The sequence below is a fragment of the Centruroides vittatus genome, unplaced genomic scaffold, assembly GCF_030686945.1.
Source record: "Centruroides vittatus isolate TY-2023 unplaced genomic scaffold, ASM3068694v2 scaffold_450, whole genome shotgun sequence".
NCBI lineage: Eukaryota > Metazoa > Arthropoda > Arachnida > Scorpiones > Buthidae > Centruroides > Centruroides vittatus.
In genome coordinates this window covers 811914-954615 of record NW_027122709.1, presented here as the reverse complement: position 1 = coordinate 954615, position 142702 = coordinate 811914, and the positions used below count along the sequence as shown (strand labels likewise).

Sequence of the window (142702 nt, the reverse complement as noted above, 5' to 3'; positions counted from 1 at the left end):
GGAGAAATTTTTCGGGGGAAAATTTTCCCTATGGAGAAATTCTTCCCTAAATTTCCCCTGTGGAGAAATTTTCCCCTCCATAGGGGAAATTTCTCGGGTAATTTTTTCCCCCTCTCACACGCTAAATCGTGAATTATATATAGGGAAATTACTACGCATTTACTTTACGGTTACGTAAGTTAAATAAACGACTCAATGGCCCGTTTTTCACGACACGAAACGGAAATTTTTAATTTGAAATAATGTTTTCTCCCGTGGAATTTGCATTTTCGGAAATTTTCCACGAATATTAGGAATAAATTTATTCTTCGGATGAATGCCGACGACGTCGATGGTTAATTTAACGAAGGAGGTAATTTTCGTGCCTAGTAAAATAAAAACGAAACTAAAATCTGACCGCCGTATTCTCTAAAGTGCCACTTACTTCTCCTCGTCCTCCATTAGGTTAAGTTTTGCACCGATTTTTCGATTAAATTTCGGTTGAAAGTTACGTTCGGAGAGGTTGCGTAAAATCGGGGTCGATAGCGGTAACGTAATACGTAAACCGGATACGTCTACCGGATACTGCGACGGTCGGAAGATGTTGCGCTATCTGAAGACATCATCCGCCACCACGTCACTGGTGAAATGTTCCGGTGTTTCCGCTCGATACTACACTTCTAAAATATATTTCGGAACGATTAAAAGTTTAACTTGGTAGAAGGGAAATTTCGTTAAAATCCTGCTATTTCTACTTCCGTTCTGTACCGAAAATTGGTAATAGTTCGGTCACCGTAATTTTATATACTGTATTTGTCTCCTTTTTCTAGAATTAAAAGGTTTGTAGAGACTTTTAGAACAGAACAGAAGGAAGATTCCACTGTTTCAATCTTAGAATTCTTCTAAGGGAATTTCGAATAAACGAATTTTCCCGTTTGTTAACGAAAAATATCGATCCAAAACTTGATATTCTAAAGATTTAGTCGAAATTTCATCCGACATTTCTTCTCTTTTTCGTCATTAATTGGATTTTTCGGCGAAGTTACAAGAGAGATCCCGGAATCGAATTTCTCCATCTTCTTCGGTTTTCCCTGATTTTTTGCCATTCATTTCTTTGATCGGATTCGATTTTTTACGCGGGTTTGATCGTCCGAGTCACGTTGTTAAAATTCGTCTACCTCAGATTTCTGCCGGGCACCCAACAGAGTGCCCGGTCACAAAATCTGCCGAAGATCGTTTTAATTCAAATCGTAATAATTGATAATTTTCGTTGGGATGGTCATCCTAAAAACCATTGTAGAGTACATCCCGTGCCCATTGCATGTACAGCGTAAGGAATCGAGCCGTTTAAGCGACGTTTCGTTTATTTACAGACCTTTTTTCTCATCGGGTTTGATGACTCCATACAAACAAGACGATTGGAATTTTCGTTATTTAATGGCGGACGGCCATTAATCGATGTAATAATTGCTTTAGCGTTTCTTCCATCTTTTACGATGGAGAAACACGCGAAAAAACCAAGACGTTTCTCACGAAATACGAAGATTTCCAAAAAGGGTGTGGATCGATCGATAAAGCTCAAAATCGATCGAAACTTTGCCGGTAAGAACCGATTACGAAGAGTATTTTTACGTAAGTACACGGAGCGTGCTGTAATTAACAAGAAGCAATTGTTGTATGTGTTTATGCGTATTTACACAATAAGTGAAGAATTCGTCCAGACGGAGAACGAAATGCACGAATTTAGCCAGTTAAAATATTCAAATATTACGTGAAGAATTAAAATTACGATGGAAAATTAGGTTTAATGGCGGAAGAAACTAGACAGAGCTACAGGTACGTTCCTTAATTTGAGAAAAATAGAATAATCGGTTAATGTTACCTTAGGTAGCCAAGATGGCGGCTCGTCTCTAATTCCAGCAAGTAAACAGTGGGATGCACGTTCTAACCTAACCTATTCTAATAATTTGGTTGCTAATAATTATGGTAATTTATTAGAATAGGTTAGGTTAGAACGTGCATCCCACTGTTTCCTTACTGGAATTAGAGACGAGCCGCCATCTTGGCTACCTAAGGTAACATTAACCGAATAATCTTTAGGACTTTTTTTGGAAATTTACTAAATACGGAAGAATAAAGGCCATGTAATATACAACCGGGGGGATAGAGTTTGGCGTAGATAAGAGGCATTCCAATTTACTTAGGCCCGCATTTTAAGCAAGAAAAATTTGTTTTTCTTTCTCTCCGTCTTTTGTACGGACGACTTATTTAACCGACGTTTAAACTTTTCTCAACGTCTCTGGGCTTTTACGACATTTTCTCTCTGCGGAGCACTTTTCCAATGGCGATTGTAAATCTGAAATCGCGTGGCAATTCGAGGATTAGATAGGATTGACTCTTTTCTGAAGAGAGGCAGGAAAATCGAACGAGCTCGCTTATAAACTATTTTATCACTTTAACACTTCATTTTAAACATTGTTAAATATAATAAAAACATTTCTAAAAATATAAACGTATGTGTGTGGAATTTTCGTGTGTTTAAATTTTAGTCTTTCGATTTCTAAATTAACAATTGCCGTCATTCGAATTTTTAAAATTAATCTCTATTGTATTACTTGCGTTACGTGTTCCGCTCCGTTTTGCAAATTTCCACGTTTTCAGATCCCCAGAACCCAAAAAGGGGAAGAATTCCTTGTTTTAATATTTCGTTGTGGGTTAAATTTTAAGAAAAAAATTTGGCACGATGGCCAGGTACGAGGGGCAACGATGCTGTTAAATTTTGTATAGTTAAAGGTCTAGGGGATGGGGAAATAAAGGAGGATCGCGTGTCGTATCTCGATTGGGATCAAAACTTGATGAAAATTTACCGTTTTGGCACTTATAATTTCTTAAAAGAACTCGTCTCTACTCTCGAAATTACGCCTTTTTGTAATAGTTAATTGTTAAGTTTACGACAACGCAATACTCGTCGTAAAGCCGGGAAAGTTATGCAACTCGTTGCTGAATTTTATGGAGAAAGATCTATGCGGAGCATTTTATTTTCGTCGTTACGTTAATATCTCGAAGATGATTTTAAAATCGAATTAAAAATAAATATAAAATTGGATTAAAGCGAAATTTTCTGTGTGGACCAACGTCTTTTGTGTGTGTGATCCGGAGATTTAAAAAATAGAACTAAAAGTGTCGACGAACGAAGAGTCACTGCGACATTCTTTACGGGAATAACGAAGAAAATTCGTATTGCAGCCGTATTGAATTTTGTATTGTTTAGCAATTTTTTTATTTTTTTATTTTGCCACAGTCTAGTAGTATGTTTACAGTCGAATTGTCCAAGTTTATGAAGTGTGGGATTTATTTTTATGGCATTTTTCTCAGCAATACCACAACAAGTAATAGCGTTACGTTCTTTCGGATCGGTAAAAACTGTAAGACGTTGTTACGTTTTTTTCCAATCATCGAAAGTGATTGGAAAATGTATTTTTCGCCTTTACAAATACTGTATTTCGTTTGGTTCGTTCGTATTCGTTTAATTCGATTGAAATTAAACTAGTATTTGTTTCGCCGAGGGTGAATGAATAATATATTTGACGTCATTATCGCATTGAATTTGTCGCGCCTGATTATATACAAAACCAAATAAACTCGAATTTGTTGATTTTGTCAGAAGTTTGCTTATCGTCGTGAATGGACAACGAATGCATTTATTACAAGGTAAAAGTATTTACGTTTGGGATTCTTGTCGCGCTTCTGTCCTTTGTTAGCGTATTCATACTATACTCCAAAAGAATTTCGAATTTTTCGCCACATTAGATACGTAATTTCGATTAATTTATGGTAAATATTTATATATAAGTCTCATCTCTTGGATCATTAATGCGAAACTGTTATTACAGGATACAGGATTTCGCCCGTGCAATATGACAATCCATGGCTCTCCTATATACGAAAATTAGCTCTAAAATATTATTCCAATAACGTATATAATTAGGGCATATGGCATCAAACGAATTACTTATATTTATATATAATTTCTACTACTGTAGGGTGCTTGAATCGAATTTTGAGGGCGATACATTGCGCGTACCATTATAATCCCTCCAATGCCTCGAATCATTAACAAAATCCGCCTATCTCCGAATCCTATCGGTAATTACTTCATTTTAATATTCCTCTTTTCACGTACGAGAAAAAGGGGATACGAACTTGTACCGTTTTTCTTTAACGCAATGTTTGATCTTCGCTATAATTCTTAATATTGAAATCTCTTTTATTCTCCTTAATTTCTATTAAAACAATAACCTACTCGTCTTTTCTACTTGAATTTTTCTACATATTTTCGGGTTAATGTTACCTATGGTTCCAAGATGGCGGCTCGTCTCTGATTCCAGCGAATAGAAGAAGGGAAACAGTGGGGACGCATGTTCTAACCTAACCTATTCTAATAAATTACCATAATTATTACCAAGAAAATTATTAGAATAGGTTAGATTAGAACGTGCGTCCCCACTGTTTCCTTGCTGGAATCAGACGAGCCGCCATCTTGGAACCATAGGTAACATTAACCTATTTTCGTGTTACTGATTAGATCTTTTTCTTCAAATTTTCCACAATATATTTCGCCTAAAAACATATTATGTAATGAGTAAACTATGAGTAAAAGGTTGAAAATTTTTTAAGATTTTACTCGGTTTATCATCTAGTTTCTTAGTTTTTCCATTCGACATTAGTTTTAATTACTACTTTTTTCTCTATTTTAAACCTTTTATCCTTTTTTTTATATCTTAACTTTTAAGTTTAGTAGTAAAACTATAAAAGAGACGGCATTAGTTTTGTAGCCTTTATCTCCGGGAGGTAAAATTTATACGGCACTTTACCCCTATCTTTGACCTAATTTGCATCCATTTGGTAGGAAGACTTTCGACTGATTTACGAGATTTTACTCTACATTCACTCGCCATATTCACTCGTTAGTGATTTCAGATTAGCGAAGAGATCGTGACGTGACTCCTAACATTTCGTGGCAGCCACACTTCCGATCCACCCCTGTATTACGTTACTCTAAACTACGACTTCCATTAATTTCGAATGGAACCCGACACAAAAATATCGAAATTTTTACAGAACTTTCCACGATAAATAAACACGGGATTCGAATTGTAGTAATCGCCCCATTATGAGGCCATCGACGAATTATGAATGCCCTTTCGACTCTCGATAGTGAAATCGGCATTACGACCCATGAATAATTCAAACAGAGTAAATATTTTCGAAAAATTTAAAGGATGAATGTCAATAATACCGAATAAGTTCAAATATGTTTACTCTTCATCGATTTAAAACAATATATTATTTATTTTAAGTTTCATACATTCAAATCAAGCTGCATTGCGGGATCTTAATCGATAAAAAAATGCAAAATTAATATTTAAGACCGTAAAATAATTTCTCTTTCGGCATTCTTTATGATAATTCTTTTTCTTTACGTGTCGGATACCGAAGCGTGATTGGTTCTTATAAACTTCTATTGTAAATAAAACAATAGATTTTGCTAAGAGCACTCGGAATAAAATCGCGTTTTCGACGATATAAATTGATCTTTTTTTTATTATTATTTTGATGGGCCATATTCAATTTATGACTGAATTTTTTTGTAAATCGTCTTTCTAACTTTCGATAGCTTTTGACTACCTTTCGCTTGTAACTTTTCTTTTCTTTTATACGGATCGTTCTCGTATGAAAGTGGAACTCACGCCATCTTCGCATTATCCTTGTTATAAAATATTCGAAACGTATATCACTATTCCGTAATTAATGAGGATTTTTTTCTTTTTTTATTCGTTTGTTTTTAAGAGAAAGAATTCGCCCCCCCACGAAAAATTCCTTTTATTTAAAAAATATATATTCTCTGTTAAAAACAAAATACAATTTTGCAATTTTATTATTGTTACGTTATTTTTTCATTTCTTTTATTGTACAATTCGTAATACAGTATATAAAATTTGGGTTAAATTTACCTGTGGTATACAAAATGCCGGCTCGTCTCTAATTCCAGCAAACAGAAGGGAAACAGTGGGGACACACGTTCTAATCTAACCTAACCTATTTTAATAAATCACTATAATTACTACCAACCAAATTACTAGAACAGGTTAAGTTAGAACGTGCGTCCCACTGTTTCCCTTCTGTTTGCTGGAATTAGAGACGAGCCGCCATTTTGTATACCATAAGTAAATGTAACCAAAATTTGTAAACTGTCATTACAGCTTCTGGAGCGAGGTTAAGACCAGTAGCGCGCCTACATCATCTTTGGTACCCCTTAAATCTTGACCCGTCAAGGAGACAGCAACAATAGGAAACGCCCAAGAAGGACCAAAGGACCTAGCTCCTGATCCCAATGGTGAAGAACGGGATGGGGTTTCTAAAAATAGCCCATATAATATTAAGCTTGAAAGATGGTGAACAACTCTTGTGTTTTTCGTCGAAAATTCTGAAATTTTGCAGGGAGGTTTGATTGTTACGGGTATCGATGCTATTAAATTTTCATGGTTAAAGGTCGAGGAGATGGGGAGATAATGGAGTCGTGTGTATCTTCAGTAGAGGCGTGATTTTACTCGTTATCATCATTTACAAATTTTTATAATATCCATTTCTACCATAAAAATTAAGGTTTTTGCCATTTTATAATAGTTAAAAATATGTTTTATTTAAAAAAAATTTTAATAACAGATGGCCCCACCAAATATTACCGGGAAAGTTAAGCAACTCGTTGCTTGATTTATATTAACGTTTTTAATCTGATGCATAGGCCGTCCTCGGGTACCTGAATTTTGGAACACCAGTTACAAACTGTTCCAAAATAGAATACAATAAATATAGAATATTAAATCATTAAATTTTAAATATTTGAATATAAAAAAGTTAACATGTATTTCCAATAATTCCAACAAGAAAATTAAAAAGTCTAACCGACAGTTTACCATTAGCTTGGAGGTTCGTTGTAAGAAAGAAGCTTCTTTACAGAAATTCCTAGTTATCACATTTATAAGATATATTTTTGTATTTAGAATTTAGAATTCTACTTCTATTCTATTTCACTTTTATATTAGAATTTAATGATATTTTTACGTTAGAATTTTTAACCTAAGGCTGTAAACGTTAGTTTATAAACAAAGGCTGGTGTTTACTGATGGTTTTAGTAATCATTACTTATGAAATATTAAATGTAAAGCTGATTATCGTTTTCTGTATTGTACAATTTTGCATATACATCCGACTGACAATTTTTAACAAAAATTCAATAAGAAATATTTAAAATATTTTAATACAAATTCTTTAAAATTTCCTGTAGTTATTAAAAAATGCTCCATACTTAGAAGAAAAATAACTGTTTAACGATTCGGATATGAAAAACATCAATTTATCCTATTTATATAAGTAAATATCAATTTAAAAAGGAAATTAGTTTATTATTGTATAAAACACATTACTTTTTAATTAGAAATTTTAATCCGGAATAAGAAAATAGAGTAAAAGATTCGTCAATGATTTTCAAAGAAAACAGACTTGGCTGCATTTTGAAAACATTGTAGACCTATAAGTTCCCACTCTAGTCCGTCCGTCTGTCTTTCCTTAATCTCGAGAACATAGTTAGATAGATGAAAGACGAGATCAGATACAAAAACCGTATTACACGAAACACGTTTACCGCCCGAAAAACGTTTCTATATAGAACTATCGGGAAAAAATATTATCACATGAAAATCAAATTAACAGAAAAAAACACAGGAGTTCTTCGTCTTTCGTCCTTTTCGCACCCCACTCGATCTTTTATTCTAGGCTCTTATCCGCCTTAATATGTAAAAACTGATCATCAAACTAGTTGAAAAATATCTCTGGCAATACAATACACCGTTATATCTTATACAGGTATGCACTCTACTTACTATTGTATTGATAAAATACCGTATCTTCATTCAAACCTTTTTCTGTTTACTGTGTAAGAATCTCTATATCTCGAAACCTGTTTATCACGAATTTTATTTTCGTTCCCGTCAGATTCCAGATATACAGGTTCAACTGTATATAAAATTCTTACATCACAATATGGATATTTAATGTTATACACAAGAAGAGAAAATTCGGAAAGGACTTAATACACAGTGTCTGTGATAAAAAAAGTATCCGTGTGTAAAACAGGTGTGACATAAAGAAGCCTCGTTAAAATATAACGGAAAATACGTGAAAATATTCTCAAATTTTAATTTTCTATACATACTTATAATTTGTTAAAGTATCAAGTATAGAAGTATTCAAACAGCTAATTCCTCCCTTACACGACTATTGTTAGAATCTTGGTCTTCACGCCGTAGGTATCGTGCAGTCACGTATCCTCACTTAACCTATATAGCGAATTGTCGAATGTGTAGTTGTATGCACGGTGTTTTAAAGACGTAAACATAAAATATTTAAGAATTTCTCTCCTTATTTTCAAAATGACGTATTCGTGTCTTCGGAATCCATTGGGAAATTCGTTTCCGGTAACGATGGCGAATGTAACCGTACAAAAGAGTTTAATTAAGTAATCAATTATTTGGTATGAATTATTTCAACAATAATTAATTACGTTGTCGCTTTTCGTTTCCGACACTTTTTTTTTATTATTTTTTTCTAGTGTCAGACGTCTTCGTCTCTATTTTCCGAATTAATTTAAGAGAGAGAATAATTAGTTTCCTTCTTCGCTTAATACCGTTCAATTAATCTACAGATGAATTTTATGATTTGTTCCTTTTATAAAGCGGCTGTCGGAAATCGAAAAGGTCAAAGTTGAACTACTGCCTAAATGCTTGGGAACTAAACTTGTACAAAGAATCTAAAATGTTCTCTATTGTTTAATGCTTTCACGTGTACGACATAAATGCAAGTAAAATGACAAAAGACTTGTAGTAAAATATATCAGGAATAATATTAAAAGAAAGGAAATGCACGGAATATATATTTTTTCCTTTTCTCCCCTAAGCAAAATTATTTAAAGCCTAAATTACATGTAAAAATTCATAAAATGTAAAATCAGCAAATTCTTTAGATTTCTACTGGCATTTTGAAATTCTTTATGTTAAAAATATTTTTAAATAATTCCAATAAAGTAACGTTTTTCCGTGTTTAAAATTTAAAATTGTTACGATACAAACTCCATTTAATACTTTTCGAGGAACCGGTGAAAGAATACGTTAAATCAAGGAATACGTAAAATCCCAACCTCTTTTAAAACATGCCAAAATCTAAAGATACACGTGTATATGCATTCAAAATGTATAAAGTATATATATTACCAGTATAAACAAACTTTATTTCGAACATTATGACATACAACTGTACCTGTAGACATGTTTACAAGTAACACAAAAAATAATAAATTGTCTTTTGAAAGTAACCGAGAATATTTATTTGTTTCCTGTTAAAGATTTGTGTGTCCTCTTCACTGCAGTTTCTGAAACAGAAAGAAACGTGTTTGATTCAACATTGTCGCTATTGTCATTAAGTACCTCCTTTTCCGTTTTGTACTTGTTTCCGTAATGTCCGGCTTTACAGCTACACAGAACCACGTAATCGATAGTGAACATTGAAAACTAAAGTGGTTTACTTGCTATGTCATTTACTGAGATCAGTAATGGCTCCGACTGGTTTGTATATATTACAAAATTGACAACTGCTTTTTACACATTGGTCATTTTGTGCTAAAACTATAAAACGTGACCTCTTTCCAGAAAGTTCCCAAAACTATAGAAAGTTCCTAAAACTATAGAACGTGACCTCCTCCCAGAAAGTTCCCAAAACTGTAGAAAGTTCCTAAAACTATAGAACGGGACCTCCTCCCAGAAAGTTCCCAAAACTGTAGAAAGTTCCTAAAACTATAGAACGTGACCTCCTCCCAGAAAGTTCCCAAAACTGTAGAAAGTTCCTAAAACTATAGAACGGGACCTCCTCCCAGAAAGTTCCCAAAACTGTAGAAAGTTCCTAAAACTATAGAACGTGACCTCCTCCCAGAAAGTTCCCAAAACTGTAGAAAGTTCCTAAAACTATAGAACGTGACCTCCTCCCAGAAAGTTCCCAAAACTGTAGAAAGTTCCTAAAACTATAGAACGTGACCTCCTCCCAGAAAGTTCCCAAAACTGTAGAAAGTTCCTAAAACTATAGAACGTGACCTCCTCCCAGAAAGTTCCCAAAACTGTAGAAAGTTCCTAAAACTATAGAACGTGACCTCCTCCCAGAAAGTTCCCAAAACTGTAGAAAGTTCCTAAAACTATAGAACGTGACCTCCTCCCAGAAAGTTCCCAAAACTGTAGAAAGTTCCTAAAACTATAGAACGTGACCTCCTCCCAGAAAGTTCCCAAAACTGTAGAAAGTTCCTAAAACTATAGAACGTGACCTCCTCCCAGAAAGTTCCCAAAACTGTAGAAAGTTCCTAAAACTATAGAACGTGACCTCCTCCCAGAAAGTTCCCAAAACTGTAGAAAGTTCCTAAAACTATAGAACGTGACCTCCTCCCAGAAAGTTCCCAAAACTGTAGAAAGTTCCTAAAACTATAGAACGTGACCTCCTCCCAGAAAGTTCCCAAAACTGTAGAAAGTTCCTAAAACTATAGAACGTGACCTCCTCCCAGAAAGTTCCCAAAACTGTAGAAAGTTCCTAAAACTATAGAACGTGACCTCCTCCCAGAAAGTTCCCAAAACTGTAGAAAGTTCCTAAAACTATAGAACGTGACCTCCTCCCAGAAAGTTCCCAAAACTGTAGAAAGTTCCTAAAACTATAGAACGGGACCTCCTCCCAGAAAGTTCCCAAAACTGTAGAAAGTTCCTAAAACTATAGAACGTGACCTCCTCCCAGAAAGTTCCCAAAACTGTAGAAAGTTCCTAAAACTATAGAACGGGACCTCCTCCCAGAAAGTTCCCAAAACTGTAGAAAGTTCCTAAAACTATAGAACGTGACCTCCTCCCAGAAAGTTCCCAAAACTGTAGAAAGTTCCTAAAACTATAGAACGGGACCTCCTCCCAGAAAGTTCCCAAAACTGTAGAAAGTTCCTAAAACTATAGAACGTGACCTCCTCCCAGAAAGTTCCCAAAACTGTAGAAAGTTCCTAAAACTATAGAACGTGACCTCCTCCCAGAAAGTTCCCAAAACTGTAGAAAGTTCCTAAAACTATAGAACGTGACCTCCTCCCAGAAAGTTCCCAAAACTGTAGAAAGTTCCTAAAACTATAGAACGTGACCTCCTCCCAGAAAGTTCCCAAAACTGTAGAAAGTTCCTAAAACTATAGAACGGGACCTCCTCCCAGAAAGTTCCCAAAACTGTAGAAAGTTCCTAAAACTATAGAACGTGACCTCCTCCCAGAAAGTTCCCAAAACTGTAGAAAGTTCCTAAAACTATAGAACGTGACCTCCTCCCAGAAAGTTCCCAAAACTGTAGAAAGTTCCTAAAACTATAGAACGTGACCTCCTCCCAGAAAGTTCCCAAAACTGTAGAAAGTTCCTAAAACTATAGAACGTGACCTCCTCCCAGAAAGTTCCCAAAACTGTAGAAAGTTCCTAAAACTATAGAACGTGACCTCCTCCCAGAAAGTTCCCAAAACTGTAGAAAGTTCCTAAAACTATAGAACGTGACCTCCTCCCAGAAAGTTCCCAAAACTGTAGAAAGTTCCTAAAACTATAGAACGTGACCTCCTCCCAGAAAGTTCCCAAAACTGTAGAAAGTTCCTAAAACTATAGAACGTGACCTCCTCCCAGAAAGTTCCCAAAACTGTAGAAAGTTCCTAAAACTATAGAACGTGACCTCCTCCCAGAAAGTTCCCAAAACTGTAGAAAGTTCCTAAAACTATAGAACGTGACCTCCTCCCAGAAAGTTCCCAATACTTTCGGTCACTATATTACAGTAAGCAATCTTCGAGTTACGTTTGCTTACAATGCTGAGGAAAGTTACAGAGATAGGTTCAATGCATCTCGATTCGAGTAAGCATATTGTGAAAAGATTGTTTAAAACGAGTAAAGAAAATTATCATAAATATTAACTGAGCTTACATAAATAGTCATGATTAATTTATAACAAAATTAAATATAATCCAATGAAAGTTTAATATATTTCGTTTATATCGTATTGACATTGTTGTCCCGTAGTTTGTTTATTCTATAAATACAACAAACAAACAGACCGCAGTCTATTAATTATTGACGAGACACGTGCGTATATAATCTTTCATTTTCAACATTTTTCTTGAAAGAATATTTTGATAGTAAACAATTTGCCGGCGGTAATTAGAGCTTGTTAAATATTCAAAGCATTATTAAATATAAATTTTATTTTATATGAATGGGCCTTTAAATAGAAGATTACTACTCTTAGATCTGCAATCTGTTTTTTAAGCACAATTTTCCAAAGGGTGGGATTTTAAAAGTAGTTTTTCCTATCGTAGTTTATTGATTTTAACAATGTAAATATAAAATAATACACTAAAGGGAAACCCAACGGGTACGAATTACGTTTAAAAATATATTTTTAAACTCTTCACGAATGGTTGGTTAAACCCAAACCGCCATAGGAAGTAGAATTATTTGTAATTTAACTTATCGATTGTTTTTTAAAAATATTGTTAAAAGTTATGAATTTTCTGATAAGCAATGGCAGGATAAGTGTGGCGAATTGGCCCGTAAAGTAAAGAACGAGAGAGGCGGTTCTGTGTCCGGGCTCCGGGCTCCTATTCTCTCCAATGCAATTTGTCAGCCATGTTACCGGAAGTAACATGGCTGACAAATTTGGCCATTTTGAGTATGGCTTTCGGCTTGAATAATAAATTAATTAAAGGCTGTGGCTACACGTATTGCGAGTAAATGAATATTTTATGTTTTATTTAAGAAAAACGAAGTACATTTACTAGATTGTTAGTGGCAACACGATGATATTGGCTTTACTCTAGTAAAAACATAATTTCATCGTTATCAATGATTTCGTCATTTGATATAATTGACGAAATTACTATTTACAGGAATTATTAAAATTGTTTCAAACGTACATATCATTTGATATTAGTTACTGTATGATATAGAGTAATAACAATTTATAACAAGTTTCTCATGTTTTCAATCAAGCCAGATCACTCGACCTCAGCTGATATCGTGTATTCAGACTTTAAAACTGTAGAATATTATAAAATCATTATATAAAAATTCAAATAGTAAGAATTACGAACCGCATATGTTGGCTTACTGTAGAGACTCATGGGGTGAGATTTACCGCTTAGCATAACAATATTAAACACAAACAAACAAACAAACATTCATAAATACAGATAAAACCTCCAATTTTTTTGCATTTCTTGACGTTTCAAAGTCCACCCGAGTCAAAAATTGCGTGGCCATTATTTTTACCAATCGTCATACTTCCCCTCTGTTATATAACAGAGCCGGGAAAGTAAAAATGTCAGTCATTACTGGAAAAAACGAGACACACAAGATTACTTAGGCTACATTTATGATTTCAATGGTTTAGAAAACGGCGACAGTTTCAAAACTTTTTAGGAATCTTTATATTACTATATATTATACTAAAACAAATTTTCTAGAAAATATTTGAAACTTTTCTTTGTTTGAATTTCGCCCTTGTCAGCGGGTTTATTTTGTTTCTGAAGCGTGTAGGTGCGAGGTTGGACACCTCTGTATCTATCAGCAGTCAACTAAATCGTATGGTAAAACGATAAAGAAAAGCGCCAATTCGTGTTAATTTTAGCGAATTCTCCAAATTTTTCTCTCTTTTTTCCGTGTTTATGAATATTTATTTTATTTCGCTATTTTTCACTCGTGATTTTGTTCCGGTAATAATGTCAAGTGAGGTAATTTGCTGTCAACCTGTCAACGAAGGAAATTGACGATTACGTCGACGAGTCAAGGAAACTGAAAAGGTGTTTTAGCTAGTCAATTGTTAAATTATTCGCTTTAAGCTACTCCTCGTCTAAAATTACTTTAAATTTTATTATTATGCGGATCTTTAGATATAATTTCGGACGAATTGAATGTTTGATGGCTTCTAAGATTATGCAAAAGTACAGTTAAAGCTTAGGTAAATACACTTGTATTAGAAGTAAGACTATTGTAATTAACTTTGATATTTGGGTTAATGTTACCTTAGGTGCCAAGATGGCGGCTCGTCTCTGATTCCAGCAAGGAAACAGGAGACGCACGTTCTAACCTAACCTAACCTATTCTAATAAATTACCATAATTATTAGCAACCAAATTATTAGAATAGGTCAGGTTAGGTTAAAACGTGCGTCCCCACTGTTTCCTTGCTGGAATCGGATACGAGCCGCCATCTTGGCACCTAGGGTAACATTAACTGATATTTGTTTACCCAAACTAAAACTTTGCGTTACTCTAAACAATTTATTTTGTATTAAACTTTGATGAATGTGTTTTTGTGTAATTATATAAGTAAGAATCGTAAATTTTCGTCGATACTTACCTATTTTAATATCCGTTAACGAGAATTTTATAAATAACCGTGTTTTTACATTACGTTTTAAACGTGTAAAATCGACAAAATTATTTAGAATTTAAATTTTTTATTCATTCGAGCGATGTTTACTTTTTTATCTTTTGCATAAATTTTAGATTTAATCCTCGGATATTAAAAAGTTACGGAAAATAAATTATGCAAGAAGTATGAAATAAATATAAATAATGTATAATTTAGTTAGTTTTATCATATTTAAAAGCCAGTCGTTAATTTAATATTAATCTTGTTTACTAATAAAAATAATTGGGAGACATTTTAATGTTTTTTTTTATTTAAAAAAAATGCAAATTTCTCTTAAATTCTAGTACCTAATCATCAATTATTAATTAATAATTTGACGTATATCTACTAAATGTACGTGATTTAAAAGCTGAATTATATTTTATTCATGTTTGCTGTATTAAAATAGAAACTTTGGTTAAAGTTATCTAGGTAACTCCAATGGTGGCGCTTCGGTTAGGTTAGATTAGCCATATTTTTAGTAGATATTCCCTTTTTTTCTTTTGTTCAAGAACTACCGTGAATCAATAACTAGTGACGTTAAAAACTCGGCGGCCTGCCGGCGGCTCCCCTCCGAGAGGAGTCCGTGGGGAGCACGAACAGTCGGAAGCGCTGCCATTGGGGTTACCTAGGAACACTTTAACCGAAACTTTATATTTAATAATTAAGAAAATTGCTATACAGAGTTCGAAATAAATGTCCAGTTTAACTCATTGACGACAATATTTTACACGCTATTGCGTCAAATAAGAAAACACTTTATGACCCCTCTATAAAAGAAATAAGAGAAGAATAACACGATTAAGTCCGACCCCCTCGACCTTTCACCACCAAAATCTAATAGCATCGATGCCTCTAATGCACAAGCTACAATGCCATATTTCGTGTTTCTTAATCATTATCCCATCCTGAGGTATTAAACGAAATAGACGACAACACACACACACACACAAACTTGCTCTGTCTATATTTTACCTTATTGTGCTTTTTCGGTGATCGTGGTAATGTAAATTTTTAAGGTTTAACGTTAAATATCCATTTATGTAAACTCTACGACATTTGATAATAATAAATACTTTACAATCGTCTTATATTAACAATATAAAATTCCATTGTAAATGCTCAATTATCGAGAGCAAAATTCACAAACTTGCTCAGTCTATATTCGAATTGTTGGGCGATAATATTTAATTTTTGAAAGTCTTTCATCTTTAATTAAATTATTTAGATTTAGTACGATTCATTCCGGCGAAAACATTTCCCGGGTGGGTAAACCGGCGTATTATATCCGAAAGTATAAAGATAATTAACGCGAACTTCGAAGGATTTGAATACAAATCTGTTTGTTAATATAAATTTGATTAAAAAAGCGTGAATAGAAAAGTTAAATAAGTGCTACTATTCAAAATTTTTAATGAAATTTGTATTAATAATTTCAAAAATCTTTTGTCCGCTCTCTGTCGGGAAATTTCTGTTCTTTCTAATTAACCCATTTATCCGAGGCAAATAAGTTTACATTAACCTATTCTGAAAATTAATGAATGGATTTCTTTCGTTTTGTAAACTTTAGTCACTCGGAGAAAAGAAAAATTCCGTGGAAAAACTGTCTTCCTGTATAAACATCCGAACAAATATTATTGATTATGTCCTTGTTCTAAGGTTAGTGTGTTACGTGTTCTCTTGCTGTGTTGCATTCGAGTTTATTAATATATTATGGAGACAAATTTGGTATTTATTTGTTCCACTAAAGGTGAAATATTTCGATTACATCGCTGTATCTGAATTTTAATAATTTAATTGTGTTAAAGATTAAAACTGAATATTTTACTCGTCTTATTTGTCTAGAGACACATTCTTGAATCCTTAGAAGTTGGGTTAATAGGGTTGATGTGTGTACACTACACGTCAGAATTTCAATTATGATGTATCTAAGAGGATAAATAGGTTAGATTTGCGATTTAAAAAAGTTCAATTTATCTGCACAAACTTTTCTGTTGTTAATAAGGAGTGTTTACTTTACTGCTTTGAGTCATAAGTTTTTTCTATTTATTATCCTAGCCAACCTATATTTTGGTGTCTTAAAACTTAGACCCATTCTTGAGTATATTTGGAATAAAAATGGAACCAATTTTATCCCACAGTTTTGAAGTTTATGGCACAATCTCCTTTCATGCTGCTCCAAATGGTCGTCCGTCAAAATTGAAGATGCGATATCATTTTAAAACTTTTTGGTGCTATTAATAATAAATATAATAATTATGAATAGCATAAATTATTATTAAATTAATATAATTAATTGTTAAAAATATTAATACTACAAAAAACTCAACTTCAATTCAAAATATATCAATCTTTAGATGATTTTTATAGTACTTTCTAGTGAATGATCTACTAGGGGTGGGCAACTATTGGCACACGTGCGAAAGGTTCGATTGGCGCGTGAGAGAATTTTGCATCATAGATTTGGCGAGTGCATATAAAACGGTTGCCCACTCTTACACTAGAACATTCCCGCTGAAAGTTCCAGCAATGATTTGCCATCGAGCCAGGATAATTTGTGCTGACCAAGAAGAAAAGTTACCGTCTTTAGATCCACACAAATCACCCATTGACAATCTCGATACTTCATCTTTTTCAATAAGAGAGATTGTCACGTACTCTTCTCTAATACTGTTCGAGTGGTCAATTGGAATTGACCAATATTAACGCTATCGATACGTTTCGAAATTATATCATTAAGTAACCCCAATTACGACGGACAGACGTTGGAGCATCGCGTAAGGAGGTTACGCCGTATCTCCAAAACTAAAACCGCCGTTTAAATATAGTGAATGTGTTTAACTTTCGAGGCACACATATTCCTGAGCTACGTTCGAAAGCATATTAAGTCTACCACATCTTTAATTTTATTTATATAAAATTACTAAATAAAATCTTTAAGTTTGTCCAGTTTTTTAACTTAGATTTTATCAAATATTCCACGAAAACGTGATTTTATTTAAGCTGGTATGTCTTCTTCTCTTCTATAGTATCAATTAATCGATTTGTGTGTTAATATCCAGAATTGTATCAATAATAATGATGTGGTTCCCGTCTTGTTAGAGGTTAACGGCGATTGTTTACAGATGCAAATGTATATTCACACTTGTAAACAAATATAATACATATATTTGGTGTGTACAAAGAATGTCTTCTCTAGTGAAAGTCTTTACAGCTTATTAATAACATATTAATGTGTTTTGTATGCTACGAAAGATTTTTCTTTTAAAAAGAAAACTCTTTCCATGCATAAATTAACGTGTCAAATAGATTTTATTTTAATACTTAGCAAATATTTACAAATATTATTTAAAGCTATAATAAGCTTTAAATGAAATGCGATAAATTTGTATATTGTGTATTCAAATGCTTTATATTAATGACTCCGAATTCGACGAATTTTAATCCAAAATTTGTGAGTTTTCGTATATTTAAACACATAAAGGACAGGTTTCTATCGATATAAGACAAAACTGAATGGAGTGATATTTTTGTTAAATGAGCTTGGTAGAATCTTCGTGTTCATTTTAGGATTTCCATAAATTTTTATAAGAAAATCACTGGAAATCATGCGATTAATAATACGAATTTTAACTGGAACGAAACTGTTTCAATTAAAGTGGAAGAAATAATCGATTTTTATAATTTCGAAGAGAATATCTAAAATAATCATTTATAAAATCCAGCAACCTTTCTTGGCAACAATATTTAAAACTGTGTGGCGCCATTGTTACGATATTTTATTTTAAAAACTTTTTACATATTTAATTATTGTAAGATAGCGAAAAGCTTCATTTTGAGGATAGCGATGAGTTTTATATTTAAAAGAAATTGTTAATAACGACTAAAAACTTCACTAAATCCGACCCTGCTCGAGATACGACACACGACCCCTTCTATCTCCTCACCCCCTCCGTCTTTTACTTTCAAGATTTAACAACATCAATACCCATAATCAACAAACCTCCATGCAAAATTTCAGAATATTTTGACAAAAGGCAGGGGAGTTATTAAGCTTCAAATTGGGAAAACAAAATCGTGCCTCCCACACATACACAAACACGAACAAATATCCATACATACCTCCGAATGTTTTTCTCGACGTTTCGAAGTCCCCCAGTCCAAAAACGTAAAAATCCTGGTGGAAGGTCTTTTTTTCGACCATTGGGGGCAAGCCACTACTAATTTACTATCTCACAAGGTCAGGACACGCGTACTGGAGCCGCCATTTTGGGCCTTTTTGAGTCGCGTGTTTAAAACAAACTTCCACGAGCAGTCAGTTTTATACGACATTAGTTAAACTAAAATTGCGTAAATTAGTTTAATTAATGTCGTATAAAACTGACTGCACGTAAAAGTTTGTTTTAAACATGTGACTCAAAAAGGCCCAAAATGGCTGCTCCAGTATGCGTGTCCTGAGCTTCTTATATAGACCTTGCTATCTCAAATTCTAACATAAATTTTTATTTAGAGTTCTTCTTTTGACTTTCCATGTTTGCCAACTTAAGTTATTCTGACTCAAATTTATTTCTGAACCCTAAAAATAAAAAATGAGGATGTTTGTTTGTTTGTTTGTTCGCTATGCACTCCTAGGCCGTTCTACCAATTGGTACAAAATTCTGCAGTTACGTTTCGATACTTCTAACTTAGATAATGTCGCAATCTCATTCCAAAATATTGATTGGATGTGTATATAGCGATTAATTTCTCTCTACATTTGATTGATGGCTTTACACGTAATGCTATCTATTGGAAAAAATTAAGAAAATAATTAACTAAATATAATTCTTACAAAAAGGATATAATTTTAAAAAATGTACATTATATTCACTGAATTACAGCGACAATGATGTAGCGCGAAATAGATACACTATTATGCCATTACTGCGACAGGTAGCACCTGAGTGGAGTGTAATAGCGTTTTGCCTCCGTACATCATACTTTTCCTTTACCAATGGAGTCGTGCCAATTATGTATCTAACTCCGTTCGGGAAAAAAATTTTTAAATTGAAATACTACTAGGAAACCTAGATATCTCGCCCTTCCCCTGATTTCATCTTCCCTTAGTAATTCATAAACCCATTGTTTCAAATTTCTTTCACCGATACTGCTTAAGTTCTTCTAACGTTCTACCAAATTAATATACCTGTAACGATTTTCAGGCACAAAGTAGAGCTCGAAATCTTTTTCTGTGCCGATGTTTATTTTTTCTATTTATTGTTATGGCAACATTGCTTCATTCAAAACTTCCTGTAGTTGTAGTCTATGCAATGTGCACTTTATTCGCGTGTTGATTCTTACTGTCAAATCTGCATTAACTATTCTTATGCCACAACTTTCAAAAGTTTTCTTTACTTAGGTGCTTTTGCTGAGTTTTATTTACTTTTTCAACCTGGTTTCACCAGTTTTTTTATGGGATCACATAAAAGCAATTTTTCTTTTATTTTTACACAAGTTTTTTTATTTAAACAAGCCTTATATCAAATATTTCGGACGTTAGCAACTTCAATAACATGCAGGACCATCACAATCAATCTAACGCATTTTAAAAATTTTGTTCTTCTACCGTACACGATATAAAGAATTGTTAAAATGTGTTAAACCCTTACCTAAGATAACCTTTGTAGCTATATAAATCAAATACTGTAATATAATAGAAGGGTTAATAAGAGTCTGTGAAGATCTGACCCCATGATTCCGACTACGATACATGGTACTTCTGTGTGTATTTAAATATAATTGGATATTCATTCTGAATGGCCGCTGTTTTAGAGAATGGCCAATTACGCGTTCATCTCAACCAGTGTTTCAGTAATCGATTTGGCAATTTTAAGCGAGAGTTTACTAAATAACCTAGTTGATTTTAAAGTCATGAATACATTCAGCTCAGATCATCACCCAATATCTATGGAAATTAAGCTAAAAACACAAAAATCGGAAGAACATAAGGACACACAGAGTTCAAGTTATATGGAAACCGTTAGAGTCCGAAAAATTCTATCAGTCAGTTAACCAAAAACATAATACTAATTGCAGACAATTCTTTTTTTCTTTTCAATCTTGTGTTAATTGGAAAGCGTACAAATCCTGCCAACTTCTGCTACCCAAATGCTCAGAAAGGTTAAAAGCAGAGAGTTTCTAGATGAATATTGCAAAATCAATAGAAGTTATAGATCAACGAGTAAAGCAAAAAAAAGAAGCTGTACACGACTAAAATCAATTCACAATTGCGGAATATTATCAAAACTAAAGATTTCCGGCTGCTAGAGAATAAGTTCAGAGGTCAAATTCGGAATAAACAGATAATTTAAAAAACAGGAATGGAGAGACTCTCTGAAAAGATCTTTTGAGGTTCATCAAACAGCAATTTACCTAAATACGCTTTTTTCTTGTAATATTTCTATCCTAGATGATCCCTCTTCAATACTACAATCTTATCAATGTTTAACCTCAACTAGAATGGTTGACGGTATTTTTACAAAATTAAAAATATATGAAGCTAAGCCGTCTTTATATCGAAGGAAGATTGCTGACAAAACAGTTCTGTCATGTCTAACCACTAGGTCGTTCCTGGAGGTTGGACATATAGGAAGTGTGAAGACGATTTAGTTTCTTGTATATTTTCAATTGTGTATAGTGAACTTTTGACTCCTTCGAACACGACATCCTGTGGCTCAAACTCTGTAAAAGAGGAATTTCCACAACATTTATTAACTTACCTAAACAGCTATAACCCAAATCCCGCTATCTCATATACGGGTTTTCATATTATACAGAAGCAGTACCATCCAGTATAGGTATGCCCCGGGATGATCCTTTAAGTCTTATACTTTTTAACCTATTTATTAATGATCTTGAAGAATTTCTACAGGATCGAGTAACGCCTAACTTTGCACTGTCTCCTTTGATAAATATTAACTGTCTTCTATATCCATCTCATAGCCTGTTACTGCTCTCCAAGAGAGACTAAATTATGCTACAGACTACAGTCGGGTTAAACGACTAATTCTTCTTTTTCGGTCTTTGTTACTACAACATCATATTGTTACTATAGCATTCTGTAAAGTAATGCTCGAAGGTCTCGATCTTCTGTGCTCCTTCCCACACAACATCGATGTAACGATCCAGGCATATGCAGACAATCTCTTTGTGGCTAACGAAAACTGTCACCACCTAACCGAATCACTAATGAATCCCTAAAAAAACATCTATAAATGGAGCAAGACACATAAGCTCCCATCAACTTCGAGAAATGTACTGCACTTGTACTCACACGGAAAAATAAACGAGGCCGGTTAAAACGTGCTCCAAGCATATTCATCGATAATAATAGAATCAAAGTGGCTCGTGAACTGAAGTATCTGGGGATTTACTTCGACGAACACCTCAATTGGCATCATCACGTTAATATTCTCCAACAGAGGATCAAAAGAAAAAACAACCTACTTACATGGATTACCAGAGACTACTGGGGAATAAACCCAACAACTGCCGTCTTATCTACAAGGCAGCAATCGAACCTGCTATTCTCTACGTTATATCTGTTTCGTATGAGGCGCTAAAAACACCCATGTACGAGGTAAACTCCTCTCCTTACAGAGGAGCTTCGCAATTAAAATATGTAAATCTTATAGGACGGCAGCCACTAATGCTCTCCTCGTCATGGCCAGAATAACTTCCATGGCTTGGTACTGGTCCCTCATTAAGACTGACGGACAATAAAATACAGCGTTATATTACTAACAGTGGTCTTCCAGAAGGCTGCCTGGATCTTGTAAACCAAATCAAAGACTCTAAATTTGACAGAATCCCTGCAAAGAACGAATTCCAACAGCGCCCAAGTAACATAAACAATTACGAAGTAAACATGAACTTTGATAAAACCACAATTGCACTAACTGGTGTGTATTGATATATAACGATGGCTCAAAGAGCGAACACGGGACAGGGTTTGGTATTGTCATCTTCCATAAGAACAGTCACAAGACATACCAGGCACACGTTAAGTTGGCGGCCCACTGTACCGTCGTTCAGACCGAGCTATGGGCCATTCGCAAGGCAATTCAACACATAGAAAATCATCATACATATTACAAAGGTAACATTAACATCTTTACGAACAGTAAAGTGGCCCTTAACATTTTAAACTACTAAAAAAACTCATCTGTTCTAGCTACTGAAGTAATAAAGACTGCTCAAAACCTGGGAAGAAACTGTAACCTACAGTTTAGTTGGATCCCAGCTCACAAGGGCCACGAAGGTAATGAATTGGCCGACAAGTTGGCCAAGTCAGCCTGAACATTATGTTCAAAACTCGCCTACAAGAAGTTACCTGCAATCTCCTTGAAACATCACTTACAACACAGCCACTTCATACGTTCCCTTGCGCATCTTAAAAAAGCCAAATACTTCAGCCCAGATGCAGAGGTGACCCAGTGCCTTACAGGACACGGGAACATCGCATCATACCTGCACCGTTTTGGTAAGCAGATCGATAGCATCTGCGATTGTGATGGACAGAATGAAGACGATACGCTACATTTTCTCTTCAGCTGCAACAAATTCATCCAACAACGTACAGAACTCTTCAAAGAATGTCTCCAAACAGGACTCAACTGGCCCTCCCATCCTGCTGACATTCTCGATAACAAAAAACATGGACAAAAATGAAGAATTTCATACGCAACACAAAAAAACTCAGGCCCACGAATTCCATTAGCCAGCGAGATGGGTGACACGGCCACATCTGGACCAATGATAGACTGGCTGATATCATTTAAGGTAGGCTGGCTACTCGCCCAATTTGTTCAACTCGCGATTTGACTGTACTGTGCATACGCAAATTAGACCCACTGGGTTTATATCTACTAGGCTCTTCAATGTTTTTAATGCCAAATTTTGTAATGTTTTATCTCTTTGCCAAACCAATCTACTGTACTAACCATGTAAACACACGACTTAACCATATCAATAACTAATATTCATGTTTTGTTCTATATCTAACTTTATATAATAATGCACCACTTCTTTATCGAGTGTCAGTATTTGTATAAATTATATATATATAGCGGTCATAAATCGCGCACTTTTTAATAGTTAAAACATTGTGTCTGATACCCCCTTTTGCTGTACGCACTCGCTTACACACCAAACTTGTCATGTTTGTTTTTCTACTGTATCACTGTCTTGTAACTGTACTTTTACTTGTTCAACAATTATGATGCATACGCCCAATGATCCGACACTTCCCTGCAATCTTTCCCTATTTTCTTTCCCTCCCTACTTACTATCACTTCCTCTTCTAATTTCAATTTCATCACCTCGTGGACTACCACGTGGATCACCAACGATCCGTGGACTAAACCCAATTTCGCCCTGCTTTTAACACTTGACGAAAAGCGGCAACGTTTCGAGGCATGCCGCGACTTTCGTCCGCGCCCTCGCATTCTCCTACAACCCCCGTTCCAACAACGAGTTTCCGGCAGCGGCAGTTTCTACGGAAACGATCTCTGCAGGCATCTGTAGCGGCTCGCCGCTTTCCATATCCAATATAGTTATAAATTCCATTGTTCCGACGTCATAATACAAGCTACTGTCTCGTGCTGGAAAGTGTGACGGCGCATCTAATTGGTATCGATGTATTAGTGTTTCTAAATGATTTCTTCGCGTACGTTCGCGCGTTGCCACTTTTAATTGAATAAACTTGTATATCTTTATCGTCGAACGTTGTCTACCGTCTCTGGAAACTTGCCAGGCTTAAATCGCGCCCATTCCATTTTAATAAAAGGGTCGAGGATGGATTAACGGCCACCCATTCTCAACCCGTACTTCGCTCTTCTTTTATTAAAATGGCAAATCGATTTTTTTCGTTACTACGGTGAGAGATAGCGGGGAAAATGTTTAGACAAAAGTTGCATATGTTTATGTGTTCAAAGCTGAGTATAGACAAGTATCGAAAAATTCATGTTTTTCGAGTAAATTTCTGTGAAAATACACTTCGCAACCTCTTTTAATACAACAAAATACGCTGAGTAATCAAATTATTAAAGACATTCCCTCACTCTAACGTAGAAGGGTCCGTTAGTGATGCATGGTGCAATGAGTAGCATGTAAAAGGCATGCTTGGTATCTAGAGAACATGGATGAGACAAAAGATTTAAACATATTTAACGGAGACATGATCACGGGAGTGCAATAAGAACTGGTTTTAGTATTTCAGAACTGCTCGGCTTTACTCATACAACGGTATCATTGGTGTTCGGAGAATGGCAGTTGGGCCAAACAACATCAAGCAATAAGTACATCTGTGGACGAAAGGCTTGTGGATCAGAGACAGTTGGCGCAAATCGACCATGGCAACAGATGGGCAACAACACGACAGATTGCAAGAAGGTACAATGCAGGTGCAGTAAAAAGCATATCTGAATGCACGACACGCCTGACCTTGTCTTTAAGATGTTCGGTTGATTTAAGGGTGCTTTTGCTATCATAGTAAAACAGGAAAACGTGCCTGCTGCAGTCCCAGGAGTGTTGCAATTGGACCCTTAAGGAGTGAAAAAAAGTCCCTTGGTCCAACGAGTCTCGGTTCCTTCTCCACCATTCTGATGGCAGGATCAGAATATGGCACCAGCAGCAAGAAACCCACCGATCCACTTGCCAAGTGACAACTCTACGAGCCGGTGGCAGTGGAATAATGGTCTGAGATGTTCCTCGGATACGCTCGGTCTCCGAAAAGCCCTGGAAACATCTCTTAATGTCACGAGATACCTCGACATGTTGCCAACTAGGTGCTCCATTCGTGGCTAGTGTTCCTCAATGCAGATGGGCAGACGGGCACTTTCAACAGGACACTGCAACCTGTCACCAAGCTCGATTGGTGCAACGAACGTGAATCTGAGTTCCATATTTGCTTCATTGACCGGCTCAGTCAACTGATGGAGCACTTATGGGACGAGGTGGAAAGATCCATTCGAAGTTCAGAAATGTCACTATCCAACTTGAACCAAGGGCTGCAATTACGGTGGCCTCTCACACATCTCTCATTTAAGCGACGCTCTCAGTTATGAGATGTTTTTCACTAGTCCTACGGAAGATAATGTCTAAAATATCTCATTCGACGACTCTCAAACACATTTCACGGAATTTATGAAATTTCCCACCCATCGATGTTTTTCCACGAACGTTCCTTACCGTAAATCTTCAATATTATTTAAAAATTTAATCTAGATTACTCGAATTTTTATTAAAAAGCAAGAACAACTTCACAGTAATACTCTAATAAAAATCGTTTCTCGCCAGCCATTTTAGTCAAAGACACGTCAGCCACTCGATAAAGTCTGTTAAACTACAAGTTTTTATCTGGCCTTTAGTTAAAAGTGCTATTTCACATAGATATATTTTGAATTTATTAAAAATAAATTGGCGTAGATAAGTAAAATTTACAAAACCAGTATCGGGACTACTCTGTAATTCTTTTTATCATACGCAAGAGGGAGAAGAATACTGCTGACGATTACACACGAAACTATCGTAAATAAAAACCGAGAGGAGGAGTTTCGTAATAATTCTCAATTAAAAAATGACGTACTCGCACCGGTTGTTTTCGTAACATCGGTACAAACGGTTAAATTGTTTACAATTCCACTCATCTAATTTTACTAGGGCGGATGTATTAATGTATACAAAGTAAAAAAAAAAAGAAATAAATCTCTCTCCGATTTCTCTTTTTAGCAGAATACTTGTCTGTAAATTGCCATTAAATCATTCATTATTTAGTATTTATTTGATTATAAATGTAGCTGGCTTCTTCCATAAAGCCAAAGCCAGTGAAAACACCTAATAATTTCTGGAAGAATACAAAACGTACAAGAAATTTACATCAATGGGAGAATTTGTTTGTTTATTTTTTTAATGTAAAGGCGTGTTTCCGGCAAAACACGAAAAAAACACATTCTAAATTTAGAAACGTCGCCCGGGCGGGTGTAATAATCGATGTCAAAATGACATTTTCTGTATAAACTTTGAGAAATTTGTTGATGGTTTTTCAATCGTCGCCAATAGAATCGAAACATTTTTAAAAATTATTTTTGAAATAAAATTTAAATAGAATTGTTATTGTATTATTAAATACACTGACGTGAGAAAATGCGTTAGTGTTATCCGGAAATTTTTGGGTGGAAAAAGAATTCGGAAACAATAAATAACTCGACGATAAAATGTATTTCGATTATTCTCTAACCGATTCGATTCCGGTAACCTTTTTGGGTTAATGTTACCTGTGGTTCCAAAATGGCGGCTCGTCTCTGATTCCAGCAAATAGAAGAAAGGAAACAGTGGGGACGCACGTTCTAACCTAACCTATTCTAATAATTTTGTTGGTAATAATTATGGTAATTTATTAGAATAGGTTAGGTTAGAACGTGCGTCCCCACTGTTTCCTTTCTTCTATTTGCTGGAATCAGAGACGAGCCGCCATTTTGGAACCATAGGTAACATTAACCGTTTTTTGTATTATTAAAAACTATTATTCGAAAGTATAATTCATATCTATAATACGTAAATGTTAATTGAAGAGTGATAACATTTCCGGAATTTTATCTTTATATTCGAGTATAGTTTATGAACGGAACGTGAAAGTTTCTCTTCGGAACTACACCAACCGTACATGGCTCTCGAAATAGCCTAAATTATGCAGTTAACTACCGATTTCCACCCTGATATGAAAATGTGTACTCCACCCACAGCAAAAATAATTGGGCCTAACCAACGACTTACCCTTCTCGAGAGAAGCTTTGTGCCGGTTATTCTCTAGTTTACGGCTTTGGACGTTGCGAAGAGTCTTTTATTAATATTTTGCTATCTTCTAACTGAAAATCAGTGACAAAACATGGTGGAAACATAAAGACATAAATTCTCTTAAAACCCTTCGGTGACGGGACATAAATACAGTCAAACCTGTTTTTATGCGCTCTTTTTGTGCGCGATTTTTATTTGTGCGATTTTTTTAATGCGAATTTTTAATTTGTGCGGTATAGTTGGCGACTAGTCTCGTGCGATTCGTCGTGTCTTACGTTGACTTATTATAGCTAAATAAACTTATTATAGCATAAATGCACTTATTATAGTAATATTATTGCATGAATATGCGAAAAATGAAATAATTTACTTTTTAAGTCAACAAAACACCACCTGGACAAAAATATGTAAAACAGACGATAGACCAGACGATGCAGTCGAGTGCTGACATCTGTTGTCAATAAATTCTATTTCGTACGGTTTTGAGTTATTTTCTATGTGAGACTTCTTTTATGCGGTCCCTGTTGACCGCATAAAAAAAATATTTTTTAATTGTGTCGCGAAAACTATTATTTACAGCCATTCGTGAAGTTTCGTGAGATTTTTTTTATGCGTTTTTTTAATGCGGTCCCTATCCCCCGCATAAAAACAGGTTTGACTGTATTCGGTAAATCAAAGTTATTTTACTGGCTGCATTAAGAATTATCGTCTTGTCTGTACTCGAGCCTATCAGCAAAATATTAATTTATTGTTTACTTAATCTATTTTTTTGTCATTTTATTGTAGTGGTAACTATGTTTTTCTCGAATAGGACGAAGGAGACGGCAAAATACGGAATAACAATACAACAATTGAGAAATGGCGGAGCGTGGTAATTCCGGAACCAAATGGTACCAGAGTTATGAAAACATGCGTGGAAAAAAATTGCAAAATTTCAAAAATGCGAGTTCAAGCAATGGCTTTTTCAGGCATTTCTTCATTTATCTTCTAATGTGACGAATAGTAATTACTTCGCTTCTCTTCATTACCGCACACGGAATAATTGATACGGCGCATTTTTCGCCTTTAATATCGAAAACACAAGAATTTGCAGAATAAAGATGGAAATTATAACAAAAGCTGCGATCGCTCCATCCCCGTTAAAATGTTAATACAGAGATTTCGAAGAGATCCACGCTGTCAAGCAGCGGCGGCGGTAATCTGAATTTATTTTCCCCAAAATTTTCTATAGTCTACGAGTGGAATTATCGCATTCATTCGTCAATAGAAAATAACCCGTTCGTGCGACGATATAAAAGATTTAACGAATTCTTGGTGGAAATTTCCAGAGCAAAATTCTAGTTTTAAAAGTTGGGTGCTGCGGGCAGCGAAAAAGATTAAGAATCAATGCAAACTTAGCGTGGTGTCATCTACATCGTCTACCGCAGTATTTTTATTCATTAAGGTGGTCCAATATTATAAAATTATGCCGCCACGCACGGTTTTATTTGTTTATTATACTACTGTATAATGGTGTTCCCGGATTACTTCTTAGGTGAAGTAAATTAAACGTTTCGGTTGTGAAAAATATAAATTAAATCTTTACCTTTTTTTTGGAGTAAGTTACAGAACACTCGTTTTAAATTGTACGTCGCTCTTTTTATCGCGTGTATTAAAAAGAACAGAAGGAGAAACCATTTTCTGTTCTTAATATACGTCACGATTCGTCTTTCAATTTAAAGCAAAGACTGCACACGATTTTATCAATCGACTTTCGGTTACGTAAGATACAGTTTTACTTTCATCGATTCAAAAAACCTATTATTTCGTCCTTTCATCTCTTTCGTGTCTACGTATTGTTTCTTTTCTGTTCTTTTTAACCTCTGTACATTTTTTTATTAATCCGGTTAATTCGTACTTATGTATAATTTAACTACATAATGTACAAATTACATTAATAATATACCTATATATCGATCCGTATCGAGAATAATATAATAATTTCGGTTGGATTTAATAATATGGCCACGTGTTCCGCCGACCGACTGGAATTTAAAATAATAATTTTACAACGATAGATGGCGCCGAGTGGTCGACCGATAGAGCACCCTGCCGACCATTGTAGAAAATATTTGAATATTTATAAAAATAAATACGGCAAATTAATTTTTACAAATCGTTTTCGTATATCGAGAAAACGAATACAAAATTTTATATATAAATAAAACGACTGGAACGAATGTATTAATCTCCGGAAAAATACGAGAGAAACGATTAAACGAAATAATTTGTGGCGCCATCTGTCGGTATAAAAATAAAGTGCTGGGGTACGAAGGGAAATTTCCCGGTTGGGGAAAATGACGGCACGAGTAACGAATATTTAATTATAGAATACGTCAAATGATCTTCTGGACGAAGTCTCGAATTGCTTCGCGACTCGACTTATTCGATTGACATTTTTGTTTAGAGACTAACAACCTCCGAGTTTTGGTGTAAACATGTTTTTCCACGTGCAATTCAATTATCCGAGAACTTTCTAAATTATTAAAGACGAAAACACTTAAGATTGATTGCAACGTCGTCTTTATTAACGGTTTTGCAAATACCGAGTTATTAAATTATCGGCCAATAGGATAAAGAAGGAACGAATGCCACCGGACGAATTTTCGGACGATCTCTTGTTAATTTAAATGAAATCTCTACGCAATTTCACATTTTATATTAAATTTATAAATTGTAGTCATAATGCCAAAATTACCGACGAATATTTAAATTTCTTGGCGAAAAACAGGCAAAATACTCTCCTCGAAAGGTGATGATTTTGCCGTAAACTAGGCTCCTCGAGTCCTTAAATTTAAAAAGAACGGAGGAAGAAGGAAGAACTTTTGGGAAAGGAACCGGGTGAGGCCAGACTGGAAGAGGTCGTTTGCCGGTGTTTTTGCGAAATGTACAAAGATCGAGTGAATCGAAGAACCAAAACGCAGTGGACCGTACAGAAAACAAAGGAAACGGGCAATTATTTATTGTGACGTGGTCGCAATGCCGGCCCGGTTGCAATTTTTAATAATGTATTTAACAAAAAAAAATCATCAAAAATATAAAATAATAATAAAACGAATTTTTCAATTGGGTTATCCCCGATAGTCTTTGTGCTTTTCTTTTTGGCTTTCGTTCGTAGTTCGACATTCTCGGGCCAACCGGTGGCCAAGCGGTTCCGTTCCCCGAACACTGGGAGTTCGGTCGCGTGTTCGTGCCTGGCCAGAACGACAGGCTAGCCACGTGCAGTTTTCTGGATTTTCTCCAGGTCTGTAACGCCCGAATACCCGTAAAAAGACCTCCCGGAAGGCATTCCCTCTAGGAAGATCGCCCAAGTGTTGCGTTGCCGTAACTTAACCAAACAAACAATCGATATTTCCCGTATTATAGTTCTATTTTTAGTGATTTTGGTAATAAAAAAAATGGCTGCGGTTACCGGCGAATCGTCTAGGATTCAGTTCCGTAAACGGGAATGCCAAGTACGAAATTTTAAGTGGGATAACTAGTCGAATATTTCCTACAAGAAGAAGGTTTTGCAGCCATTGTACTCCTTATTTTATCTGTATATAAGGAGTACAGTGCTAGGAAACTACGTTACAGTGTTAGGTATACTACGTTACAATTACGCAACGTAGTATTAATGGTAACGCATCGGTCGAATTTATAAACTACATAAAAGATTTTTAGGAGAATATTTAAATCTTAATTACAGAGATACAATTAGTAATGAATTTGCAACAGAAAAGAGTAGATAATTGGGTATTCCATTAATTATTTATTCGCCGTGGCACGTACACTACGTGTATAATGGCGGTAACCTTTTACAGTTGATTTTACCAGTTTGGAAGAACTAGAGATTATCCGAGTAGAAAGAACGTGGATGCCGTAATGGAACCGGAATTGCTTTAGGTCAAAGGTGAATAATATATTATACCGTTTAATATTGGAGTAGATAGAGTTTCTATAAGTTTAAATTATATAAAAATAAAACGAACCGGCGCTTAACGTGGATAATACTTTTTATACTTAACTGACGTGTTACTCCGACAAACGCATCCGGATGCCACGTAGTTCCCCCCTCCCCCTTTGTTTCTTCGCGGAAGACTCGTGGATTCTCTAAATAAATTACTCATTTCCATTTAAAAACAATCACAAAAAAATCATTTCGTTAGATTTGTGGGTGTAATTTATTACGAAAATCGAAAGAAAATTTTTACGGGACGAAATAAAATTCGGGTCTTTAAATTATTAAAATCGTTTTCGATCGATCCGTGGCGCCATCTGTTGCGCAAAATATAAACTTAGGTTAAATTACGAAACAAATCTTTTTCTACCAGACTTAATTATATCTTGTATATATTTTTAAATTTTATTAATCGAGTATAAAAGTGTGCGATAAGCATTAAGAGAGACGATAATTAAATCTGGGATGTATTTAGCCTTGGATTCGAGCGAGGATTAAATAAATGTTTAACGATTTCTCGGTGACGTTCGACATCGTCGACTCGACGGAAATCGATAATTGGAAATGATTTCTTGACGGAATTCGTCACCCAAAAACACGACCCGCCATCTGGTATTGTTTTATCGAATTGTTATCGACGACGATACTCTTATTACACTACTCGAGTATTGTTCGAATGTTTCCCGTTTTCTTTTAAAATAGGGGAAGAAGTGAATTCAAAGATGAAAAACTTAGCGATTAGCTGTTTTCTTCACATCTAGAACACCTAAACAGAGGGAAGTTTCCCGTAGAAAGTCCTCTCTCTGTCGCGTTGTGGTAAACAAAGGAACCAAACTACCGTATAGTTACAGCACAGCCTACAATAAGAAACAGCCTAGTCAAATGGGGGAAATCCCATTGAGGAGTTGTGTCCAAACGAAAATATTTTCTCCCGCTAGATGGAGCCACACAACGGACCATAACGACACACACTGATTAAGTTATCCTAGCTACATGCTGTCATATGTTCGTAAAATAAAACAGCAATTCAAACAGGATATAGCAAATTATTGATTTTTTTTAATTAAGATTTTGCCCGGATTTCTGCAGAACAATCTAAAACAATAGACATGTTATCAATAATTATCTAGACGGTTAAATGCGATAATAATTAATGGGCTAGATGTACTGTATCTATTCTGGTCATATTAAAACAATTTTCAACTTTAAAAAATATTTTTATATCCTTACAATTTTTTAAAGCAATGAAACAGTAAAAATAATGCAAAAAATATGTTCTCTTTTACTTTATTACAATAATTTTTATTAATTTTAACATTTTATAAACAAAATTTAAATTTTTTAAAATATACAAAAATCACGAGTTTTCACCAGGCCTGTACCGGTTGTGGCCACCCCATGTTTATAGAGGTGCCACTTTTATTATTTTTCTTGATAAAGCTTTATTATTTGACGTTTTGGGTCTATGATTCTCCCGAATATAAGTGTCGTTCACAGTTCTTATGTAGTTGGAAATGTAGGGTCTGATGAATTTTCTTAGAATTACATTACACAGTATATTTTGGTGTCCATCTTTACCACACATAAACAATGGATTTTTCTCCATCCAAGGAAGAATAATCTTACATAAATTATGCATCACAGCTGGTTGCTGAATTAAAAATGGTAAGCCTGCATGAATAGCCTTCTCCAGTTGCTGCAAAAACCCAATAAACTCTACTTTTGGATATAAGAGCCCGCCTAGATCATTTAAATTTATTATGCCCATGATAGGTGCAGGGGATTTCACTGATGCAAGTATGTCCAAACAGTCGGAACATTCAATTTTCTCTTCGGTGATACGTACTAAGTATCCAGCAATGTATGCCATTGTAGCAGATTGAATGTTTGGCTTTATAATATTGGAAGGTCTAATCTCTAGCTGTTTCAGTTGTGGCTCAATATGCTTAGTAACTTCCTTGATAGTATAGTTCTTATCCATGCATGCCTTTAAAAATAATAAATTATTATTATAATGATTACTTTATTAGGTATATTAAATTAAATTAAATTAGGTCTATTAAAGTAATTTATTAATCAAAATATAATACCCGATTTACAATAATGGACATGTCTTCATTAGGAGACATCCATTCCTCACAATCTAAGCTTTCTGCATTGCTTTCAAGGGATGCACTAATTAGTCCTGTTTTAAGAATTGTATGCAGTCCTTGCATTATGCTGCAGGCGTTTGTCTGGTCATTGAATCCAGACATGGACCGCAGTCCACTAAAAAGGTTCTCTATATCATCTGAATTGAATTTTCTGGTTAATATAAAATCAAAACCATTCTCCAACAAATACCTGATACACAGAACAGTGGATCTGGTTGTGAGACAAGCAGCTTCATAAGTTTGCTTACTGATAAATTGAACATTGGGACTGTCACAGCTATCTTTCCAGGACTGTAAATATCCCAAAAACTCACCATCCAACCAATTGAGCCTTTCATCATTAGCAGAAACAAACTGCATCACTGTTGCATTTCTGGAATGAATGTGGTGTTGAGTATTGCTGATATTGTGAATAGCAAACCATTTTTGCATCATTTCCAAATACTCAATTGTGCCCTCGGCCTCAACAAAGTTCAAGTTCCCAAACCTGTGTCCGTGCTTCTGTAAAAACTTCAGTGCAGCAATTACATTTTGGCTGCATATGTCCACTGCACGCTTAACCTTCATCTTATCAAAATTTGTTGGATAGACATGTTTAAAAGTTAAGCATCTTACTGGTTTAATAACATGATCTCTCTGTAGGTGAAACAAGTTTCGGAGAAATACACCACTAATATGTTTTCCACGATTCACCATTACCCTACTTGGAGAAAGAAGCAATGACCAGAAATTTTTTAATATATGACATGGATCGTATGATAGGAATATTGAACGATTATTATCCATTGGATGTGGAATCTTTGGAATTGGAGGGTTAACAGCACTAAGTAATTCAAATAACTTAACATTTTTACTATGGCCATCAGCAACTATCCCGAGTACTTTTAGACCCGCTGTCTCCACTGAATGAATCACATCTAAAGTTAAAGTATAAAGTTCCTGACCTTTTAAATCATTGATAAAAAAAATATGCAACAGGAATTCGAAAATTTTTTGATAATCCTGAAAACACAAAACACAGGAGACTATTTGCTGTGACATGTTCAAGTCCAAGTTGTTTTTCCAGGCCATTCATTTTTACTGTTCCCACTACTTCGTCTGCTTGCTTGTTATACTGTTGATTAGGTTTAATGGTCATTTCATCCAAAATAAGTGAACCTAATTTTTCCACTTGTGACAACTTTTTTGCCTCCTGAGTTAATCGTTGCTTAATTAGGGAACCCACACTAACCCCAGAAACAGAGCCTATATATCTTTTCAATGTTGATTTTGATGGTAATGATAAAAGTGGAGTTTTCCTAGCAAATGTATATGCCCTAGAAGACTTTTTGCTCCATAAGACACAGTATTTTACTGTGTTGTCACTCCAACGAGGCTTTTGTTTATTGTAAACCAACCATCAATATTCTCTTTTTCAATCCTGGTTTATAATCTGATTCTAGAAAGTGCTTACTGCAGACAACTGACCAGTCACTTGGCTTCCAAAGTTTGGAACTGTTTTCATCTGTAAATTTTAAAAAGAGTTAGCTTATACAGTAAATCTATTAGTTATACCATCTATAAATAATTTGTATGCATAAATAGATAAATTGTACAAAAATTTAAAATGCAATTGAAATATAGCCTAATCTCATTGAAGTTAGGGGTTGTGCAAAAACCGTACTTGTCCTCATTAAGGGGGAGTATATGTATTTAATTTTATTTGTATTTTAAAAAGCTGAAATTAAATGCTTTTCAAATACACCCATGTAGTTTTCAGCAATGTCTTTCTACCGTTTTTGAAATATCCGAGAAATTTGATAAAAGGAAGTAATATATAAATTTTCGAGGGTTGAAATTTTCCATGTGCTTTTTTAGGGAGGTTTTATAAAAGCCACAAAAGATCATAATGGGAAGGGGAAGTAAGATTTGGGAAATATGGGGACACGTGGTTTTTGCACGAACCCTTACAGCATATAATAAAATAATTGCAAAAGTGTAGCATCAATGGCAAGTAGCATAGATGTTATAAAATTATTCGTTTTTCCTACATTATTTAATTATGGAGTATTAAATAAATCTTACCTTTTCTACTGACAGCTTTTATCCATTTTAAACGTAAACTCTCTTCCGCTGGATATTCGTGAAAACTTGTTCCATCTTTTTTTGATTTATTTGATGTACAAAACGGCACAGAGCAATGAACCATTTTAAATCAAACTTTATAAAAATTTACCAATATCTTGATGTAAAATATTTTCAAAATTTTAATTTTTTAAATATATTATAACCACGTCTTTACAACAGAATTAGCATTGATCACTTGATCGAATAGTCCGGTCATCAGCGCTCCTAGTGAGGACTATGTGCAAACCGCCTCAGGAATCGACACACGTGTTCAGAGCAAATGACTAGGCTGTTTCTTATTGTAGGCTGTGGTTACAGTGACCATATTTTCGTATACGTGTGGTCACCGTACGTGTGGTCCACTAACCTAACCTAATAGTATTTGTGACGTTTCCATTCCGTTACAATATTACCCGATACGTAACAGAATAAGCTACTTTTAAATGGGGGATGGCGTAAACTTTGAGTGGTTCACCTAATGAAAGGAAAATTTTAAAACAGACTAAAACAAATTCGACAATTACAAAGAAAAAGTTATCACACATGACTTAGAAGTAATGCTGTGCAACGATCGATAAACGTACATTTTTAGTCAATACATCGATACTATAACCTAGTGCTATAGTTTGTTTTAATGTACAGTACAGTACTTAAAGTTCGCTCGGTGTTCTAAAGAACTCTTTATCAAAATCTTTGGATTAACCCGGCCACTTGTTACATAATTGTGAGCTTCGAGTGATTTGTACGCTCTCGTGTGGTTAAGTGTTAATTTATAGATTTATTTACGAGTCAGAAACACCTAGCTTTTAGAAAAAAACGGACCTCTTATCTCTAGAGCCGGCTATTTTATTGCCTTGTTTACTCCTGTCCTGACTAATTGCATAGGTGATCTGCCTCGGGTAACGTAGGTCAAAGTTCGTGAACGTGTGTTAGAGTTTGCGCTTTCCCAGTACGATTTTCGCAGATGTGTGTCCTTTGGTACCGTTTCGTTCGTCTGTCTTCATATAAGGAATGATTGGGAGTTCGTTAAAAACGATGCCCTCGAGTTATCAGCTATATGGAATATTAAACCTTCTTTTCCCCAAAAAAGATTGCATGGTGTGAAAAAATTCTTCGATGAATTACAGATAGATGAGAGCATTGAAAACAGCGAACAATGCTTCAAAGTCGAGGTGTTTTATAAAATAATGAATGTAATATGTAGCTACGCCACTGAACTGGTGTCAGCGTATTCTATCTTAGGTCACGAAGTACTGTCCTCTAAGAACGAATTCGATCATCGTACGGATCAAGTTGATCCGATCAAATCCCTCACACATTACAATTTTATTTATGTACCAGTCAGCTCTCGAGCAGCAAGAGTTGTAAAAATGCACATTTTCTGCCACTTTTGAGGACTTTTTTTTTGGTATAAAATACATTAGAGCGTGAAAAATTGAAAGAAACGGGCCATTTTCACAAATGCGCGTATATAAACATAGGACGTAAGGGAACTGATAAAAGAATAGACGTAAACATATTAATTTAATGAAGAATGCATTACTCAGAAATGCCATGGCTATGCCGTTCTGCGGATGCCATTATCGGACACGATTGTTTGTTGGAAATAAAATGTCCACCAAAACTTTATAATTAAAATGGACAAATAACCTCCGTTACTCTGGCAGAGTTGCCAAACCTCTTCGGGACTGGCAGCAATTTTCTTTTACGGCTTCGATCGATTGTAAACGGTGACCACCAAAGAGGAAATTTTAGTCCGGGAAACGGGAAAAAGTCATCGGGTGCCGCATCCGGCGAATACCAAACCAACGGAACCGTATTTGTGGAATTTCTGGCCAAAAATTCGCCGCCGGCCATCGTGGCGGTACAAAATCCGCAAGTGTTCCGGTGACAAATCGGGTGGTTTTCTACGAATTGCTTCGAGAAACGTTCAAATAATATACTCTATCGACGATTGGGCAGTGGGGAGGAATTGTCCAGCGCGACACCAGGACAATGGAAGAAAATAGTCCACGTCACCTCTATGCATTGTCTGCCTTCCTCAAACGTCTCGTACCACTGGAAAACTCTCGTGTTTAACAGAATTTAAAGAAAGCAGTTATATCATTCACACGTTCCGGTACCCGTGTACCCGGCTTTAGCGTGGTATACTGCATCAAATAATGCGCCAAGTTTATCTTTATCGGGGCAAAAAATATAGCGAATTCAATTAACGATTTCTTCACAAATGGGAAAGAGAACGGAATTCACGTAATTTGTTAAACAGTAAGGTAGAAGCCAACATTCGTTATTCCAAATAGGCTACTGTATTTGGTCACATTGTTTCCTATATTAAATTCGGAGTTAAATCATGAGGTGCAGGGGGAACGAGTAATGGGAAGGTTAGGAGCCACGACAATTAGGGGAAATAGTTGAGATTTCCACCACGACGAATCGAAAGGTTTGAATGTAGAGATTTTGTGAATGTTTTGTCTTTTAATACTCTTCGATAGAATACCGAAATCGTGTATTTTCGAGATTTGGGGGTTATCTGGAATTTTTGAAAATTTTTAATCGAATCGACTTTTCGATCCACGCCTACGGAAATTTATATAGAAGCATATTACCAGGTAGAGAACGAGTCGACGGCCATAGTACGAAACCAATCGCCTTCTTCTGTTTTTCTATGGCATTAACGTCCACCGATTGATTTTGTAATTAACTCGGATCGTCATTCGAGCTTTCCGTTTTTCATTCATACGGATTTGTCGATTTTCTGACTCGTCCTTGCTTTCTATTTCCAGTTCCCACACCGGCAATTTTTTATTTCTACCTCTTTGATTTATCTTTACAATAAATGCATAAGTAAAAATCAAACTTATATTTACGAATAATTAAAAATATTTTGTTTGGGAGGCCGAGGTGGGACTCCCTGATAATGGCCCTTTTTGCCCGCGGGCTAAGGCGCCACTGCTCCATTGTAAGAATTATCACACGGGTCGAGGGTCACGCGGGTCGACGGCTTAATAGAACTAACCGAAAGATCGGTCGGGGGGTCGTATCGACTTTATCGACTGCACGCGAGAAGAATTGAGATTCGTCCTCGGCCAGGGGGCCGGGTATTGTAAAAGTCGACAAAAGAGACGGGGGTAGGCCGAGTTGCGGGAATAAATACTCTTTTAATACGAATCGTCGGGTAATTCTCTACCGAACAAATATTGCGTCAGCTAGTGACGCAATATTTGCATCTCCCGCCAATCGATCTTCAAAGATGCCGAAGACGTGGCAGATATTATATTCGAAAAATCATACAAAGTTTTCTGAAGTCTTAGCCAAACTTTCGGTTAATTAACTTATCGATTTATCATCGATAAAATCGATTTCCCGGTTAAATATGTTGGGTCCCGAAGAGTAATTACTCACTCGGAAAAAAAGAAAGCGGAGATCCGGAAAGATAAATCGACACCGGAACACAGACGGCAGAATACTTATTCCCGTCTTTCAAAATACGGTACGTTTTGATTGAAATTCGATAATTTTTTTAATGAATCGTATTATAAATTAGGAAGATCTTCGGGTTTTCTAAGCCAAACGACGTCTCGTTGCTTATTTCTAAAGTACAATACGTAAAATTAAAGCGGGAAAACAATGCATTTTCTTCTCCCGTAATTTGTTTTATCGTCGTCAGATGGCGCTTCCAGTTAATTCGGTGACATTTTTGTACGACGGTGAGAAATAAAGCCCGAAACGTAATGGCGCAAATTATTAAAATAAGTTTAATAAAAGAGGGACGAGCCCGGGTCGGTGCTCCTTTTACGATAATGAATATCGCTTTAAAAAATTTCTCGTGTTATCGGATCCGTTGGCATACATTTTACTTTAAACGGTACAAAAGAGATGCATATTTCGTGGCCAAAACGGGACGAAATAAATTCGTTTTTTTTATTTAATTACTCAACGGCCGTGTTTACGTAGTTATTTTTCCTCTAAATTTAATAATCTTCCAAGTCATTTTGATAGTTTGAATAGCGACGTCTCTTTAGAAAATGTTAACAAAAAATAAATAAAGAGAACGACTACTCGAGCCACGTTCGAAACGTTCCTTCCATTCACCGAGTTATTCTCCGAGAAAAGACGATAAATAAAATTGGAAAACGGAAAAAAAAATACTTAAAGAAATTGGTAAAAAAAAAAATAAAACTAAATTCTACCAAATTGAAAATACAGCACAGCAAAAGACATGGTGCAGGAGGGAAGCAATTCCGTTGCCGAACGTAAAAGTGTTTCTGGTTATAAAAACTGCAGTTTTAGCATTATTTCCGTCTCACCCTGGGTCATTCGCAAAATTTCTAAAGTTAACGCTTATAGGATTTACACGTAGGAACGATTGACTCGTGTCTGTGTTCTTCAAAACACCTGTCGAACCTCCTACTCGAGTATCACTTTTGCGGAAACGTAAAGAACTTGGAGGAGAAAAAAAGGCTTTAATTCCGTTATTATTTTTCTAAATAATAAAACTTTGTGCGGTTAGATATTTTTAGTTGAAATAATGAAAGTGAAAACACAGTATCTTACAAACGTCTCCCAGGAACACTCCGAACTTTGCTCAGTTTGAATACCACCGGTCGATTTTATCACATCTCGTGTGTGTGTGTGTGTGTATGTGTACACGTCCTAGATCTATTTATGGAAATCTTAAATACACTTACGTAAGATTCGCTGGCGTATTAATGAATTCTATATATATATATATATAAAAAATATAATCTCTGTTTAAAAATTGCCTCTCTAATTGCCGCGTGATGTAATTTTTTAAGCCAACTTAATACGGTAAAACAGTAAAGTCACAAAGGAATTGACACCGTCGTAAAAGCAATTCGAAAATGAGATATTTGTTGTTGCTTTTTAGAACTCGAGGGAAATTATTGATTGGTTCTTTTTAATATATAAACAGTACAATAAAGAGTTATGCAACGATGATTATTTGAGATGCATTAAATGTATTTCGAGTATTGTATAGATATAATTATACTCGTGTCCTAAAAGAACACGGGAGATTATTGTCCTTTAAATTTAGCATAGATCGAAAGTAACGAAAAGAAAACTCCATTAGAAACTCCGAAGATCAAAAAGAATCGACGATATTGTGTTAGCAATTCGATTAGTTTCGTCGTGTTTACGACACGAGAAGCGCATCGTGCCACGTTCCTAACGCAAACATCGCTAGTGTACTGTATTGTTCCTCTCGTCAACCTACTTAAATAAGGTTTTTGACTCGTCGCTTATCTTCATTTAATGAACGGATGTTGTAAAATTATTTTTGTAGTAATGCTCGATAATAAGAGCCATAAATAAAATAATAATCGATCGGTGCCGAGTAAAAGTAAGAAATTTTCGATTAATAATTGTTTACTCATTTAGACCATACAATAACAGCAGAATGGAGAGGAGAGGCTTTTTAACTTTAACTCAACAGGTGCAATTACTTTGATAACTCGGATATCGGGAGAAAACTAATAGTGGCTTTTACACGTACAGTTTAGGTACATTTCGCTCCTTTTTTACTATAGAAAATCGTAGAAGACCTTACGAATGTTCTGTGACGTAAAACTAAAAGGAAGCGTTGGTGGCATTTGACGTATCTTTCCATACATCAAATGCGAAACGTCAAAATTCAAATCCCCTTTGTCGCCGTGGATGGAAATTCACATCCTATCACAGAAATAAAAATAAGACGATTCAGCCATTTGTTATTCACATTTTTTTGTTAATGTAACCCTTGGTGCCAAGATGGCGGCTCGTCTCTGATTCCAGCAAGGAAACAGTGGGACGCACGTCCTAACCTATTCTAATAAATTACCATAATTATTAGCAACCAAATTATTAGAATAGGTTAGGTTAGGTAAGAACGTGCGTCCCACTGTTTTCTTGCTAGAATCAGAGACGAGCCGCCATCTTGGCACCAAGGGTTACATTAACCACATTTTTAATTGAAATTTACTCTAATGTTTTGTATTTTGAATCAAATTAAGTGCAAAATAACACTTCGAAATATTTAATACGTTTCTAAATTAAAGCCTCGTATACTTTAATCATTATAATTTAATTCTCTATCTCTCCATTTTCAATTACGACGAATTTTAAAATCATTTTTAATATCTTCCGTGTTACCACATAACAAAATACTCTCTAGTGTTTATTCACTTTGTTCTATTTCCGAGGAGAAAAGATATCTCCGTGGCTTTAAAATATACTAATGTAACGGTCTTTTTAATAATATAACATACTCAAAGTATATAGATTTAATATAAATACTATATATTTGTATTACTTAAGTATATAGATGCTATTAAGTACAGTACATAGATTAACAGTACTGTTATTTGATTTTCTGATATGTATAATTCGCAATCGACGTGGCTGGCTTGGCGATTTCCTGCAATCTTGGCATTTATCTTCCTTATTTTTATTACTCATTTCGCTACAATAAAGACAATTTTCATCCGCCGTACGTCTAAATAGCTCTGTTACTTTTTTTGTCCGTCTTTGCTACTTCCTTCATTATTTTCTTTTCGATTTCTAATTCAAATCGTTATTTCATCTCGATAATTTGATTTTCATTTCGTGTGTTTGCAATCCGTCCTCGGTGGCAACGATTTTGCGTTAGAAATTTGATGAGATTTGGGATTTAAATAAAAACCGTTAAAAGAACAAATATCCAAACTCGAAGGAATTATCTCTATTATCCGTATCTAAATTTCATACAGTAGACCCCCCTATAACGCGGTAGATACGTTCCGTGTTGTACGAGTCACTTAAATACACGAGCCAATTACAGCCCGACACTTGTGCAGTTTAGGGGCTACGGCTGTTTGAAAGGTTTTCTTCCATAAAATCAATCGATTATAGACTAATTTGACTCAACATTTCCAAATCACGTATAATTTTTTTGGGAATCATCCATATAAACTATGCTATAAACAAAAAATTGTAGGATTACTTACCGAGTGTGCACCGTTCGACGACGCCATTGCTTAAGCTGGTTTTCGTCGCGGAGTGGCGCGTGTTTCTTGATAAGTTATTTTTCTGCAAAAAATTCGCCGAACTTTGGAGACATCGTTAATACAAATATAATTTTTATGGTCGTTGAATAATAAATGCTTTTTAGTAGGTCCAGTGCTCGTTTAAACTCGACGATTTGTACAATATCCGCTATTGGTCCAGATTTGACCAATCCCGTCGCGACAGAGTCGGCGATGACGTTTTACCGTGTTATACGAGTCTCTTTTAGCGTGTTATACGAACACGATCGCCATTTTTTCGCCGTGTTATACGAATCCGTGTTATATGAACCCGTGTTACACGTATCTTCCACCTCTTGAGTTATTTTCTGTATTATGCTATTTACTTTAGTATCGATAACAGTAACCATTTATCTATGATTTTCGTACAATGATTCTCGATAATCATCAGTTTATCGTTAAGATATTAAATACAATGCCGTATTTTGCATACACTAAAACTTGTTCGCGAAACTTATATCAATTATTCCTCTTTCCCGCATTATACATAAAACTGTTTTCCTTAATTAGCAGATATTTCGCAAGTAACTGCGATACTTTAACGAAAATCCAACGATGAGTTGCCTAACTTTTCCGGCAAAAACACTTAAAATTGCGGTGGCGCCATCTGTTACAATATTTTATATATAAAAGAACTTTTTATATTGTTAATTATTATATAATGGAGGTTCGATAATGCGTGTATTAAATGGATCGGCGAGGATACGTCGGAGGTAAAGAGATTAAAATAATGCGATTCTATCGACAGTGGATTAAATTAAACCATAGAAAATTAAAAAATAATCGATACAAGTTTACGTCACAAGATTAAGAGAAGATTCCGACGTCTTAAATAAATCTAATTCCGGTTATTAAGAGAAAAGTAAGAAATATCCGTAAATTAATTTATTGCATAATGTATTTTAAATGGGGATAAAAGACGGCGTTAACTTTGTGTTCGATAAAGAATACGCGCTGGCTTCCGCCTCAAAATAAATCGGAAACACTAACAGAGCCTAGAAAACAACATGTATTACGCGTCGTATCTGTTTACTAGCAAAACTTCCGTTATGTATTTATTATAGTATTTGATATAGTCTTTCTATCTATAATTATAGTGTTTATTTCTTTCGATAAATGGTTCCTTGCAGACTTCTGCATCGTACTTTAAAGAATTCTTATAAATTTAATACAATTGAAAAGTTTCTGTAACGAACGAAAGTGTACAAATTATTTACAGGAAATTCTGCAGAACGTAAAGACGGACACTTGGGGTATTGTTGATTTACTACGTCGATAACACCAGATGTGTCGAAATTCGATTGTAAATGTATTTCTGTCGGGGAACACCTCCTACCGAAGTATCCTTCTAAAACACGAGAAACTCCTCTCGATTTCTGCCATGCTGGGGGAGATACTCGGACTGCTACAACTTTCTTCATACGTGCATTTCTTAATTCTCTAATATATAGATGTTATGCCGTATTCTTACGGGTTTCAGACATTCCAAATGCACGAAATTCATACCCTTATAATTATATATGCGTATCAATTACTTAAATTTGACTACTGTTTTAAAAAAAACCGCAACGAGTTGCTTAACTTTCCCGGCAACGTTTAAAACTGCGTGCGTTTTAAACGATCTTTTATTATTAAAAATTGTAAAGGCGTTAATCATTTTCCATTGGTCATTAGGCTAAAACAATAATAATATACTGCCATTAAGTTAATATGTTTATGTCGATTCCTTTATTAGTTTCCTTACGTCCTGTGTTAAAATTTTTGCGTTAATATTTTTATTTTTAATATAAACACATTTTAATAAAAACGTATCGGTACAAATATATTTTATAAAGTTAAATATTAATGACATTTTTAAAAAATGGTCAAAAGAGATGTAATATGGATGATTAACTTTCCTTTGGGCAATTTACTTGTAATGGAATTTGTTAGCTAGGTTTATATACGTGCATTTGTGGAATACATTTATCAAAAACTGTATATTTTTAAATATTTTGAGTAACTTTATGAAAATGGCCCGTTTTTCCCTACTTTAAAAAAAAAAAAAAAAAAAAAAAAAAAAACCATCCTCAAAAGTGACAAGAAATAAGATTATTTCTTAAAACTATGTTCATTGCACCTATTTAAGTACACGTGTTTGACTGTATTTTTCAAATTTCCACCGCAAGAGGGCGCTTTACGGTAGCGCCCTCTTGCGTATTCCTGCATCCATCAATATGCAAAATATGCATTTTGGTCCCTTTAATATATATATATATATATATTTTGTTATTTTTCTAATGTAGATTAAGAACTTGCCAAAAATGCTTACAAAATTTTAATTTATATTTTCAATAACAAATACATGGCTGGCGATTGTTCGAAATTTAGTAACTCCCAATCTTTGGAGAAAGGTTTGCCCTCGCTGCATTACGACCCGAAAGAGTCGCTGTGCAATATTTAGATGTAGAATACCCCCGTTAAATGGTGGGCATTATCACTTTCTATATATTTAAATCAAAATCCGCCCATCCCGGATATAATCCGGAATACTTTTTTGTGTCTTTCAAAACGTAACACAATGGACGGAAGTAACGTGTTTACATCTGAATCCATTTCGACAAAATAAAGTTTATCCAATCTGAATGTCTATGGCTCGATTTGCACGACGTTCTAAGTGTGTGACAAATAGGTCAAATACAAGGCCGCCTAGCGATAGTAATTTTTGATTTGGCATTATTCAGATTAGCCTAAATCGCTAGTATACTCGTACAGAGATTGTATCCCGATGTTAATATTGACATATCTTTGAGTTTTCCGAGAGTACGACAAGAAAAAATGGAGTGGACTGCAGTGTATATGCAATGGCATTTGCCGTCTCGTTAGCATTAGGTATCAAACCGATACAATTCGATATGACAGCAGACAAACGCGCTCTCATTTATTGAAAATATTTAATTCGTATAAATTAAAACATTTTCCTGAGATACCATTTAAAAGTGTCGTTCGAAAAATGACGAGGAAACTACGAAAAATAGCATTTTGTCTTCCATTTTTGACAACGTCCAAAATCACGAGGCTCTGTGTTCTTACTAGACGTTATATAGCCGTATTCCTTTACATAAACTTGAAAAACAATATTGTAACTGTTGAGTAGGTGCCGAAAGTTTGGACCTTCTAAATCCGAAGACAATTCATTTTAACGAGTTTTCAGGGGACGACCCCATATCAAACCCAATAAACACAAGAAAAAGTAGAATTTAATCATGATGTGTGTATGTAAATTCGCTATAGTGATGCATACGGTGGGAATAACCCTCCCCAATCTCGAAAAACATCCAATAAAAACGTTTAAAAATCTTTTTTAATATATATTAAAATTATTTAACTGGTGTCTCGGGATATGAATTTTTCAAATTTTTCATCCGACATTTCGCATACCAGTGTGACACGTCTTTTTCAGAAGTTGGCTCAAAATTGATTTCAAAATTTAGAAACTCCAAAATTGTAAACCCATAAATTCCCACTATCGTCCGTCCGTCTGTCCGTCATTCCTTAATTTCGAGAACGGAGTTAGATAGATGACCGGCACGACTCGATTGCTAAAAGAAAAGTGTACTGTACAGGGGCATGACACTACTAATTTGAAGGTAGAGATCATATATTTTAAATTAAATAAATTAAAAATTGCAGCCCGGTACTGCGACCTTCAAATGTTTAACTATACACTGCCCAATACCTTGGTTACATTAACCGTTCAAAACTTAGGCATTCAAATCTTTAAGAAAAATTTGGGTCCCTGAACACTGGGAGTTCGATGGTGGGTTCGCCCCTCGCCAGGACGAGCTGACCACGTGGAGTTTTCCGGGTTTTCTCCACGTCTGTAACGCCTAAATAGGGGCCAGTTACCCTTATAAAGACCTCCCGGAAAGCATTTCCCTAGGCAGAATTTCTTTCCTGTCACCATAGTTACGCAATTTAATATTATATTATACATTCCTCGATGCTAAATGTGGAAGTAAAGGTAGAAAACACCAGATCGCGTAAAGCAATAATAAGGACAAAGTAATAAATTTGATATACGGTAGATATTTTACGTGGAGAATATTGCCTTAACAATTACGTAACGGAGTTTTACGTACAAAGGGGCGAACGACGTGCGAAATTAGCCATAAATTAAATCTGTTACCGTCGATTATCTAAATTTAAAATTAAATTTCTCTCTGTGTGTTTCTTCGATCGATATTTCCGTCGTTTGAATATCAATCTCCTATCATCGTGACAAATACTCAAAAGCGCTTTTTATTACGGCCGTAGCCTGCGGCTGACGTATCCAAAAATACTCGAAAAGCAGGTAGATATCGGCTTTCTTTTCCGCCTGACACAACTTGTCGAATTTAACGGGCGTAACAATACGTTAGCGCCTGTATTTTACCAATCAAAATATATAAAGAATGCCGGTAGCCTGTATCTATACTCGCGTATAGAAAGTATATAATCTGTCTCGGTCGATCGACACCACCTAGGGCTACGGGTTTCATCGCTTTATTAAAATCGCTATTTATTCGCCGTAAATAATAATAACGATATTTTTAAAATTTAATTCTTCCGATCGATTTGAAATTTCTCATACAATTTCCATTTTATACCATACAAATGGCGGAGTAAAGAAGCTACGGTTTACCCTAAATATTTGAACGTAAGCGCGGTAAAAATTTAATGACTTTCTTCTATCTTGTCCGAAATTTTTAATATCGGAGGGAAGTTTTCAATTATGCAAATTCTCAGTTAAAATAGATTGCCGTGTACCGGAGAAAGATATAGCGGTGCCCATAAATTTTCGTTAAGCCACGTGCCGTGCGCGTGGAGGACGGACAATACGAAACGATTGAACCCGGACGAAGACACCCACGCCCAAATTTGCCGAAAATGGAGTGGTACCGTCGTATCTGTGTGGCTAAATCGTTCCGTATTTCCCGGAAGGTGACCAAAGGAAGGAATACAGTTGTCCCTTGATAGTCCGACGTTTTGTAATCCGACATGCTCAGTAGTCCGACGCACCTCTCGTCAAGGTCACCGTAGTCCCCGTCTTCAAAGTGTGAGCACAGTATGTACTGTACATATTTACATTATGTACAGTACATAATTAATCTACCTACGTTGTAGCATTTAGTTATAATGTTTATAAATTATTGTACGTATTGTATTATTTATGCCTATACATACTGAATGTACTGTACATTTATTGGCTTCCATATTTCTTTTAATAAGCACGTTTTAGTTAACCGAAATGGGTGTTTCATTTCCATATTCACTTAGGCAGCATTTTACTCATAACATGTAGGAATATTATAGGCTACTGCTAGCAAAACAATGCCAAATATGTAATCACTTTCGGTAATCCGACACCCCTTCGGTTCCATACCTGTCGGATTATCAAAGGACAACTGTATTTACGAACCTTTTCACCTAAGGATTTACCAAGCGAATTTTAAGTTATAGTTTCGTATCGGACGGAATCGAATGGCCCCTACGTCGGGACGTGCGTAATCGAATACGAGCTATATTAAATTATTAATTTCCATTAAATATTTGTAATTTCCGACCGGCATTTCATTAAACGCATTTTTCCGGGGTAGAAATGCCGTCGTCCTTTTATAACAAACGTCCGAGACGATAAATAATTTCCCTCCCCTTTTATCGACGTAATCGAGATGGGGGGAAGCCGGGCGGGATCTTTCGACCCCCCGCGCATAATTCCCCTCCTCTTCCGCAAATTTATATCTTTGGCATTTTATTACGCCGCGAACACATTTCACTCTCCTCCTCGCCGCATAATTGTCGCCCTACCGTCGTCTTCCCTTCTATAACTGATAACGTCTTATAAAATAATACCGGAATACCGGTAGCTGCTTTTCCCCCCAGAATTAATTTTCGTTTAAAAAATACACGAGTTAAATTCGACTTTTATTCGTTTAATCCGTATTTTTTTTTTTTTTTAAATAATAACAACGTCAATTTCCGAATTGAAATTCGGGAAAGGTCCCCAGGAAACAGAAAAGGTCGGATCCTCCCCAGTAGCAATTTTTAATCCCGGATTACCGAATCGGAGAGGGATTTAAATGGTTAACGGATGCCATCGTAATTAAACTTGCATTATTTAGTAATGGGACGGTTTACGTCCCGTCGGTGGAGAAGGTCAAAAAATGAGAGTTTGCAAAGAAAATCTGCGAGAAAAAAGGAAACAAAAAAAGACGATTTCTTCGTTTGCTTTCCTCTTTATTTTCTTTTGTCTGTGGACGTCGCGGAGATTAAATAATTCCTCGGAAACTAAAATTAAAAAGTCGCGTGTGCGATAACGTCGGTAGTTTACAAGTAGGAAAGAATCTTTAAGAAGGATTAAAAGACGTTTTTTATGGCCGCCGGATTTGCAAAAATATCGAGGGTCACTGTTGACTTTTGTCCTGAAAGTTTTTGGCGGACAGAACCAGGTCGGGTTGAACACAGTTTTGATTCTGGCATTTTTCGATGTACGAGGGATGAATGGAGTAGATTCCGGAGTCTTCCTGCTGCATCAGCGTTTCCAGGATTTTCTCTTTGCTAATCACTTTCGTGGGCAAGATGTACTGCCAAACCAAAAGAAAAATTCTTTATCTCTCTTAATTATCCAAAAATTCCCTCCCCGCCTCTAATTGCTTCCGGCGTTAATACGGTCGAAGGCGCGGACGATTGGTTCTTACCTGAACCAGGTCTTCCGGAGATATCTCGTTCAGTTTCAGGTCTCTTATTAATCTGTTCATGGTGAATTGCAGCTCCTGTTTATCTGCATTCGATAAGAATTATCAAACCTTATTACTTTGCTTTTTATTTATTTATAAAACAATTCCGAATAAAGAGTTTACCGGTGTTTCGCGAGTAGGGAATAGGACTAAATTGTTTGTCTTACAATTTACATTAACACCCGGCCAAAGAAGAAAAATTCGGTTTTTATAAGCTATTCTTTACTTACCTGGACATCTCATGTTTTTGACTTTGTTTTGCGCCCACTCGTACATGATTTCGAATTTCTTAACTTCGGCGATGTTCAGCTTCCGGCTAATGATTGTCTGAAGCATGGATTCCGAAAGGCTCAAGAAATCTTTTCTGCAAAACAGCTGAGAAGCTTTTTGGTCCACGTGTTGCAGAATCATGGTCATCAGTTCCGTGGCGGCCGTGTACCTCCAGTAGTAATTTTCCAAAGCGTTTAACATGGAGCAAACCTTTTACCATTGATTCCATGAAAAGAAAACAATCCCTTCTGTAATTCTTCGCTTTTAAATGGCTAAACTAATCCCCCGATAACCGATACTGTTACCTTACACGTCGTGCCTTAGCGTAGACACTTAAATATACGGAGGAACACACTCGTCTACGCGTAAACGGAATTAACCGAGTAGCCGAGGAAGGTTAGTGTCGTATTTTAAAGTTGAGAGATATTCTTTTAGTTTTGTTTTAATGAAACACGAGTTATGACTTTAAGAACGTCTAATTCGAAGATCTTATTATAATGCCCCATCCTATTATTATCCCGTAGCTGAAGGAGAAAGTAAAATAAGGAATAAGAAGAGAAGAGCGTCGTACCACGGATATTCTCAGGTGTTGTTTGACGTGATGAAAGCAAGCCTGGAGTAACTCCGGAAGATCGTAGTGTTCGGCGGCACAGATCAGACCGGGGATGGCATCGCAGGTGAGAGGACAGGATCCGCTGTGCAGGTACTCGATGAGGGTGCGAAAGGTATCGCTGTCGAACTCGATGATATTAAACTACGAGTTGGAAAATCCGTGTCAATCTTTGCAGGGAATCGAAAATAAAAACCGTAAAAAGGACACCGTACTTGCCTCCGTTTTAGATAATTTCGTTTTGTCTATCTTCTGCTCATCCGCGCATACGCTTAAGGACACTACGGGAGACGTGGCTTCGTTTTTATCCGTTTTCTCTTTACCTAATTCAAATATAAAAGTCTTTCTCGTTACATTTATTTAAATATAATTCGTCTTAGAATTAAAAAGACGTCCGCACGTGGGCTAGGCGCCAACCACACAATACGACGTTCGTTCGTAAAAACCACTAATGAAGATTTATTAGTTTTATCGATAAAAACTTTCCGACTTAAAAACAATTTCCGGCCATTTCTTACGACTTTATCGAATTAAATACTTCGAATAAAGCCTAAAATATTTATTAATTTCGGTACAAACGATCAATAATTCGCTTAAGACGAAGGAAAAGTATTATTTCCCTTTACTAGAAAATTACCGAACGGAAAACCGATAGGAAGAGGAAAGTTAGATAAACAGAATCACCGGTCGACGATAGAAAAGAAACGGGAGGAAAGACTCGACCGGTTTAATTGCTATAACGGGAAAAATTAAAAGAAAACTTACAAGAAACGTACTCGGAGGGAAAACGAAGGAAGCAATTGCACAATACAGAAGTAATAAGACGTGCGAGTTTATTAAATACCGCCGCGTAAACAGGTCGAGTTTTCCGCGAGAACTAACTTTACACACGAAAAAAAAATTGGTCAATGCGTAGATATTTAGAAGAAGGTCGAAGGTCGAAGCCAAGGAATAGTTTCGACCGTCGTTCGTTCTTTTTTTTTCGGTTCCCGTCGATATTGCAGCATATTTTGGAAAAGCAACACGGTCAGAAACATAATATAATTTAGCCTAAAGAGAACGGTGTTTTTATTACGGTAAAACTTAAAATACCAAGCGACGTTTATCATTCTTTACGATTGATTACCATTCTCCGTGAGATGTTTACTGGCTTAAGCAAGCGCGGTGTCGTCGTCTGATAAATGTAACAGAACCGGAATAGAACGACAAAGCTTCCTATTGTTGCCCATTACTTACGAAAATTTTAAAATAAAACAGTAGGTGTTTTTTTATCGGTTAAATATATTATATTACGAAAACTCTCGACTTCCAAAACCAGGATAAAAAACTGTCGTCTCGACGTGAATGTCGATAATTACCGCAGCTATGGGCAGTTTCCTTGTCGTTTGACGTATTTAACGACTTCCGGGAAATGTTCTCGAATTATTCTTTTCTACGTAGAGCCTATCACCCCACGATCTATAAAATTACTTTTCGGTTTGTGGCCCGCATTTCTATCGATTATTTCTGCTTAAGATCAATCGATCGCCGTAATCACAATTTACGGTTTTCTTTATCGGTTAATAACTAACCGGATGGTATATCGATCTCGCCCAACTTCCTATGTCTTTTCATTTATTACTTATTTAAATTTAACTTACTTTGTATCGCATTCTTAAATCTCGCTACTCGAATTTCTCTCGCTTTCAGTTAAGATAGGTCCGAATGTTTCGGCTTTCTGTGACGAGTTTTAATAATGTTTTATTGTGTGGCCTGACCCCGTCATCTAAATAATCAAATATACAATGTAGATACATTGCGTAAACGTCCTGACCTCACCATCCCCACTGCAGTATAAGCTTATTAAAATTATTTGCTGGATGAATTCAAATCTTTAGTTGGTTAATGTTACCTATGGTTCCAAGATGGCGGCTCGTCTCTGATTACAGAAAATAGAAGGGAAACAGGGGACGCACGTTCTAACCTAACCTATTCTAATAAATTACCATAATTATTACCAACAAAATTATTAGAATAGGTTAGGTTAGGTTAGAACGTGCGTCACCACTGTTTTCTTTCTTCTATTTGCTGGAATCAGAGACGAGCCGCCATCTTGGAACAATAGGTAACATTAACCCTTTAGTCTTGGTTTTCGAGAAAACTATTTACAGATTACGACTTCGATCTACTGGAATTCCAACGTCATTAAACTATTTTATTAATAAAATGCCTAAAGTATTCGTCAAAGTGTACAATGGTTTACAATACGGAGATTTATTGCCACCGTCACCTTATGAGAATTCCACGTTAGTCGCCATTTATGAAAACTGTAAATTACAGCTTATACCGTAATCTCGACTTTTGTTTTACAAAATAATCGTTAAAATCCAATTATAATTGTACGTGAAACGGGAAACGGTACCAAAACTGCGTACAGGTCTTTTAAGGTTTATTACAAATTGGTTTCAAAACCATCCGATCCTTTAGCACGTAATTGTTATAGTAAATGTTGCTGTAAAGGAGATGTCGACTAAATTAATAAACGAAGTTTCGCTGAATACAATATTTAATTCGTGCTCGCATCGTCGTCCTACGCTTTACGTGTAAACAGCTTAATATGTTTAATTCTGCCATCCGGAAACAACTTACCGTGGGAAATCTTCCAGAGATAAATGATATTTTATTCCTCTGTTTATTTATGAAACTAATTAAGAATACTCTTACTAAATGTCCGTAATATTTCACTACTTTTGTAAACGTAGTAAATATTATACGGTCGAACCTCTTTATACGTTTTTCCAGGAAACCCGAGAAAAAATGTACAAGCGAAACTACTGAATCGCTTTCAGCGAGAAAGTGCTGTGGAACACCTAAAAATGTGACTTACAGCGGCAAAATCGTGTAGACCTAAAAAAAACCGTATAACCGAAGTGTTTTATAACGGAGAAAGTACAGCGCAGCATATATTTAACGCATAATGAGCAAAAGAAATAAACATCGGCACGGCCGAGGAGGACTCATTCCAGGAAGACATGCAAAACTGGCCACTATTTAGGTGTTACTAACGTGAAGAAAACCCGGAAAACTCTACGTAGCCAGTCCATTGGCCACGCGCGAATTCACGACCGAGTACTGGTATTTATCCACTCGGCTACTGGAGGGTATTTTCTTCTTAAATTTTTACCAATAGATGGCGCTTCATGTAAAGCCAGCAATCGAATATAGACAGAAATTAATTGATATGTAGAAATGCCATCGATATTTTGGGGTGATATGTACGACATGATCTAAGTTAAAAGTGTTTGAACGTAACTGCCGAGTTTCGTAGCAATTGGTCGAACGGCGTAGGCGTGCATAGCGAACAAACAAACATCCTCACTTGATATATATAGTGAAAAGATAAATTACTAGCAGATGGGCCCAGCGTTGCTCGGGCAAAAAACAACAAACATTAAAAATATTAGATTTTTTCGTGCTTCTAAACCTTCTATTAGATTATATTATAGTATTTGATTTATATAACTACTGTACAAAGGTTATCTTACGTAAGGGTTTAAAACACCAAGTTCCTAATGTCATGTATTGAAAAAGTTTTTAAACTGTGTACAGTACTGGAATAAATAATTTTTAAAATGTGTTAGATTGGTCACTCGGTGTGATAAACCGTTACGTAAGATAACCTTCGTAGTTATATAAAATCAAATACTATAATATAATAAATATTAAAACAAAAAAACATATAAAAAATTTGGTTTTTAGCACACCATTGCCGCGTTTACCAGGATACTCGAACGGTACGAAATGGCACAGTTTCATTGGTCAAGTAGACACCAATTGAAAATGTGATATCTTAACTTTTTTCAAATATAATTTTTTTCTCTACCTCTTACAAATTATTCCATTCTCAACCGAATATCAAATGGTCATCTGACAACGAATCAAATTTCGCGAAAAACGGACCAACTATTTAAACTCGGCACCCTGGAAAACCATTTAAAAATCATATTTTGTGAAGGCCGGTAACCTCGTATTTTGGATTTTCCACTGCCGCTGGTCCGATAGAAAAAAGGGGCTGTTGGGGAAGGCGATTGAAGTAATTCGAGTAAAAGTAGTCATTGACCTTCTCCGGGAAGATAGGATGGTCAACGACTACTAATTAATACCCGGGTTTCTCAAACGGGATCCCGGGATCCCGTTTGAGAAACCCTAATTGTGATGATGTCACAATAAATAATCGCTCGTTAGAATTAGTTTGGTTTATTTGGTTATGGTAACGCGACACGCGAGCGATCTGCCGTGGTAGATTTCAGGAAGACTTTTATAGGAAGCTGGACCCTACTTAGGTGGAGAAAACCCGGAAAACTCCACGTGGCCGGCTCGTTTTCCATGCCCCCAACCCACGACTAACTACCAGAGTTCGGTGGTTTTATGCACTCGGCTGGAGGGCGCTTATTAGAATTAAGTAAGTACCGTCCAGAAATGAAAAAACCCGAGTCGTTAGATGTGGGAAATTAAATACTTATAAATTTTTTCACAGAATAACATTTTCCATTGCAGGCAGGCAATTAAGCGCATCTATTTCTCGCTACATCATTGTCGCAGTAATTAAGTGACTATAATACATGTATTTTAAAATTATATAAGAATTATATTTAGTTTATTATTTTGCCAATAGATGGCGCTACGTGTAAATCAGCATTTCTAATGTAGAAGGAAATCAATTGCTTTTCAGAAATTCAATAGATATCTTGGGGTAGGATGTACGACATTCTCTAAGTAAGGGGTATGTAAACGTATCTGCACAGTTTCGTAGCAATAGGTCGAATGGCCTAGCAGTGTATAGCGAACGAACAAACAAACATCCTTATTTGTATATACACATTATACTACAATAACTTGAATTCCAAACCCTAAAAGCTAAAATGGAATTTTATTGAGAGTTGTACATAAAAGAAATTCAGGTTTAAACATATGAGTCCCCCATCGCATAGTGTGTAAATCTGGCAATCTAGACGGAAAAAAATCAACTTTTCAACTTAATCCAAAGTGTTGATTTATTTTATATCTCGATGGTAGACTGTCCATAGCATCCTGGAACGGAGTTAAGTTTACTCGAAATGCCAAGAGGTAGCTGAGGTACGCGTCTAAATTTGATCCAACTTGAAACAGGCACGCAAAGCTCTGCATATGGCGCTTGCCTACGTCTAGTTGGCTCAACCTGCGTGCGCCCACTAACAATATTCGGAGTTTATTGTACGTTCGAATCATAATTTATATAGATTTTCCTTATTACCGCTGGTTGCGGTCCTAAGTCTAAAAAGCAAAAAGTGCAACACTTCAGTCGACTTGCCAAGAACCGAGTTCGATCACAAAAATTAAATTGAGAAAGAAGAAAGATGGAAGAAATTAAATTAAGGAAGCCTACACAAGGGAGACACGTCCTTTACCTCCAACACTATGCACGGTATCCAATGCCTGCCAGCCTTTATAAAAAAAAAAATCATCTTTTTCGGAAGAATACTATTGAAATTTGCATCCTCCCAATTGGGCAATACTCGGAAGAAGCCCGAGAGGCGAGGAACGAACATGACAGACAGTTTAGTGAAATATTTACGAGGAAAACATGGAGAAGAGATACAAATTCAGTCTTGCCGGACAGACTTATCGCCTCAGATTCGCTTTGTAAGCATCTTATATAAACAAGCATAAAAAATGAATCCCGAAATATTAAATTTATTACAGAACGAGGAGGAAAGAAAGAATTCTGTCGACTCATTAGACGAGTGTAGTGTCATTAGTGATACCCATTAAGTGTTTTCTTATTCTTTTTTCGATTTCGCTTGCATACTAATGTCTTTTTCTATTTATTATTTTTCAGGATTGTGATTTTATTAGGATTAAGCACAATACTAAATACAAATATCTGTTATTTTATATGACTAAAAATGAGTTTTGCAGATTGATATTTATGTAGTACCTTAATTTTTTTAAATACATTTAATTACACGTACGATTATTGGTATTTGTACTTTATTGGTAAAAACTACCGAAGAATAATGCTTTATATTTGCATTTAGAATTTTTCATCCCGGGTTGCCAGATTTACACACCGCGTAGGCAGTAATTTAAATTACAAACTAGGAAAATGACCACTTCAGGCATGACGTCGGCTTAGGTAAAATTACGACCGTCGGTTTAACTTAATTATAAATCTAGAGGTGGATTAAATTTAAATAATTTTTATTATTTAAATTTAAAATTACGTGGAAAATATTTAGAGAAATTCGTTTACCCTACGAATTCTAATTCGAATATCTTATAAAGCAACGAATTCGTGGGCTTTAAAAATACGTAAGTTTAAACGACGACAATTAAATTACTTCACACATTTAAAACCAGCGGTCATTTATTGCGATCGGGCCGCAGAATCACCTAACTTCCGGCTTGGACCGGAAGTTAGGTGATTTTTTTTACAGAGAGTCGTTCGAATAGTACTAAAACAAAAGCTGTGGTTATCGTCTTAACTACCAACAATCGTCGGGTGTATTAATTCTCCCAACCAATAAACTTCGTCTACCCAACTGTAATGAAAGGACGAGCCAGACAGAAGAATATTTGTTCGGGCTCCTATTTAGGTGTTATTATAGTCTGTCTACCGAAAGAATCGACTCGGGAGCAACGCCACGCGTCATGTCGCTTCGGTTAAACCAGTCGCGCACATTCCGTAATGATGTCGGCACTTTTCGCTTAATATGTCAGGCGTGCGTTAATTTTATTTTCTCTCACTAGATGGAAGAATGACTTTTCCATTAATTGTGTTAATTTTTTTATAGCATTCATTAAGTGTAAAGAATCGAGTGTTTAACTACTACTATAGCAAACCCCCTGGTATCCCAATACCAGAACGCCAAGCTTCCGTAACATTGTTTATATTGGCGGCCACATGTTTAACAAACGAGGAAAACACCGGAAATAGCTTGCCACAACTAAGCGATCGATGGCCGATGCTCATTGGTTAATACCCAAGTCGATTCTTTCAACACAGACAGTAACGAGAAGAAAACCCGGAAAAGTCCACGTGGCCGTGACCCGCGACTGGCGTTTGGTGGTTTTATTCACCGGGCCACCGGTGACGCGACGAAGTGGGTGCTTATTTACGAAGAGCGTAGCGGAATTATAATTTCAAACAGAACAGGCCGACACTCGCCCAGCCCACCGATGGCCGAGTGGATAAAACCACGAAACACCGGCAGTCGAAGGTGGGTCGACGCCAGGACTCGGGTTTTTTGACGTTAGTAACACTTAAATAGGGACCGGGAGCATTTCCCCCAGGCCATTGCCATAAACGAATAAAACTAAAACCACACCCGCCGACCGAATTTGAAATACCATCATTTGTAATGCCAGTAATTTCTTTATTTATAACGGGCAATCCCGCTCTGTTCCGCGGCAGTTAGGCAAGAAAGGGGCTTAAATAGTAAAGGGGAGAATACTCACAATTGCATTCGCTCTGCCACCTCTTCAGCCCTTCCGGTTCCGAAAGAAGTTGGTCTTTGCTGGAGCTGCGACTGCCCAATCCCCAGTTCTTCCAGTTTCCCAGTTTAGAAAAAGCGCGGATCATCATGGGACTGCTGGGAGCGCTCTTGGTCCTGGGAGCTTCGTTCATTTCTGGAACCTGTCGACGGGTAAAACAGAGAGAGTGGTCGGGTTCTTTCTTCTTCCGGTCGACGTTGTCCTTACCTGTAGGAAATTGCTGGATTTGCCGGGAACGTTTAACGTTATCTTATCGATCGTCAGGGTGTTTTGGCCGAATCCCGTGCTGAATCCGTACAACATCTCCAGAAAGACCCTGAAAATCGGCAACGGGTGTTTCGGGCGGTCCACTTTAATTAAAGGCGAAAAGAAGAGAAACAATTACCTGCTCCTGACCCCTAAAATGGCTCTGACGGCGTATATTTTGGTCTTGCGTTTACCTAAAGTTTCGGACGGAGTAGTTAGTATGGTAATTAAAATTAGTGTTATAATTAAAACAATAGTATTGGCAAGCCCGACTTATACAATTGTTAGGAGTAACGGCGGTCGAAGGATGGGGAATACGTACCTGGTCCCACGTTGAATGCCACGTCGCAGAAAACGGAGTCGGAACAGAAGGATTTGGCGAAGTCTTTAGCCAGCTGCTCGGGACTTTCGAAGGTGTCTCTGACGCTGTCCAGCAGAGGACTGGAAGGCCTGGTGTGTCCTATGGGTCTCCACGAACCCCTCCTGCCGAAAGAATGTGAATACCACTGTTTTATCCTAAATAAGGACCTCCCACGGCCGATCGATTCCGTTTAAATATCCGCCGGAGCAATGGGAAGTGGGTTGGGCCGGGAAGAAATTACCTGTAAGGCTTGGGAAGTTGTCCCGTTTCGGCGTGGTTGTGGAGGTTGGCCACGATCTCCTCCAGGATCTGAGTCTTGGTCCGATCCTAAAACGGAAAATCGCCCGGTTTAGTGGCGGGAGCGTCTCCCCTTGCGAAATTCGGACAAGATCTGATGGGACTAACCTGCATTCGAACGAATTTTGGAGCGGAATAACTGGCTCTTTCTCCGTTTACTATCTTGGTCAGCAGCCATTCCCTGAAAACGGGGCCCTGAAACACCAGAAAAACTACTCGTTTCGGCCTCTTTCCACTCATCGTATAAAATTCTGATTACCAGTTTTGTGTTTACCGCATCGTTTCTTCCGTCCGTCAAGTTTCCAATTAAATTACTTTTATTATTTCAAGTTTTCTAAATCCACCGCGGAAATTCCGCCGGAAAAAACTACCCGGAGAGCGGAAACAATTCCCCCACTTTCCAGCGCTGGAACCGGAAGGCGGTGGGAATGGGCGCGCGTGGCGGGAGTCGGAAAGAAGAGAGACTCACCTTGGAAAAAGTGGATCGGTGCCAAAGATAAGGCTTGTAGGACTTGACTTCGTCTCTGGAAACGACGGACACCTTCTCGAGAGAGGGATAGAGTCTTAGTTAAAAGTGGACACCCTGTCCGAAAGAAAAGGGAAAGTTACCTGGTAGGTGGTGGGATCCGAGCGGTCTTCCGGGTCGGTGCGGACCACCACGAAGGTGTGCAGAAAGTGCGACTTGATGCAGGCGGGTGAGAATCTGGTGTCTCTGGCCTCCAGAAAGACCACGCAGACGATGTCGTTGCCCACGTGCCTCTTTTTCTGAAGCTACCGCGGACGACGAATTAGTCACCCCTCCGTCCGACGGAGAGAAGATTCCGGAAAAGTAACTCACCTTCTGAGGATCATGATCTTCGTGGGGCAAAAGAGTGGAGACGTGGAACATAATCTCGATATTCCTCCAGTGGGTGTACACCGACTCCGTCCCCGTCAGATCGTGAACCGTGTCCAGACCGCCTTTGTAGCGATCGAATCCTGCGTCGGATCCATCTTTATAACCTCCGTCGGTATAATCCCGCCGCGGGCACGAAACTCCCTGGCTCCGCTCGTATTAAAAACGAACCGGCCCACCCGTTTCCCGCCAGAAATTCACCGATCCACTTTCCGAATTTTTTTCCGATATTCGTTAACCGCCATCGTTTCGGCAAGATCCCTATTTTCGCCGCCAGAGAAATGGAGAAGATAAGTGTGGTCTGCCGCACCCTTCTTACAAGTATTGTATAATTTTGCCACAATACCAAATGTAAATACATTTTACGCTGTATTACGTAAAAGCATCGATGAAGGACCGCTTTGTAGCAGTTCTTACTTGGTATTAAATGTAATACAATAAATAAAAACTTTTTCCCAAGGCAAAAGAACTTTTATACACTGCGAACTCCACCGTTTCTTATCCAATATTCGACTACTTTTCGTCGGTACTTAAATATTCAACTACACTTTAAAGAAATTTTATTAAATTACGAAAATTTGTCTATATTTAAAAAAAACCCTCCAGCAACGAGTTGCGTAACTTTCCAGGCTATTAAGAATAACTCTTACAGTATATTTTCAATAATAATAAATAAAATTGTGTGTGACGCCATCTGTTAAGATTTTTTTAACAACAAAATCTCATTAATTCCCATTCAAAATCTCATTCAAATCTCCCAACCCCTCGAACTTTAACCACCAAAATTTAATAAAAACTGGGAGGGTCAAATTTGACGCGATTCAAATACTTCCCAGCCGGGAAAGTAATATATTAAGGTACAATCTCGGTAGTCCGACACTAGTCGACTCATTGGCACAGTGGACGAGTGGCTGACTAGTTCACACTACAGTTCCCATTAAACGTTGCACGATATGGAGCTTAGATTAGACACGGAATTAAAAAGATGGCGGGATACTCAAAAGTTACGTTATCCCATAAATAAGACTGCACGATTTCCCATCAGATATACCGTGTCTCCCACTAAATTTCCCGGGAATCCATCGACTGGGGACACCGATTACCAACAAGGGCAGGCTGGGATATTATGACACAAACTATTTTTGCTAAATCGTCGACGTCGTAAAATCCGTTTACCTCCTTTACTTCTAATCTTTAATCCGACACCGTTTCGGTCCCATTTATGTCGGACGAACGAGATTATTGTGGATTTTAACACAATAGTTCGCTTTTACGTGGCAAGGAAAAGGGTTTATTATACTCGTAACCGCCGTAGTCGAATATGCCCTACGGCGGCGAAAAGAAAACTTGCCGAAAAGGTGGGTGGAAGAATACCCCCGCCGATCCATTAGAAACGGCGTAGAGTTTCCCGATTGTTTTTCGGGTTCGGGCCCAGTCCGACGGCGGAAGTTTACCGGCCTTCCGAAGGCACAAAAGGAAAACGTGGGAGGGAGCGGAGTCCATCTTCCGGGTGGGTTCTTCCGGATAATAGGAAAAGGGCCTAAAGGGGTTGCGTGGGTTGGTACGGAACGGAGAGAGTGAAAAGAGCGAGGCGATTCCGTCAGCGGACGGCCGAAAAAAGGGTGGTCCGCGCTTCTCGGTTTTTTCCTTCGAAGTGAGATCGGAGGCCGGAAGTGAAGGCCCGCCCGGCGGCCGAGTGGATAAAAACCGCCCGAGGCAGGTAGCGGGGAGGCCAATTTCCGAAATACGCCGGCCGTACGGGAACATCAGGCCGATTTAACGGATATTACTGGGAGGCGGAAAGAGAACAAAAGAATTTTTAATGGAGAATTTCGAAGGACGCTTCTATTTGTATAGAAGTCTCCGGTTAATAAAGCGCCGATTCGACCCGACCGTGGGGAATCACGTCGTTCTTCTTCCTCCTCCTCCGGTAGCAGCGCCTTCCGCCCTTCTTCCGACTAGGAAAATATTTGATCGGAGACGAGCGGGAATTCCGCACAAATTATTAGAAAGACCGGGGAGAGATAAAGGAAACTGCGGACGACGGCCGATCCGTCCCCACCGCGCGGAAACAAATTTGGCGCGCCGGAAGTAGAAACGGGGCCGACCTTTCAGACGCACTCTGTCGCCCAACAGGTGGAGAAACTCGTCGAAGAGAGGACCGTGCCGGCGGTTGCCCAGTATCTGTTCCTCGGTTACCTGACCCTCCTTGACGTAGACGACTCCCACCTTCAGCTCGGACTTGACGAAAGCCTGCAACGAAAGGAGTCAGCGGGATAGACTCCCCCGTCCCCCCTGGCGGCGCTTACCTGGTCCAACTTGACGAGTTCGTCCGGGGTGGACTGCAGCCGGCCCAGTTTGGGAAGCGGCTTGAGCCCGGCCTGGCGCCCGATGGCTCGCACCACCTCTTCCCGATCGTAGCGATCGGCGCATAGACCGGAAGCGGGAACCAAGCCGTGCAAGTTGTAACTGACGGTCCTCATCAGGATCCTGCCGGAGGCGAAGGAGGTTAGAAGGAGGGCGGCCAAAGTCCGTCCGGTGAGCGGCGGAATTTACCTAAAGTGGTCCCTGGAGTCGACCACCTCCTGCTTGAGGCTGAGGACGACCGGACCCAGCGACTCGTCGTTGGTGTAGTAGTTCCAGTGTTCCGTCCCATAGAAGTACTTGGCGTAGGTCTCTTCCTGGTAGCTGGTCAGTCGGAAGGGGCCCACCGGGCCCTCTTCCGGCCGGGAGGAATCGTCCCGGCAGCACTCCACCCAGTAGCCGGGAGCGGGTCGGATGCCGTGGGGATAGAGGGGACAGTGCGGACTGCCAGCGCAGGCGTGCACCGGAAGCGGAAAGTGCAGGGAGCTGGAACTCTTCCTCCTGGCCTCGGCGCAACCCAGACTCTGCCTCTTGAACTCCCTCAGCTTCTCGGCCAGTTCGGCTCCGGTGGTGCGCCCGGTGACGTCGACGTAGTGCGCCCGGCAGTACACCTCCTTTCCCAGGCGGCGGGCGGCCTCGCCGGCGGGCCGGAGCCCGCAGACGCGGCGCAGGCCAGGCAGCGCCGGTGGTACAAGTCGCCGCCCCCCGCCGACCCTTCCGGCCACCGACCGCCGCTCTCCCGGTCGGAGACGGGACGGTCGCAGACGAAGCACGGGCCAGACATCTACCGGACAGACGAGTCGTTAACCGCCGACGCGCTCGTGCCGACGATTTAATATATTCCGGGCGTTCGTCCCCCTATCGGCGGAAAAGTAAATCCCCGGCGCCGGAGATCGAGGAGGCCCCTTCCCGGAAAGAGGGGGCGGCCGCCGGACAATTATTAATTATTCCGGCCTCTGAACGTTAATTAAAGATTTTTCTGCCCGTATCGATCCACCTGTCTTTCTCGCCGCAGATAGTCGCCCGCTTCTCGCACCGTGGCGTTTAAGCTCGGTCTTTTCCGTCCGAACGGAAACCTTCCCGTTCTTCCGTCGGGCCAGAAGTTTTCCCCGCCCGAGGGCCGGGCGGACGTTCCACCGGAAATAAGAGAAAGGCGCACCCACCTGTGGCCGGCCGGATCCGCGTCCGGGGGCGGGCGACGACGGTCGGGCGCCCGACGCGCCGGCTCCGCCCCGACCGCTTCTCCTCTTCCCGCTCCTCCGCCGGCGTCTCCCTTCTTCCCGCGTCGTCCCGGCAACGGCCGGCCAATGGCGTGCGGGCGCGGGGATCGATGCCGCCGCCGAGGACGGCGCGCGCGGAAGAGGAGGCCCTCCTCTTTAATTTTTTGAAAGTTTCCGCTCTTCTCTTAATCGCTGCCAATTTCTTTCCTTCTTCCGCCGAAAACGAGATTAGACGGCCGGCCGTGCCAACGGCTAAGTACCTTTCCCGCCCTCCTCCGGCCGTTCCTCCCACCCAGATCCCCGTCCGTCGCGGTTTTGTGGCCCCAGAAGTTTTCCCTCCGCCTGTTTAACGGTCGGGGGGACCGGATTAAATGAAGCGACGGGTGCTTTAAAGGCGGGAAAGTGGAAACGGGCCAAAGCGCGACCGTTCTTCTCGGGGTAAAAGTATATTTATTATTTTTAACGGCTCCGTCGGCGGCGCGCCGCCACCCAGTAACCACTCGCGTCACGTTTTATAAATAGTTTATTATAAACAATACATTCCCGTTAAGACGACGGTACACATTTTATACAATAACTTTAGATTTTTATATATATATATATTTACGTTTTTATATATATAAATTTGGATTTATATATATATATAATAAGTGTGTAATTACAATAGGGTGACCGGCGTGGGTTTCTTTCCGGGCTCGCTCACGATCGCTGGCGGGAATTCTTGTCGTCCGCTTCCGCCTCTTCGTCCATCCGCATCAATTTGGGAGGGGAATCTGTCGGAAGGAAAAAAAAGGTGGTTACCGGCTTCCAGAATACAGCGGAAGCGTCCGGCGCGCCGACTTACCGGAACAGTCTTCGGCCTCCTCCTCCTCTTCCTTATCTTCCGCCGCCTTCTTCTTTCTGCCGGTCTCCTCTTCCTCTTCCGTTTCCGCGCTCCGCCGCGACGTCTGTCGAGTTTCTTCTTCCGCTTTTTCCGCCTCTGCGGGGAGAAACCGGAGTCAGCACCCGGAGACGGAAACCCGGCCAAAAGAGCTCCGGGCTCACTTACCCGTTTTGTCGGCGCTCTTCTTCTTGCCTTTCCGGACCCGTGCGCCTCGTTTTCCTCTTTGCCTGCACTCCCGTTGCATTCCTCTTCTCGACTGAAACGACAAAACCATTCCCTCAGTCGGCAGACAAATTCTCTCTAAAAGCGCCGCTTCGTTTCTTTCTCTCGTCTTTCGGCTCCCACGGCCACACCCGTCCGGGCTGATGCGTGGAAAACCCAACTATTTCCCGGGTCGAACGGCCGATGAGCATCTTACACCAGAGTTTATATACAGCCAGAGAAAGACCCGAAAACGTACAGTACCGTGCATTCCATCTTCTCCTGGTACGGTGATTCCCGAAGTGGGCGGCAGGGGTACCAAACGATGCCCATATGCCAGGGTCGGGGTGGCCGACCACTTCCCCTCTCCTCTGTTAAAACGGTAAGATCTTCCGTTTATTTACATGTTTTCCCCCACCAATTTTAAGCCGTTCTGCCAGTTTTACTTTCTCGGCTGTGTTATATGTAACGGAGGAAAAGTATGGCCATCGGTCCAAAAACACCCCCCCCTGCAGATTTTTACATTTATGACTCGGGACCTCGAAACTTCGAAAAATACAAAAACATTCGGGGTTTTTTTCTGTGACTGGATATTGGTATGAGGGGCACCATTTTGTTCACCCTCTTTCGAGCTTGTACGGACACTGAAGACAAAAAAAACAATGAAAACAAAGTAAAAAGTTTTTTCGTAAGGATTCGTCAACGTCCATAAGAACTGTGGTCCAGAAATTGAAAATGCCAAGGTCCACGATATCCTGTATTGAAATAAACAAACTGGGGATCGAGGCAGATGTAAAACAACAATGCCCAAGTACTGTGGTAATCAGGAAATCTGAGCAAAATCAGGATGTCGCAGAGTGTATGAAAGATCTTTGAGGGAAATCCTCATTATTGATGATGATACATATCTTTCCTTCAACCCTTCAGATGTACCAGGCGAGAAGTATTAGCATGCAGAAGACCCAAAAGTCGTCGTCTACGGTAAAAGATCAAATCTCAAGCTATATTCTGTAAATAGTATCTCATCTGGAGAGTGGACTGATTCGGCAATGTATATAAACCCTACATTTCTTAAGGCACTATTGCGAGTGAAGTTTACTAAAACTAATGCATTCAAGACAGGCTTATACCCTTCATAGATCAGCATTACGAAAAGAGAAAGTTTTTTTTTCTTTTGGCCAGACATGGTGACAGCCCATTATGCAAGAAAAGTCATAGAAATCTTTAAAAAAAGAACACACCGATTTTGTATAGAAGATGAAAAAATACTCCAAACGCTTCGTAAACAAGAGGTGTCGAAGGACTTTGGGCACTCTGCGAAAAGAAAAATACGGAAAACAGAAGTTGAAACCAAGAAATCTGAGAGAACGTTTCTTATCAATGGCCTTCTGTTGCCTTCTCGTTTGCATTAAATCCATTCGAAATGCTCCGAGAGATAACGTGGAATTCAATGATTTGAATGGCATTACAAACTTGCAAAGTAATAGTTTTTGTAACAGAAGAAACTGTCAGAAATGCAATTTCAGACATCACGTGGCAGTATTGTTATAATGTACTGTACATATTTATGTAAGAGTTTAAACACAAAACCGAAGGACACTAACTACTACTCGAAGTTAGGGTACTCTCTTATCTGAATCAATTCTAAGTTTTTTTTTTCGTTAAATTGTTGTATGCCACTTTATGCCATAAGAAAACTATGATACTGTTAAGTCTATTTTGATATAGCCTCCCTTATATATGTCCAAGAAGAGCGGTGTTGGGCTTCTCTCTCTGTTCCTAACAAATATTAATACAATAGCAAGTAAAAATGCAGCAATATACTTTCGTAATTTAACCTTTAACCCCCTAGATATGATACATGACACCCTTTATCTCCTCACCTTCTCCACTTTTAACCACCGAAATTTAATAGCATCAATACCCTTTATACAAGCAATACTTTCCCTTATGTATACACAACAGCCGGGGACAGTAAAATGCAAAAAAAATATTTGACTAATTACAATAACAAGATACTGTAGAGAAACATTCGTGTTTTTGTTACTACACGTCAGGCTGGGTTTATATGTAATTATTCTTATTGTACGTTTTCAGTAATTTTGTTTGACAATGATTCTTAATTTGACACCTTGAAACCTCTGAAGCAGTGTTTAGATTTAATGATAGTATTATTTACCTATGGTACACCTTATTTTTCCATTTAGTATTGATGATTTAATTTATTATAAAATTATAGGATGAAGTTAAGGAATAAATCAAATGAGAAAATGGAAAAATAAATAATACCATAGTATAATATGCCTTATCTATTTATATATATAATATTTGTCCCGGTGATTAGTGCTTTTAAACTATTGCTCACCTTGACAAGTCTTCGGTCGACTGCTTCTCTTTGGTGGCGGATTTTCCGTCACGAACTTCCATGGCTTTTCGTTTTTTGTTAGGTTTTCCGACGGGTTTTGCTTCGACCTCTTTTACGGGTTTATCACAATCGATTTGTTCTTCGCTGTTGTTTCTTCTCATCATTTTACGTTCTTTCAAAGGATGAAGGAAACCTTCTGTTAGGAAAGCTTGATATCGCTTTCCTTTGGACGATCTTTGAGACTTTCTCTGGCCTTCTTTGGAAGGAGAATTGGTTTCCGACGCGTAATCGTCACCGACACTGTTGAGAGCATCTGTTGGGTTTTGCAATTTTTCTGAATTTGTGACCATTTTTGAAGATGCATTTTGGTTTTGAGAAGAGTTATTTTGTGACTTTTTCTGCAGAGGCTTTTGTTCCACTATTTTCTCCTCTTCGTCCGCAATGTTCACACCACTATCTTTTTTATCATTTTTAAAATGAACTGACTTGTCATTTTTATTCAACCCTGTTTTTTCGTTAAAGTGTACCTTTGCAGTTTTGTAACTACCAACGCACTCCACTTCCCCGTCTGAAGAATTGGTGTCATCTCTAGACTTGCTAGAAGTCTTGGTATTTTTATCACAGTAAGGTAACTTTTTATGAGAATTCATTCTCAGGAGAAACGAATCTAAAAGAGTACCTTTAGATTCGTTCGGATCACAAAAAAATTTATCGACCATTCGACTAATAAGATCCTGTTGACACGTCGTGATGGTCTTCTTATCCGTACACAGATTTAACGGTTCTTCCGGGCGAGAATTTGAAATGTTCACATTCCCGGAAGGCGACGAGCTGCACGTCTCGAACAGGTCGCTATCTCTAATGCGACCGGCAATGTCGACGTCGAAAATTGGAATCTGATTGTAAGACGAGGTCCCAGAAGATAATGTTCTAGACATTGAAATGTCACCCAGCGCACTACTCGAAGCTTGCGTATAATTACAGTTAACATTTGTTTGATAATCACTCACCGATCCATAAGTTTTATTAGTAGAATCTCTCACAGAATTCAAATTACAAAATGAGCTGCCAGATGCTTTTGTTGTATTGGAACAAACCTATAAAGAAAAGTATTTTAGTACCTAATAAGTAATAATATACATAAATACAAACATTAATATTGATGACACCAAATGTGTTCTGTAATAAACCACAAGGTGATTTAAAAGTTTTCATTTGTAAGGAACGGGATTGGTCAACAAGGTATCGCACACACGGCCTCCAAGGTCCCTAGCAGAGATGCCAGATTTAAAATGTTAAAAAGAGCCAGAAAGAGCTAAACTCTTATAAATCTGATAGAGAAAACTTATAAGTCAACTTCAGATAGCAAAGATAAAAATTCCTGAAAAGAAAGTATGACAGTTTCTGAAGCTAAAAACATATATATACATACATACAGGCATTTGGAAGGAAAGTTCTGCTAATAATCTGTAAACACAGACTGAGTAAAATTTTGTTAGTACATTGTCATCTCAAAAAGAAAAAAGAAATGTCAAACATTACTGCTAATACAGCTATCAGATATTCTTAAATCATGCCACAAAATGAGCAGGCAAAATAAGATTATGGAAACTTGTTTGTTACAAAAGACAATTTTTATGTTTTTCAATTAAATTCCTAGATCATGGAGTATAAATAAGTGAAGACAAGAGTTGTGTGACCTTGAAAAAGTTATTGAAAGTTGTTTCCAATAACCTTTTCAAGGTTATTGGAAACAACTTTCAATAACTCTTTTACATTAAGTCCTTACAGAACTTTGCTACTATCACTTAATAACAAACGACTGCACTTTATCATTTGAATGAATATTCTACCAAAATATATCATCATCCACCTTATAGCTTTGATCTTGTATGCCCTCTGACTTCCACCTATTTCTGCACTCCAAGGCATTTTTGGCAGAAAGAAAATTTTGACAGCAACATGGAGATGAATAACCATACAAAACTATTTAAGAATCTGGTGGCTAACTTCGCACAACACACACAGTTTCTCAATTTTGGAGGTGATTACATGAAAAGCAATTAAATACATGTGAAAATTTTTGACATTAAAGGAATGTCCAAAAAAGTTTCTCTGCATCCTTCCAACCAATTAGAATTTACTTTCAAAATGCCATTTCTAAACACACACATAGGCTGATTAAATTTTTAAAGTAATTCTTCTGATATTGTTCTAAATTTTAAAAAAGCCCATAATTTAGTTTGTAAAAATTTGATTACAAGCTATGGTCACTGTTGTACACATTTTAACAGAATGAAACAGCAAAGTACAGACTTAACAAAAAGAAAGCACTCAAACATTTGTTCTCATCTAAAATCTCTAAGCAAATTAAGCAGTCGAGAACTGTACATGGAAGGAGAATATTCGGCTAGATATTGTGTAATTTTGTGGATCAAGTGTTTTAAAATATATGCTCTCCACCTCAAATTAATAATGGCTTGCCCCTGTACATCATACTTTTCCTTTAACAACAGAGTTGTGCCGGTCATCTCTCTAACACTTTTAGGGGAAATTTTTGAATTGAAATAATGCGACTTCCAGTTTTCATTGAAAGTTCTTATATAGTTAATCAGAGCTTCCTGCCCCTAAGGTTTCCATATCTGGTCTCGTCTTTCATCTACCTAACTCCATTCTCAAGATTAAGGAAGGACAAATGCACAGCTGACAGATGACAGTGGGAATTTACAGGTCTACAATTTTTTCAAATTGCAGTCCAATAACAGCATTCAAAGCTGAAGAAGGAATCAAAGTAATGGAAATGACTATAAGAATAGAAACAGACTATGGCAATCTGGATAGTGAGGCTGAAGGATTTCATAGATAAAATCGTAGGGATGAGTGATAGTACAAACTATGTCAACAGTCAGGTAAACCAAGTTGGTAGTAATGAAACATGTAGAAGTTAGAAGACGTTTAAGCTACCTCAACTTAAAATCAAGATGATTTTTGGTGACATAACAGAGTGGCCAGTGTTTTGGAGTAACTTCTCATTAATAATAAATAAGAATGGCACGCTATGTTAAATAAATAAGTTTAATTATTTACGATCACTTGTGACAAGCAGTATTTAAATGTATCAAAGGTTTGTCCCTAACTGAAGCCAACTATAATATTGCTATTCAAAGATTATATGATAGATTTGAATAAAAAGAACACATCATGAATACTACACTAAATGCATTTCTAAGGTACCAGTACTAAAGGGAGATGTTCATAGCCTTCAACAATTTTATGAGAACTGTGAGATTGAAGTCCATGGATTCGCAAATCTTAGGGATTCCTACTTCAAGATATGAACTATTTTGTCCTATTTTGTAGAAACTTTTGCCAGAAAAATTCCTGTTAACTTGGGATAGACAACAAAGAAGTGTAGATGTAAATAGTTTAGATTCATTTTTTATCCTTTTTAAAAGATGAATGAAGTTGAGAATTTTGAAGGATTGTTAATGGTGCAGAAAATAGTAAAACAGGATATCAACATAAAAGAGGGATAAGGGAAGCATTACGTTAAATAAACAAGTGAAAGTAACTGCTTTGACATTCTGCTAAACAAGAGAGAGACTGAAATGTGAAAAAACAATGAATTTCTGGTGATCTCACTCATCAAATTCATGGCCAAGTCATAAAATCTGCATGAATGCAACTGCTGTTTTGTTTCTAAAAAGGGGCATACAACATCAATTTGTCCAAGAGAAAGGGTTAAATGTCAGTGTTGCAAGAATTGTCATAATTTGTTGTGCCATCTTACTGAGGACAATAAGAAGGCAAGCAGGGAAATAAGAAAAAGTGTGCAAGCAGGAAGGAATACCGAATGGAACAATACAACACTATACATATCATCTTAAAATATTCTTATTTTTAAAATACTATTGCAGGAAATGCAAATGAAAAACCAGTTAGGTAGTTAGTTCCACACAAAATAAAGTCATATTACTAATGTCACCCACGTTTGTGATAAATGAAAATCAGCTGGTTCATTAAGCACCTCATCGATCAAGTAAAGATGCTTAATTGATGGAGGAAACCAATACACTCTTGTCAGTGGGAATCCAGTGTCACAGTTGAATGTTGAACCTTGCAGAGTATAAGAGTTGCTAATACCAGACTGTGCAAAAATGGCTGTAAGTTCCTGGAATATGTAACTTTCATTAAGCATGGTGGATCAACCTTGTTCAACCTTGTTGAAAAATTTTGCAAGAGCTTAAATAAAGAAGAATGGAATTTTCAGATTCCAAACTAAAAGGATAGTGCAGCCTAACCATTGATATTCTTGTAGGAGCAGACTAGTTTTAGGGTATCATAACAGGCAAGATTCTTATGTTCACAGATTCGTTGAAGACCCTCAAACCTATATTTGGATTAGCATTGAGGGGACAAGATAATGGAGAACTGGTGAATATAGGTACTGATCACATGCATGTAGATCTCAGTTCTGAACCACTTATGATAACTTAAGGATGTTTGGAAAGAACAATAGAAAACTTTTGGAAAGTAAGAGAATTTGGGAATTGAAGGAGGCAAATGAAAGAAAAAAATGACAACTGACAGAAAACAATTTAACAAAAGTATATACAAAGAAGGTGGTCAACATATGGGTAAACTGTCTTGGAATAAATTGAAGTCAAATCTACAAATGACTTAGACCTACACTAAAACAATTCCATGTGGTTAGAAGAATGAGTTAGAATTACGCAAGACATAGCAAATATCATGCTGTAATTAAGAAGTATTTACATTGTGATCATGTTAAACAAGTCATGGACAGAAATAGGAAGTCTATATTTAATTATTATATTCCATAACAGAGTTGTTCAAGAATACCTTGATCATAAGTATCAAGCACCTTTCACTCTTTTCTAGCAATTTCTTTAATTAAATCAAAGAAACTAATGTTTTCAGCTATTTTAAATGACCTTCTTCAGGTTAAAGAAAAATGGAATGTCAGTAAGAATATAAATCAGACATAAATTTAAAACATTGAGATTCACTCTTATGATGTCATGTTTTTACAAAAAATTTGAATAGAATAAATAAATAAATACAGAAATAAACAAAAAAACAATTATATGTTACAATTAACAAGCTAGTGCAAAGTAAAAGAATAGACATCACTTAAAACATAAAATTTAAAAACTTCAAGCTGCACTCGCATTCCTATGATGTCACAGTATTATAACATAACAGACCTAGTGAAAAGCAAAAATAAATATCAAATAAATAATTATTGTAGATATATGAAGAGAATTTGTAAAGTCACATGACGTTCTTATAAGAATGAGTAAATTAGCCCACTTCCTTTAAGGGGTTATCTAGAAGTAATTGCCAAGCTGAGGATAGAGTCAGCATCCTTGCTATTAATGCAATTTCCATTAAAGGATTTTGTGAAGATTTTCAATGTTTCTAGTGTTCTTAGTTTGCCATTGTCATATGTTGGTGTTATAATCTTAGCTTCTTCCCATTTGGCTGTTATATCTGGCTCACTTGCATATTGGGCTAGAGTGGTATTAAACTTATAATAAGAAGTTTCATACTTATGCTCTGCTATCCTTCTTGTTAACAATCTGTTTGTTGATCCTATGTATGTTAACTTCCTGTTGGTATTAAACCTATTGTTGTCTAGCAGTACAGTGGAACCTCGCTTAACGAGCACCTCACACAAGTGTTTCGCATAACGAGTAAAATAAATTGTGAAGAAATGACTTGCTTAACGAGCGATGTTTTGCGTAACAAGTCGCCAGGAAAGGGGAAGTCCCGGATGTGCGCATGCTCCATCAGTCTGTGTTTAGCACTTGTTCAGCTAGCATCTTAGTGTAGCTTGTGATCACACATATTACGTATAATCATCAACAACCATAGCCCGTTATATAATAAACACGCCAAACGATATGCCAAATTCTTGGGCTACGTAAAGGCTATAATTACATATTAGAAATTAATTTGACTAGAGGTAGGCAGTTATGCTTCCATCTCGTATTAAATTTAATGACCGATTCCAAATTAAATTCCACAAATGTCTAAATTAAAAATTATTTATTTGTAATTATTAAATTTAATACAAGATGAAAACATAACTACCTACCTCTAGTCAAATTAATTAATTTCTAATATGTAATTATAGCCTTCACATAGCCCAAGAATTTGGCATATCATTTGGTGTGTTTATCAGACAAATTATCTGATTTCATTTTTTTCTTTTTGTTTTCTGCAAATTGAATTCTCATTTCAGGTTGGTTCATTCCACGCTAGAAGAAAAGATGATGATTCACGTTCCTTAACAATGTTTATTGTATAGTTTTCTTTGAATAAATGTTATACATAAAATATTTGAGTATTTTTCCGGCATGGAACACATTATCATATTTTACATTAATTTATATGGGAAAAATTGTTTCGCTTAACGAGTGTTTCCCATTACGATAAAGACTCTGAAACAAATTATGCTTATTAAGTGAGGTTCCACTGTACCAAGTATACCCCAGGTTTTCTGGCTTTGGTAAGAAGTTTATATATCGATGGGTTATGTTTGTATGCTAAATCTGCCTTGACCTTGGCTATGATTTTATAAGTTTGGCTCAATCTAGAGTCAAAGTTAATCACTGTTTTCTTTGTTGTTTTAGAAATCTTGTATTTACTGTTCCCGTTTCCATTTTACCCTGTATCTTGTGGTCTAGCTTTTCTATTAACTTTTCTATTATATATCTGCTGTAACTGTAGGCTATGGCTGTGTGTTTAATGCATTGTATTTCTTCTAGTGTGTCCTTGACATTAGAGCAATGGGTAAAAGCTCTTTGAAGCAGAGCCCTGTATGCTGCTATTTTATAAATATATGAATCATTAGATGTTGAAGGGATAAAGATAGATTGGGCTTGTGGTGCACCTTTGTAGTTATATAACAAGTTTCTCAGCTGTATTTGGAGATTGAGGAAATGGGTTGTCCTATCACTTTCTTGATCTAACTTTAACCTAAGCCCAAACAGGTTGCCATTAAAAGCCTGGAAGCCTGCAGTATTCTATTTAAATCTGGCTTACATCTCAATATAATAAGAACATCATTGACATAATGTGTGTACAATATAATTTCTAAAGTGAAGTTTTTTAAGATATGGCACACTAAATTTCTACCTATTGATTCACACAAATCTCCAGATAGGGGGCTGCCCATTGCAACCTCTCATTTTTTAAGATAGGTTTGCTTGTTGAAAGTAAAAAATGATGTGTAGCACATTAGCTGGACTAGCTCCAGGACATATTTGTGGTGTTTGGGTCTAGATGGTACTGCCTGAAATAGGAAGTCTCTCAGAGCACAAAAACATGGTTCTGATTTAATGGAAGGGTACATCGCTTTAAAATCAAGAACTGTAACATACTTGCAATTAATTAAAGTAATGCCTTCCAATTTAGAAATAAGTTCTCCAGTGTTCAAAATGGTTTATTCATATTCTTTTAAATGGTCTATTAGGAGCTTATACAAACCCTTTTCAATGGCTAGAGTTGGGGATCTTGATTTGACCAAATGGTAAGTACTTGTTTGCCTGGTTTGTGGGTTTTTGTATAACCAAATAGCCTCGGTATGTCAGGTGATTGCATCGTGGCATTCCCTAATCACAGATGTTTAGCTAAGGGTGTACCCGGAAGAAATCCTTACATAAGAGATTCTTAAAAATTCTTATAATTATTTAACTGTAATGAAAACAGATACAATCCACATATATATGTTAGCAGCATGACTGTGCCATTTGATTGCTAGTTTACAATCTACAAAGTTTAACAAATATAATTAATCTACACCTGGAAAAATAATTCTAGCAAAGCAAAAACTATCCTAAATCAACACTTCAATATTTACAATGCAATACTTTCAAGATTTCACTTACAGCTGACTAGCACAATTAAAGATATAATTCATCAGCTTTACATAAAATTCTAGAATATTATAGATATTATAGTTACAATTAATTAATTGATGATAAATATTTATTAAAATCATTATCTACAGTTCATGCAAATTAATTAGTAAGCTGGAAAGTGTTGAGATTTAGCAAAACACTTGGAATAAAGATAAACAATTTGAGTAACTAAATATAAGTACGTTTTTTATGCTATCTCACAGAATGTTAACCTAAACAAATTATGGAGATCGAATCACTAAGCATATGTATTATTATTAAATTTAAACAAAACTGTTCATAAACAATCAAAAATTCTTTCTATATATTATTTATATGATAAGAGATTTTTAAGCACCCTCATGAACATGAAACACAAAAAAAAAAACACATAAAAGATAACTAAGTTATGAGAAATTTTTAAATCAAAATGTCAAAACCAAAAGATGATGATCATGGTTGTCTAATGTGGGAGTGCCAGGTAACAACAAAATATAAACAATTCTATTAGAGTAGCTGTATGCATTGTGCCCTCCTCACTGCTAAACAGGGCAGTGTCCAAGGAATTTTACATAAAAAAAATATAAACAATAAGTTATTTCATAATATAAGGACTAAAAGAAAACAAAATCCTATAAAAACAATTGAAACTTTTAATTTTGTATTACAAAAATATGCAATTATGCTGACACTCTTAATACATAACCCAATGTTTAAAAATGCATGTAATTAATGTAATTAATGCAAAACCAGCTTACATTTTTGAATGTTTAATGTTATATTAAACATTCAAAAAGGAATTCAAATTTTTTTCTTTTTAATTAAACCAACATAAGCACGAGAATAGCATGCACATAAAGATATAATTAGTATGATAAACAATAAAAATTACATAAAATAAAAATATGAACTATGATAACATAAATGTTAAATGACCAAGATTTTAATAAGCGATACCCAAATCCTTGGAAGATCCAACATAGATTTATTACATGGTTCCATTGAATGATCTATCATGGAAGTACTGATGTCCCAAAAGTTCATAAACTTTTTAAAATATCATAATAAATAAATAAATTGGTATATTACAGTACAGTTTGCATGAATAGGCTTGTCACAGGAGACATATTTTTTGGCATTAAACAAACTTTAGTTCAAATTTTCACCAACAGAGGGCACTGTACCATCTGCATCACAAAAATATGCAAACTTAAATCCTTTAAAAAAGATGTGCAGTTGTATCATAAGTAACTTGTATAAATCCAGTTATTGTGCATGTTACACTCAATGTTAATGTTGGTGGATAAGGCACTTCTGGTGAATCTGCTTTATTTGAGCAATAAATTGGCTACAAAAGCCTTACAATAGCTTTGAACTTGGCAGATTGTCCTCGCAGGCTTGTGCTAGTTGCATATCTTTACAAATGGATGATCTGGCAGCAGAATCAATAAACAGCTTATGCAATGTGTGAGAAGTTGCCAAAAACACAGGTATATTCAAAACAAGTGTGTTATGCATTGTGCACAGTGTGTTAAATTTGTATCCATACAAACAGAAATCTCTTAATGAGCTGAAACTAAGCAATGGTGAGAAACAGAATGAATTCTCCCAATGGACTCTGGAACAGATTGAGGAAGATCCCTAAAAACTTTTTATCATCATCTGAACAGATGGGACTGTTAATATGAATAACTGTAGAATATGGGCAAAAGAAAATTCACATGAATACACAGAGAACTGCTATATGAACAACAACTATTGCATCAGTTGTTATTGGACCTTTTCTCTTTGAAGAGCCACGTAAAACAAGGGGAGGAAAAACCTTTACAGTAACTGGACACAGCATTACTTGGAAATGCTTAAAGACTACACTGTGTCATGATTGCATGCACACAAGCAGGTTCATGCAAAATGGGACCCCATTCATGCAGCATCTCCTGTGAAGCAATTCCTAATCAACACATTTGGCAAAAATGACTAATGAGCTATTTCTGCAAAACTGCATGGGCCCCATGATCTCTGGACTCAATACCTGTGAATTTTTTGCTACAAGACTACCTAAAGTCTCATCAAATGTACACCAGGAGCCTAGCCTCTTATGACTCACTTGTACAATGTCATTGGTTGTCGTGGCAGGCACATTGAACGACTGCTATTGTACTATGCTCCCTAATGGAAATGAATAAATGCTATACCAACTCAACTTCTTTTTTCCATACTGTTCTGATTGTATGATGATGATTATGCCTTCTATTGCTGAAATTTAAACTAAAAATTTTTCTTATGCCAACAAAATCCTTTTGGTGTAAATCCTACTGTAATATGCCAATTTGCTGATTTTATATAACTTTTTTTAAAGGTCTACAAACTTTTAGGGACACCTGTATACAGAAATTAGCACCATCTTAAGCCCTGGTTACACTGCGCAATTTCCAGCCGCGCAGGTGACTGCAACTGCAACAAGCGCGAGTTGCACACATCTTCTCGTGATCACACATTGTTTATTGACGTTGGTTTTCGAGGGGGGGATTACTAGTTAACGGGAACAGCCGTCGCAGTTGCAGTTGCCTGTGCGGCTGGAAATCACGTAGTGTGACCAAGGCTTTACAAAACACGACAACAAAACAATTGGTTGATTTATGTATTCAAAAAAGTTTATATAGAAATGTTGTCTATGCATCCTTTAATCAAATTTGTTGTAACATGGTTTATTCTTCATACAATAAAAGTAATTTGCAGTAATGAATTCCAGAAAGAACTTTTATAGATGCAGTTTTTCTTCCAACAGTCTTTAAACTCTGTGGATTTCATATTATAGAAGATATTGAAAAAATGAGAATCAAGGGTGTAAATTTGAATACAATGAATATTGCAACTTTGAATGAAATTTATCTTTTCCTGGATAAAAAGTAAAATTTTATACAGTATGGCTTGACCTAACCCCATACCATACAATCTGTTGAGGCAAAATAAAGATTCTACTAACAAAAACACAAAGCAACAACTTATAAATATTAGCATAAAATAAGGATCTAAACCTAAAATCATCATAAGATAAACTTCCAGCCATTCCAAAGGTATTTTAATATGGCGTAGAAACGATGTGTCAATTACAATAAACAATACAGCCTTGATATTTCTTAATTTTGAAAGAAGCAACATAGACAAAGAATGCAATCCTTTCCTGTAATAAATTTGCATAAGGTGCTACATACAGGAAGATAATCTGTGGTAAATGCATTAATATAAAGTATTATAAAATATTACACCCAGCATATAAGTGTGTGTCAAAAGACAATGACCCAATTATATATCTTAAAAATTTTATATTCTTATTTATGTATTATTTGATATTTTATGTAAGTCAAAGATGGTCAAAAATATTTGTTTCTATTAGCCATAATATCAGCTGTAAATAAGGATCACACTGAAAACCTTTGACAGTGTCAACTTTTCATTACAGAGTACTTAGCCATCATTAGAAAAGTGTTTAAAATGTCCCACACACAATACTTAGCATCTTGTTTCATGTCTAGCCATAGCTATCAAAGCAACCACTAGCATCAACCTTTATATTCATTATTTTCGTTGACATATAAATGCTCTCAAGCATCTTCTGCTGGCTCAAATGCAATTTCAATATCTTTTAATATCTAAAATCCAATAGTTCCAGTTGTGGCTAGGCATGAAAAAATACACTAAGCATTGTCTGGGACATTTTTAACACTGACTTTTTTAATGACAACCAAGTAGCATCTACTGAAAAGTCTGATGCCTTCAAAGATTTTTAGTGTGTTCCAGATTTTCTATGTATTATGTATGACTAGAATTTTAAATTTCAAATAAATTTTTATTAATGTTACATCTATTGCAATTTTATTTTCAATAACTTAGAAAGAACTGTATTAGTACACTTTCATCATTTTTGAAATTTTTGTTTAGAAAAAACAAGATTATATTTTGATATGCCTGTTATATTGTAATAAAAATGACCTTATTTGCCAAGTATTGTGTAGAAAAGCAAGCTTAAACTCAAGGTTTTACAATCCTGTAATGTATTTATTAATGAACAGGTATCCCTTGATTAATGCCATTACTAATATCAAAATCACGTTAATCAAATACAGTGGTACCTTGGTATTCGACTGAATAATCACAACCCACTACAATAAATTTTCAATTAATAACAAATATTTTTATTTTGTCATCCGTGAGAAAAACATTTATATGATAAAAATGAGTGACTAACTTAAAAATAAAATGAAACTTTGGGGATGCCTACCTTTGCCAGACAAAATTTTATTCTATCCAGTTTTTTTTCCTCCACTTAATGCATGCAGAACACAATCATCGTGTTAGTGACAAACAGATTTGCTGCAAGTTCACAAGTCGTTGTTCATTGATTAATAACAATTTTTTGTTTTTGAAATTTCTCTTCGTCAAGTTTTTGGATTTAAATGTTTTGTATCCTTTAATTCGAAATTTTCCAAACGAAACTTTCAAAACCGCATTTGACATGCATGACATTTAGGAGCCATACACACAGAGTATTTTTTTACTGTTTATAGCATTATATCTTTTATGAAACTTAAAAAGCATACATAATATGCATAAAATGTTTAATTCATTATCACTACTAGGTGCATATACAGACACTTGGCAATTTTATCATCAACCTTTATTCGGGAATTTCTTATTTGCCGAGACGTGTTTTGGGCCTTAGCCCCTCTTCGGTCGGCATTACATCTCGAGATATCTTGTAATAAGTCAATCGGAAATACATCTTACTTTTGATTCGATTTAAACGTTTTTTGTAAATAAACCATATTGTATCCATATGCCAGACATCTCAAAAGGTACTTCTCATTACAACTACCATTCTTTTTTCCCGGTTATCTTGTAGGTTATGGTCACTGGTATATATTCCATAACAATTACTTATTCACTGTTAAAATATTACATTATAAGAATACTTTTACAGTTATATTTACAATTAAAAATTATGTAATTAAAAGTTTTCATCCTTTGAGGGGGGCTAAGGCCCGAAATGCGTCTCGGCAAATAAGAAATTCTGAAATAAAGGTTGATGATAATATTGCCAAATTTCTGTATATGCACCTAGTAGTGATAATGAACTAATCAAAGCAAATAAGACACGGTTTCGAATTATACATACAATGCATAAAATGTGTTTTATCTGCAGACATTTCAGTTTCATTTTATGAAAACAAAATATGAAGTAAAGTTTTAAAATAACTTTCTAAACAAAGAAGACTATCATATTAGCAGTAATGTGTTAAATTTCACAACTATCATAATTAAACCAGGTATTTATATAGGAAATCAACATCTTATTTGCTGAGAAAAACATATCTATGTTAAGTAAAGATGGCTATTAAAGCCACATTAATTAAAACTTCTGTTGCACATATGTAAAAGAATTGTCTGAATAAATTTTGCAAGTTAATTAAATCCCACATTAAGTAAGGGATATCTGTATCTGTATTTAAATGTATATTGTTCTGTAATGTATTGTCTGTAATGTAAAGTAAGTTTTTTACAAAGTAGTATAATCACAAAAGCAGAAGTTGATATGAAAAATTTATAGTGTCATTTTAATGCATCAGTGTGTTGATTTATTAATATAAAATATATAACTGATGAAAATTTTCAAATATTTAAGAATAATTTTGTTAGTAATATATGTTTTCATGTTTTGAAGTATTTAAAATTGTTAAAATTATTCTGTTTTAGATCACTACAACAACAACCAAATCGCTCACCTTGGCCAATTCCATAAGATTTGCCATCTGAGAAGGATTCTGATCATCTCCCGTGCATCTAAAACTACCATTTTCTAAGTAACGTTTCTTTGGTGGTTTCGAAATGGCGGGTGAGCTGGGAGTGCTGGGCGTTGTTGGAGTGCCAGGTGAAGAAGACATTCCCACAGTCGCCAAGTTGCATTGACCAAAATCGTTGGAGTTATTTATTTCGTCGGCTGAAATAAATTGATCGGGTTAATATTTTTTAAGATTTGTGCAAATTAAATGCTAAAAACTTAAAACTTGCAATCTTCATGTTTTTTAATTAGTATTTTACATTTTAAGTACTAAATTACTTAAAAGATATTTATAATTTCTTAAATGAAATAAAATTATATATAATACAAAGACATTAAATGTCATAATAAATAACCTCCAATTTTTATAATCAAACCCTACTACTAACAAATTTAAATTGAGCATTATTTCTCTAGTATTTTTTGGCATTCAAACCCATATTCAGAACAACTGTGGCTGAATTTCTCTACTAAATAAACACTACTGCTAGTACTACTGCAAAATGAACAGATGTAAATGCTTTTATATAGAAGTTTGATCATAATTGTTCTCCAGGTAGATTAACTTGATTGTCTACAAATGCTATAAAAGCAATATTCAATTTAAAATTTGTGAGCTCCAATAAAGCAGAATATAGATTTTAAATATTTAACATTAATAATCTTGATGCTTCTAAGAAAAGAGTTTATAAAGTAGCTGATTAAAACAAAAAACAAAGATTAAAATGTTATTTTTACTTCTAGTAGTGCAAATATTTAATTCTCTTTAAAAGAAAAAAAAAACCATGAATACTTACCTGAATACTTAATTTTTAAATTTACAATTTATAAATTATTATATGAAAATAATTTATAAATTGAATGTTTTGTTTTACTTCAAAATCTATTAACCCCTTGGTCCCAATGAGCTAAAATATACTATATAGAGTGGCCATGACCTTAGATACAGCACTCTTGGTGACAATGACAGGTACTATCACCCACCATTTTACTTTAAGTCAAAACATTGAAGTCTATACCACTTGTTGGCCAGGATTGTCACTTCGGTATTTAATTTTCTCATCTAAATCTACTTCGTTTTGTTAGTCCCTAGATTTGAGATTTAGGCAATTAGGTAAGTATGGATTTATATTACTTAAATATACATCTCAAATTTAGCTACTTTTTAGATTTTATTTAATTATTATAAAGAAGGTAAGATCAGAGTTTAAACTGGTAACTGTAGTACTTAACTGAAAATTTTGGTTTCAACTTGTGAAAATATTTACAATGAAAAGCTACATTTTTACCTTTGTCATGTTACAAACCACATTCATGTTTACGTTAAACCCTTAAAATCCTTCTAAGAGGTAATGAGTTAATAATTGTGGGAAATGGAAAGTGTTGCATTTTCCAATCAAAAATAGACAAAGAAAACATGCCACTAAATGAAAGACTGATTTGTAGAAACTGCACCATTAGGATGTGTACGAATTCCATACTATATGCATCATTCTGGATAACAAAAGTATATTAACAAGAACTGACCTTTTGTTCATTATGTTGTAGACATCAACCTTAGACACTAAAACCGTGAGCCCAAATAGGGATTGAAAAATTACCAATCCAAAGTGCATTGTTAAACAGGCAAAACAGAGTAAACTGTTTTAATCTCTGTCTTTATTAAAACTCTTCCTTTCCCATGCACACTTTTACACAAATAGTTAGAATATTCTAGCTCATTGCCTTTACATAAGACAAATGGCACTCCCCTTGACTAAGAAGAAAATGGCAGACATGTATTCAATTTTCTTTAAACATGGCATCGCTACAGTCACACTATGTAGTATATTCTAGCTCGTTGCATCCAGCATTTATAGTCTTATAGTTGAATTGTTGGTTCAGGTAGATAAAATTTGATGAGATTGTCAGGCTATTACCATTTATGATTATAAAAAAGCAAATTATTTTGAACTTTATTCTAAACTTTCAAAGGAATAGTGAGAACAGATATACTTAAGTATATCAGCTAAGGACTATAACATTTTATATAGTCATTTTGATACAATTATAGAAAAGGTAAAAACATTTGTATGTAAGTTCCTCCATGGTTTATTCAGACAGCTTGAAAATGGTACAAAAGTCATGTTTTCCAGGTTATATAAACAGTTAAAGTGTAACAATTTTTTCTGTATCAGTTTAAAGAATTGATTATAAGAAGCATTTTTGGAATATAATTGACCAATTGAAAATGAATCCCAATTTGCTTTGCAGATATTTCAAGATATTGAAATATAATAGTAAAAATATCTTCTATGCTTCTGATGAAAAAATCTATACAAACTGAAAAAAAAATTAGTAAATTGTCTGCTGTTTACTTACCTAATAGGATATTTTTCTATGGTCACTATTTGTATTTTTTCATAAGAAAGTAAAACAGACTATTTGACAAGCAGAGTGAAAGCATAAAGGTAATTAATAGCGACATCATTACATTATGACAAAACATGCTAGTATCCTTCAGCCATGCAATTGCAAGCAAGCACTGTTTTTTCTTTGTGTCACTAAATCACCTTGCTTTATTCATTTCAATTTATATATTTTTTAATAATAAACTGTAACAAATATATGTGTAGTAAAATTTTACCAATTAGGACTTTGAAGCTGAATCTATTTCAATTAAAAATTGTGTACAAAAGATTTTTTTAATTCTGTATTGTTTACTGATGCAAATTAACTGTTTTTTTCCTATAAAAAAGTCAAGAATTTTAATATTTGATTTCAGTTTTTTTCTGCAAACCTGTGATTAAAGGTAGAAAAAAGTAATTGTCTTCTACGTAAAAATAAATAGAAAATATTCTACTCAGAAAACAAAAAATTTTATTCTAAACACAAAAAAACATTATTAAAAACTCATACTTTATGAAGCGTGCACAGTATAGACAATGTACTGTACTTGCATTTACCATGTATGGTTTAAATATCACTTTGATTTATGTTACTCAAATCCATTCAAATACATACATAAACATCTCAAAGCCCGATATTTTTATAATGAAACCAAACAATCCTTAGATTTATATCAAGCTATTTTACCGCTACTATTAATAGCAAGGTTGAGGCCGAAGTTTTAAATGCAAAAACGTGTACGTCGAATGTTCGGCACCACCTTTTCGTAAGCCTAGAAGTTTGACAATGGCGTTTGGAATATCGAGCACGATTCCACCGACTTTCCAAACACCATTGTCAAACTTCCAGGCTTACGGGAAGGTGGTGCCGAATGTCCGACGTACACGTTTTCGCATTTTAAACTTTGGCCTCAACCTTGCTAATAATTAAATATTGAGTAGTTTGGTATTAGAGGTAGGTGGTGGGCACCGTCTCTTATTAAGTTTAAGATTTATTAAATAATTTAGAATGTTCTGGAAGAAAAGTATCTGCACAAAGCAGGACTCGAATCTGATACTGCCACTTACCATGCAGATGTGTTGCTAGCTATGCTACAGTATTTAATTGCTAACAGTAGAGGTAAAGTAGCCCAATATAAATCATGCAATTGTTTGGTTCCATTCAAATATACAAAGGCATTTGTGTTGTATTATAATTGAAAAAGAAAAATAACTGTACTATTGGTACTTTTTTAAATTACGGAAATGTTTAATGTACTTAATTTTTTTTTAAGTAACAACTTATAACACACAGTTCATAGTAATTGTAACCTGTTTATTTACATATAATTTTTTTCTTGTATTTGTGACTTTTCTTATTTAGACTGTTTCTTTTATTTCCATTTTTAAATTGACGGAAGCTATTTTTAATAGTAAACAAACTATAATTCTTACATGTACATTCTATTTATGAAAAATATTGATTAAAGAATTATTTACTACAATTATACAGGCATATGCATCTGCAAGAATAATTTATTGATACTAATATTAAGAGATTTTTCCCTCATTGTTTTTTTCATACCAGATTCTTAATTTTTTCCTTGCTTTTCCTGTATGTGACATCATCTTAATAGAAATGTAGTGCTTGCTAGCAATTGTATGGCTTAAAAATACCAGCACATTTCATCATAATGCAATGATATCACTGCTAATCAGCTTTACACCTTCACTCACTCATCAAATAGGCTGTATTTTAATTCTTATGAAAAACTAGAAATATTGACCATAGAGAAATATCCTCTTAGGTAGGTAAATAGTACATGTTTAACTACCAAATAAATTGCTAGTAGGCTACTAAGAATTACATGACTTGCATGTAGTGGACATTCTCCTTGTAGGTGTGTTAAGTGAAATAACCATGTTTGAAACACCTGTTATTAATTAAGCAATAGTGAGTAAGTAAATGAGTGTAATGAGTGTCTAAATTTAATTTATTAATATTTGGCATGTTATGCACGATCATTTACTTCATAATTCTCCAATCGAAATGGAAATAAAATAATAAGTATTTTTAGAAAGTATCAATCAATTTTTGTTACTACTTTTTGAAAAAAACTTATACTTGATGAATTTAATCTATTACATAAGTTTCAAACTTGCTTTTTATAACTTCTAATAAATGCAATAATAATTAAAAATAAAAAAAATTCAAAGCATTGCTCTTCCAAACACAACTAAAAATAAAATACATTAAAAAAATTAGTAGTTCTTTTTAATTAATTTTTTAAAAACAATAACTGATAGGAAGAATCTATTGACATTATGTTTTATCTCCTTATTTCATCTCATTTAAAATTACAAACAATTAAATTGTCTAAAGGTGCATAACTAATAATCATTAAATGTTTTGAATTTAAGTTTTCATTTGTTTTTAATAAAAATCTTTCCAACAAAAACAGAATCATCGTTCAGGAATGTGGTAAAATTTATGTTTTGACTTCATTACATATTTATTATGCTGTCGAATCTTACGAAAAGAATTTTAATTTAGAAATGGAATAAAAGAATCAGATAAAACTTGATCTTTAGCCATTTAAATTCTCTCGTTTGAAAGACAGATCGGTGAAGTAAATTTCTTTTAATTTTAAATTAAACTTCACAATTATAAATCTAAATGAAATATCTGGTAATTTTATTTTGAAATAATTATAAGTCAGAAAATACTTCAAACCTGACGACGCTGTTTCCTCGTGACCTAAATGCAACTTTGGTGGCCTTTTGTGTAGAGTCTGTGCGGACATGACTTGTTTCTCTGGATTTGGCATTCAGACTTCACATATCCACTACATAAATATCTTTCACAACACTGGAAAATAAGAAATTATAACTTTTACTTTGGCATATTCAGCATTATATATTAATTACATCCACCATATATAATTTATTAAAAGTCAAAAATCCAAAACATTTTTACTCTCCAATACTATTTTTGGTTTCGTTTAGAAACAATGCACAACGTAATATAAACAAATTCAGCTCCTGCTGTTTTTATATAAAACATTGCTGTATTCCAAACCAACAATAGATTACAGATTCAAACAAACAAACACCTCCTCTTAAACAGCAAGAAATATTTGAAGCTAATGTTTTCAGTCTACTTTATAGAATATCGAAAATATTAGATGCAAACATTTCTTGTTGTTTATAAATGCTGTTTGTTTCAATTTTTAAAATAATTGTAAGATAGTTAATAGATCACAAAAAACAAAGAATAATTTTTTTCTTAGTCTACACCAGCGATGGGCAAGCCGCGGCCCTCGTGCTGCGTGCGGCCCACGCGACATAAAATATGAATAAATATATCAATTTCCCAGCTTAATGAGATATTCGACAAAAATTCAAACGTTATTTTCTACAACGTATATTTATAAATAGTTTTTTCGCAATGAATTTAGTAAAAATTAAAAACAAGAAACTGGCTAACAGACACGTCGAAACTAATTTAAAACCAGCAGCGACTAATATTTAACCAAATATTTCCAATATATTATGTTTAGATCAGTGCCCGAAGCTATATTAAGTATACCTATGCTAATTTATAATTATATATGAATAAAGAATTGTGATTTACCGACATTTCCCCCCTCTTTTCTCGTGTGCAGCCCGTGTCAGTTCAAAAGTTTTGAAACGCAGTTTTTACATAGAAAAAGATTTCCCATCCCTGCTCTACATGAATTTTGCATTATATTATATTTTATTAACCACTTATTTACCTAAAAATAATTCAATTCTTTTTATGAAGCTAGATTTTTTAAAACTTGTCTCTATTCTGATTTTACCAGACATTTTGTTTTTAAGATATCAAATTTGTTATTTTAGTGATTCTGCATATCTCAAAATGATAATTTCATTAAATTATCTATTATCTTATAATAGCCCGAAAAATTCAGATTTGGTTATATTTGATTTATAGTTTTATCCAAGCTAATTAATATTTAAATATATATATTTGACATTAATATAAATTCTTGCTAAAAGTAATTGTGTTTTAACTAATGAAATTTCAGCACACAGTTCAAATTCTTTATTAACATTCAATTTTTGTATTAAATACTAATTTATCTATTATTATTAATATTAAATCTGAATTAAACTGTAACAATAAAATTATGGAATATTTTCTTTATAAAACAATTACATTTATAAAATATAATTTAAACATGCTTAAATATTTAAACTTACTATTTTGTATTAGTGAGGTTCAGGCGAGTTTTAGCAAATTTAATGCATATTCAGTAGGTCTGAGAATCGGCTACTATCTATTTTTCATACCCCTACACCATTTCCCCCCTTTCAAAAATATATTTATATATGGATTAAGGCTTTTATGTCCAACAGATGGCGCTAACTTCCGACGATCTAAGTTTGCTTTTCTGTGAGGCATTATGCTTTTCTGTGAGAATGGACTAAAGCAGATCATTTTCTATCTATCTATGTAAATAAAATATAACGTTCGTTTGTTCCTACCGATTCCTTTGAAATTTTGACACAACGTTGCATTCGAATACGCACGTGTTTTTATATAATATACATGTCGAAATTCCCCCAGTGGGGGGAGATGGACGGGATTAAGGCTTACCGTGAAGAACTCGGCTTCTATTATACTATTTTACATGCGGTTTTTTGCGTTTTTAATTGCGTTTTAATAGGTTACGTAAACAGAATATACACTAAAAAGGGATTTTTCGATATTCCCCAGCGGGAAAAGTGACGGGATTAAGGCTTACTGTGAAGAACTCTGCTTTTATTATACTATTTTAGATGCGTTTTTGATTGCGTTTTAATAGGGTACGTCAAGAGAATGTACACTAAGAAGGGATTTTTTGAAATTCCCCCCACGGGGGAAGTGTTATACATTTATAATAGATACATTTTGAGCCACAACAAACGCATGGCCGGGTCAGCTAGAAATTACCTAAGAAATAATTATATATGGCAAAACAACGTTTGCCGGGTCAGCTAGTAAAATATAATTTAAACATGCTTAAATATTTAAACTTCTATTTTGTATTAGCGAGGTTCAGGCCGAAGTTTTAAATGCAAAAACGTGTGCGTCGAACGTTCGGCGCCGCTTTCCCGTAAGCCTAGAAGTTTGACGATGGCTTTTAGAACGTCAGTGGAATTACGCTCGACATTCCAAACGCCATTGTCAAACTTCTAGGCTTATGGGAAAGCGGCGCCGGACGTCCGACGCACACGTTTTCGCATTTAAAACTTCAGTCTCGACCTCGCTATTAACAAATACATAATGCATTCCTGTTATAAAGATCTGATGATACCTATTGCTTAAGTGATTTCCATTCTGAAGTATTCAATATAATAATTGATGAAAGAATTTTAAAATTTATAGTGTGTTAAATAAAACTATTTCAAAAATAATATCAGAATGCAAATAACTTACTCACTAATACAAATTACAAAAGAGAAAACTAATAATCAGAAATAATCAAGTAGCAATTAAAAGTCACGACTCCGATAATACATTTTTTTTATAAACATACTCTTTCTCAAAATTTCTTCTTTCTTACTTGTAAATTTTATTTGTAATTTTATTGTTATTTGTAATTATATTCTAATTGATTTATGTAAGTAGTTAAAAATCTAGTTAAAATTATTATTTATTTTTTTATACATGATGTACATTTTCTTTATTGCAAGTATTTTAATCTCAAGTTTTTCATTTGGTTTAAGTTAGTTGTTATCCTTAAACCAATGTGACAAACAATTTTATTAGAAATATATTGAAAACTCTTTGTACACAAAACCTTTCAGCAACAAAGATTTAAGAATGGACTTGAATGTTAGAGGTCAACGTATTTCGCTCTCCTGTTCAATGACACCTTTAGTTTCAACCCACGACCAGTCTTTTCACCGTACGCCTACTTTTGTAACACTTCGAGGAACTTGGATTAAAAACGTCTTCGTCTTCGACTGTTAATCCAGGTATCCAGATGAGAACCAAAGAATAAAATGTTTGGCCATCATCAATGATGACCTCAATGAAAATCTTTAAACTAATAATACAATCACTGCTGAAATTCCTCACATGGTAAACACTGACAATTACAAAAATCCATGAGATAATTTATAAATAAAAATCAAATAAAAATTAAAATTACAATATATTAAATAACCCAATAGTGAAATCCTAAAAATAAGTTTTGTTTTAATCAAATTATACAACAACAGTCATAAAGTATTTTAATTAGAAAATAAAAATTTCATATAAAATTCACTTTACTTATCTTTTTGCTAAATATTTCTTTCATTGTTAAATTTATTGTATAATAAAAAAGTATCTTGGAAATGCAGAGATATTACTGCATAAATCAGCTATCAAATGGACTTTATTTTAATAAATTACACAAATGTCATTCTATAAAACAACACATTCCTAATACAATGTTAAAACTTCACATCTCCAATTTTCAAATTCTACTTTTTGCTTTGTTGGAAATCTTACAATCATTTTCTCTACGTCCCACGTACTGTACTTTCCAGTCTCCTAGCTCATCACAAATAAAAACCTTAAAAGAATCCTCAATAAACACTACTATATACTTTCATTGAATATTTTTTATTGTACAATAATTAACTAAAAATTATTTTAAAAAACTAAATAAAATTTCAAATCAGTCTTCTATTTTGAACGTTACCCGATGACAACCTTACACATTAAAAAAACTTCTAAATACAGTCGACTCCGTCGACACCAGATAACTCGACACCGTTGGTTAATTAGCCAGTTTTCTGTGGTCCCGGCCGACTTACATAGGCAATAATGTTATTAACGTTAAAAAACTCGGTTTACTCGACATCGTTTAACTCGTCACCACTGGATAAATCAACATACTTTTTCTGTTTCGCACTTTTTAGACATCTGATAAGTCGACTCCCCCCTTGAAAAACGAGTTCGCACCATACAATAAGCTGTGCGGTGTGAAACTCATTTTTCAGGGGGGAGTCGACTTATCAGACGTCTAAAAACTGGCAAAACAGAAAAAGTATGTCGATTTATCCAGTGGTGACGAGTTAAACGACGTCGAGTAAACCGAGTTTTTTAACGTTAATAACATTATTGCCTATGTAAGTCGGCCGGGACCACAGAAAACTGACTAATTAACCTACGGTGTCGAGTTATCCGGGTGTCGACTTATGCGGAGTCGACTGTACTTCAATAATTGATGTATCCCATCCCATCAGCCCTCAATATGAAGTTCAAACACATGTGACAGTTTAGATTTACTTAGCATAACTTCAAATTTTTGTGATGTTCTTTATGAAAGTCATAATTCAAAAATTAGTCAAATGTCAGTTAAGATATTTGGGTTCTAGAATTTGACCTGTAAAGACCTGAAGAACGTATATTGAACACATCCAAAAACATTCATCTGTATGGCGAGTGCATTTTGCAGTACTTTAAGGTATAATAGTTGTTTGTTAACAAAAGCCAGTAGAAAGTTTAAATGTCCATAGCAGTCTTTCTATCAATATTTAAGTAAAATAAAATTGATTATGTCTCAATTTCAAAACTTTTCATACTTTGTAATGTGTATTACATTACAAATACCTAATAGTAAAAAGAATTTTTATTTTTATTAAAAGAAGTTATTTTATCAGAACTGCAATTTAAGTAATAAATTCCTGAATGTAAACAGGCTAGAAATCATTATTATTAATTTTTTGATATCTTAATTGAATGAAATTATGTTAATAAAAGTAAATCACTACAGATGACTCAGTGTTCTATATTTATAAAATTGCATGTTGCAATCATTTCCATATTTTCTGACACATCTCACTAACTGAAAATTCTAGGATTTATTAAAAAAAAACTTTTTTGAAATGTACTTCTATTCATAATTTAACTTAACAATTTAATGTCTTTTTTTAATTGTCTTCAGAAAATTCTATGATTCTCCAAATGAATCTATTCTCAATTATATTACTTTCAATTAACAACTGCACTTAAAATACATTTATAATTTTTTCTGCCGTTCAATTACATAAACGTATGTATTGATCAATAATGCAAATTTTATAGACAAATATACGCATTGCGTTTTTAAAGGTTAGAGGGTATTACGTAATCGACAGATGTTCCATTTGTTAACTAGACCAAGTTTAAGACCATTCATATACTATTTTAAAAAGTTAAATTTAAATTAATTAAATCAAATTATTATTTTCAATTATGCAAATTAACAATCAATTATTTTTACTATGTTTACATTTACATAGTGCTTCTACTGAAATCAAGTAACAACAAAAATATGAAAACATTTAGGAAGTTTTTTCAATGAATTTCTTTTTAATTTTGATCATTAATTTCAACTAATTTAACAGAATTTTTACTTTATTTTATTTTACAGTACCTATTTATTGTTTTCTCTATCATAAAATTGCAAAAGTCTACACAAAATAGTCACTTAACATCATGATTCTCGGTAAATGGTGTAAAATTTACCCGTATTAGTTTATTTATAATTCGTCATATCTCTCATTATTTCTAAAACTAATTTTTAAAACTTTTTTAATGAATTATTATAATTTCGATAATTTTTATTAAAATGAGTTATTATAAATCATTGCAAAATTTGAATTCTTTAAATTTTTCTTTCTTTAAACAAATTACGCAATTTATCCGAAACCTAGATTGAAAACAATTAACGAATTAATCACATTGAAATTATTATTAATGATGGCAAAGATTATGGAAAGAAAATTAATTGTTAACCTGTGATTAATATTTCAACATCAGATACTTATGATATTTGTATTTCTTTTGCTCTCATTAATTCGACAAGGCAGGACTTTCTAGTTGTGTTGAATATTTATATACTGTTATCTGAATGTTTTTAATTATAACCATTTTCAGAGAGCATTTTTACTACAGTGGACCTTTGTTATAGCGCTGCTCACTATACCACGCACTCGGTTATAGCGCGCACGATAAGCTCAAACACGTTTATACAGGCGTTAGTAAGTAGTGCATTTTATTGTTACTGCATATTGAGTAATTGTGTAGGTATTGAGTTTCTGCATATATTTTGAATAGTGTTTAATTATTGTATGCATGATGAGTAAAAGAAAAGCTTGACATTATTGCTAAAGTAAAGAGGCGAACCGCGTTACACCGTGCCGCTCAGTATAACGTGGTTCACCTTATAACGCGGGTGTTGTTTCCCGCCCGACATGCGTGTTATATCAGTGGTCCATTGTATCAAATTTTCTATTCCATATGCCAAGTTTAATCAACATCAATAACAAAAATGCTGCGATTTAAATAACAGTACTAATGATTCTCCAGCAATCAAGCTTAATAGTAATTTTATTTTAAATCATTGCATTTGTCCACTTACCAAACTGATAGTTAATCAACTATCAGAATGCCCACCAGTGACCAAGGGGTTAATTGAAATAATAATTAAAAGAATAATGTTATTACTATTTAAGTTGCAAGGTAATTAAAAAAAAATATAAGATTTTATAGCAAATATAACAATTTGAAATGAGAAATTTTAATCCTATTTATTTTGCCTTGTACAGAATAAAATCACGATGATCAGCTTTCAGTAATTTTATGGAACATGTCAAATCATTACGATGATTGACCCTACCCATTAATTATATCATTCCCACACTATCAGTTTTGATAACCTGGGGAGTGCTCTAACCTAACAAAGGTTGCCCACCTGGAGAGAGCAGTAAACGCGTGTGTGACATCTATCAAATGAATCTTGACAGATTTAGTGTTTTATTTATTATTCTTATTAAATTCAAAACATATTTAGTGAAACGAGTTTCGGCTTTCTTGGACAACTCTTTACACCAAAATATACAAATTAATTGTTAATTCGCCTATTTTTAAATAAAATATTGTTTAAAAATAATAATAATAATAACAATAAATAAAAACTGAAGTAGAAATACTTCAACTAATCCAATAAAAATAAATTCTTAAAAATTATCTGTTCATTACAATTTAGCAAAATTCAAACAACAATTCTTGCTATCTAATTTCTAAATTCTCAAATATATGATTACATTTGGTACAAGTGTTATTCATTAATGAAATGGCTTCTAATGAATATCTAACTATAGAATATAAATATGATTCAAAGAAATTTCTTGGAGAATCTGAAATGAAAAGAAATCAGAACATTAGAATCATAGCATCACATTTCTTCATTTCAGTTTTGATACTTTGATAAAAGGAAAGGAAAGCAATGGAACTGTTTGGCTAGATGTGTGGAGTAATGCTCACACGACAAGAAATGAAAGTATTACTGCAATTTTAACACTTTTGTATTGTTGTTTAAAAAGTTTTTATAACAACAGATTTTGAATTAATACATACAAAATTTTTAAATATAAAATAAACAAAAATGTTTATGTTTAATTAACAAACCACCTGATAAGAAGGATAATTGTGCGCGCCAACTGACTCAGAGGGACAAGTATAATAAATATGTCTACTACCTGTGGCTGCTTTGTTGCACTTAGTTAATAATATTGATATTAATCCTATATTGATATTGTATTATATTTGAAAACACAAATAAATGTAAAAAAAATTATTGTATTTATTGTAATCATTGAATAATTTAAAATTTATTACAAATTAATGAATCAATGTCTACAATACACTATTCACTTGACTGAAATTAAAAATTATAATATGTCACTTTTTTGTTTCATTTTGTTTGTTAGAGTTTCTAAACTGCAATTCTCAGGAAATGCCAGGTCAGAAACTACAGAACAGGTGTTAATCTTTTAAATTCTACAAACACTTAACAAGTAGAGTTAAATAAATTAAGCAAATAAACCAAAATTGTAATAATGTGATCATTAGTTGGAAAAAATGAAAGTAATCCAGTTACGTGTAAACAAAATAAAGCTAGAGTAGCTGCGGTTATTTACAAAATAAAACATTACACAATTAAGTGCTATTGTTTTAAATGTACTGTACATAATTATTTTAAATTGTAAAATTTTATTTTATAGCAAAGAATGCAGTGTGTTTACAGTTTATGATTGAAAATTATGCAATGAAATAATTGCCCCAAGTTCTCTGAAGTAGTACAGGGTGGGGCAGAAAAGACATGTTTTTGAAATGGCTACAACTCACCACCAGGTGGAGTGACAGATGTGTGGCAGGTAGCGTGAAAGTAGTGAGGTCTTAGCATTGTCTTTTCAGTTGAAGGCATGGAGCCGTGGATGATAGAACACCGTGTGTTTGCGTACAACTGAGAAAACAGTCATACGCAAAGAAGATCGCTCAGTCCTACACATCTGATGAGAATACATTTCTGCATCCTTGCATACGATGGAAATGTATTCCCATCAGATGTGTGTGGTTTCAACAGGATGGGGCAATGGCCCATACACCTAGAGCATCAATTGACATTATTCGTCGTCTCTTCCCTCGTTGACTCATTTCCAGGTTTGGTGACATTCATTGGCCTCCTAGTTTGCCCGACCTATCCATGTGCAATTATTTCTTGTGGGGACACCTCAAGGCATGTGTATATGAGCATAAGCCCATTCTTTGCAAGATCTGAAGGAAGTTATTCATGTGGAAGTCACCAAAATTGCCTCCAGAAATGTATCACTGATAACAGACACCACATAGGAGATGTTTTCCACACTTGATTCTGTAAAATACAATTTCAATATGAACTCACATCTTCCAACAAATATCTTTTGTAGTAACAATTACAGATGATGTAAATTTTTAAAAAATGTCAGTCCTTTCTGTTCCACCATGTAGTATTATATAGATTAATTTTCAGTGATTATCCTTTATTAGCTTTCAAGATACAAATTTAAATAGGTGTTTAATAATCTTAATTATAGCAGGAATTGAATGTACAGAAAATAAATGCAGAGAACTAAACAATGTTATGCATATTACATCTTGTTTTGTTTCAAAACAAAAATTGAGATGGTAGACAAATGTGTTTGCAGCACACATTATTTTTCACATTTCTAAAGACACTCTACATGACTTTAGACAAAAAGAAAAGAGGTTTGAGTTTGAAACTGCAATTTAAAATGAATATATGATCCATTCCAGTCTGCACTCCCTTCTAAATTGTCATTTAAACACAGATAACTTATCAATTACCTGCATAAAATTATGGTACATTACATCATTAAGAATTTTTATATATTGTAGTGACTAAAATGCAGCTTATTTGTATTATGTTTAGACTTTTATTAAAAACTTGAGCATGCTCTAAAGATGGTCCAAAAGATTTTATAAAGTATAATTGAAATTTTTTATTTGTTTGATAATGATAAATATTTTTGGTATGAAAATTGCCAATATATTGCAATTATTATTTATTCATGTATACTTAAAATATTTTTAATTAATGTTAAATTATTTGCTGAAACATATTAATTTGTTTGTTCCTTTTTGCAATATATGTAAATTTTAACTGTGTAACTGTGTTTCTATGTAAGTTATAATGTAACTTGACTAAGAACTTGTTTCTACATTAAGTAACTATATTTTCGGAAAATCGGAATCTATATTTTGTTAATAATTATTGCTGATAATCAAAATCCTTCTCTCGGATATTTCTACAATGAAGTTAACCTAGCATTTTACTGGTCCATTTTTGTCATTCACATGTCAAATATATATATATATCATCAATTTGTCCTCATTCATTTTAAGCACACGTGTAAACCAATATAACAAAGAATTTCCTTCCTTCACATCATACTCATTCATTGTATCCTCATTTTTTGCCCCATCTTGATTCAGATGATTCATATCCTCAGTTCTAATTTTTTGTTACTATATGTATATCCATCACTTGTATTTAAGTATTCTGTAATATATAATCTGTCTCTTATTAACACAAGTGTACATATTTTCAAATTGAATCATTGTATTATTTTCCAAGTACAATTCACATTTAGAACATCAACCAAAGATAGAAAATATGTCGGAAATAACAAAACTATTTACATTTACATGTAACCCCCATATAACACGGGAATTACGTTCCAAAAAATTGCCATGTTATGCAGAATCCGTGTTATACGAAACAGAGAACTAGTACGAAAAGGGGGGTTAGGTTCCAAAAATTAAAAAAAAACATGCTATTATATTTTCATAATTAAGATAAATATCTTTATTAAAATTTTCTTAAGAAGTGATACATATTAATATAAATTAAACAATGTTTTCGTCGTCATCACTAAGCACTATTAACCGAAAATTTTTAATCTACTAATGGTCTCAGCGGTTCAATGATTTAAAACCAGGTGACGGAATAAAGCAAGTATGGAATAAGGGAAAACCATCTGGCAACACTAAAAGCAGAAGCGTCGAGATCTGGCAACACAGAGAAGTTTCGATAAGGACCACGTGTATCGACGGAAGGCGGGAAAAGAAAATTTACATTCTGTATTAATAGTTCACGAAAATTATGCATGAAAATCATGCATGAAAATCTGATAGTACGAAAAATGTCAAATGAGGTATCTTTCGCATTTAAAAGCTTTATCACATTTATTGAACGATGATTTCTCTATTTTCAAGTTAGATAAAGTTCGCTTTTAATAGTTTTTATTACATTTCATATTGTACGAGGGTTTTACCCAATTCTCCAACCGTGTTAGAGTGAATCCGTGCTATAGAAGTGCCGTGTTATACGGGGGGGTTACCTGTACTTCTAATATTGTCAGTTTTACAAGATTCTTTTGCTGAAACATAGATATGAGATATACATTTTTATTCTGAAAAGGACTGACTGACTTTCCTCAAGCATAAAAGGAGACACCTATATACAGAACTAATTGATTTAAGGAAGGCTTTTGATTCAGTGAATTATAATTTGCATCGGAAGAAAATTTTGAATATAGGCATTTCTCATAAATTTATTAAAATATTTGAGTTCTTTTTAAATAATGTGTTTATTTGAATGAAGAGAGAAATATTGAATAAAAATTGAATGTGGATTATCCAAAGGATATCCTTTTAGCACATCTCTAACTTTTAGTTACATGACATAAGTGACTGTTTTTTTTTAAGAAATTACTTGGGGATATAGTTGGATGTTAATGAAATTTACTGTTTGATTTATGCAGAAATATAGTAATTTTTGCGACTCTTCAATCAAATCTTAATAATTTTGTGAGATCTGTTATTAATTAATGTGTCTAGAGCTAAAATATTAATCTTTCGACATCATAGTCACTTGAAACAGACAAATGAATTTTATATTCAAGGAGATGCTTTGTCTAGTTTTTCTAAATTCAATACTTAAGGATAATCTTTTTCCTTTGACGATAAACAATAATTACAGTAATGATTAAATTTAACACTATTCCATGTATAGTCTGAATTGCCTAAGACAACTTTAATAAGACTCAAATTGTTTCAAGTTAAACTTGTTTTCTGATGTTTGATAATGTAATCAGTCCAACTTTTGATTACCTTTTTTTACTACATGACAATTAAATGTTTTGATGATGATTAAAAAAATACCAGTAATAGTAAATGACACTTTAGCCCACGACTTTAATTTAGACAGAGTTAGATAGCCTAATAAATAGGATTTAACAATTTGGAGGGCTTATTGCACCAAGGCCAACAGAAAAAAAGGATCAGATCTTTTACAAAAAGTTAGTCTTTAATAATCACCTTCAAACTTAGGTAAGGATGCACTTCAGGTACAAGGACCCCTCATCAGCTTATAAACACATAGTATATATATGTTGATACTATGTGTTTATAAGTTGACAAGGGGTCCAAATTGTTAATCCTATTTATTACGCTATCTAACTATCTAAATAAAAAAAATACCGCTTTATTATATTAAAAAAAAATTAAACTAAAACAGTCTTGGCATATAAAATACAGATATCATTTGGAAGATTACAATTAAGTTTCCATTATTATAATCTGGTCGTGTTGTTATAAGTGCCTAGAAGTGATACACAAAGACAAATTCATAATTCTCAAACATTAGAGGTAAAAAAAATAAAAGCTGTGAGTATAACTAGACAGTAGGAATTAAAAAATTACTATATAATTTGAGTTTTTCTTACATATTTGATGCTCAACAGCCTGATTTAGTTGAACTAATGAGTAGGACAGCAATGACAAACTATTTCCAAAGGTAGGTCACAACTGAATTTGAAATTTATTAAATACAAATCACGGGTCAAATACATAATTTGAGTAATTAAAAAAAAAACAACAAAAAATGCTTACACAAATTTTACTTTATTTTACTGTTTAATATGTCCAAAAAAAAAAACCATAAACTACGTAAATGAAAAGAAAATAATAATGTGAATATAACGAACAAATATTTAATATAATAAAAAATCTGCTGTCGCTTATTTGATTATTTTTCTCTAAGATTCACAATTACTTGCATTTAAGACTTTTCATAACAGCTTTAGGACTGTGCCTTCCCAACTATGTATGAAAAGTTTTGAAAGCTACCAAATTTTTTTTATAATTTATAAAAACCTCATTTTCTAAATATCGAATGCAAAGTACCTCAAAATTACCACATGGATTACAGGTTTGTCATCTCTAGCCTAGGATTATAAAAACTTATTAAGATGTGTTATTTCAAAAGGATAATGATGTTCTCTCTCAATTGGGCTATAAGAAAATTTCTCCTTTGTCTCCTTCAGTGTTTTTATCATGTGAAATTATTTATCACATGAAATCTGTTTCTTCAGCTAAGATTAAATAGGCCTAATATAAATATTGTTTGTTGATTTTACAGAAATATCAGGGCCTCAAACTGAACTAATACCAAAATGAATCTGTCATTTTAACCAAACCAGTTTACCAACATTTTTAAAGTGGTAAAATTACTTATTAATATGAATATCATATACTGGTTTGAAATTCATCCAAGTGAGTGTTAATTGTAAGGCAAACTCAAGTTGTAATTGTCATTATGAAATGTATAATTTATGACTAGAACATCACACAACTTTGCTGTATCATAATAGAATTGAGGCAGTGCTGAAAAGAATCAATCCTTACACTTGTTAAGAACAGATGATGCCATCCTTGTACCTCATGGTTGTGGACAGGCAAACCTTACACTGGCCATGACAAAAAAAGGCTATCCTGTACCTATATATGTGGCATTTGGCTTCAAGGACAAACTTAAATATGGCGCATTTTGGATAATCCTCTCATTAGTCTGTTACAAATTTTAAAATTATAACGTCACTTTATTGATATAATGCATATTAAATTTCATAATATAATTTTTCATACATGTGTGACAGTTTTCTATGAATTTATTAGTTTGCCTATGTAACAATTATAGAATTTCGGTGTCCCATCATCTCCATGTGAGATGTGATCCTTGCACTGGCCAGGTACAAAGAGATGATCCTTGCACTTGCTGGCATGGAGAGGCAATCCAAGAATAAAGCATCACCAACAATTGCCTTGTTATTGTGTTTGTTCATTTTTTGCATGCAATTTTCAGTTATGCACATGCAATGCAGCTTTTTATTTTCTCCCCTAAATTCCATTAGACACACTCAATCACATCAGGGAGCATGGACAGTGTCACTTTGACTCCACTGTATATCAAAAATGAAGTCATGGACCCCTATTTTTTTACATTTAAATGGATCCTCATTACATTTTTTTTATTTCCCATTGCAATTAATAGAAAATGGCAAAATTCATCAAAATCAGCCTGTCAAATTTTGAGAATGAATTTAATTCTATAAGCCACTGAAGACATGCTAGCAACCTTGGGACATTGCCTGACAAAGTCACTCTAATGCTAAGACCTTTATCTCAAAAACTAAATCATGGACCCCAAATTTTTATAATGTTTTTGGATTCCTCATCTTAATAAATAGAAAATGGCAAAGTTTTATTAAAATCAATCAATCAAATTTTGAAATCAAACACAATATTGTAAGCCACATGGAAGAGGCTTTGCTAACATTCCACCTCAATAAATTGCCTAACCTACTAACACTTTTCATGCAGAAGGTAACTGTTACTTTTGAAAATTGTTAGTAATAATTATGAATACAAACTTCTATAGTTTAATTTTACATATAACATAAAAAATTAAAAATATGTATAAAGTAATATCTATAGTGTACAGTAGACCCCCCCTATAACACGGATTCATATAACACGGAACGTATCTACCAAGTTATAGGGGGGGGTCTACTGTACAGTACATCTGATTACACTTCAAAATGAATGAATCATCAAATAATCATGCTAAAAGAGACTCGTATAACACGGTAAAACGTCATTGCCAACTCGTGTCGCAACAGGATTGGTCAAATCTGGACCAATAGCAGACATTGTACAACAATCGTCGAGTAATAAACGAGCACTGGACCTACTAAAAAACATTTATTATTCAACGACCATAAAAATTATATTTTTACTAATGATGTCTCCAAAGTTAAGTTATTTTTCTGCGAAAAGTTTGCCGATCAGGAAACATGCGATCCGCCGTTCGATGAGCCGCTCCACGACAAAAACAAGCTTAAGCAATGGCGTCGTCGAACGGTGCACACTCGGTAAGTAATCCTACAATTTTTTGTTTATAGCATAGTTTATATGGATTATTCCCAAAAAATTATACGTGATTTGAAAATGTTGAAGTCAAATTAGTCTAGAATCTATTAATTTTATAGAAGAAAACCTTTCAAACATCCGTAGCCCCTAAACTGCACAAGTGCCGGGCTGTGATTGACTCATGTATTTAAGTGACTCGTACAACACGGAACGTATCTACCAAGTTATAGGGGGGGGTCTACTGTACAGTACATCTGATTACACTTCAAAATGAATGAATCATCAAATAATCAAAATGTCAAGAAACAAAATATTGATTCACTTCACAATAGAAAATGTCAAATTAATAAAAATTGATATAAAGTATATCATAGGGCATTATTTTTGTGTTGTATTTCAAAACTTATTTTTACTGATCGTCATTAGATCATAATAATCTATTAAATAGTCAACTAATGTTTCTTCACAAATCATAGCCAGGAGGTAGGCCCAACAGACCCAAGTGTGTTAGAAATTGAAAAAAAGTTACAAACTAGCAAAAAACATTTTTTTCCTGATGAAAAGAATTTCTATTCACTAAGTATTATGAATAAAACAAAAGATAGAGAAAAATACAAGTATAATAGAATATTGGAATAGAAAGAAGAATCACCTTTTATATCCTCTTTCTAAGATTGCTTTAGCAGTTTATGCAACACCAGTGAACATAGAATATATTTCAGGCTAGAAAATAATCTATTTACTTTTGTGTATAGATATATGATATAGGTTGTGTTTTTGTAGTGTATGAAATGAGAAGTACTAGACAATATGTTTTATAAACCACATTATTAACATCATATTAAAAAACATTATTTGTTAATCAATATAATCTACAATTTCACAAATAAAAGATGCCAGTGAGAAAATCCTCATTAGTTTGAAATTCAAGGAATGAAATAATTGACTTCAAATTATCAAGTTTTGAATTATCCAAGAATTACCATATTTTACAGACTATAAGACGCACTTTTTTCTTCGAAAAATTGCCTCCAAAATTCAGGTGCGTCTTATAGTCCGTAAAATACGGTACACATTTCGGTACAAACAGAATATGGATACATATACAAAATGCTATTTTCGTTAATTAATAATAATAATAATAATATAAATAAACTGCAGTTAAATAGCATGTGTACGACGAGAACCTTGAGTTGCCAGATAGATTTTATCAAAATTAAAGCAGAAATCCTGAAAACGTAGCCCATATTATTTTTAAGGAGGCCAAAAAGTAGTAGTCTCAAGTCCTACAAATATCTCAATCTGCTACTTATAGCCCAATCTTGCAATCATGAAACCTAGCCGTATTTTATGAGATAAGAGAAAAAAAGGATAGTCCATGGGTAAGGTGGCAATCTGAAAATGTGTTACTGTAAAAGCAAAGCCATATTGACCAGATTACAATTGTTCTTGGTCTATTGCTCTCTTATAATATGGAGGAATTGCAATCTAAATGAATGAGTTAATGTATGTACAGTACAGTACATCACAGTTCAGACAGAATTTCAAACTAACTGAATTTCTTAACATGTAAATCTCTATATCCTCGGCTGGGATAGATTATAGTTATGAACCAGTGGCATAGCAAAGGGGCGCAAGGGGGTGTATCATGCACCAGGTGCCACTCGCAGAGGGGCACCCAAATGGTCTCCAAGACAAACTATGTGTGTTTCTGGAAGGGGCGCCAATAAAGTGTCATGCCCCAGGCGCCAGTTATGTTCACTACGCCACTGTTACCAACTAATGGGAATTTGATTTATCCGAGTTTAAATTAACAAGGGTTTCCTGTATACATGTGTTTATTCAAAGATTCTTGTGTAATTTGTATTTCTAACAACAATTTTAGGTTATTTTAAAAATATTTGGTTGAATTTTTTATTTGGTAAAAGATTCGCTAGAATCTCTTAACAATAACATGGTAATTTTAAATTCATATTTTACTGTTTTTCTAAAAGATTTATTGCTGATTAAATTATTTTCAAATTTAGATTTTATAACTGAAAATTTTTATTAATCAACATGGTAATCTAACATCAAACTGAACTGCTACCTATTGAACCAGTTACTGGTTTTTTGAAAATCAGATAAAGTGAGCAGGAACAGAAACTCTAAAGGTATCCATAAACAGGAACTGAACTGTCCTTTCTTGCAGTTTAATTCCCTCAAAAATACATAAATTTAGATGTTGAAAAACTATATAATTTCTGTGATTTAATCACAAATTCTGTTAAAATAACCAATCACTTTTTGTCTTACTGTCTGTTATATTTGTTATATTTAAAAGTATGCAATAAAAATGATGATACAATGGGTTTATTGCATTAGGATTATTCTTTGTATAGTACTAGCAAATGAGCCTGGCGTTGCACAGGCAAATGATTTGATAAATATTATACATTTGGAAATTAAGTTATTACTATCAAAAACAAAAAAACTGCATCTAGAATAGTACAGCAGAATCCATTCTTCAGGTTAAGCCTTAATCCTTTCTCTCTCCCCTGCGGGAGAATTTCGAAAAACCCCTTCTTAGTGTGCATTTTCATGACGTACCCTAACTGTGTTCCAAATTTCACCCCTTCAGGTTCAGCGGTTTGCTCTGGGCGATGATGAATCAATCAATCAGCCAGTCAGTCAGGACATGTAATTATATATATATAGATTTTCAATCTACTTATAAAAGCAAAATAAATTGTTAATATATTAGAGTTATTTTGTTTTCCTTCCCTCTTTTACTATATAAAAATTAAATACAATAAAAAAATAAGTATATTGTCAGTTTTAAATTCAATTTATAAAACACTGAAAATTAAGATTGTCATTCTGATAAAGTGCATAGCAATCTTAAGCACAATTAAATATTGTGAAAGAGTAGATTCTCTATAATTGTTTCGAATATGAAATGCATTTCCAAATCACTAAACATTAATCTTACTGAAAATCTACCAGTAATTTATACAGAAATGCTAACTCCAAAAACAAAATAATAAAAATGACATTAAGTATCGATGAAAGAATTTTAATGTCATGAAAAGATATTAGCTTAAATTGCACTAACAATAACAACTGCAATGATGCTATACTGATTAATAATAATATTTTTATGTAATGTACAATATCTGTCAGTTGAAATTGAGAACATCTTTAAAAACAAGACGTGTTTATTTCGTACGATAAAGAGAAAATTTTGTTAAATATAGAATAATTTCTTTAGTTTATTTTTGTATTAGGTACAGTTTGTTTCCTTCTGAACGCAAACTAAGAATTAAGTTGAAGCACTAGCAAATCAATAATATTGTTTCAGGGGCCATCAGTGACAAATCACTTGTTGAGACAGTGATATCATTGCCAGCATAGAAAAATTTTTTAAACTTGCACTTGCTCGTGCTAGTATCTGTGTACATCGTCACTGACCCACCCGTATCTTTAAAATGAAATCACAGACCCCAGATCTTTGTTATATTTAATATTTTTAATTTCATTGTCTCATATTATATAAAATAACAAAGTTTGATCAAAATTATCCAATCACATTTTCAGAACAAACCCAATTCTATAAGTCACACAGACAGGCCTAGGAGTGCTATTTCCCTCTTCTGCAAATATACTAAAATTGGCCTAAATACAAAAGTCTACTACCAACTTACCATCAATTTTTCTCAATAGAAAAATTAAACAAAGTCCATTCTTTTGTTATCTATTTATTATTGATAAAAGTTATAAGCAGTTTTAGTTTTGTAAGTAGCATATTTAAAAAGTTAACATCAAAACTAAAGTGACTTCAAGAAATTAGATTTAATCCAATTCAAACTATTTTCTTTACAAAAAGTCTCCGAGGAAAACTTTTTAATGAAGAAAAACAGTTTATGAACTTCCATAACAGGCATTATCAGACTTAACTCAAGCTAAATGCAATTCTTTTTTTCTAACAATACTAACAATAATGTTCACAATTTTTAAAAATGTTTTATGTATTGAAAGATGATTATCATTTCCATTTTTAACAAAAGATATGTTAAAAGCAAGTCAACTTTATCACTTATCACAGGGATGGCAAACTTTTTTCATTCCATGTGCCGTATAGTTAGCTTTAAAGATGCAATGTTTTAGACTTCGAACAACAATATTTAAAGAAATTAAACAAATACTCTTTAATTAGAATAAATGTAAAAAAACTGACGGAAAAAGGACGATCGGGTGATAAACTAAACGGACGTTTAAAGAGAGAGATGATAAATCGAAATCCTACAATATGTTACATAAAAGATGATTTTTCCTTGTGTGCCACAGGTTTGCCACACCTGATCCTATCATATCTTCATTGCGTCTATTTCTTTTTTAAGACTATTTTCATTTATTTAATACAACTTTATTATAATAATTCAATTATTAGTTTTCATAAAAACTATACAGAGACTATTGGCTTAAAATAAGGTTTGTCTCTAAACATAAAGAATTGATATATGTTTTAATCATTTTTTAATTATAAAAAACATGTTCAATCCTTTATTCAATAGATAATTGGAATCTGTATTAAGTTATTTTAGATATTGATTATTTAAATAATTTAATAATAAAATAAATGACTTATCAAACATTTAATGATGTTATGATGAACACACTTTAAAATAATAAGCATGATTCAAATTTGATGATAAACTGATAAGCTTACAAGATTTACCAAAAATTAAATATTTATTCATTATATGTAATATGTATGGTTAAATATATATATTACATATACTAGAGGAAAAAATCAATCAATCAATCAATAGATAGAAACAATTATGATAACATATCACAGATACTTTTGTCTAATATTAATAGATTATTAACTGTGAAATCTGATAATAATAATAATAATAATGATTATGATTAATTGATTAAATATACTTATTATTACTTAATATTATAATATTGTCTAAGTACTTATTAATTTTTGCATACGTTACAGTTTTCAATCTATTTTTTTTAAATAATGATAAAATTGAAAAGCATCAATAAATATTTAATTGTAGTAAGTCAATAATAAAGTTTTAATTTTTAAATACTTTAACGTAAATAATTGTTTTTGTCGACGACAATACAAGAACTGAAATATATTTTAAATAAATTTACTGCAGTTACAGGTGCCTCATCTCTAAATTTATATGGCAAAAATATAAACAAGGCAATTTTTTCAGGATACTATTTTAATTGCTATAATTCTAGAAATTTTGCTACAAAACAACAAAATTCTTTCGTAACATGTTAGTGAAAAGCATTTCATTTGTTCAAGATCATGATTTAATAAAACATATTCATGTCCCATTCACAAAAACTAACTCTAATAAAATATTTCTTTTATGGTAATTTCTATATCCTAATCATCTATATCTGAATCATTTTTCTTATTCTATGATATGATATTTATCATCATATTCTAATACAGTACCAAATAATGTATTTTAATTAATTATATTATAATCTCAGTAATTTGACTATACTCTAGTTTGATAGGTCCGGTAATGTGAGACAAGCAGACTCTTGGATATTAAGTACTGTTGCAAAGTCACAGGAAATCTTTTCTACTAGTTCAAACTCCAATTGCCACTAAATTTGAACAGCTTCCCACAAAACATGGCGTGATATCAAGCCTGAGCTTGAAGCTCAAGTTTAGACATGATATTAATGATTGTTAAGGCTTGTTATATAAGGCTGTTCAAATCAGTTACAATATCTTATAAACAAAATATTATATAAATATAAAAATTACTTTCCTAAAATACTATACCTCCTGCTAAATTTCTCAGGCTTGGTTCAATTTCCCACCGAATTTACTGGAAATCTGCCAACTTGACAATACCAATTACCAGCAATATCAGCATGCTATTGCTGGTAATACAGCACTCTATATATTATACTGTAAATGGTTTGACGAATTACAGTCTAATGTCGGCAATGTTTGATATGTTAACGTGTCATATGCCAGTGAACCCGTTAAAAACATTAATCAACATTTATTAAAGGCATATTCATCCTCATTTCAGTTATATATGTTTGGCATGTTAACTTATCAATTGTAAGGGAACTTGTAAATAACTTAAATCGCTTACCTATTCCACAAGTAGAAATTGTAATCAGTATTATTATATCATAGTAAGCTAATATTTGCATTCTCTGTGTATTAAAATCATAATCAGTTTTTAATATTATCGTAACCTTGCAGTGATCAAGGTTATTAACTACCTAGCCGTAAGTGATGGGTTTTGCATACTACTGTAACCGGACCATTTCTTATAATTGATAATATTGTATAACAGTTTTGTCAACTGTTGTAATTTTGGTTATTAATAATTTCCGACACAGCACTCTGAGGTCCTAAGAAATTTTTTCACCTTTACTTTTCCCCCCTTTTCCTTTATACTTCTTCCTTCAGAACCTTTCCTTCACCCCTTTTTCTTCCTAGTGGGCTAAGTTTGCAAAAGCAGGCAGTCCCTCTTTCTTTGAGTATTAGAGTCTTAGTGTTCTATAAAAGAATATTCAGTAATTCAAATTGTCAGAGTTTGACAATAATAGGATGACTAATTCAAATTGCTAACTTCAAGAAAACCATGTCAATAATCTATTAGCTAAGTTACCAAATCTGATTACTACCAGCAAATACACTATGAAGTGATTAGACCATGGCTATAATAAAAAACTAAGTTTTCATTCTCTCTCAGAATGACAAATATTCAAGATATGACATTTTAAATATTTAAATCCATATTTAAATAAACTATTTAAAATTCATATAGCAAAATTTAATACTGAAATTACTTCAGATGAATAAATCTCTATAATCCTCTAATTTTATGTAATTCAGGAAAAGATTTTATATAATCTTGTCTATACTATATTGATTTATGTAATTAGATTACTTTATTCCACACACTACTTTCATTGCAAGCAATTGTTATAATACACTCAATCAACATCACATCAATTGCTAGAATGCTATTGGGTTGTTCAGAAAGTAATTTCATTTTTTTCATGAAAAAAACCAAACAATTTTCTTATATAAATATTTTATTGAACACTTACAATCAAAAGTCAAACCTGTTACCGGCGTTTATCCTATCCTATCCTAAGACCAAAACAAGTAATAATCCGAGGGTGCCAGATTTGGCAAATATGGCGGGTGTGGTAGCACATCCCGTCTAAGCTGTAACGGCTTCTGAGGAGTTACCAAACTTGTGTGAAATCTGGCATTATCATGGTGAAACACTACACCTTTTCTGTTTGATGATATCACTCAATTTGTCCAGTTGACAGCAGTACACTACCAAATCAATTGTGGAATTGTCTGGTAGAAGCTTGAACAGAAACATCACTTTTCTTTTTTGATGAATATCAGCTTCCAAAGTGCTTGAGCCGGCTCATCTCTTCTACTCTATGATCACTTGCATTTAACATTGTTATAAACAATTCATTTTTCATCATCAGTTACAATTCGCTTCAAAAGTGGATCATTTTCTTGATGTTTGAGAAGCAAATCACAGATGTCAATGCAATGGAGCAAATCTCTTTCTTTAAGGTGTGGAATCATATTGAGCTTTGAAACAAAACCAAGTCAATTCAAGTGAACCTAAACAATTCAATTTGACAAATTTAATCTCAGAGATTTCTCTTGTTATTATTTGGCAGTTTGCTTCAATCAATACCTTTATTTTGTCTTGATCAGCTTCAAATGGCCTTCCACAGCATGGTGCATCTTCAATATTGAAATTGCCAGAACAAAATTCTGTGAACCAGTTTTGGCACTGTTTTTCTGTCAACACATCTTCTCCATACAAGTCACACAATTTTTTTCTTGCTTGAACAGTATTCTTACCTTTTTGGTAATAAAAAGAGCAAAATATGCCAAAAATGCTGCTTTTGGTTTTCCATGTTTGATGGAATAAAAAAAAAAAAAAACAATTGCACAGAATCAATCAAAATTTTTACAAATAAGCCTTGAAATGTCAGCTCTCAAAATATATAACAACAATACAGCTTAAAATGAAATTGGCAGATAAAAATACAACTAATCCCTCTGGTAGTAAAAAAAAACAAAGTTACTTTCTGAGCAACCCAATACGGTGTTGAGTTTATTATATATAATTTTATCCAGTTTGTTCATTATTTTTACAATAATCACTTTTCAGAAAAAACAATTTTATATGTAATATATTATGAAATATTTTATATAAATTCAAAAATATCTCAGAACCAGATTTTAAATTCAAAATACCCACATAGACTAATACATCAACCAGACAATAAATATTTTATTCATTCCTCCTGCCTGATTTTTCAAATTCAGGATATAAAGAAAAAAATATATTACCGTACTTACATTTTCTCCACATTATCTTTAAATTATTCCACATTAATTATGAAAATTCTTTAATTAGGCCAACAGAAATATTCTAAGAATTAGAAGCAATAGATAAAATTTCTCAATAAGGAAAGTTTTCTCCCTTACAGAATTCAAATGATCAAGTTAATAAGAAAGCAGAGACTTTTGAACAGGATTAAGTAGAGAAAGCAAACAGATGTCATTAATTTTTCAATTACTTTTTTTAGGAAAAGACCATTATTTGATACATTTAAATTATCTTCTGACTCCATTCTTATTTATATTCAAAACTCAAAAATACTTAAGTCTTTTTTTTCAAGGGGTCAATTCTGTTCATTGTTTGTCAAGATCTTTTAAGTTCTTCGGAATTCATACTATTCACATCTCATTAAATTTAAAATCTCAATTATTCTGTCACCATAATATTTTTACAGAACTTTTTCGAATATTCTGTCTATATTTTGAGTACTGAAACTGGACTCGGAACAATAGAACTTGATAAAGAGAATTAATTCCTCAAAAAAACCAAAATGACTGACAGTGATGGCAAAATTTAGATGATCATCATTCTCAGAGATCTAAATCTAAGTTTAATCATATCCTTCAATAATATCAATGGTATGTCCAGGATTTTGAGAATATGAATACTGCTCAAGGCAGATTCAGGGAATCAAAGCACATATTTCTATGTCATTTTTTGAAGATTATTATTCCATTATCTTAAAATTAGTTACCTAATCTTACCCAATTGAAGTTATGCAATATGCATTGTTGCATTTATTTTTGTTTTAAAGTAACAAAAGTGATTGCTTTGGTATCAAATGGTGTACCATTAGCGTCTCCTTGAGTAATACCAACATCATTTCGATTATTTTTGGGATGATTAATTTTAAAAGATTATTTAATATTCAAAACCTGAAGCAGCATAACTCCCCATAAGCAACACAACTCTCCAAAGCAAACAACAATAAAATAGGTTATAAGGGGCTACTAACAAAAACATTGGAATGAATGGCCTGTAAAAAAAGCAGCCATGGCTGAATGATGAAACAACATTCATTTCTGAGAGAAGAACCAGCAATAATAGGAAAAGTGAGCAATATAAAACATTACATAGATTCTTTTGAAAGAAATGCATTAAGACAAAAGAGGGTTAATGTTACCGTAGGTGCCAAGATGGCGGCTCGTCTCTGATTCCAGCAAGGAAACAGTGGGATGCACGTTCTAACCTAACCTAATAAATTACCATAATTATTAGCAACCAAATTATTAGAATAAGTTAGGTTAGGTTAGAACATGTGTCCCACTGTTTCCTTGCTGGAATCAGAGACGAGCCGCCATCTTGGCACCTAAGGTAACATTAACCCAAAAGAGAAATGAAAGAGAAAACAAATGCAAAAGATTAGAGCTTAATATAGACCTAAACATAATACTAGAAAGATGCATAAACCATTTGAACACAGACATTTTAAAGCAAACAAAAGTAAAATGTAAAATATTAATTGATTAGATTGACGTCCAAATCTGTTATCATCAGAATTTCTCCATTTGCTATATGTTTAAATCCATTAGGTGTTCAATTTGATAATGAGATAAAGTGTCTTGAAAAATACTTAATTGCAAATAAATTGACTCCTTGAATTTATAATGATTCTCTGAATTAATACAATATTAAATCTGAAAATGGAAATTTGACTTGAGAACAACAAGATACTTGAAAAGATGAAAGGAGTGTATTAATAAGTTATATGAAAAGAACAATGCCACTAATGGAGTCAATTTCTTCAAATGGTATAAAATGATATAATGTTTGAAATCTGCTCCGTAAACAAATACTTTCAGCAAGAATAAATAAAGCACCTGCTGTTGACACTATAATATCAAATTCCTGGGAAACAAAACTAAGCTCAAAATAGTAAACATTTTCAACCAAATTTACAACAGTAATGAATTGCAGATTGATTTTAAAATCTCCATATTCCAAAGGTCAATTGTGCAACTAAATGTAGTCAATATAAGACAACAGTAGTTTGAGTGTGTGATATTACTGATAAACAGTCATTAGAAAAACTGATAAAACAATAAACAAGCAACAGCCAGTTTGGCTTTGTGTCAAACAAGGAAACAAGGGATGTAATTTTTGCACTGGAAATGCTCAGTAAAAAAAGTACTTGGTGTCCAGGGATCTTCATTTATGTCATAGATTAACCTATCCAGTATTTTTTCATAATCATAGCTCATTTCTATATTATAACAAATTGAAACTGATAAACAGAATGTCAATATAAAAGATAAGCTAAAAGATTATAAAGAGCTAACATTCATATTGCATTCAATCAAATATAATATTGCCATGTCAAGAGAGATGTTACATCCCACCCTTTTCAATATCTATACTGAAGCTATTATACATTATCCCAATCTAGAAAATAAGGGATCAAAATCAGCAGACATTTTATAAACAACAAAAGATACTCTCTTAATCTTGTATATATTGTTTCGTTGGCCAAAAGAACTATAAGAAATAGTAGAGAATATAAAACACTAGTAGTAAAAAATACAGAATAAAAAATAAAACCAAACTACAAGTCATTACAAAAGTTGCTACTAAAAGTTTTATTATTATTAATCATTCTTTAACTATAGAGGCAACTACAATAGAAAAACTCGCAAATTACAAATATTGTATTTGATAAACAAGGATGGTAAATTTGGGAATGAGATAAAAACAAGAATTTCCCAAGCAAAGTCTCATTTGAAATGTGGTGTCATTGTAGAATGCTGAATTATCATGGACTGAAAGAGTATATAATGAAGACATTATTAAAAGAGTTTGTTTAAAAAGTATATTGCCAAAAAACAAGATACCGTGCCCCATTAAGAGAACAAAGAACAATTCCATTCTGCTCTGGATCCTGCAAAATAAAATAAATGGAGAGAAAGGAATAAAATACAAGCACAGTATCTGGACATCATCTTAAATTGGACTTAGATAAAAGGCAGAGTTGATACATCATACAAAAAATCAAGAAGTATAGAAAGAAGCTGGTTAACAATCTCTGCATCAGAGATGTCATTTGGATAGATGTTAGAATTCAATTATCTTAGTCGTCGTATTTTGTCGAAAAGAATTTTCCTAATTGGAATTAAATGTAAATATGAAACTGAATGCTGCAAGATAAAATCAGAAATCTTGACAAATGACATTTTGTATTTCAAAACTAACAATAAAATTATTAAATTCTCTCTCACTTTAGAATTCTGATTTAAAAACAGTTAATTTGTATTAGAAATAAATCCTATCTATTTATGAGATATTCATGTCAAAATAATATGCCAAATAGCAATAAATAAGATATAAAATAAAATTATCATTCCAGCTTTTTTATTAATAACAATTAGTTAGCATTCCTAAACTTCCCTCTTGATAACGTACTAGTTCATTAGATTGAAGTGTATTACCAAATAATCTGCTCGATTATTTCTTAAGCTATGTTAACACTAGAGGAAAACAGTTAAGCAGCCATCTCATGATAAATTTAATAATAAATAAAATCAATTTTTAATTTTAATTTAGAATATTCTGGAAAAAAAGAATCAGCCTGGAGTAAGATGACTATTAATTAGCATTAATATAGCCCAATAAATAATCTTTCATATTTCCTCAATTCTAATTAGATGCAGTTTAATCCAAGATCCACTGTCACAAAACCAACGAATCAGAATGAAAAAACTATTTATTTTGCAAACGTTTTTATCCATTTTGTCCAAAAATGGATGAAAACATTTGTTTCTCAAAATGAGTAGTTCTTTTATGCTGGTTTATTGGTTTTGTGACAGTGGATCTCAGATTAATATTAACCAGTATTGGGGTGTAGTTTTTATGAACTATGGCTATGCCAGCCAAATGATAGATGCAGTTTTTTACTTCTCCACAGTAAAAATGTATTGATATATGACAAAACTATAGCCTTACTTATGCTTTTCAGCAGGCAATTTCAGTCTTGTGCTAACATTTTTGATTTCCTTGAGAAGTCTTCCTCGGGTCTTTACCATTACAAATTCAAATAGTCAAAGATATTCTATTTCTGAAATGTTTTTTAAGAATGGCTCACCAACTGCTTTTAAAAGCTGGACAGTTTAATCTCTCACTTGGACGTGGACAAATGTTTCTGACCTAATTGTAGGTCTACTTCGGGTCTCAAACTTTTTGTTTCATTTTGGAATTTGATGGAAAATGATATAAAATTTCCAACTTTGGAACGAATGACAGTAAAGTTCAAAATCGCATTCGATGTCCTTAGAATAACTGTTTATATATTTTAAATTGATGTTAGATAGATATTTACGAATTTCAACAAATTTTTATAAATTATGTAGGTTTCATATATGTCTTTTCTTAATTAATGAGATCCATTTTCTAGGTTCCCATTCAGATCATCATAAAATGTTTGCCATGTGTCTGAGATTTTCTCCTCTTGTTTAAAATTGAGACATTCCCCTCTCCATTTTGTTTTGTAAATCTCCAGAGCTTCCAATGTTTTAGCTTGCTGTATCTGCATGGTTTGTCTAATAAGACCTGCTTGTTCAAAGTTAGTTTTCACCTGTTACAGAGGCATATATGGACAGAGCAAAGGTTTGTTTCTGTCAAACCACCATTCTGTCTTAAGATTTTTGGTGAATAGCTTTTTAAGAATTCTTTTTACATAGAATGTCATTTGAGTAAGGATATAGTTTTGTCATAATGTAAACTGAGGTTCCATCTTGAATATTTGTAAAAATGTATCTTAGAATCAATGGCATCTTACATTTGCAGTCCAAAACAATAATGAAATCAAACCACATGATGCATTCTGTACCATAACAGAAGCTTTGAGTTTTAATACTAGACAGTTACATCAATTCAAACAAACTTTAAATTAAACACTTGTTACCAACAAACTACTTTTTAATGTTTAAAATGCCTTCAAGACAAAGTTACGTTTTAGTATTAAACAGTTATTCTTTATATTAGGAATATGGAACAATATTCTACAATAGGAAAATGGAAACAACAAAATCCAAAAATAACCTATTTCCTTGCATTTGTATTTTCTAACTTCTTATTTCTTAACAGCAATTATTAAAATTAATTTTTTTGGAAGAAGAATATTTAAATAAATCTTAAAATTCAACTTCAAACTCATATTATGTCTTAGAATAAAGGAAATACAGTAGTTTTCTATGCTTTGTTTATCTATGTCTTTCCAAATTTTTTGGTCTTTTATTTGAATCATTCAATTTTCAGCCTCTTCAATGAATCATATTCTGCTGTCTTTCTACATACACTTTATTCAAACTCGAGTATTTCTAACTCTACCCTTTCAAACTACTCATTTGAGTTTTTATTAATATTTCTTTATAATCGAACATTGTGCCATGCAGCATTGTTAGTCTCACCATAAATCTATAGAACTTCCCTTTAATCTCATTATTTGCTCTTGTTTCTGTCCATTTCGTGTTAACTTAAATTCTGTTATATTTTCATCAATCATTTTAAACTTATCACTAGTTCAAAGCAGAAAATTTATTGCTTAATAATATTAATTTTCAATTTTCTTTATCGAATGTTTCCTCATTCTGAGAATCACAATAAATCACATTCATTTATTGTTTCTGTTCTAATGATTCTCAGTACTTTCAATTCCAAAATTTTTTCATCAATTCAATTAGTATATACTATTGTCTGTTGAATTACCAAGCAATACCACACCTGCACATTATATATACACACACACCAAGGAATGTCTGCCAATATAAAGTACAGTAAGATCCCGCTTAAAGCGAGGGATGCATTCCTAGACGACAAAGCACTAAACGAAACGGGTTAAAAGATGTCATTTTAACACAGAGTAAATAGGAATAGGAAAACATGCGACCAAAAATAAACAGATCTTTCTTACGTTATTTTTATATTAATTTGCATAATAATGTATGTTAAATAACATACATATGCACACAGAAATATAAAATTCATTTTTGTGATGAAGGTCCTGGCTCTTTTGAAAATCTTGTTTTTTTGCGATAACATCGTATAGTTTCATTTGTCGCTTTTTTTCTTTCCTTAAGCAAATGCTGGCAGCAGGAGATCGCATTCAAAATGTCTTGTCTTGCTTTTGCACTCCTTTCAAAATCTGGATCATTTGCTACAGTTTGATCAACGATTTCTGTTATTGTTACCAAACTCTTACTAAAGAAATCTGTAGATAAATTCTTTGGGTTCTTTGTTTTCAGAATCACTATTTTCCAGTTGTATGCAAATTCGTTGTTCTGCCAGTTCTTGAAGATTGTCATTGGTAAGGCTCTCACCAGAAACCTGCAGTGACTTACCTCCTCAATATCCTGCTCATCTACATCTCCTAGTCCTGTTGTATCAATTAGGTTGACCAAATTGTCAACCTAATGATACAGCAATAGACTCTTCTCATTGAGAATTCTTGGATACCTTCAGCCATAACTTCTTCTATACTCTGTTCATGCAACTTGACCATTTGAGAATGCTGAGACCAATGCAGAAGACCATTTATCAGTTAATTCTTAAAAAGCAAAGTTGATATTGTGTATGACTATAAATAAATAACGACTAACCCGTTACAAAGCTATACATCCACAAGAGCCGAATTATCGGGCTAGAGTTGGCTATAATAAATAAATAATTAATAAGACAATTTGGCACTAGAGCTTGGCATTAGGCGCCATCTCTTAGTAAACTTAATAATTATAATTAAATTAAATAAATAATTTTAATAATTTGGAACTGGAGGAAAAGAAATCGGCCCGAAGCGGGACTCGAACCCGCAACTTCTGCTATCCGTGCAGACACATTACCAGTTACGCTACCCGGACCTTCAGTCCGATTGCCTCCTCCAGTATATATAAGCTAACACGACGACCATCGACGGTCATTATAATGCCAGCTGGGGACACATCAAGTGCCCACGTCCTCCCAAGGCACTCAACCGGCCATCGCAACCCCAGCAAGGCGTATAAATATAAATAAATAACGACTAACCCGTTACAAAGCTGTGACCGTCGTAATGACCGTCGATGGTCGTCGTGTTAGCTTATATATACTGGAGGAGGCAATCGGACTGAAGGTCCGGGTAGCGTAACTGGTAATGTGTCTGCACGGATAGCAGAAGTTGCGGGTTCGAGTCCCACTTCGGGCCGATTTCTTTTCCTCCAGTTCTAAATTATTAAAATTATTTATTTAATTTAATTATAATTATTAAGTTTACTAAGAGATGGCGCCTAATGCCAAGCTCTAGTGCCAAATTGTCTTATTAATTATTTATTTATTATAGCCAACTCTAGCCCGATAATTCGGCTCTTGTGGATGTATAATTGTGTATGACATCCACGATGTTAATTTTTTTTCCAAAATTGTACCAAACAAACATAAATTTAAGGAAAGTACAGCGCTACAACAAATTTTGTTTTTTGCTACCTTTTGCCAATTGGTTCGAATAATTGTATTATATAAGTATCAACGAAATGCCACGATAATTTGAATCGGCGCTTTTTTACACCGCATTATATCAAATCAGTGTTAAGTGGGGTCTTACTGCATTATCAAAATGCCTGGCAAATCTTTTGAAACATCACTCATACTGAAAAGATAATCTTTTATATGATCATTTGTGCTTAAATAGTCTTCCTTGTAGAATACTGCAGATATATCACTCACAGTATAAAATTTAAAAAGAAAAAAAGAATTTGTAGAAAAATTCAATTGATAAATTTATATCCTAATTTTCTAAAGAAATTTTTATTTTGTACATTGGCAATCTACTAACTTATAGACAAGCATTTGCACACTTCTATTTCCATGGTATATTTTCCATATATGGGATACTAGTCATCCGCTTTAACAGGTTTAGGTTTGCAGATCCTTCCACTAAACTTAATATATTTCAAATTCTGTTGATGAAGTTCCAATAGCATATTTTTTATAATAATCAAATTAAGAAGCAATTTTTTTCAGCTTTAAGCAAAATATCTTTCTGTAATTCTGTAATAAAGGGGAAAAACTAAAACTCTTCCTATTTACAGCATATAAAATTCTACAAACTAATTCTGAAAATATACAAATAAATAACAGAAATATTTAATTTAAATTATACAATTACTCATGAATGATGTTAATTTTTCCAATTTCTTCCATCAAATTAAGATGTAAAGTAGCATTCGCTTTGTACATACATATGTAGGTACAATCAATCAATCAATCAATTTTATTTGCTGCACAAAAAAGTACAACACTGGTACTACAATAAGCACAACCAGTATGTATGTAGGTACAGTACATAATTTTAAAAGACAAACTTGGGTTTACTATTTGATAATCTTAATCTGAACACCAGGTTTTCTGCATTTATAAAGTCTGCCATAGTGATTTAGTTTCTAAATCGTACGAAACGATCCTTTACAATCTCAGCATTTCAAATTATCTCAAGTTTTAAACCCTTGTCAACTGATGAATAAAGAAATGGACAAAGTAATATATTAAATATAACTTTTTCATTTGAGTTTAACAGTTGCATCTATTCATTAGTAACTATTGTTACGTGTTTGTTTTCAAGAATGTTTAAAAAGTTTTTTTAAATTATTTTTTAACAATATAGTATTTCAAGTTAGAGTAGCAATATTTTAGATAAATTACTTTTCTAGAATTGTCTCAGTTAAATTTCTAACTCTGAATGAATCAATATCAAGATTAAATTCAATCATTTAAGTTGAATGAACTGAAATAAACACATTCATTCATACACAATGACATCAACTAAAATGTCATTAAAATATTCTTTATATGGATTAAAGTCAGATTGCTTACCATTGTAACCGGATTTTCATTAACGGCAACAAAATTAAAACGAAAAATGATTCATCATCTAGAATTTTTCCTTTTTTTTAATATATAAAATTTATGATACAAGAAATAAGTTATTGGAAATTATATGTTATAATGCTTACATCAAATACAGAAACCTTAATATTCACAAATATATTTATCTCTTAATGTCTGAAGAAACTTCAGATGTTACAATATTCAAACAATAAAATCATAGATCGTATAAATAATTTTAATATTAAAACTTTTATACTTTATTCATTTAAAACATTTTAAAACTATTCATTATAAAACTCTTGTTTTTGTTACAAAGTTAAGAAAATTTTTTCAAAATTTAAATGAAATCATTTAAAAATTTAAAAAATTTCAAAGTGTTTAAATATTTTTCACTTTAAAACAGTTGTATAGTACAAGAATAAAACAAAACTAAATTTATATGCTGCGCACAGATGTCAAATTATATTGAAATCGGTATCAATGACAACCAAATGTCTCTGGAAACAGTTTTCCTGCAAATGGAAATATATATGATTTTATCATATCTAATTTAACTCTATGATATACGATTTCGTCATGCAATACTTTCCCCACAAGTTTTTTTGTTTACTGGTTTAAAAATTTCTTCTTCTATTCTCAATGATAACAGATTTGCTGCTAATTCATATTTTAATCTAAACTGATTGATTATGGATAAGTTATTACTTCTATAAACTCTTATTACTTCTTAGAATAAAACTGACAAACAAAACAGAAACTTGATGATTCAGAAAGATTTTAAAATTGAAATATATTAAAATATTTAGTGGATGTAAGGGATTGGCATTTTCAATGTACGTCTTATAAAATTTTTAAAGGTGAATGATCATCTGGTTTACGTATGGCAGAATTACAAAAGTATCTCGTTTTATTATTAGGAAACAAGTGATACAAAGATCACGGTGGCAGAAGTAGTATTACTATTACCACCACCGTGCAATTCTTTTTCCACTGCAATAGTAAACGACTACTACTGCAGTGGAAAAAAATTGCAGAGCCTATGTGTATTGTGTGAAACAGAGTGGCCCTACCTTCTGTCTCACTGGGATAGTCGATTATTTTGAGTTGATTAATATGTAAATACTCCTCAACTTTCTCCGATTATTGTCGTATCTCCCGACACTAGTTAGTCAAAGATCGTGGACTTTACTTTTGTGTCTTACACAAAAGTAAACTTGTGTTACCGAGTTTAAGGAGGGTTTAAATCAATATGAACATTTCATGGTAATGTTATGTGGTTTACATGCATTATGCGGGCAGACGACGGACATTTGCCCTCAAACTATCATTTTGGGAGGAACCAAGTGTCCTTCTCCCTGGTCAAAAATGGATAATTTTTCCATCAAGTTTAAATTTTAAAAATAATATTTTAACAAATATTTCTCCCAAATCCCAGATTCTCACATTTGTAATAAGTTTTTGAATCACTTTAAAGGATGTGTTAAACATTAAAAAGACATCACACTCCACTGAATTTCTATTTCGGGAAGAATCATCTAGGTATGTTTAGCCTAAACATAGATAGGTATGTTTATTGTAAGCATTCCTAAAGATTGGCTACATTGCCTTGTAAGTGGCTTTAATATAGATATATAAGCACACCAATGACAATGTGTGCTTATATACTGCTGGACAGGCAATGCACCCATTGCTGTCCAGCAGTACTAATAGCAGAAGGTAAGCAAACAAAGCAAAAGAAAAGAGCACTAATGAAAAGCAAAGCAAAATGGCTGCTGACCATATGTACTCTGCGCAGTCTGTTGGTAAAAAACTGCACAATTTAGACATCACACATGATTACAAGGTTACACCTACTAATCAATTTAGTAGTTAATGTAAAATCAAACTTAGTTTTAAAAATTTATAATTTACAGCATAACAAGTATCATAGAGAATAAACTATCCTTAGTTGAGACACTTATTTCTGCAGAGCTGAAGACATAAAAGGTAAAAGAGGGAATTTCCCCTCATTCCCCTTTAAATCATACCCTAGGCATTTTAATTCATTATTTAAGCAATTAGATATTAAATTTTTAGGCTTTTAACTTCGGATATCTTTGAATAATTCTCTTACGAAAGCATCAATTGTTTTTAAAATTCATTCAGTCTTAAATTTTAAAACTATTTTAAAAGTAAATAAAATTAAAGATTTAACATTTTTATATTTAAAATAAATTTCAAATAATTTAATAATGACATATCAAAATATTAATGTGCTAATAACCAAAGTTTGTAACTATCTAAAGAAGCCTTTAATGTAATAAGATGAAACATTATCAAATTCACTAGATGCAATAATTGTTCCATACCACAAGCTAAGGAAACATTAGATTATTAAGTGTTACATTAACATTTTAAAAAACTAATTCAAGGAAATATATAATTTCAAGCAAGTATTTGTGTTATTTTTTAATTTTATTTTCAATATTACAATGTTCATTTACAAAGTTATAATAGAAGAAAAGGAGAAAACTGTAAAAATCTTCCTATTCATAGGATATAAAATTCTCCAAATTAATTCTGAAAATATTACAAATAATTAACAGAAATACTTGGCTTAAATTATACAATTACTCACAAATGATGTTCATTTTCCAAATTTCTTCCATCAAATTAAGATGTAAAGTAGCATTCGCTTTGTACATATGTATGTAGGTACGGTACAGTATATACAATTTTAAAATTTTTTAAATAGAAATTGAATTATATTAATATTTATATTCATTTTCTGTTAATCATAATTTAACATGAAATAACAGTTTTATAGTAATAAAATTTATTACTATTTTAAATAAACAATATAAAATTTAATTCATTGTATACTACACATCTATTATGATCTCCTTTAAATAAAATTTACGAAAGATTATTATTATAAACCCTTTTATATTTTAATGTTAATTATTGTATAAATTCCAGATAAGTTTTCCACTTATTACTATGCTTATTTCAAATGTAAAAGACAAATCATACGAAAACTTCACTCATCACTCCTATATAATTCCGTGGCAAAAGTATATTAATAAGAATAATCTCGTAAAATTAATAAAAACTTCACAAATACGAAATGGCAAAACAAAACTTAAGGAAAGTAATTCGAACAATGCCGTATCCTTCAAAAAAATTTGAGAATTTAACAAATTTCTCAAGGTACTTAATATATATTGTTAATGTTTTTATTTAAATATCATATCATATTCGGCAATAAACAGACGGCAACACGTGCTAACATTTTTAAACCATAAATGTGATTAAATTAAATTAGTCAAAACTTTTAAACAAAATTTGATCAATTCTGCATCACGGTAATATAACAAACACGCCATCCGACCGAATTAAACTGTATGACACAGAATAGGTATACGTAAAAGTAGAATAGCACACGATTCATTCTCCAAAATATTTTCGTAACTTACACGTACGATTACTCGGGCGTCAAATACGGTATTTACTTACTTATTTCTGACACACCGGCGGGATCAAAGCCACGGTGGCAAAACAAAAGTGACAATACCGCAGGTAAGCAATTCGAACGACGTAGCACGCATCCGGAATAGGATAATTAGAAATCGACTCGACGGCCAGATTACGAACCGAACGAAAAACAAACCCGGGCGGCCCGGACGTCCGAAGAGACTCTCCGACGGAGTCGGGAACGCCGTTTCCCGGACGGGTCGGACTTCGAGACCAATTTTGTCTCTCGGAGATCGATTATAAAACATCCGCAAGTATCCGACTGTAAAGTTTGGTTCGTTTTGTAAACCGTTAATGTGGAAATTGAATATTTGAGGTTTTGGATTACTGTTTTTTGTATTTTTTGTACATTTAAGATACATTTTACACTTACAGATATGTATAAGTGAACATATGGGTGTGTAGAACTTAGTTTTTGTAACATGTTAAGTTGTTTTTTTATAACATTCCTTATATCTTATAATGTAAAATGTGTCACAGTCAGTCGATACTCGGACGTAATATCTTTAAAATTATTAAATAAAACTGATAATAATTTATGAAGAAATCACAAGGTAAAAAAAAATGTATTAAATAAATTTTGTAAAAATGAAATCTTACCTTAATAAAACCAACAAAGAGGGAATCCGTGGACACAAACGGCACGGTAACGTACAAATATCATAATAAAATACAATATTATCAAACATCGACTGGATAAAACACATAATTCAAATTAAAAAAAATGCTTAAAAAATGCCTAAAATCAACCCTTTACTAAACGTCAGCCACGTAACAACGGGTGTTGCCAAGGTTACTAACCTCTGACGGCACCGCAGCGCCGCCACTACGGCTTGCCAGTGACGTCACGGCACCCGAGGTCAGGGACGACGGACAGGTGTTGCGCAACCGAAAGCGATTTTTTTTTTTAATACATCAACACCGTCGACTACTTTTATTATTCTCTATCTGCATTTCGTATGTAAATTCGTAGAGAAAAATTATCGTTCCGAAATCTGTCGTCGAATTAATTTTCACGCCGGATCTAGGAAATTATCTTGGCGTCTGCCTGAAAAAACTTTTGCCAAAACATCCCTCCCTCCGAGGTGAAAATCTCGTCCGGGACTAAAAATATTCTGGTTTTTACTAAAGTTTCTTCCGTTTTATAACATTTAGCGACGATATTTCCCATATCGAACGAGCCACGTATTTAATTTAACGATAATGTCCGTTCTTAAGGGTCGGTCACGTGACGGCGCCTGGTCAGTGATCCCGCAGCCGTTTAAGATCCCCGTCACGTGACCGACGTCTATCCGGTCAATCCACATCCAAATTGGTCAGGTGACCACCGATTTTCAATTTTTCTTTCGTTCTTTTTTTTTATTATTGTTATTTTTTCGATGTTCCGATAGAGAGAAGGATGTTATAAATAATTCATATGACAGCAAACTGTCGATAAAGCGAATTATAAAAAAAAAATATTAAAGGTATTTTTTTTCATTTTTTACGAAACTGAAGCAAAAAAGTAAAAAAATATTCTCGGAAAATAACAGAAAGAAAAAGGTTTATTTATTTATTTCTCAACGTTCTTCGAGTTTTATATTTTGGAAGAAGTTTAGTATTCACTTCCTGTGCCGTAATCTACCAATCATTTCGCTGATTACAAATATTGAAATGATGTCATTATCCTAGCGACGCGAACGGTCGCGACGTCGCGCGCCGATAATGATCTAAAAAAAATTCGAAGAGGTATGGAAAATTTCGTTAAATTCACTGCTTATATTTCTAAAAATTGGTAACTTTTTAACGAAAATAAGAAAACTTTTACGCGAATTACACAATCAAAAGATTTTTTACGCTTTATTTAGCGTACGTCGCGTACGTTAGCCATCATGTTTGCATTAGATAAAGTATATAAGCGTTTTATTTCTTAATTGTAATATATAATGGTTTTCTAATCAAAGAGTTATAAAATCGATAAGATTATTAATACGTAAACCGTCTAATTATTGATTTGTAACTGTCGTTTAACGTAGCTACGCTCCACGCAAAGCGAGGTGGCGCGTACGCGCCACCTCGCTTTGCGTGGAGCGTAGCTACGTATTCAATATACTATTATAACGCGCGAGGTCACATGGTTTACAGATCTACGTACCACGTGATTTCGCGATGATTTTGACCTAGGTAAACATTATATAGCCTAAATATATTGTCTTCTACTTACGAAACATTTATTTACGGAGTAAACAATAACATAAACCGATTTAGACACACAATAAATGCCGTAACCAGCAGATATTTATGTCTTAACACGAAGTTTCCATAGAGAAGTTAATAATAGAGATACGAGAGTTAATACTGGAGCGTTTAACGAATTAATTTCTCCATAATCCCACACAAGTTCGGAATATAGACATACGAATTTGCATACAAATTAAGTAACAGATTTCTTTATTTGTAGTAAACTCTTAAAATAGGAAACTACAAAGTTATTAAACCTGAAACACTTGTAAAACGTAGTCGATTATTTATAAAAGTAATTTGCATACAGACTGTGTGACGTGTCGTAACCATTTAAGTACTTACAAAGATAGGAACCTATTATTATTTATGTTATAAGTTTGAAAAATAAACAAAATGGAGTAAAACAAACATAAAATCGGCAATAAAACAGGAGTGCAATTAATTGATTACATAAATCACACGCTCCTTTTTTTTATTGTCCTTATCTCTTATCTTTTTCTTTCTAAATTTATAAAACTTTTTTAATTAGATCGGATAGGAAATCGTTGAGACAAGTCTAAGACACCGCATTACACGTATTTACTGTAGATTATTACTGGAAGCAAAGTTACTTATTGAGTCATTAAGACGTACACGTGTGTTTAAATTATCGCTAAAAACAATTGGTAGTGTTTACTCTTAAATTATACGAGACAGAGGTCCCATATGGTTCATTCGCAGTGGATTCCACCATATACAAGAGCTTCGATTCCGAATCAGCTGTTCGATAAGTTGCAGCGGCGTCAGTAAAAACAGTTGGAGTCGGATCGTCATCGTAACAAAACCGTCCTATAATTTTCTCGAGGTAAGTGACACTTCGTATCATTATCTTTTGTTAATATTGAAGTTGATGTAATAATTGAATATTGTAGCTTTATTAGTCACATTTAACGTACAACTATTTTTATAGTGTTTTAGTTTCACCTCAACACAGTAGTAGTGTGTATAGTATATTATTGATGAACGAGCGGGCTTTAAGTTATTAGGAAAACGTACTTTTATTATTAGGATCTATTATTGTTGTTTTTATTAATAATTAAAATGTTTCAGAAGGTTCCTGTTATTCCAAAGGGAGTTAAGTGTGAGAGGATCAAAACCTGGAGATTGTTCTCGAAGAAGGTTTGGATTTCAACTCGTAGCATTAACTAAAGCACTCGTGTGCCTTTGAATGAATAAAAGAAGATTTTTGTCACTTCTACGCGTTTGTTTTTTGTGGGCTTTATCAGGAACACTGTGTTCCCAATACGGCCGGCTTGTCACTTTTCACTTTTACATGACAGTCATGGGAATTAGGTGTGTTTTTAGTTGCCCAATTAGTCTCTCTAGGTGATATCTTAGCCACTTAAAAAAAAATATTTGAGTCGATTAAAATAATAGTTTAAACTTAGGAGGGCCATAATTGGGCCCAACAATTTGAAGAAAAACTGTGAATAATAAACTCAAAAGTATAAAAAGGTCATTCTGAACATTTTAATCATTATTGAGCATCTCGCTTTTCGTCTTAAAAATTAATAAGAGAAATAAAATCGTAGAAAGGAAAGAGGCGGTGAGAGTTATTGGTTCTTTAACAAGCGACAACCGCTTTATAACAATAAACAAGCGTTTGTGTTTATTAAGGCGAATCAATGATAGCCTTACTAACCTAATTATTAAACAATAAAAATATCCGTTATAGTCATTATAATTGTTTATAATTCAGTTTTCCATTTCTGAATGCTCTAATAGATCTTAATAGCTACGTAAATATTTGAAGTATAAAGTAATAATTACCTTTAACGACTGTAATTTCAGTCATTACTTCATTGTACAATATACATAAAATGCAATTGGATCAAATTTGTATTAAGTTTACGATGCGTTAATCGTACGATTATTTAACAAGAGGCCAACGCGAATTTCGATTTCCTTCGCATTCCTTTTTTAATTAAGAGGCTTATTGCGCCCGAAGAGTTTGCTAATTTGAAAAAAAAACTCGGATAAAAGAACAAAAACTTTGTTCGGGATGACTTACTGTAAACGATCAGTTTACGATGAAAATTCAAAATTTCTCGTATTGTTTATGTGTTTATAAAAATTAACGAACGACCGTAGTTGCCTTTCTGCTTCTGCCAACTTTTTCAGGAAGTCGAGAATGAATTTTGTTTATACTTAACCCAATGTAGTTTATGACAAACAAAATAGTCTGCGGCTATTCGCGGAACCTCGCAAAAATATTCAGCTCGACCTCTCTCTCTCTCTCTCTCTCTCATACAGGTTTCTAACAAAATTTTAAAATCCCTCAACAGTAAAATTTGAATTTCTAACTCCTAAGATAATAATTACACCATTGTTACGTGGAATTACGTAGACCGGATTCTAGAAAGAAAAACTGTTGCAACTCTTTCATATTGTCTTACGTTCTTCAACCGGGTGTGGTCCTCGTGACTTGAAAGCACTGCATCAGCCTATATATACGTCGCAGAGTCACTAAACCAAGTTGCTAGTCTAGTGACTCTACCACTTACATATTAAAATCAGAATGGCAGACAGCGAGGAGAACCTTCCTACGAATACAACACAATCAAAAATAAGCGAACAGACTTCCTCGTTGATTGATCGTTTAATTTGGATATCTTTAATTAACCCGGTTTTAAAAAATATTAATTAATTTTTTACCATTTAATTTTAAAAACAATTCGATGACCCTCTCATTAATATGCATACATTAATCGCGAAATTAAAAAAAAAATGACGTAGGATCGAACTACGGAATGTAAAAGAAAAAGAAAGATCGATCGAAAAGGAAGATCGAAGAAAACGTTTACAGAAAGAGCAAAGTGGCCACCGCTCACACTTAACAAATTATAAATATTATAAAGTGAATAACAGATTTTTATTTGTTGGCAAATTGGTATCTGCACCTGATCGATGTAGTCTGTCTCCCTTCTTCAATTAGCCAACTCACATAAACAGATAGGAGACGGGTCAACGACCCCGTGTTTCAACCTTGAATGCTCTCAGTGACAGTCCTGGATCTTCCACCGCCTCGTCTCGCTATTCTTTACGTTTTACTAAAACTATGGGTTTTTCGACACTCGAACATTCCCCCCCCCATTTTTTTTCTTAAATTTTAACGTAATTCTCTTTTGACGCTTTCTAATTGGTTTATTCGTAACGTGTCCGTTAAATACGAATTCAAATCTGTCTTCTCCTCTATCCGATTGGTGGAAGAAATTAATTACTTGATGAATAGACCAATCGTGCACTACGTAACTTAATTATATTTCATTTTTGACTCTAGAATTAATTAAATATTTATAAAGTTTCTGGTAACGGATTTAACAATCGTATATTTAGTTTTAAATCTTTCGTGCTGTGTAGTATTATTTACTTTTGCCGAGTAATATTGAATTCTACGCCAAAAATATTATTAAATGTCAAATTACCGTCTTTTTATTAATCGTTTAAGGTGCCATTTTGAATTTCATAATCGTGATTCCGATAAAATGAGGTAGAGCTCGAATCGACTATGGTTAAATGTTTATAGTTGTATATAAAAATATATTTATACCAAATATATATTCAAATATCGGGAATCTTCCCCGTTACTGCTAGACTTTAGTTATGAAAAATCGGTTATACTTAACGCTTAGAGTAATTTGAAAGCAGTCGTTATCATTGGAAGAAACGATTTTTCAAACGGAGTATTATACTTAACAGTAGCTTAGACGAGTTAATGATTAGTGAAGGGGGAAAAGCAACCTATGAATATTACAGCTGCGAAATAACACATCTTGAGAATTATTTACAAAGATAAATCGAATCGCGATCAAAAACTGGAAGGAGAAAGTGAATCAACTGTTGATACAAGAGGTGATTGCCCTTAGTGCATTCATACCAATTTCTGTTATCGTTCTCTGTTTATATCTAGGAACAAAACGGCTCGTAAATTGTTTTCATAAGTAAAAAAGAAAATTAAATAAAAGAAAAATGTTATTTTGTCCACAATTTAGGCCATAAACAATGATAGGCAAGACTTTATTTATATTATTATCGTACCGGCGACCGCAAAGTCACTTTTTCCACCGCCAAAGACCCTTTCGAAATTTACATTTTTGCGGTAATATATTTCGTTATCGCTTTTAATTTATTCAAATGTTTATACAGTCGGTGATTATGAGCAACGTAACAATAATTACCGTAAACATTTCATAACACTATCGTTTCCTAGATACTTTAATCTCTATATTGGCAGCGCTTGGCTATTTAATTTGTTTCCTAAGATTATCGATAAACTAAAATATCAGAAAATAATACAAGAAAACTTAAAATGCCGAAGGAAAAAAAAAACAAAACGTATTTCGGTTACGGTTCAACGGATAAAAACCTGCTACGTAATTACGCAACGCAATCCTCCGATACAGTATAAGATGTATACGGGTTAGGTTTATACCGTAAACATTGGATTTTTATGCATTTAATTCGAACTTTACGGCGACTTATCACTCTATATATATGTATTATAGTTTACTGTTCGTCACCGTTATCGCCCATCGCTAACATACACATTACTACGGGTGCTAGAACAAATTAGTGTTTACGATCTTAAATCGTAATCAATCTTTTGATACTGTTGTAAACTACGGTTTAAAGATACGCCGGGCAAATATCAACCGCGTGTAATTCGCCCCATTAACACGGTGTTAGATTATTAAAAGCACGTAAGACACATTAACGAGAGGAAAATACGAGCGGTTAACAAACGATCCGCCGACAAATATTTATACGAAGCATTTATATAAATGTTCAAATACCTATCATCGAATGAAAATAACTCGGCGCACTCTAAAACGAATACAATAACCTTAGAGGTGAACTAAGTGCATTGACACAAAAGTTTTGCATCATGCCAATGCAAGTTTTGCGTTGGCCTAGATATAAACGGCACAGACGTAGCAAAACATCGATCACGAATTTCCGAATGTTTTCCGATTAAGACTAATATAAAAGTCGCCGGATAAACTACAACAATACCCCGCAATACTTACTCCCGAAATTCCCCGGCGAAAATTTCGGAGTTTCTACAAACGGTACCGACGTGGCTCGGATACACCACTAAACAAAACGAGGTCGTAGAGTAATTATTGTTATAAGAACAATGATTACGGGCAATAATAAACAAATTATTAGATAATGGTACTACTACAGTAATAATCGAAATACTTTCTACGATTGTTTTCGATTTTTTCTTCTCTCTTATGAATTGTAGGCCTATACTCGAACATTACGGTACGGGGTCGGTAAATATATTTTCATAAACATATTTCGAAACAATTACCATTTTTATTAATGTAGATAAAACGCTCAATAGTTCATCAATCGGGTGTAGAATATCAGTGGCGTAGCGAACATAACTGGCGCCCCTCTCCCCCTCCAGGAACACATATAGTTTGTCTTGGAGACCATTTGGGCGCCCCTCTGCGAGTGGCGCCCGGTACATGATACACCCCCTCGCTACGCCACTGTAGAATATAGTTTCGTATTGTTTTTAAGATACATTGTAGCGTGGGCCACGGCTAATAAATAGCGAATCAATCGTTTCACTCGAGTTCTGTTACGTAAGGTAGGATAGCAAAGAATAACACTACAATAATAATAATTAGCAATTGTTATATTTAATGGTTCTTCAAAAACATTTAGAATTTATTTGTTTATAATTTTCTGTACCGAAATAAATAAAGAGAAAGAATGGAGTATCTGGCCAGAGATCCCAACGGCGCCCACAAATTTATACGTAAAGTAATTACTTGTTGGTTTAAAATGCTTCGCTTAAACGATTTTAGAACTCTTTAAGAAGTTATTTCGACAGTTGCAAGGTATATTTATATCGATATAAGTTCTAAATATAGATCCGAGTAACACGAAGATGTTTAAGATAAATGACATTGTAAAGGAAATATTTGGCTGCTAGTATCTATTTAGCTCTTAACAATATATATCCAATTCTGGTGTGGCCTATTTCTAACAAAGACTAGACTGCTGTAAACAATGCTTTTTTTCTAGATGTCGTGCAATTTACCGGTGGTCAGACGTCTGACCCACCGAACGATCCGCTAATCGTTGTTGTGGTGGGAAGTGTGACCGCAGAATGTTTCGCCGCGAAAATACAGTATACCTTGTATATTATTTACAATAGCGTTGCATAATTAATCGTATTTTACGTCGAGTACGAGATTGCTTCGAATTAATTGATTTTGTAAGTAACATTCGGAATCGAAATCACTGTAATTCGTTCCTTTCTTGGCAATTCGCACCCAATTAAGAGCTTCTCAATGGCCTTAACTGAGAGGACAAATGAACAAACTAGTCGAAAAGAAGTAAACAACTTCATTCTCTAGAAATCCACACCACACAACCGGTCTTTTCGGGGTATATAAAACTGGTAGACACGATTTCAGCCAAATATTTAACCAAAAACATTACAAGAAATACTACACAAAACACTAATATTTTCGAGTGTAAAATTACACGTCATACCTAACCGCGGAACGAATTAATTTCCATAATTAGGAATTGACAAATCGCGAATGGTAAATCAATTGGCATAATGAATAAATAAAATGGAAGAAGTTCACGTCTCAATTTTCTCTCCACAGTTTCGAGCAGAATGGAGTTAAGTGTGGCGTAGAGGCGCCACTATTTGCTAATTACGTTCCGTAACTACTAGTTCGAGCCGTGGGTAGAAGAGTTAACACGTGGATGAATTTGGATGATTTGTTCCGCTTCACTTTGTTCGGGGTCCAACTACTAAACTTTCTCGATTAGAGAGGCCGCAATTAACCCAGGCCTCGTCTATTAGAGGCCTGCGACTTCTAGAATGGCCGTTCTAGAATTAATTATTCGTGGAGAACGGCTAAAGAGAGCATCCGCTTCGAGCGTTAAACGCAACGACGGTCGTAATTTATACTCGGAGTCACCATTTGCGTAATTGCTAGCTTATCTATATGGTAATTTTCCATAGGACTTCGCAAAGGGTAAGTTTATTTATTAAAACGAACGTATCGTCACCCAATAATGGGTAAAAAAAATACCACGTAAATTCGCCGTATTCGAGCATAGATTACATTATTCTACGCCGAGAAACGTTACGTCGATTTCTAGATATACCGCGTAACATAATTCGTATTACGTTACGCGGAAAAACTTGAAATATTGGTGTGACGTTTGACTACGTTCCGCTGTAGCTTATAGGTAAATTTTCTGAGAAATACTTCTCGGGAGATGTCTCGTTAAGGAAGTTTCAAAAGAAGGGGTTATTTAAGACACGACCAGATTCTCCGACAGGAATGGGAATTTCCTAACCTTGCGTAAATCTTCGTAGCAAAGAATATTATTAAGTTACATCCCGTACGATAAGGCAACGTAAGGTAAAGAAAGGGCATCGCCTTCTGCTGGTTTCGAAGCGTAAACATCACCGAAACTAACAAAAATATGCCAGGGTCGTCGTATAATGAAACAATCCATCATATCAGAATGGGCATTATTGTAGTAAACAAAAGAAACAAAACAACATTATCGCATCCGCGCATCTCTCGCTCGGTCACAGCGGGTAGAACGCGCTAATTTTCGACCTCCGCCATTCAAATCCTCTGCATTATTTCTTACAGACGATGGTCCTCGACCCTTCGAAAGAAAAAAAAATCAAACCCGATCGGGGTCATCTAAAATACAGTAATAATAAACGTTTTCACAAGAGATTTCTATCGTTTCCTTCCCGAAACGATCTTTCTCTCGTCTACGAAATCCACCCTTTCCGCTGGTGTCAGGTTATAAAAGACCGGCCACGGGTCCGTCGCTCCCCTTTCGAACGAGGTTCTTAATTTTAAAAAATCCTATTAACCGGTCTCGAGGATACCTGCCGGATAACACATCTGTAGTCTTGACAGTCACGAAAAAATTCGTCGTCAGACTTCACCTTACGGATGGGAGAACATCTGGTGGCGGCACGCCATTTGCATTCGACGACGTCTCGTCATCTTAACAAAGACGAGTGTCGTACGTAAGAAACGAAAGGACATTATCCGGTGAATAAACTTTATTAACAGATGCATCGCTGATCACTCATTTACATTGGAAAATATTCTTGGAGATGGATGACCGTCGTTTTGCGACTTCGTACGTCATTCGTCAAAATTGTTATAACGCCGTTAACAGATTACGTCCGATAAAAAAAAAATCCGTTGTTTAAATCGTCGTTAACACGGTTTTACGCACTTAATAAACTGGTTATGACAGTTTCCTTGATTCGAACTTCCAAATTTAAAGCCCGGATAAACTTTGGAACTTTTCCAATTAGGATATGAGCCTACGAGTAATTCTGTACGTCGAGACGTTACGGTATAAACAGACGTTTAACGAATTCTTTAACCGTAAAAACAAGGGTTTTAAAAAAAATCCCATGCGTAACGCGCGCTTTCGCTCGTCGCGTTGGGTCCTCGTTCTAAAAAAACGGGAGCGGATTTCTTTTTTAAATTTGTAATAATATCCGTTTCCGGTCTTTCGATTGTTCCGAAAACCGATAAAGGTTCCGTTGCGCGTAAACGAAAAATTGTTACGCGTCCCAGCCAAATTCTTTTCTATTGCGCTAAAAGCGAATACGTAATAGATCCATAGATAAGATATAACGCATTGCGACACATAGATACACCCGTAACATCAGTACTACGTATTAACTTGCAGATACACCTGCAAGTTAGCGACAATCGCCATCGCTGCTCCTAAAGAACACGTGTTATTGTAGAGAAATCGATTTTCTAAGAAACAATAAATTTCCCACGCGCTACCGGCAAAAATACTGTTCCAGTTTAAATTTATAAAAGAATTTTATACCAAGAAATAAATATTTCGGTCGGGTGCTTCGCGCGTTAAATTCCGAAATTATATTTCTTAATGCTAGTAAATTATCGAGACGGAAATACGAGGAAGCGTGGCGAACGAGAAAAAAAAACAAAATTTATTGGCAAAGCCACGTGACGAAATCGAATTTACGTTTCGTCACACAAAGAGAGAGAGAGAGAGGGAGAGAGATACTGTATTTGTAATTTTGGGGAATTTTATTATTTTGCTAAATTCTTACGATCGACCCGTTCGAAGTTTTTAACTTTTAGTTACGAGTAATCGATCGGGGAATCGATGAGACGATCGATCATTAATCTTCGTTAATCGATCGTAACGGCGTTCCAATTACAAGAAAACTTTCCAGTCGACCACTTCCATCTTTTTTCCTAGATAAACGCTTTTCTTCTCGTCCAGGAAGGATCGTCGATTGCATCGTGCTGTGTAAATAGGGGAGAATAAGAGGATAGGGACGTGATAGACAAATCGCGTAACTTCGAGACTAAGAACGATAAATTCGAATAATACGTCGTGTTTTATTCACCACGTCTCGTAGTTTATAGATATATATGTACAGTACATATTGAAATGACCCAATAATGAATCTGTACATTTATATTCGGTACATCGGGGTGTTTCCGAATGCTTCGTGTATATCACTACGCTGTATCTACGTACAGTACCAGCGTGTTTATAGGGACGTCTTTCTAGTAATATTGTGTATACGTGTGCGGTCCATCCATCACAACGTATAAAAACTGTATTAGTATCACAAAACTTTCTATTTCCGTGCCACGACACTTATCGATTATCGAAACGATTCGATACCGGAAACGGAAGCTATTAAGGTTTTTAGTGGTAACGCCGATTTTTCGAGGTGTCTTTAGGCTAAATTGGATATTTTCATAACCGAAATAAGCAATTGCCGTTAGCAAATTGAAACGCTCCGTAACACTTGCAAAACGCATAGAAAACAAAATCGTTACGACAAGAGGTATGAACCCATCGTGGACGGGTGCAGACGGCTACGTAACCAGTAACTGCAGCTCTACCTTAACGATGAATCAACAGGTTCTAGATATTTACGAAACCCGCAACGATAACAAAGCTGAAGAAATTTAAAAAGTTGCGCACGTCGAAATTCTTTCGAGACAGGAAATTTACAGGGGATTCAACTCGAGTTTTTCAATCGAATAAAGAAAAAAAATGCATGACGTTTTGCATTATTCCAACACTTTCCAGTATATATATATATATATATATATATTATAACGATTTATCAATCAGATAATACAAACTTTTAAAAACAAATCGGTTATTTTTAAATAGGTCGTTACGTGATTCTAATAAATAAGCGAATAGCCAATGCTCCAACTTGGAGTCAGAGGTCTCATTTGGAGGATACGAACGACGAAAAAAAAAAAAATACTTTATTATAAAAAAGATTAGAGGAAGATAAGGCGTCGAAACGTCCCGTGCAAAATGCTAATCTCTTTAAAATTAGTTAAGGAGATAAACAAGAAATTCAAAGCCGCAACACCGAGCTAATACAGCAAATCGACACGCCACAATTCCTCTTCAACGCTTCACTTCCTTAACAGATAAAAGTTCGAAGATCGACTCGAAGTTACACATATGTTTTTTTTTTTTTTTTTTAAAGCAACCGAGTCGTAAGATCGACACTTAAAAAGTTAACTTAAATATAGAAAATTCGAATTAAACGTATTTACGTAACGAGAAAATTGTTACGTACCTCTCGTCCCTTCCACAGTGTTTCCTAGCGATTTGACAAGCGCTAAAATTGTTTTCGTTTACGCAACCGGCGGCGCAATTTGAAGAAAACAGTCGGAACCGAATCCTTTTAGCCAAAATTTCTGTTGAATTAGAAGACGAGGAATTTCCCCCCCCCGACACGTCACGGCGTATAAAATAATTTGGAATGAATCATTTTCTCGGAAGGACGGATCGAGTTTTATATTCCACTAAAACACTCGGACGTAGGATTAAAAAGTTACGAACGTGACTCACCCCGCGATCGACCGTCGTCGACGTGGTCCTCTCTTCCAACACCGCGTTTATTCCAACCCACACCTAACGAAACTCTTCTAGGACGGGTTAACTTCGAATCCGACTCGAGCCCCCTTCGGGCGCTTCGCCGTCGAACTCGCAGTCATAAATACTTTTTTCCTTGGGTAAAAAAAGCCGAATTATACCCTGGCAAAAAAGTGCAGTTCGGCGCGGAACAAACTGGCTGGCTTCCACGTATTTATTATTCTAGGACCTGCAGAACCACCACATCACACGAGGCAAGGTGTTAAAGTAGAACAGAGTGACGGATTACGAACGTAAGGGGTTACTGACCTGTCATAATTCCGCTGCGGCGTCGTTCGATATCCAACGGAAAACACACAAAAATACAAGAGCAGATAAAGGATATTTTTGAATATTTAATCCTTCTCCGTCATTTCGTCCGATACTCGTTCGACTAACAATGGCTTTTGAAAGAGAACATCGAATCGTGTAAGCGGCCGACACATGGATGTGATGCAAGACGCGCATGCGCAGCGGAGAAATAGGTCGCGGGGATACCACTACATGGACGGAACGACCGTACCCGCCGTAGACCGTGCGAAATACAAAAACAATATAATATAAACTCGTCGTTCGGCATCCGAATTCCGAAAACGCGGCCGTAACGAGCCGCTTCGGTGCGGACGTAACCGAATTGGGCGCCGTCACGTGATGACGGAGGTCGTTCACCCTGGCGAACCTTGGCCCCCTATCACTTCCCATTAGTGGGTCGGACGATTTTCGTCCGCTAATCCCGGGATAAGACCGAGTCCCGTGTTTGTTGCGCAACACTTTAGCTTAAGAATTTCGGGGGTAAAGTTTTTCTCGCGTCGAGACGTCGAGCCAACGCCGTGCGCTCCGTACTTAGTCTTGCAGAAAGTTTTTAAAATTTTTCTCCACAAAAACGGCTTCCTGTCTTCTAATTAACAACAAAACTACCCCGTGTACATTTTTTCATCCCTTTATTTATTCTTTTATATTCTCCCAGCGTCCAATCGGTACTCGTCTGGTCTTTTTCTTTTATATTCTATACATAGTCACTGCATGGAACTAATCACGTGTTACGCTATACGTCCACGTGACGCCACGCAACCAATGCAAAAGCTCGCCAAGTGGCAATGACCCGAAGCAGGTTTCTATACATCTACCTTGGGGAATGTTCTATAGCCGAGCCAGGTTTCAAAAACGAGATCCGCGATATACATTTTTGACCGGGGGGACGGTAATAAATTACGCGCGGGGGAAGACAGACAATAACGCATTCTCTACCCCGCGTAACCCCGTCAGATCCGCCGGCCGACTTGGGTTACGACGAAAACGTCCCGACCGGCGAGTGCCGTACCGAAAATCCCACTCGTCTCGTCCTAAACAAACACCGAGGGAATAACAGTAAACGTCAGGCGTTAACCCCCCCTTCGAAACACACGGGAAAAAGTTGGAAAATAAAGAAAGCGAAATAACGCGTAAAAACCGACGACATCCTCTCGAATTTCGACAAAAAACGACACCTCTACCAGTTAAAATCTTAATGTTATTACCTGCCAAATCCAGTATGCAGTTCCGGTCACATCATGTTTGCAACTCTGAAATTTAGTACAGTCGAGGTCAGTGCACCCTCTACGTCACACACTATGGCTGTTACAAGAACATTTCTATACGTTAGTCTGAGCACGCATACATCGAGAGGAAGTAGAATTGTCCAATTAGATATCATTGTTATTGTTCTATTCGACAGTTTTTAAGTAGTGTACCGTGAATATTAATGTCCTGCGACTCTCCGCGATTTACAGAATCGTCTCTACCTCTATAATTAACCAATCGAACTCGTTATCGAACTTCCCCATCCAATTTGTTTTCGTTTATTAATTGCGTATTTCGTTGTTTACGCAGACGTTAGAGTATCTATAAACGTCGATTACTACTTAAATTTATTACTACGTCGACGCGTTTTGTATTTTCGTGGTCTGTGACGTCACACAACGTATTATTACCGAATAATAACAATAATAATAACGCGACGATAAGACGGGGACTCGGCGTGTGGGTGCCATCTAGAGTTAAAAAGAAGAAACGTAGGGAAAGACCGGCACGAAAACGTCATAAAAATTGGGGGATTCGTACTTTTCCCTACGTATTTACTTAGCGGTTCGAATTTTCCACCGAGATAAATTACATCCGCCGAGTCTCAATTCGGTTTCGTAAAGGTCTAATTACTGCTCGTCCGACACGAAAAGAATTTTATCTAATTCTGTAAAAGTATACGTTTCCGCAACTGGAAACGTGGCCGCCGGGTTTCCCCTCCTTCCACCACGACGTCGGAGCCGATATTTTTGAATAATTTAAATTAAAGTTGTCGGCCGGTGGCGGAGAATTTCCGAAAATTTTCGCTGGCACCCGTAAGAGTGATTCGATGCCCTTCGACCTCGTCCTTTGCAGTTACCTTCTGAATTGTCCGCCCTGCCCCGTCTATACTACACGGGACCATACCGGATCCGAAACGTTAATTTCCTCCTTTTAAAGAATCTGGGATGGGTTCTCTTTATTAAAATTCGCGTGATTTCCGCCCTTGCAAAGCGCCTCGTGCCTCCGGATAAACGAGTCCTCTGATAAACGGATGCTCTCGGTTTTTCGGGCGACGGGCCGTGACGTCATTCTCTTCGAACGCCGGGCCGTAGTAAAAAAATTACCAACGGAAAGAAATGAGTTAATTTTACCGACGAATTTTAAACTTTTTCGTCGTTCGACTGCGCCATTCCAAGTACGGTAATTCGAATTCGGAGAAGTAAGGCAAAAGGCAGTAGCGACATCTGCCGCTGAAAAATTAAACTTTCACACTTAGCTTCGATTTAAACGTATGATTAATCTGTATTATTCGAAAGCGCTTAGAATTTAATTGTTTCATTTCCTTATTTGTTCTTTCGGATAAGAAATTCTAAGAAATAAAGGTTCTGTTCCGAAAGAACATTAAAATTCGTCATTCCGGAGTAATCTTTTTCGGACGAAACTAATTAGAGAGAAAGTTAATCGTCGAAGCCGACTCTCGTTTATAACGTCGGCGTAAAATCCGAGTAACAACGTACTTTAGGCATTACAATCTATCGTTGCGTCGCGTGGAATAGATCTCGTAGCGATTCACACGTCGCCACGCGGCGCGCGGAAAGTTAGTTGCGACGCGTTAAAGTAGCCGTAAACTAGGCCAACGCGAGTTTGATAAAACACGTTTTTTACTCGGAGAAGAAGAGAACGACGGATCGATAAATAGGCGTTAATTTTTCTAGAATCGTTTTGTAAGATCTCACGCAAAAATACCGTCGTTGCGGTGTTCCCGTCGCGCGGCAAAATCGTCGGGTTGTGACGTAGCGGTTTAAGTTTTACGTGTTTGGACAGCCCGTCCCGTCGAAGTTTCGAGTGGGACGAGATCGAGTAAGGTTCGTGTCGTATCCGTATCTTACGGTCGGACCGGTAAACAAAGGTCACCTTACACGTCGAGCCAAAAAATGCCGTTTTACCTGACGCCGGTTTCGTCGTCATTTCCATCACGTACGGTTAATAAGTCCCGTTTAGAATTAAGAAATTAACCAGAATAATACAAGAATACTGTTAATAGGCGTCACTCTTCGTCAAAAAAAAACGTTTTATTCTTACTTATCCGGTCTCATTTAACTATCGACACGAAAAATGTCGATAGTTAAATAAAATGAGACCCGATTTGAATTGTAAATTACTAAATTCTTTTAATTATTATCACAACCGTTATTTTCTTTTAAGGGTATTTTAAGAATTTAACTTCACTTTTTCAAGTGCAGAAATCTGAATAGAATAGTTTTACACGTATAACAATTTAGTAACGTATTGTTATTAAATTATAATATATACAATAGTCGTTATGGTTCTCGCTACAATATATAATGTGCTATTCTCCTCCGTCAAATATAATAATAAGCTTAAAGGCTTGAGATTCGCTTAGTTAATGTGTTCATCTGCTCCTGTATATTGACATTGCATTGTACTGTACGTTGAATAACGTTAACCAACGTACGCAACAGCATCCTCGGCTTCTTCCTCAATCCCCATTCTGAAAACTCGACAGTGAATCGAAGGCCCACTCTGTCTATACGTATTTTTAATTGATATTCTTCGGTTTTTTGAAATTCAGCCTATAGTTTTTATCAAGAACTTCTTGAAACGCATTATCAAGAAGCCATTGATGGTATCCCCATCCAATCTCATTGTTAAACGTTTATCATGTTATTACAATATCTTTATGGAGATGTATTACAAATGAACTATTGAAAAATAAATTTATTTTTTAGGTGTTTCTAAACATAATAACGTACTATTTTCATCATTCATTTGTTTGGCGTAATAACTTGTGTAAACAATGTTAGGTCATCAATGAAAGTGTCGTTACGTTCAGAAAACAATAGCGTGAATGGGAGAGGATTTATTATTCACAGATTCAACACCGATTCAAAGACACGAATGATAGACAATAATTATTTAAGTATATGTTATAACGTTATGATTAGATTGTTTTATACAATACGACAATAATAATTGTGGAGTTAGTTAAATATTTTTTTTGTAATTCTAATCAATCTAATCTCTATTGTTGGTTGATATTTTCGCAATATTTTACATAGAAACGATAATATGTTCTCAATAAAATTATCTGTAGAAGGATCGAATTTGTTTCTGCCAGACATCAGCGATAATGGGTCGTGCGGCTGGCCTCGATTGTGCCTATTTCGAGTTATCCCGAAAGGATCGATGGCGTGGATAATGGATGGAGAACGAAATTTCCACAAATATCACTGGAAACAGCGTAGGGTTCGAAGCCAAATCTCTGGCGAATATAGAAGAGATTATTTTCGTGATTTAATTCGTGTTATAATTGCCAGAAAAATTAATGAAATTCTTATCCAAAACATGTATTATTATTTTTTTTTACGAAAAATAAATTGATTAAATGCTTTATATTGATCAGCACCCGTTCACTTTTCTTCTAGGTGATTTATAATTTATTTTTTAAATAGTCTTTATGTCACTATACAAAAGATGACTAGATATGAAATCTAATACAAAAATATCTTCCGTCTCTTGTAGCAATCACTCGTCTTTTTTTCTGTATTATTATCCGTAAAATTAATTGCATACATTAAGCATGCATTTTCCTTATTATGACAATACAACGAAAATAGGGTTTCCGATTTCCCGGTCTTTTGCTTGTCCGGGGATTCCGGGAAATCCCGACTCTCCGAGTTTTTTGCAAATCTCCACGTTTTGAAACCTCCCGAATCCAAAAAAGTCAAAATAAACTACAAAAATTTCCTCGGATATATATTTATGTGTATGTGGAGGTGTGTATTCGAGTCTATTTCGCTTAATATCTCAGGATGGAGTAAAGATTAAAAAACGAAATTTGGAAAGGTGGCTTGTATATGAGGAGCATTGATGCTATCAAATTTTGGTGGTGAAAAATCGAGAGAGTGGGGAGATAGATAACCCCCTAAATCTCGAGAGGAATAGGACTTAATGAAGATTGCATTTGTTATTAACATTTACGCTCTTTTATAAAACTCACTCTTACCCTGAAAATTAAGCTTTTCGTCATTTTATAATAATTAAAAATATAAAAAGTTTTTATTAAAACAAACTGATAACAGATGGTGCCACACACAATTTTATTTTTGCTTAATAATATAAAAGTATTTTTAATAGAAACTTATAACAGCCGAAAAATTATGCAACTTGTGTTGCTAAATTGTTTTTTTTTTTTCTTGTCGTAGCTGCTCTTTCCTGCTAATGCTAATAAGGCCTTTTTCGGCCCATCGAAGTTTCGACCGGCCAACGGGACATACCACCTCCGAAAACTTGACGAAATTTTCGACCATTCCGGTTCCCCAGAGGTAGACCGAGGCCTTAAGTACCGACTATTGCTGTAATATATGGATTACCGGAACATTATGAATTCTAAAGCGTTTTCTATTTTCGTTTTCAAAATAAAATGCAATCGATTATTAAAAGTTTCTGCTTTGTGATCACTTCTTTCTAGCAAGTCCATTATGAGTTCGGTCAGACCAACAATGGGGCGACCGGGTCCGACATATCCGGACGAACCTCCGCCACCCCAAAAGAATTCCTGGAAAAATTTTTCGAACCGTCCGGGTTCCCAAAATAACGGGTTGTCACTTTAACCACTCGGCTATCAGGCCGTCTGTATAAACTATATTATAGTTTGTATAATCTAGGTACAAATTCGTTAAAAAAAAATTTCAGAAACGAGTTGCTTAACTTTTCCGGCAACAATAAGTGGCGCCGTCTGTTATTATTATTATTTTTTTTTTTTTTGTTTAAGAAACTTTTTAAACCATTATAAAATAGTTCGTCATTCGGTGCGTCAGGTAAACGTTCATTATAAACAAATTCCAAAAAATATTAAACAGTGTATTAAATAAACAAGTAATAATAGTAAAAATTAATACTAAAAATCGAAAACGACATTTATTTTCTTCTGTTCCAATTTCCATTTAAATAAGTTCTAGATTATTTCGGTTTTTCCAACTAAGTACAGTTATGCGGCTGCCGCTAAATCAGTTTGGAAAAAACATGGCGGCAGCTATTCGTATGACTACTCTCTTATTATAGGCTCTCTAAGGTCAAAGTTCTAAAATATACTGCTTGCTGCCATCTATAGGGAAAATTTATTACTATTTTCAATTTTATCCTTGTTTGAGTGAATGGTTTAAATATTAATAAGAAACAATCTGTTATTTTTTATGACTTATTTGTAAACCTATTTTCATTTCAGAGAAGCTCGTTCAAAAATATATCAAATAATTAGACTAGCATTTTGCGACATTAAGAAATTTTTTTTTGGTTAATGTTACCTATGGTTCCAAAATGGCGGCTCGTCTCTGATTCAAGGGAACAGAAGAAAGAAAACAGTGGGGACGCACGTCCTAACCTAACATAGCCTATTCTAATAAATTACCATAATTATTACCAACCAAATTATTAGAATAGGTTAGGTTATGTTAGAATGTGCGTCCCCACTGTTTTTTTTTTTTTTTTTATTCTGTTCCCTCGAATCAGAGACGAGCCGCCATTTTGGAACCATAGGTAACATTAACCATTTTTTTTTTCTATATTCATTACTCTAATGACGTTTAAATTTTAATGACTTTTAGCTAACATCATTAAGTAGTTTTTAGTAATAAACACAGAAAAATTGTTGTTGTTTGAGTATTGTTTGTTAATCTGTTAGACGAGTTAGATATTCTCGAGAACAGAGTTAGATGAAAGACGAAATAACCAGATTTCGAAACCCTAGGGAAAGGAAGCCCCGATTAACTATATATGAACTTTTGGTTTTCACCAGAAGTCTCGTTAATTTAATTCAAAAGTTTTCCCCTGAAAGCAGTTAATAGTCGATGGGGACGACTCTATTGTTAAAGGAAAACTATGATGTACTGTACAGGAGCAAGCCACAACTAATTTGAGCATACATTTTAAGTTAAATAAATTAAAAATATGATTAAAAAATTGCAGCCCGGCATTGTGACGATGTCACAGTAAATAATCGCTGGTTCAAAATATACAAAATTTTTATAACAAAATCTCAAATGGCGCCACAGATAATTTTATTTATTTATTATGATTAATAATAATATAAATAATATTTTTTAAATAAAATCTCTTAATAGCCGGGAAAGTTACTCAACTCGTTGCAGGATTTCTTTTCAGCAAGTTCGTCATGGGTTCGACCAGACCCACGATGGAGTGGCAAGCTGTGGAGGAATCAGGCCCCACAGACCTCCTACGAAAAATTCCTAGAATTCTTCATCGTAAGATTCTGGGACAATGCCTACAGAGAGAAGAAAGTTATAAAAAACAAATCTTGACAGGGATCTTGTTTAACTTTCCCGGCACTCAAACTGGTGAAGGAAGTCATTAAAAAGTCTCGTAATTTTTAATTATACTAAGACACAAAATTTAAATACAAATAAAAGCTTAAGAGGAGTAATTTGGTTGAATTATGAGAAATTTCTCTATTAAAAAATTATTTAAGTTTAAAACACACTACGACATATTAAAAAATAACTTTTATACTATTAATTATTTTGAAAAGCAAAACAAGGCTTAGTTTTGACGGTAAAGATTAGTTTTTAAAAGTAAATGCCAGTAACTAGTAAAATTTTCATTAAGTCCGATCTCACTCGAGATATGACTTGTGATCCCCCCTCTATGTCCCCAGTTCCTCGAGTTCTGTACATAGCATCAATGGCCCTTA

General features: G+C 34.5%; 2 protein-coding genes across 3 annotated transcripts; both read right to left on the bottom strand.

The window, feature by feature from the left end:
• Window positions 1-48907: 48907 nt before the first annotated feature.
• Window positions 48908-62783, bottom strand: LOC136989195 (uncharacterized; the record flags this gene model as incomplete). Its single annotated transcript, XM_067287280.1, has 17 exons — window positions 48908-49275; window positions 49390-49472; window positions 49659-49908; window positions 50270-50452; window positions 50528-50631; window positions 57785-57962; window positions 58028-58136; window positions 58206-58260; window positions 58389-58549; window positions 58669-58754; window positions 58833-58919; window positions 59194-59265; window positions 59334-59495; window positions 59563-59702; window positions 61728-61872; window positions 61929-62109; window positions 62176-62783. Coding segments are annotated over 17 exons (2784 nt in total), but the record flags the coding sequence as incomplete, so codon positions are not given.
• Window positions 62784-63708: 925 nt separating this feature from the next.
• LOC136989233 (micronuclear linker histone polyprotein-like) lies at window positions 63709-134861 on the bottom strand. 2 transcript variants are annotated; one of them, XM_067287333.1, is made up of 7 exons: window positions 134701-134861; window positions 85520-85654; window positions 80364-80578; window positions 66653-67749; window positions 64252-64342; window positions 64048-64182; window positions 63709-63976 (listed from the first exon to the last, which is right to left on the bottom strand). In XM_067287333.1, exons 2-7 carry the CDS (start codon window positions 85611-85613, stop codon window positions 63959-63961), a joined length of 1650 nt encoding a protein of 549 aa, XP_067143434.1. In that variant the 5' UTR covers window positions 85614-85654; window positions 134701-134861; the 3' UTR covers window positions 63709-63958. The 2 variants fall into 2 exon arrangements, with proteins under 2 accessions (XP_067143434.1, XP_067143433.1); XM_067287332.1 differs by lacking the exon at window positions 134701-134861 and adding an exon at window positions 121804-122014.
• Between the last annotated feature and the right edge of the window lie 7841 nt (window positions 134862-142702).

Coding starts and splice junctions, on each gene's coding strand:
- LOC136989233 (XM_067287333.1), bottom strand. CDS start 85,613: ATGCCAAATCCAGAGAAACAAGTCATGTCCGCACAGACTCTACACAAA. Junction 67,750..80,363: donor ATCTTATGGAATTGGCCAAG/GTGAGCGATTTG, acceptor TTTTCTTTATAG/GTTTGTTCCAATACAACAAA. Junction 64,343..66,652: donor TCGACCGAAGACTTGTCAAG/GTGAGCAATAGT, acceptor TTGTCGTTTCAG/TCGAGAAGAGGAATGCAACG.